The sequence below is a fragment of the Nipponia nippon genome, unplaced genomic scaffold (genome assembly GCF_047370975.1).
Source record: "Nipponia nippon isolate SJK-2023a ecotype South Korea unplaced genomic scaffold, ASM4737097v1 scaffold_3, whole genome shotgun sequence".
NCBI lineage: Eukaryota > Metazoa > Chordata > Aves > Pelecaniformes > Threskiornithidae > Nipponia > Nipponia nippon.
The window spans coordinates 92,146,024-92,267,919 of NW_028262347.1; the positions used below are offsets into that span (position 1 = coordinate 92,146,024).

Here is a 121,896-nt window from a genome sequence, read left to right on the forward strand (position 1 = left end):
CAGTTTTTTTCCCCTCAGAGGAAAACCTTCTCATTTAACCCACTTCACAGCTTATCCTTCTGACAACATAGCCACATTGCTTATTAGAAGGAGCAGAAAAGACAGGAATGAAGAAAAACATAGACAGAAATAACTCTTTTTAAAAACAAATGCCTGCATTTCTTCCAGAAATTTAAAATGTTATCATTCTCTTATTGCTAGGCATCCTGCTCACCTCTTCCTCCATGCAAATGTGAGCACCAGCAAGGGTACAGGTCTCAGAGGTATTGCACATAGCGCTGCTTTATAGCTGTCATTTCTGATAAAAAGCTGCATGTGTATCCCACTCGAGTGAGGCTGGATCTCTCTCCAGGACTGCCGTCAGTCCGCATAAGGCCCTACATAAAACAAAAAGGAAAAAAAAAATGAAATGCTGCAGCTTTTTGTGTTCACCTGGCTCAGCAATGAACATCTAAATATAAAATGTTTATTGTCAGTTAAGGTGAGCTCTGTGTCCCAAGCCAATGAGTTGGCATACTGCAAAGCCAGGCATATATTTGCAATTGTTGCCGTCCAATAGTTTGCATTGTTATGGACAAGATTTAATGGTTACACTCTGTATCTTCTACCGATTTAAATTACTCTTCCAGCACATAAGTATTAAATACTGGAAGAGGCAGATGAATGCCGTACAAAACTACAGTAAGAAAAGAAAGATTCAAATTAACCTTATTCTAAGAAAATGTTTAATGGAAACAAGTAGCACCCTGACTCCAGCGATGTTTCACTCCTCTCTGCCAAGCCCAGAACTGGATGACATTGTTCCAAACTTGTTAGCATAGAACCATAGAATGGTTTGGGTTGGAAGGGACGTTTAAAGGTCATCTAGTCCAACCCCCCTGCAATGAGCAGGGACATCTTCAACTGGATCAGGCTGCTCAGAGTCCCGTCCAACCTGACCTTGAATGTTTCCAGGGATGGGGCATCTACCACCTCTCTGGGCAACCTGTGCCAGTGTTTCACCACCCTCATCATAAAAAAATGTCTTCCTTATATCTAGTCTGAATCTACCCTCTTTTAGTTTAAAACCATTACCCCTTGTCCTATTACAACAGGCCCTACTAAAAAGTCTGCCCCCAGTACGCCAGTAAATAAAACATTTCCCTCCTTAATATTGTCCTGTTTGAGTCTTGATTTACAAAACCCAAATTTTACGCATGAAAGCATTTTTAAGAGGATCACAGAAGTTGAGTCCTCTAACCTAAATGGCAATAGCAAAAAAAAACCCAACCTGCATCACCAAGCTGCTTTTGATATCTTTTTCCCCACAAAAAGTTTCCTGCAAACTGAGTGTTCTTCCATGTTTATTTTCAAATCTTTCTTCCACCTTTCAAACTTAAGGGAAAGAGACTCAATATTAAGCATGATTCCAAGTGCGATGAAGAATTATTGCTCCGGGGAGGAAGGAGGACTTTCCCCTCAAATTTTTTTTTTTTTTTTTTTTTTTTTTTTTTAATTCTGGTGCCTGGGACATGAACATCTTTCCATAGACTATTTCTAAAGCTGAGTGCTGTCATCAGGACACTGCAGCAGTGTTCAGATCATTCTGCACTGGAGAGTCCAACATCACCAAAAACTTCCTGAGAAACTTTAATGAAAAAAAAAAAAAATCTATTTTGATTTTAAAAGATACCATTGTCAGGAGCAATTAACATTGTCTAATCACTCCTTTTATACCAGGCAATTTAAACTCCCTGTCATAACTGCAAACCAGTCTGTAATTATCCCTCATTTTTCTAATTCTCTTCTTTTGCTACAGCTTCTGAGAGGGAGACATCCAGCTGTAGCTCAGTCATTTCCTCCGTAGCATGGCACCGCATTTCTTTGCTGCAGCCAGCTCTGGGAAGTCATTTGGCAGCACAGTTAATGTCCAGCCTGTGGAGGGCAAGTCCAAGTCTCCCCGCCAAGCAACACTGTAAGGACATCATGCTGCCATGGTCCGTCCCTACCATGCAAGGAAGAAAAACAAACCAAAAACGTTTTCTACTTGGGGTCCCCCTGAAGACACGGAAGGGGATCAAGACTGTGCAAATTGTGCAAGGGTGCGCGTACAAGGGGTGCCCATACACGAGGGGATGACAGTCCCTTGGTACTAGCCATGGGCACAAACGTACTTCATAGCACTGGGGTGGGAGGGAACAGTCATCAGTCAAGCACATCTATCTGTGGGTCCTTTAGACCATACCCCTGATCCCTCCTGTGTACCTGAACTGCTGGTCTGGATTGCTACAGCGGCTGTTTACACCCTTCCTGGCCTCCTCCCAGCCAAGCTCCCCAGCTCTTGCAGAGCTGGCTGACAGAAAGTGCCACAGGACCTCCTGCCATTTTCCAAAGCAATAATCTCTATAAAATGTAATGGATCCCAGAGGTGTGGAGTAGGGGTGGCAGGAAGCAAACAAACAAAAAAACAAAACCAAAAAATCAACAAGAACTTTCCAGCATGAACAACTGAAACAAGATCCTCTGAATCGCCAGATCTGCTCTGCTTCCCTTAGTCAGTTCTCTTAAACTACCCTAAAAAAAAACAAACCAGAGGAAAACAAAAGAAAAAAAAAAATGACAAAACAAAACCACACCAAAACCCCAGTGAACAAAGATCCTCACATGCAGGATCTGGTGAATAAGGGCAGGGAATGAATTATGGGATGGCAGACCCTTCGCAGACAAAGGCTGCCTGCTCTCTGCTCTCATTTTATTGCACAGCATCCGCCTGCTGCTCCTGGCCCGGCAGTAGCCACCGCTGCGCCGCTGCCTGTCATCAGAGAAGGGCAGCAGCCTCTTGTAGGGCTTGGAGGGACAGTCTGACACATAATGACAGTAATTCCCTTTCTCAGTGACTAATTGAAGTTGGTATTGCAATTTTCCTCTCTGACCTTTGGATTCTTGCAGCACAAACATTACTGTAAAAATCTCATAGCATTGTAGTCTGACAGTTACGGGTTCTTATTTCACATAATTTGCTCCCAGTGCAGCCCACTGACATTGCCCCTGATGCAGCAAAGACATCTGTGGTAGCAGATCCCCCCTAAGGTTAACAGAGAAGCCAGGGAGTGGATCAGGTCTGGTTTGGTGAGAACCACTACTAAATATTGCTCAATGCTCCTCCTTCTCCTCCCCATCATCCTGCTCCTGCTTTCATGGGTGCTGTGGTCCCAGAAAACCATCAGGCAACAGGGGTCACAAATCCTAGCCCCTGCCCTCCCCAGGACATGCTGGCTGTGGCCCTGTCCTGGACCTGTAGGACCACCCCAAATAAGTATGTGTGTATGCGTGCGCGCACATGCCATCGTCAGGCACTGGGGTCACCGAGGTCCCCAAATGCTGCGGGGCTCCCTCTCAGGCACTGCATAAAAGGCAGAGACACTCTTCTCCAAGGTAGTCTTGTAGCTCTGACTTCACTTGCGCACCCCCTTAGCTGCAGGTTAGGTTTTTCTTCTGCAAGTTTTTATTCCTGTGGTGGCTTGACCCTGGCTGGATGCCACATGCCCACCAAAGCCATTCTGTCACTCCCCCTCCTCAGCTGGACAGGGGAGAGAAAATATAATGAAAGGCTCATGGGCCAAGATAAGGACAGGGAGAGATCATTCACCAGTTACCACCACAGGCAAAACAGACTCAACTTGGGGAAATCAGTTTAATTTACTGCCAATCAAATCAGAGTAGGGTAATGAGAGATAAAACCAAATCTTAAAACACCTTCCCCCCACCCCTTCCTTCTTCCTGGGCTCAACTTTACTCCTGATTTTCTCTTCCTCCTCCCCCCCGGGCAGCACAGGGGGATGGGGAATGAGGGTTGGGGTCAGTTCATCACACATTGTCTCTGCTGCTCCTTCCTCCTCAGGGGAGGGCTCCTCACGCTCTTCCCTTGCTCCAGCGTGGGGTCCTCCACGAACTTCTCCAACATGGGTCCTTCCCACAGGCTGCCGTCCTTCAGGACTGCTCCAGCGCGGGTCCCCCGCGGGGTCACAAGTCCTGCCAGCAAACTTGCTCCAGTGTGGGCTCCTCTCTCCACGAGTCCAGAGGTCTTGCCAGAAGCCTGCTCCAGTGTGGGCTTCCCACAGGGTCACAGCCTCCTTTGGGCATCCCCCTGCTCTGGTGTGGGGTCCTCCATGGGCTGCAGGTGGAGATCTGCTCCACCGGGGACCATGGGCTGCAGGGAGACAGCCTGCCTCACCATGGGCTTCATTGTGGGCTGCAGGGGAATCTCTGCTCCAGTGCCTGGAGCACCTCCTCCCCCTCCTCCTTCACTGACCTTGGTGTCTGCAGGGTTGTTCCTCTCACATATTCTTACTCCTCTCTCCAGCTGCAGTTGTGCAGGTTTTTTTTTCCCCTTCTTAAATATATTATCCCCGAGGCGCTACCACCGTTGCTGACGGGCTCGGCCCTGGCCCGCAGCAGGTCTGTCTCGGAGCCATCTAGCATTGGCTCTATCAGACATAGGGGAAGCTTCTAGCAGCTTCTCACAGAAGCCACCCCTGTAGGCCCCCGCTACCAAAACCTTGCCACACAAACCCAATGCTATTCCCTACATGTTGCTTTGCTATGCAGGACCTGCTGCAGTGACATAGCTTCCCTGCGGCTCCATGTGTTACCTCATTCTCAGAAAATAAGGTCACAGATACTAAACAATAGCACTTGTGATCTCAAAATCTATTATTTTTCTGGGATTTCACTCAGCTTTCATTTCCTAAGTAGTTAATAGCAGTACCAGTAAAACCTGACACCAGGCAAATAAACCAAAACAACAGCAGGGTCCTTCTCAGTAAGTCACAAGGAAAGCAAAGGCTGCAGGCGTGTTCTCCTGCTCCCACACCCACTTGCACAGCACCTCCTTCGACACGTTAGCATCCTTTGGCAGGGGAGAAGGCATTACACATAATCTACCAGATTTAATTAGCAAATTTTACAGGAGTTGCTAAAATTTCAGAATTCCTGTCCAAACCAAATTAACTTCTTCGCAACCAAAGTTGCTCAGTCAACAAGGAGGGTCAGAAAAGGGTGTTTTTAAGGTGATTCCAGCCAGTCCTGCATGAAGGAGACAGCCTAGAAATGGCCTAAACATTTATGTAAGTAACATCAACCACAGAGAAGGGGTGCATAGATATATACAGAGAGATTTTCACCTGCGGCTTTTCCAAAAGAAACAAAACAAGCACCAAAATAAAACCAAAACCATCCCAAACAATGAGCTGAGGGGTGAGCTTTCAACTCCTCTGATTTGACACCACCACCTAAAAATAACGCGCAACCATCATACCCTAATGATCATCATGAAGAAAAACTTTATTTATTTTAAGGCCTCCCCAGTACTAAGTTCCAATCAGATAGTTCAGAAACTCAGGTTAAAAACAGAACTCCACTTTTTGTTCTGAAACGAGTGCAATTATTTTAAACTACTGTTAATAATATGTCATTGCCAGGTAGTTGCCCTCACAAGATATCTGACACCTAATCTGTTACCATCACCTTATATTCAAGTAAAAATGAGATGCAACAGCATTTAAAGCTGTATAGAGTTCTTTCAGCTGGATAAAAACGTGTGAATGAAAAGCAAACATGCATTTTCTTAGCTTATCTCTCAGTCTGGCTCATACCTCAAGGTCTGCATAGGTTGCAGGGGGTGATTTTTAAATTCCTACAGTCTTCTCAGAGTTTAAACTTTAAGTTAACAAGAAAAGATAGATTTGAGCTACCAACACTGCAAGATACCGCTGTAATATGGCATCAAGAGTCATGCCATTTTAATCAACAATGTTCCTATTCACTGAAGCACATTTCTGATCTTCAGCCAAATCATGCAAGAGAAAATTGCATTCATACTCCCTGGTACTGCTGCTTCTCAGTAATCCATTACTGCATTGAAGCAGGTCGAAAACCCTTTCCTCAAAGGGATTTCTTCTATCAGATCTTCAGAGGAGGGGCAGAAGGGGCAAAAAGCAGCACATCTCCAGCCCACAGTCCCACTGAGGGGCCTTTACTCATAACTGGGGACACTCACTGTCCTCAGGACACCAGCAAAACAGGACAGCAATGAAACACCCTCCCAGCAGGAAAGCCTTCTTGCCTCCCCCGAAAAATGAAGCCAGACCTGCCTAAAGCTGAAAACAAGGCTGTAGAAACATTATTCTCTGCAAACCCCAGAGAGCTGCTCTCTGCAGAGGGAAAGCTCCCATCTAGCCACCTGCACAGGCACATAGGTGGTACAGAGAGCAGAAATCACAATTTTGCATCTCATACAGGGACACAAGAGCCCCCTTCCCTGCCTGCTACTGATATTCAGCATGATGCCGAGACAGTGACGAGTCAGGCAATGTCTGAGAGTCTGAATCATCTCTGATAATCAGAAAGTAGCTTTACCTGCACCCTGGGACCAGCAAGCAGTCGGCTCCTTCAGCACCTAGGCATTTTGTTGGCAGTGAAAAGCATCATAATCCCGAGCCTTTACCTCCAATTCAAATATTTCATTTACAAACAGCAAATATATTTAAGTGCTGTTAGTACTGGGCAGGTAAACATCCAGTATCTTTGGAAGAGAGGCAATCCACAATCTGAAGGAAATACAGCATAGCTTCTTCAGACTTTTTGTATGTTTTATACTTAATGCATTATTATCAGCCTATGATATGTGTATGATTTTGGTTCAGTAATTAGGTTTCTTCTCACAGTTGCATCTGGCAAGACAGTCTCTTCTGGAAGTTGTCTTTACTGTCAGTGAACAATTAAAGGAGTATTTTTGGCAGGACATTTTTCTCTCTTCCATCATCTTGGGGCTTGGGTTTGTATTTTTTTTTTATACCTAACCTCTTGTTTCCAGCTTTTGTATTTGCACTGTGCTTAGTCAACACCAAAGCCCAGACATCACATATTTGCAGTCTTGGCAAGTTTTATGGGTTCTGACAAATATGTAGCTGAATTTCTCACTAATCTTTCAGCAGGACCATAACCCTCAGCACCTCTAAAAGAAATTTTACCCCTAAATTCCTATGTGCCATGTGCACATTGACTGAACAGCACTCCAAAAAGCACTGTTAAATCTTTCAATTTTCAGGAAGTACATACAAATCTTACACCACATTTGAGCAAAGAAAATGAGCTCAGTAGTAGAAACAAAACAGAGAATAATTGGCCAGATGACAGGATCGATTTAGGGTTACAGCAGATCAGTCAAAATCTCAATGAAAACAAAGATAAATCTCTTTTTGGACTTATTAGCAAGTGTGTCATCAAAACAGAGTTCTCAAACCAAGTCCCTAAACATCAAAAATGTTTTGGGGAAATGTTTTATTCCCCCCTCCCGACTGTTGCTTCTTTAACTTGCAGTTATGTCTCATTTTGAGCTTTCCCCTTTTACCACAGGGCCACAAGCCTACGAGATGCCAATACTCTGACACACTCAGATTTCCCCAGGAGCTATGGCATTAGCACCAAATGCCACGATGCCAGTGAAGTCACGAGAGTCGGCAGAACCGATAAGCAGCAGAGATCCCTTAAATTACTTTTTCTGGGCACCCTGAACTCCCTTTTCACACAGAGAATGAACCAGGGTTACTGCAGAAGCTTTCACAATTCTCTCCTAATAATAGGAGCCGTGTTGTACAGGGGAGTGGTGGGAGAACGATGCTCCCTGGAGGTGTTTTCAGGTCTCACAAATTCACTGTGGTGCTGCAGTGCTATATTTGCTTTAAATTCAGGTTTCTTAGGCCACACACGTAAAAGAATCTCAACCTCATTTGAAACTAGATACATCTCTGGAACCTCTGATCCATAAAGAGCTTGAAAACACTGGAAATATGTGCTTGCTGGTTCTCAAAGTATATTGGAAAAACTGCGTATTACTGTGTGTTTTTTTCTTGTTTGGTTGGGTTTTTTTTAAAGCATTGCTGTATGTTTGCAAAGGTTTAAGGCCAAAGTACTGTACAGAGCACCTCAATTTCATTCTGAAGCAGTAGACCAGTATAAAGAACAAGAGGGAAAGCCAAGACCCTGCATTTTGCTGGGTGTGCTGGCAGAGAACTGTGTTCCCAACAGAAAATCAATCCTTACGTCCTACCTTTAAAGCCACTTCCACTATGGTCAGTCCAGGGAATTAAAATCTCAGTTAAGATCTGTTCTTACAGCATGCTTTTGCTTCCAAGATGTCCTAGCTAAGCTCATCCTAGGCATCATAAGCTCCATACTTACGTAAGCCGTTGGCCGTTACCTGTCGTGCCCAATGGACATGTCCTGACTTGTAAGGGACTTGCGCACACACCTGCAGCAAGGAGACTGTCTCAGACCCAGCCACGCTCATTTAACTTGACAGCTACATCTTCAGCCCTAGGTAAGAGCTCCTCAGGGCTGATATTTCAGGCAAGAACAGTTCCTTGGCATGTCTTTCCTCCAGAGAAAAGCATTTTTGTTGGGTTTCTACTTCCTTATTCTCCAAATGCTAATGTCCTCTGCTTAAAGCTGTTATTTTTACGATCACATTGTTCACTGCCCAAATCCCAATCCTTCAAGTCAGGATTGCTGGGACAAGCCCAGCTGCTGGTGGGTGGCCCCAGAGATGACAAACCCCACAGGGGCACACCTGCTCATCCAAGACACACAGCCCAGGTTCGCATGGGCTCATACCACCCGTACAATTTGTTCCACTCTGTTGCATTCTTCTCAAACTGCTGTAAGTTTAAACAGCTGTAAGATGCTTTTAGCCATCCAATAATAGAGGCTGTGAGCTCCTTGCTACCGACCGCAGCAAGAGCTGTGCCTACTACTAGAAGTCAAATGTCTGTCTCCAGCAGGGGTTCCCCAACTTGTTCTGCTCTGCTGCATCTTTTCCAAATAGCTATAAATTCAGGTTATTGTAAGACACTTAAAGCTTTCAAGTATCAAAGCTGAGCTCTGCTCCTCTCTGACATTCGCTCTAAGAGCCATACAGGAACACGTAAGGCAGCTTACTGCAGGTCTTCCCAAACTCACTTTGCTCAGGTACCATAACGAAACCAGGAAGCACCAAGCAACTTTCACTGTTAACTTCCTCGTGATACCAAAATGCATGTGGGGTTTCTAATCATCAGAAGTTGCAAAGGCAACAGTTGCCTGACTTACTGCTCTTTGAAATAGAAGAGATGACTGGAGAGTAGTATTTGCCCTTACCTGTGCTTTAAACAAAGTTGTTATGTGAGCAACCAAATACAGCAGCTGAGTTTATGAGCATTCACCCCTATGATGTAGAGATGGCACAGGGGTTTGTTCATCTGTTACAGATTCAATTCACTGATATTCAATCTAGGCCATGAAGTGGCCTTAAACGGCCTAAAACATGCACTTGAGTTCAAACTTAATCTGGATGGACAGGGGAGTTTGTGGTTCGTGCAGATACCTCATGTGTTACTCAAAAACCTCCTGTGATGCCAGCGCTGAGCGTGCACATCACCCACCACATGAGGGAGAGTAGCCACACACAGTGTGGGCTGCTTAGACCTAAGCACGGACGCGAGACAATCACAGAAACTGAGGAAACACAACAGCCACTTCACCACAAGCCAGAGCGTAGAGTCCAACATAGACATGCATGTGAGAAGAGCAGAGCAGGTGACCCTCCCCTCCATGCTATATCAAGCCTACATTAGTGCACAGTTTTGACGAGTCCGATACTGACTTGCTGACAATTGTGGATGGCTAACCAGGCACCTTGCTTTACCTGCAAACAGCCTGCAAAATCCAAAACGTTTCTCCAAACAGCCTTCTTTTAGCATTTTCTAGCTTTTTATCACGAGTTTGCAACATCAGAATGTGTTTAAATGTATTTGAATGCATCATATATAAATTGTAATCAGACCACTTTACTTTTATCCTCAGTGATCCACAGAAAGAGCAACAAGGATTGAGGTGCTTTTGAAAAAAATGCATTGGCATTGTTCTATTATGCTACAAGAAATAAAAAAAACCAAAATACAACACTTATTCCTAATCTTCCCTGCAAATCCTTGCCTGATTGCCTGTTGTCTGCATGATCCGAAAGGGAACATAAAAGCAGCGCTGTAAAGAGGAACAGAGAGAGAGAGAGAGAGAGACTGGTGGGATGAGAGGGTTTGCCAGGTCATCCTTCACTCGTCGTACCATTTGCTGATTTTTCAGTTAACAGCTCTTGCCACTGTCCTATTCAAGTTTTTCACCTTTTTTTCCCTTTGTCTTTTTCAAGCAACCATGGATGTTTCATTGCCTGGGCCCAGGTTGTGCCATCAATAGCAGGGCTACGCTGCACCCAGTGTCAGGCTGGATGGATTTAGGTTTGAACAGCAAAACCCTGCAGGGGCTTTCCTTTAAGCATTTGTAGTTCTCAAGGTCTCATTCTCCATGCTACAACCATCAGCCAGCTGGGAAGCAGTGCCTGATACTCCCTCTCTGCTTTCTCAGCTGTTTTAACTAAGTGGATTATGAGGATGTAGTGGGGGTTCCTTCCTGGCCCCTATTAAACCCTGACAGAGGGGCAAAGTCCCCACAGCCACACAGCCCCTGGTCTGCCCATCAGGTCTGCTGTCTGAAAGCCCTTTTGCAACAGGGAGCCAGCAGCACAGACACACACAGACTGCAGACTGAGAAATGTGGCTGTTTTCTCCCCTTTGATTCATACTGGTCTTTATTTTGCTGCCAGAGACCTGGCAAACTCCATCTCCTGTGTTGCAGCTGCCATCTGCAGGTACCCGAGCTCCTCGCTGGGGAACAGCCTCTCCCAGGCATGGAAATGGGGATGTGTCTGGCAGAAAGGCTTTTCCTCCACTTCCACCTTGCTCACTATTTTTCTGCCTCCCATCTGTTCATCCCTTCCCGCTTCCTGGCCTCTCTGCTTTCTCCATATTCTTGCACAGCTAACATCTATATTCTTCCTCACCTTCACATTATGCCCGTCTGCTGATGCAATGGAGTTGCAGTCTAAGCTTTCAGCTACCACCAAGCATCAGAAAGAAATGTAATCCCTCATCCTTCCTTTAGCTCTCACCCACCCTCAACAGCATCAAGGAAACTGTCCACCAATGCTGCCCTCTTTATGCTTCATTGGGCCACTACTACTTAGCACAAAACCACCAGGGAAGATCAAAATTCCCTAAATTAACAGGCAATTCCCTCCTGTCCTCAGTGTTTCAAGCCCCATCATTTGCAGCTGGTCCCTAGTGTTGGCACCCCAGTCAGAGTCAGGAGCAATGATTTCAAGGGGCACTTCACTGGAAGCCTCAAAAGCCTCCGAGACTGTCCCACACCCGAGGCCAAACAGGCAGTGACGCCCAGAAATCCAGCTCTCACGTCCTGCCTACCCCCTAAACCACTCCCTGATTAGAGATCAATCCCTCTCCCTGTATCAACATGTTAAAGCTGCATAGCTCTGTCTCCTCATTGCCTTTCTCAAGCAGAGCATTTTTTAAATTATCATCTACCTACCTTTGGAAGTAAAGCGCCTATTTAGCAAGGCACACACACCACGCTACCTTTTATCATCTTGTCAGCAAGCTGAGAGTGAAAACTGCAAAACATGATTCTGTTAGAGGGAAGAGCTCGTTGTCGCAGCCCAAAATGTATTCAATTACCTTCTCTCCCTACTGCAAAACGCTACTAATGAAATATGCAGACCCCAAAGGGAAAAGCAGGTCCCTTAGCATATCATAAAAGCAAACAGGCAAGTACTGGCCCTATTTCACTTCTAACCATCCTCCTTCACAATCGGACACATTTTCTGTGCGTTCGTTACACAACAAGCCTCCCCCTCCCCGAGCAAGTGTTAAAGAGCGAGACAGTTCTACAAACCTGCAGTGACAAATAGTCTCATTTTCTGCCTCCCCGCCGTACCATGCACCTCACTGACAGCTCTTCTCATAACACATAACTCAGAAACATGGTAGATGGCAATTAAACTCCATTATCCCAGACTGTGGATGCGAATGCATCTTCTGGCTTTGAACTGTATTAAAGACTTTTGAATTAAGAATTGGCAAGGAATAAAAATTAACATTTTTAAGTACTTGGTTTTGTCAGATATACCCAAAATATTATCACGACTCGTGCTTTCAGACCCTCTGTCCACTGCTTAAAAAATGTTGCTTTAGAGGAGGTAACAGAGCTACTTGATACTGTATCAATAACTACTGTGCAGGTTGGAATTGTCCAGGCTATCAAAAAGTATTTTAACTCTAGAAGACAAAGTTGTGTGATCTTTGATTACCACAAATATTCAACAAAGGCAATGTAAAACCATGCTCAGCAGTAGCTCTGCTGCTTATACCTTACTCTGCATAATTCAAGACTTTCTTTTGATAGCAAATCAAGGCACTGCATGGGGACTGAAACAAACCTGATACAGCTTGTGAAAGCTAGAAAATCATTACCTAATCTAACACAACAGCAGGCAATATTCCTCTTCCTCCTCCATTATCCTAACTACGCAAGGTAAGAGTCATGCTGAACACAACTACCAGAGAAGCAGGGTATCAGAAGAAAAGTGCCCTTCCTACCATGTTCCCCAGAGCATCTCACAGATGAGCACTTCTGCTCACCCACGCAAAGATCCAGCAGGGTATAAAAAAGAAACAGGGAAAATGACAAAAGCAGAAAAGATCCCAAAAATCGGCACAGGAGAGGGAGACCCACATGGCTTCAACACCACCCTCATTAAGAGAAACGCACCAGCCGTATTAACTGTATGCCTTGCCACTGTGCTGGACGCAAGCACCAAGGGGTAGGAGGACTCCCTACTGGGAAAAAGGGAAAAGAGAGATTAAAGAGGGAAAAAAATAATCTGTTCCCTTAAAACTTCTTTGCAGTGCACAGCTTTTACCTTTCCTCTGGATTTGAACACATTCAAACGGTCTAATAACCTCATCCCTGCCAGGAGGCACACACTGCCTGCGTGCTGCGTCACCTTCCTCCCGAGGCTCACCAGCAACCTGGTGAGACTCAGGGATGCTGAAACAGATGGATAAAATGAGCAGAAGTGCGAATGTCGCCATGAAGGTTTGAATTAAAACTGAAAAGGTGCCATATTAAAGAGTTAAGAGAAACAATATTTTAAAGCATGTCAAGTTTTGCAAATGGGTGCAGTTTTCTTCCATCATCGTAACTCTTGTGCACCCGTATCTGAATCCCCCAGAAGGCTTCGTGGCTTCACGGACACTGCTCACAAACCACAGGGAAGCCCCGCAAGGAAGGGAGCTAACTCCCACCCTCCTGGAGAAGCACTCGCCAAGAGGAAATTTCGTACTTGGATTCCTGCATAAGCCCATCAAGTCCAGCAGAATTAAATGGCCTCCTCATTACAAAAGCCCTACCGAACACAGGCTTGTCAGAGTGCAGTACCTCTCACTTCACAGTCCTCACCATGCAAGTCACTGCAGCCACAGCTGGCAGGAGAGCACTAGAGACAAGTCTCTTCATACAGCCACGTCAGGTGAGTCAAGCAGGGCTAAATTAATACTGAGAGAGCTTTAAATAACAACACTGTACAAAGCTGTACTATAGCCAGACCCAGCTATACTGAAATTTCACACAGAAACTTCATCTCTCCCTTTGTGAGTGGGACCCAGGTGCAGCCCAGCCCCCGGGTGCAGCTCCCCAGTGATGCTGGGAGCCACCAGCCAGACCCTGACCCCCTGCACCCGCACCCGCTGTGTTCCCTCCGCTAATGCAGCACCCAGGCGCAGCCGCTCACTCACTGCCTGTCCCCAGCGTAGCTGTTATGACAGGTTTATTCCAGTTTAATATTAAAGCCTAGAAGACTATTTGCATAATTAAACATTGATCTGCTCTCCCTCTCTGCATGTGCCTCTTATTCATGTGAAATGCATTAATTCAGGATCTGCCTCAGGACAGAGGTCCTACAGACATGATGTGGTGCCTGTCCCCTATGGAAAATTCTGTCCATCTTTAGAAAAACACGCAAAACTTTTAAAATGTAAAGCCAAGGTGACAGCCCAGGGGCATTTTCCTTTCTACCAGGGAACAAAGGAAGAGAAACAAAGGGACATGGGGATTAGCCTCCAGGCTGGCACAGAAAAGGGGATATAATTGCTAGGCTTTGCTACTGCAATGCCCATAATCTTCAGCTGTGATTGTTCAGACAAATCAGTATACCCAGAATAAGCAACAAAATAAAAATACATGCAAGAGGTACATTAAAGAGGCGGTTTTCAAAATGTATTGTAAGCTACTAACAGTGGGCATCACTGAACCCACTTTTTTGTCAAATGGTATTTCAGAAAGTGTAATGCTCAAGCAGTCCAAAGTAATTTTTTATTATTAAGTATTTTTGGGAAACTAGAGGAACCTGCTTGACAAAAAGGAAAAGAGACCCTAAGACCTGGAGCACAGATATTGGGCTACTGCTGGTCAGCATGCTGTCCCACAGCTCACTGCCCTTCCTCGACTAAGCCTCAATGGGAACATCAGGGGGTGAGCAGTTGTTTTGTCCCCTAGAAAAGCAAAGCAGGCAGTGGTCTGGGAAGATAACCGATAGTGCCATGGAAATGCAACTGGTCACAGATGAGAGTCTGCAAAATCCCAGGGTGAGCCTATATAGCTTTGCATAGCCAGGGATGTGACAGGAGTCGACTCCCACCTAAAGGAGAATCGGCCTCAGTTTTTCCTTTGGGAGAGAAATGACACCAGTGAAATTAGTGACAGAGCAGTTCCAGGTGCTCCTGGTAAAAGGGAAAAAGCAATTACAGCCCACCACAGGTGGTGTGGAGAAAATATTCTAAAAGTAATATTAAAGTTAAAATCTATATGATAGTTCTGTTGCCCAGTCAAAATTTTTGCTTTTGTCACTGTGTTATTAAAGCAATTCAAGTGGGGACACACATGCACAGGATCTGTGCTGAGAGGAATCTGCATTTGATGGAGGGAAATTAATAAAATCTCTCTCTCTCATACATATGGATGCTCAGGGAGACAAAACCAAGCAAATCTCCATAACCAAATCAGCTGACAAGGAAAAACTCAGGGGATCGCTTGTGGCAACGCTGGCATCTGGGCAAATTTTTCCATTCTGAAAGAGTCATCCCAAAGTCACCAAAGTTTGCAAATATCCATCCTCAGAGGGGCATTACCACCCCACTGCAGCAGCACCTGGCCTCAGCCCTACTGAAAAGCAGCAGCGGTTTCTCCAGCTGCCGAATTTCCCAGGTTTCACACTCACCCACGGGCAAAGCATATTGCCTTTGGAGCACAAGCTGCCCCAAACTGGGACCGAAGGGGCCCCCAGCTGCTTTCCTTACGCTCTGCAAAACCATGTGATGGGAAAAGGATTTCTGCTCATGCCAGGAAGGGGCCGGGGCAGCCGCCAGGCAGGACGGGAACGCAGGCTCTGCATGGGCAACTGCAACAGGCAACTCCAGCAATGCCATTTTGGGGAAATTTCTTCAGTGTATGAGATGTAATTTGGAAATAAGCAATTTCTCTATGTAAATTGCATAAAAGCATCCCACAGAATGCATGAAAATACCAGAGTACTCAAATTAATTGCTTGCATGGGAGGCAACCAGTAGATAAATAGCCAGTATCAATATTTTGAGTTCCAATTTCTATCTTGTGCTACCATAAATTATTTTCACATTTAAATAACTAACTCGTATTTAAGCTACTTAGGGTTTAACAGTTGAGACACGATTGAAAAATATCAGGACAATCCTATTTTTGCTGCTAGCACTGATTATTTAATATTTTCAAAAATTGTAATTGGAGGATTGTAACCTTTTCCCCCCTAGCTATCACGGAAGAAAACTGCATATTATTTTTTTTCTTTTAAAGTCACTTTATCCGAAATTTTAACTGGGACCTATCAGAATATCTTTTGCCGGCATCAAGTCTTTTACTTTCCTTATTCGAATACATACCGAGATCGTGGCAAGTAATTGAGGGTTTTGTTCTGCCTAACATTTGTAAAACTTGTTTTGGTTTTTGTTTTGGTCCCTTCCTCAAAGGTCAGCAAGCATCACACCTAATCTGACTCGTAATTACTCTAATAAACATGGCTGAATAGATAAATGCCAACATATTTAAGTATAAAACATTAAACGCCCTGCTTTCTGTTCCTAATGTACTAGATAACAAGAAAAGCAGAACTATAGCACTTTTCTAGTACTGATTTATAAGCCAAGATGAAATGGAGTTTGTGTGTCTTTCAACTGGCTGGAAAGACCCTTTTTCCTCCACAAAACACTCCGCTTACTCCTCCCTGCTCTTCTTCAGGAGCTGCAGAAGGACATAATAAAATAGCTGTTCTGCACGAGCAAGGAAATAACCTAAGGTGCAACAGGTCAGATCATAATGTAATATATCTTGCATATCAGTTTCAAGGGCCCACTTGAATTTTGGCAGCCATCCGTTATATCAATCAGATTACCTGGTGACAGTAAAATCCAAAGGATGCATATTTCAGAAGCTTCCATGGATGAAGAAAGCCAGGCAAGCCGGTGAAGTAACCAGCATCACACCCAGACAGTGTCATGTGCCGCCAGAGAGCACAGCCTTGCCCAAGGACAGAGTCACCCCCTCCTAGAGGAGGGGGGAACAGCAATAAATCCATAAATTTACTTTAATGAGTTAAGATAAATAAACCAAGGACGAACAGAAGAGCATGTGTGCAGGGAGCACGATGAGGCTGCAGGGAGTTTTCCCCAGCAGGAAGTGAGAACCATCACCAAAATGAAGGGAAAGCTGCAGGGAGCTCCAAGTTTGGAGGCTGCTGGCATGCAAAGCCCCCGCTGGCTTCTGCTTATGGGAAAAACAGCCCCTAGCGAGCGTCTCAGCCACTTGCCTCCTCATCCTGCTCAGACGTGGCCCTCCTGTTGAGTGAGCTGCCGCAGCATCTCTGCTAGTCTGGGTTCAAAATCACGCATTGGCTTCTCCACGTTCAGCCCGTTTGCAGTCTGGTTTTCCCACGAGCCTGAAATCCCCATAAGGGCCTGCTGTTCCTGGGGTGCCTTCCCCTGTAATTTTATACAAGGCTGGACCACTGAAGCCCAGGCCGACAGCAGCTGCAATGTTGCATTTCTTATCCAAGCTTCCACACACTATTTTCTCAGCAGGAGGACAGTGGAATACAATTTCCATACTTAAAAAAATCATCAGGCAAAAAGCAGACAAACCTAACTTCTGCAATGCTTCTTCACTATCTGTGTCTGTAATCAAAATATAATTTTTCAGTAGCATTTGCATTTCTCCTGTGAGGATGAAGCATAAAAGCAATCCAAAGCCCTAACAAAAGGAACCACAGGTTTCTGTGTAAAAACAAATAGCTCTCATCCCACTAAACCCCACAGCTACTGCAAATCACTTGATACAATATTTAATACAAATATCAGACTCCAGTCCCTGGCTGAGTCAGGATAAAGAGCCTATTTAAAAAAATAACCACCATATATATCGCCCCACACATCAATATTAAGTGAAATGAAAAAACAAAAGAAAAATCATAATTTCCCAACCACAACTCTTGTCAGAGCCCAGCCTAAGAAAATTGTCAGCCAGTATTTGACTAATACTCATATTAATTTTATTAAGCCCACTGAAGACTGCTGCGAGACTGTTAATATGCCGCACCACTGCCACATGCCAGGATAGAAATAGCTAAATCAGATCAAGACTGGTACATTGTAAGAAATTAAAATCTCCTGTCAATCTAGGAAAGAACACAGTACTTTTCCCCATGAATATATCACATACACAAAGCAGGCATAGTAGGACCAGAGGAGCATTAACTTCAACTTTAAATATCCGCTTTCTGTGCTATCATTTGTGTCACTATTCTCCCTGCCGTGGCCACTGTTTGCTCAGTACGGATGCAGAAACGCTGCAAACCCTGATGGGCTGTAAGGGGTGGCCATAATATGGCGAAGGCTACCAGAGTTTGCCGCCAGACCTCAACGTCTGCCAGCAGACCTATACATGCTATGGAGCCACCATAAGTTAGGTTCAAAATTCCTAGATCGTTTGCAGGAAGACGACTGCGGCTCCCAAGGGAGCCTCTGGAAAGCTCCACCCCAACCTGCTTGAACTGCACAGGTCCTGCTCGCCGCTGCTGAGCCCGGAGGCGGTAGAAGAGCAAACTGTGAGCCATTGCATGCCTCCCCCACCTCTCACTGCCTGCAGCACCAGCTGCGGTGGCATTTCACATGGCAATGGCACCTCTCCCATTTCTCTCTTTTTCCAGCTGAGTTGCACAGTTTGGGATACTTCATAAATACAGACACACTTTGTATTTAATTTACTATATGCAAGAAGTTTTGCCAAAAGGTTGTGTGTTACCAGCATGTCTCCATGCATGACGTTGACTGTGATTCTCCACCAAGAGCTTGGTCACAAGGGAAATACACAACCTGTGCACCAAAACTAGAATTGCACAATTTACTATACCATTTCCAACCTGATGTATGTATCAGTCCCCCATTAAGCATCATTAAAACACATTTACGTAGTTTCTATTCAGCTATGTGTGCACTACATCTAACTCATATTTAGTGGTAAGTATGCACATGCCAAATGTGATATTTACACATTATTTAAGTTTTTACATATCCCTGAGAGCTGAACAAATTAATACTTTGATTAACTTAGCCATTTGCTCATATGCGATTATTTTCTAAAATTAATGCATTATTTAAATTTATTCAATAAAATAGCTTCTGGGGTGTTTCTTCTCTGGGTTGATTATGAGCTCTGAAGATCAAACATTCATAATTTGAGCTGTGTGGCTTTGATTATAATTGTTAAGGTAAATCACAGGGCGCTCCAGCTCTCCCTGGATTGGACAAGTACAGGCACACTCCTGCACGCAAGCCAAATTTGGCACTCAGGGCAGCAACACAACCTTGACATTTGCTTTCATCAGACGTTCAGCCAAATGAATTCAGACAAATGTTTGTGATAAGGGAACAGGAAGGGTCCATGAGTGCAGCTTGAGCTAATTCTCTTTAAACTGTGACTGAATACATGCACAGAACACCTCTCTCCCTCCTGAGCCCCCTCCCCAGGATCCTCCCTGTTGAACATGGAAGGCAGCTAAACACCACACAGCCATTTGCTCACTCGCCCACCGTGCAGTGGGATGGGGGAGAGAATAGGGGGGAAAAAAATAAAATTCATGAGTTGAGATAAAGACAGTTTAATAGGACAGAAAAGGAAGGGAAAATAATAATAATAATAATAATAATAATAATAATAATAATAATAATAATAATAATAATAATAATAATAATAATAATAATAATGAGTAAGAATAAGAATAAGAACACACAAAACAAGTGTTGCACAATGCAATTGCTCACCATCTGCTGACTGATGCCCAGCCAGTTCCTGAGCAGTGATCACTGCCCCTGGCCAACTCCCCCCAGTTTATATACTGAGCATGACATCATATGGTATGGAATAGCCCTTTGGTCAGTCTGAGTCAGCTGTCCTGGCTGTGCCCCCTCCCAGCTTCTCGCTGGCAGGGGATGAGAAGCTGAAAAGTCCTTGACTAGTGTAAGCACTGCTCAGCAACAACTAAAACATCGGTGTGTTATCAACATTATTCTCATCCTAAATCCAAAACACAGCACTATGCCAGCTACTAGGAAGAAAATTAACTCTATCCCAGCCCAAACCAGGACACTCCCCGACAGGAGCATACTAACAGTAAAACCCTATTTGTGCAGTCCGAGATTTCCCATTACCCAGGAACCGTTATTAAAATGCATCTTGTTCTTTGTTTAATTTATAATATGCTCTCTTCTCAAAAGAGAGCCTCTAACATGACCTAAATAATTACTTTTTAATAGGTAATAGAGTTCTACATCATACTGTATGTTAGTATTTCCCATCGGGAGGCTGGGGTGTGCTCTCTAACAGCGTTGGCTCCTGTACGGAGATTCACTGACGCTCCTGCTCTGACCAGGAGCAAGTGCACAGATATATGGCTTGTAATCAGCACTTAGCGCCAAGGAAGAAGTACAAGGGGGAAAACATCATCGGAGTGCTTCATGCTGGGGAGGCTTTTAAAACACGGATGAGTCCTTCACAGTCCAAACTAATCTGTCGTATTTCTAGTGTACATCTGAAAAACTACCAACAAAAGCAATTAGCTCTAGAGAAGTATTTAATTCCCAGCAATACATTTAAGTACTTCACTAGTGCTTTTTAATTGGAAAACATGCTACTGAGAACGTTTACTGCAGATTTTGAACTGACCCTGCCAGTACCAGAATGAGTCCCTCTAGGATTTTCACTTACTATGGTACAACTTTATCAGTAACAACAACTAGTACTTTTTAGAAACCGATTCTTCTGTGCTCAGCCTCACCTCAGAGCTCAGAAATAGCACCGTTAGGTGTTTCAGAAAGTTTTACCAGCTTAATCGTCATCCAGTGCAGCGTAACTTAAAAAAACAAAAAAACACACACAGCACCAGCTGATCCCAGCATATATACAGCACGTGGGCAGGTATCTGTTTATAGAATGAGCTGTCTGATCCACACAAGTCCACCTTTATTTCAGCGCACTGTCTCTCTCAAGTTCTCCACGGCATGCAATATACATAAGTGCATTCTTTATTCTGTCTGAACCAAATAAATAAATGTGTGCATCCTGAATGAGAAAGCACTAGATGACAGATAACTCCTAAGCCAAAAATACACAGAGCATGAGGGACAATGGTCTGTTCATTATTTCTTTGCTAAACCTTGAATTTTCTCAGTGACTAGAAACTAAACCAAGATTGATAAAACCTCCTGTTTTTAAGTTCATTCAGATTTGTTCAAGATTTTTCTGTGTAACACACAGGACTTTGAACTCTTACAGTTAAAATACAGCAATGCACTCATTTCATATATTCAAATGGATGTAATTTTGATTGTGGTAAATGTAAGTAATATACCTCTTAAGTTACTTACCCAGTTGGAATACAGTAAACAAAAGCAGAGTTTAATGAGCATTTGTAGAACAGTGCCAATGCTGCAAAACAACCAGCAGAAACCCACCCCAGGGGAAGACAGTGCAGGGCATCCCAAAGGGAGCAGGAAGTGTCATTACAGCTATTGAAAACCTTACACCTAAAAGGAACTGACACATCCTTAAAAATACGGAGTGTCAGCTTTAAGAGAAGGCTTCTTGCAGAGATTCAAATTTTTGCCATATGCCAAGCTACTGTGGAGAAAGGAAATTTAATACATTTTTTCTGTAAAACTTAGCCCCTACTGCCACCTGCAGTTCCCATAAAATGCACTCTCTGATTAAGCGTTTCCATTTTGAAGCAGAAGCTGCTGCACACCCCTGGGTACAAAACTGGGGTGTCATCTCAAACCAGGCAACAGTAAGGATTGTCCTTTCCACAATTAATATTTAACTGCTTTGTGCTTGTTGTATGAGAGCGAGCCGCATCCTGCTCTCACTCACACACATCCCCCAAACCTATGAAAATCCCACCATACGCAGTGGGGATGCAGCCTAGAGACCTGCCAGGTTAAAGCTCTGGCCTTACAGTGTTTGCAGTCCCCTGTGTAAGTGAATTGTGCATATTCAAATATGCAAACCCTGATGCCAAACAGCATCTGTGCGCTTCTCCATTTCTTTCTCTGGCCTTACCAGTCTGGCATGAATTTTGGCAGGGCCGTTGTCTCTTCTGCTGCACCCCATGGAGCTGCACTGTGTTCCTTCTGGATCTCCCCTGCCAGAGCCAACACAATACTGGCCCAAAACCACCTGTTGCAAATAAATAAATAAAATTAAAAAGAACCAAAAATACTTTTTAAAAATCGCTAATATATATGTAAGTGATCCAGTCAATGCTTCAGGGGAGACAATTTAATAACTGTGTATACGGGCTCCTGTATGGTACAGTTTGCATTTTGATTCCTGACATGCTTGGAGAACAGTGCCTCAGCAGGCAGCTTCCCATAACCACAGGTGCTGGAGAGCATGAGAGGTCCCAGCAGCGGTCAGTACCAGAATCTCTTCTAAAACCCCACCACAGTTATGTTTTAGAGGTCAATTAAGTATTTCTGTGTGGTGGGTTGACCATGGCTGGCTGCCAGATGCCTGCCCGGCTGCCCTCTCATTCCCCATCCTCAGCAAGGCAGGGGAGAAAATATGATGAAAAAGCTCGTGGGTCAAGATATAGACAGGGAGATCCCTTACAGATTACCATCACAGATGAAACAGATTCACCCTGGGGAAAATCGATTTAATTTCTTACCAATTAAACTAGGTTTGGATGGTGAGAAACAAAGATAAATTACTCTCCGTTGCCCCCTTTTCCCCACCTCACCCTCCTTCCTTCTCTCCCACCTCACCCTCCTTCCTTCTCTCCCAGCTCCTCTGCCTCTCCCCGCTTCTGGCAGTGTTTTCCCTCCCTCTCACCTGCGTCCCCTCGAGGTGCCACCCGTGGGGCTGAGGGGCTCAGTGGGGCCCAGTCATGGGGCCACCAGAACCAGCCATGCCTGGCCCAGCGGAGCCCTGGCCTCTCCTCACAGAGACCCCACGGCCCTGCTGCCGCCCCTGGGCGCAGGCAACCCACACATTCCCAAAGGCAAAAACAGGGAGTAAAGCACACATGTACAGCCTTCAGATGCTCTCTTGGGCACACGATCACACACCTCGTTATTTTAGGAGTAATTATGAAGCAGTGTTGCTTGTGTGCATAGGCGGCACAATGCCCTTTGAGACATCGAGAGCAAAACCACCCTCTGGCTTGGTGCAGAAGAGGACGAGGCCAAACTGCCGCGCACCCACGCCTGCTCACCTTCACCGCCTGCTACAGTCAGCTGCCCATATGTTTTTTTTTTCATCTCTCCTCTCTCTGCATGGACAAATCTGGCAATAATCACAACTGAACAAAAACCGTCTCAAGGTTTTGTTCATTAACCACGTACTCAAAGCGGGAAGCAAAGCTTCACAAACCTGCTCATGCATAAACACCTGTTTTATGGCAATTTCCTTTGTGTTCTCAAGTCATTTTCTTTCACCTTTTACTTAGCCCTTTCCTCAGTCATTAAGCAGCTTCACTGCAGTTTCTTCAAGGTTTTCATGCATTTTATTGTACTTCCCCCTGCCCTCCACTGTTTTAGCAGGCTTTGGGCAAGCGTAACCTTGTGCTTGCTCCACCGCTAAGCTGGTTCCAGAAACCTGAAGGCAAAGCTCTCGCCCAGAAGACAGCAGCGAGCACCAGCATCTGCACCTCACCACCAAAGCTTGCCGAAATGAGGAGGCAGCTTTCCCAGGAGGGGGGAAGGAAAGGGGATTAAACACTGTAAATGAGCAAGATTAAAAACACTAATCCAGCTGTCACACACAAAGGCATCTGCAAGTTATCGTCACTGTACATCAGCCATCAGGCAAAGCCACAAGCTGGGAACAGGGAAGAAACCAGAGTGAGGCAAGAGCAGGGATTTCATTTTGAAAGCAGTAAAACGAAGCTTAAAGATCAAGCCTGTGTCAACAGGAGTCTCTTCAAAAGCCACATTTTGAGACCTTCCTTTTTTTTTTTAACCCATCCCATCACACAATCAGTTTCACAGTTTCATTGCGTATAATGCAATTATGGTACAGTGGAAAGCAGAAACCAAAATCGCCAGGGAGATTTATTAATTATAACCCCAAATATCTGCAGCCCACCTGTGAAAGCAGCAGCCGTGTCCCCTCCGGAGCAGAGGCGAGGCACCGCTGCCAGCATAGCCACTCCAACGGGACGGGACCAGCAGCTCGGGGGATTGCAGAGGCCAGACAGGAAGGTCCCCTCTACCCAGAGCAGGCGATTTATTCCAGATGGGATGAACAGTCTCCCTGGATGGATTTTTAAAAATTCATGCAGAAAAAAGTGGCTGTACGGGAGAGTGTGTCTGTCTGTGGGGTTTTTAGCACTGAAAAACCCTCCAAATGAAAATCATCTAAACCTGCTACCATACATACACCAATATATGTGTATTAACATAAATAGAGAACCTTAATATTGCTAACATCTACAGCTAATAAACTACCTCAATGAAAACAACCATCTTTACATCTCAGTATGGTAATATAAAGGGTCACAGTTCACACTCAGGCTGAGGGCCCACCAGAGATGGAGCCCTCATCCATATTACTGTCAGTGAAGCAGAAATCTCCAGCCTCTTTTTTCAAAGCCAGCCAAATTTCCTCACGGCTGTCCCAAAGCCAGAGGCCACCCTTCTTCTCTCTGCCTAGTCCTACTTTGATGTGGTCAGAGGTGGGCTACAGCACCAGGGGTGGTCTGAAGGTCAGAAGGACTTTTACATCCCTTGTCATTTTTCAAGAACAAAGTTTCAGTGATAAGAGTACTTAAGTCATAGGGATTCATTTTGTTTTCCCTTGTAGTTCCATTAAAAGTCTATGCATTTTAATGCTCTTCAACAAAGCCTCCAAATTACAGATCCGTATTAATAAGCACAAAGAGAAAACCCACCTTTCTGCATTTTTGCTGTTCTTTCCCCAAACTCATTCAAATTACCTTAAGTTTTTTCTGTAACAAATGCAAGAGGAAGAGACTATCACCGCTCAGCATTAGCCTTGTGAAGCATAAATACATTACCTAATGGGCTGTTCGAGAGCTGCCGTGGTCAATTAAATATACAGAAAACATCATCTGAGTGACAGTACAGCATCCCGTCTTAATCCCATCAAGGCATAGGCAAACAAGCTCATCATAGTTTGCTTCCAGCCCTGCCATCCTCTTAAAGCCAGAAAAGCAAGGTGAATCTTTCCCCAGCCCCTCTGAACTGAAAAGCTAACATTGTTTAGGGCACAAGTGGATTGATTAACTTTCAAGAGCACTTAAGTAAAGACCAGACACTTAGTCAATATTATTTTGCTCTTTTAGCCTTCTTGTCAGAGAGAAGTATAAAACTGCCTAAAAGGCACAGTATAAAATTTTATTTTCATCCTCTTTTATTTCATTGTAATTTGTTGCCCATGAAGAGACAAAGAAAAAAAGATTAAACTTTCTAATGCTATTTCCAGACCTCCATGGCTAGTACAGCAACAAACACGGGGCTGCCAGGAGCCCTGATGGGCAATGTATTTGTTCAGGAGCACATCAGCAGGTGCCACGAGAAGTCCCTGTGCTTTGTGCACAGCACACTCCCGTGGGCACGGCTGCAGACAGTGTCACAGGCAGCCACCCACAACCACAAACAAACATTCATCCTGCGCCCATGCTGACACAGCCTGCTGGCACTAACCAGAGCTCATCTCCGAGTCACTCGCCAGCCTGAAGACAGACAGACAGACATTCGGGAACAGGCTGGAGGGAAATCTGAGTATGTGGCTGTGCCCAGGGCTGGTTTTGGTTTTGTTTAGGGTTTTTTTTTGCTAACAGTAATACAAAGGTGTCAGGGAGCACTAACCGTCCTCTTCCCATTTTCCCATTTCCTCCCATAACAGCACCGATTCAGGGCTGGCACAGTATCCATGCTGACACTTTGATCTCCCAGTCATTACAGGCATCATTAGTTTCTTTGAGCAACTAACTGTCCCTGGCCTGGAATAAGCTATCTAAACAGAAACTATTACTGTAGCAACCCATAGGGAAACAGACATCAGCCCAGCAAGGCCAGGGGGCAAGAGTAAAGCCTGCTCCATCCAAGGGCCAGCTCTGGATTATCCACAACATGGGAAGAAAGGTCTTTTCTCCCCAAATGAGAGGCCTTGCCAGGCTGGACACTCACCCAGCACAGCGACACTGCTCCTCAATGCTGTGTTTGACAGCCCAGGCGACTGTCTTGAGCAGGGTAAGAAAATTCAATGCAAAATTCAATTTCAATGCAGGACAGGAAAATTAAGGCAAACCCACTTCACACAGTGCTCTCCTGGTTTAGGAAAACCCAGGACAGTTATAAATCCATTGCAGTTTTAGTATTTCCAGTATATCCTACTGGCACTAGATGTCTACACAAAGATAAATTTCAATTAGAGTAGGAACTGCTCTCCCTTTCTGGTATATACTTGCACACACAATAAGAGAGAACAAGAGAAAACACCTGTGTCAGGATAAAATAGACTTGAAATTAAGAAAAGCACCATTTAAAGTTATTTAGAAGTATTTATTGACATTCATTTGATTTCATTACTAATGATTAGGCTAATGCTTACTGATGACTAGGAAGGAAAGGGCACGATTTCTTACCTGAGTTGCCTGATATTACTGTGGATTTCCAATTGTTGCCTGATACTGTTGTAGATTTCCGATTGTATGGCTGTGAAATTGTATGCAAAGGCACAGAGGACTGAACATGCTCCAGTATATTCATACGGGTACCAACGACACATGCAAAACATATCCTCTGGTAAGCAAGCATTATATTCCCATGAACACTCAGACACGCAAGAATGAACTTAAAAAAGTTTACCAAAAAACCTGTACTCTGCAAATCTCACACAGACAGTGATGAGCAAATTCATTAGGACAGAACTGATGATCATCGTGTGCACATTATCACTGCAAATGCAGAGGTTTAAGCAGGAAAGATCTCCTTTCTCTAATATGCAAATCACCTGGTCACGCCAAATTAGAAGGCAGCCTTGATGTAGCTATCTCTGTAATACTCATCTACAGTCAGCATTTGCTCGAACATTTTCTAGAGTACAGAAAATAAGACCATTTTATTTATTAAATATGTAATGTTATGGGAAGTCCTGCAAAATTGAAGTCACCTGTTGTAGGCAGGTTGTAGGCAAGGGCGAGTGTTGGTGCATGGTGATGAGGTGCCCATTCGCAGCCCGGGCACGTTGACACCGGCCTGCGTGGGCCCCCCGGCCCCAGGGAGAGGGCGGCCTCCCGCCAGGCCTGCCCGATCCCCGGGGCACCCGGAGAGGCGGCCGCTTCACAACGCTCCCCGCATTACACCATCGCAACCGCCTCCCACACTAACACCCGCCTTCCTTGGTGCCTTTCTCGATGGCTCAAATTAAATTGAGTCTTAACACAAATCAGAGATTACAATAGCCCTTATTACAGGCACAGTGCGGTGCACAGCTTTCCTACAAAAGTATTATCCTTAATTAAATGACACATGCGTCCATCAGGATGGGGATTAAACCGGAAAGAACTATCGCAGAGACTTCATACGTGACAAAGCTCCCAGGCGCTAATCAAAAGGGCAATAACTAGCAGCAAAAGCAAAACCCAAGCACCAAAGACTTAATCCATGCCAGATTTTTTTTTTAAGTTATGAAGACAACAAGTGTTTCTACTACCGTGGATAGCCAATAACAGAACACTTCAGCAAGGGAAAGCGTTGGGAGGCCGTGACGGGCGACAGGCCCACGAGATTTAATTAACACGCCCTTACCCTCCCGGCAGGCTGCCCCCAGCCAAGCCCCGACCGCCATCTTGTGGGCAGGCGGCCATGGGCCGCGGCCACCGGGTCACGTCCCTCTCCCGCCTGCGGAGAGCTGCCAGCCCCACAGGCCGATGGCAGCGGCTTCCTGGCTGATAACCACCACTGCCCGCTTCATGCCCACCAGACATACCCGTCTCCCATCCCCAGCAAATCCGCCACAGGAGCCAGGAGTCCCAGGGGAGCCCCGGGAACCCTTCCCAGAGCCTCTCAATCCGCCCACGCGCACCCCATCCTTTCACCAGAGGTCTCTGAAGCAGGTGCCAAGGACGACCCAGCAACCTGGAGCACCTGATGAACACTGATCTCACGGCATCAAAAAATTCTGCTTCTGCTTTAACAGATGAAGAGTTTAAATAGCAAAGAACTACAAGCTTTTACCAATTCACACAAGACTTACACCCTTCGGTTGCAAATTCTGAGCAGGTTCCACTCTCCCCCCTGCCTTTTTTATGTTTCTTAACTCGTCTGTTAATTCAATATCTCACTACAACTTTTCCACAGCAGATTCCTGGCTTAAAAACACAGCAAGCTGTCAATACCTATATATTAACCTACACGCATAAGGTAGTCTCTTACAAGAAGCAATTTTTAAAAAAATCACATATATCTTGCATGATGCATACCATAAACCCACTAAAAGTGTAATTATATATAATTAGTTGCATGTTTGTAAACCCAACAGTTTAATCATGTTTAATTAACCACATTGTAATTGGAGCATTTGATAGTTAAATGTTGTCTTGCTAACTGATGAACACCTGGAACATGCAATTAGTTCCACCACCAATAAATTAACTTTAACTAAAATCTGTCATTAGTAATTATTTTCCTTCCTTCCTGGTAGACCACTAGGATTAGAGATAATAAATAGAGATAATAAATAGCAAATTCAGATCCATAGCAATTTGTTCAGACCATGACTGCAGGAGCCCTCCTGCTGCCAATTTTACTTTTCTGTGATACATTCTTCAACAGAAGACCAACTGCTGCATAAGTCATTGTTTTTCCTTGCTTTTTCATTTCCAAAACTATTTTTTACCTGTGTTGGGTGATTGGGTTTGTTTTGTTTTGTTTTTTTAAGAACTACAAAGTCAAATGTAAAAAGTTACCTCCAGGTGAAGAGCAGGGAGAAATGATCACTCCCTCAAGCAGCCAACTATTTCTGAGACAGAGAAGTTGCTCATTGCATAATTTTTTTGAGCTGGCCCTGCACGCACTTGTACCCCGATGGCCCCGAGGCAGCACAGTACAGGGCGCACACACACACACACACATCACTCCAGCAAGAATATTTCCATTGCTACACTCAAAGGATGCTAAAACAGCTGGGACAAACTCTGCAAACCACAGCAGAAGTAACTTTCTCTGGAGCTAAATACCAAGAAATTGCAAAGCACAATCCCCAGGAAAGCTCAGGAATTTGGCAGAGCAGAGCAAACCAGCAATGATGCCTGGTCAGGCCAGCCTGGCAGGCAGCTGACCCCTGCCCACTGCAGCTCCCATGCCAGGGAGTGAGATATTGCAAGGGCAGCACGAGGTGGAATTGGTTTCCAGCCCTAACCCCGACCATCCGGGTCACCACACCGATGGGGGAATCAGGAAAATCTCAGCATTGAAAACGCCCCTTGAATCCCATCAAAGCAGCTGAGGAATTAGACACTGAAGAGCCCACCTCTAGTTAAAGGGAAGGTTTGGTCATAATTTTCTCAAACATAGCCAGGGACACGCTCCCTCAAGTCAGAGTGGTCACTCTGACCCCTCACAGAGGCTATGGCTGCTGGTTTATCTGCAGCTCTTAGCACAAGTAAAGCTGGGGACATGCTGAGGGAGTTTCTTTACACAAGCACTTTGAGCTGTTTGCTTACCTATTTCAAGGCACACAGACATATAAAAATGAGAGGCCCTGGAAAAGCATCCGTTCACAGAAATAACTGGAACATTTTCAAAAAGAAGAGAAACCAGGCAGTACAGAATATATAGCATTAAACTACAAGGTGTACTTTTACATCAAGCATTCCTATACACTGCCGTTAATTCCCCATCATTGGTATCTCCAGTGGAACCAAGAGACAGCAAATATAAAACAACAAAAGGAAACAAACATCACGTAATGACAGACTGCTGACCGTCATATCATAGCCTTGAAATCAAGAGATCAGGAGGCCTTAAAAAAGCATTGGACATTTGTAGGAACAATAGTATACACTATCAGAAGGATTAAATAATGGTTTGAAACAGTGAAATACTTCCAGAGCTGCAGCAGAAACCTGGTGGAGGGAGCTGGGTGTAACACCGCTGCTGCCGGGTTTCTTGCAGCAACATCCAGAGCCAGCTGTCACTGATTATTGACACCAACATTTATAAACCTGATCAACCATGAGATAGGGGATGGTGAAAAGAAACAGCAATTTCTTTCAACCTGGACACATCTGGAATAACTCCATTTTGTGTACACAAATTCTAGTTTCCTTAGCTGTGCCAGCAATATGCTGCAGTCTCTTTTCCTTCGCACATCGGTACAGAGAGATGAGAATTCAATCAGGCCCGGCATTACTGTGGATGGGACAGTAGGGAAAAAAAGTGCAGAGGAAGGTAGAAAATTACGTGAGTGAGGCTGTGCCAAACAGGAAATGAGGTGTTGCAGATCCAGAATCTCTTTGAAAAAGAGTTAAAAAAACCCATATAATCATCAGTTTTTCCTGGAACCTTTCACGACAAGGAAACTTAAATGCAGCCAGCTGGATGTTGGCAGTACTGCTACCTGGCAGACAAAAGCCCAGGATAGAAATTTTCAGCCCAAGTGACTGAAGTTGAAAAAGTTACTTAGAGTCAGCCAGTCTGTTCAGCCTTACCTGTCATTAGCATGACTAGGTTGCTATTACATGGGAATATGTCACTTCAATAGCGTTTCACACCTTTCTTAGCCAAGAAAGGCCATCAGCCTGCACAGCTTCAAGTCTCTTTGGACCACTGTAGGAACCCACAGTCAAACCAGTCCAGTCAGAGCCGTACTGTGCTTTTATAAGCTATCAAAATTGATGCAATGTTTGTTTTGTGGTTTATTCATCCCAACACCAGCTTGTTTCCTAAACCAGGAGACTACCCAGAACAGGAGCTCATCTAGTATAGAAAGGATTGTAACTAATACCAAGTTCGGAATATCCTGGTGCAATACAGGATCACGCCACAAGTGTGCAGGAGTTGGAAACAGTTTGATTCCCAAACTTCATCTACTTTTCAGGCACATTGCCTTTCCCTCATAAACATCTCCAGCTACTGCGGTCTACCATCCTCCTCAGGTGGGCACAAGCAGTACTCCCACTGCGCGTTCCAGCCCACACATTTCTTTACATATTTGGAAATCTTGGTAAAAAGAAATTCTGCTCCTACAAGAAAAGATCATCCCAGATTTACATATAGTTTGCCTGTGGCTGTACATCTGTCCACTATTTTCACAAATTTAACGCTGATGGAAGGATTGCATCTATCAAAAATCATCTCTAGGAAATTTTACATCTCCTGTAGCAAGTGATACAAAGAAAGATGACCTTTCCAATGAACTACTGATAACTCACTGCATGGAAAAAATTAGATCTCCTGCATGCTGTAATACACGATACGGTTATTTGCCTCAAGCAAACTAAAAATTGAATGGCAGAACCAGCTGGTTACAGATGGTAGTATGAAAAGTTCACCTCCTCCTTTCCCTGCTGCTTAGCTGCAAGAGTATTAGTCAACAAAGCAAAGGATTATTTGTACTTCACTCTGCTCAGATTAAAAAGGATAAATTCTAAAAATGAATCTGTAGCCTCCACTTCAAGCAATAACATACAGTGCTCCAACAAAGGAGGAAGCAGCTTTGATGAAACATCAAATGGGATAATGAAAAAGATCACTGAGATGAGCTTGACATGAATATCGGGCAAAGTTTACTTTCCTGAAAAAGGAACTCAAGCTCTGCCTTTATACCTGACCTGATTTTTAACATGGTGCGTGGGTGTGCGGGTGTATCATCACCAGCTGATGACAGAATGAAGCAGAGGATATTTGCCAGGCAGGGAAACATACATTCAGATGAATCCTCATTGCTTCTCTATGCTGAGTCGGTCACCAGGAGGGCCGTGGAACAACAAAACGTGAAACAAAATACCAAAGATGGCATGAACTGGAGGGAGCAATGGAAAAATATTTTCAAATATTTACAACTGATATTCTTCCTCTGACAGGGGGAAAACTGGGGCTTAAGCAAATCTAACCAAGAATTAAAGGATAAATACTGCCTAATTACAGGGAAATGGCATTAAAACGTAGGCGGCATAAATGAATGTTCAAGCTTCGCCTCTGCTCAGCACTCTTAGCACCTAAGACAGAAAAAACCCAACAGCACTCCTTAGGGAAAAATACAGTAAGATTAAAGGTGAAACACAGAAAGGAGCGAAAAAACTGAAATCAGTTCAGACTTCCATTCTGGACAAACTATCAGTATCACAGATATACTTAAGGACAGTGCGCAGAGGCCAACTCTTATTTCTCCCCCCGCCCCCCCCCTCTTTTTTTTTAAGCCTTGAGATTTGCAGCTGAAACATGATAAAATCCAGAAACCAGCACAATTTTCTCAAATGCTGAAGTAAAAAGACTTCAAATCAGTTTAAAAACAGATAAAGAAATAAAGGCAATTTCACAAGTGCTAAAGCGCTAAAGACATTGCTCTAACACAGAAACAGATGAACAGTGCAGATGCAACATCATAATCAAATTTCTACACACAAATAAAGCACAGGGGAAGAGCTAAAAGTGATGCTTAAGGATGGGGATTGTGACCTAATGTGTATAATTAAGCCACTTAAATTAACTCAGCTCCCTTTGTTCTTTTTACAGAGAAATGGAAAGCAATAGATAATAGTCCCACACTGAGTAAAGAATTTATTAGGGTATTCCTCCCCAAAACTGCTTTGTTTTCATTAAAAATAATGGGAAAAAGAGTTGTTTTAAGTGAAGAATTTTCAATTCTACAAATCCAAATGCTTTAAGGGAAGATATCTACCCTAAAAAAGGCAGTTATTTGACCAAAAATGCTGCCTTTTCTGATTTGCCGTAACATACACAGCAATGAATGACACAGTTGGTTACGTAACTTTAGGACCTTGTAAGATATAATGCACTGATCACATTAGTCCAATTGAAAATATTTCTAATAAAGCTGCAATTAATTTCCTTATTTCTAAACATGTAACTGGAAAAACACTTCTTTTTTCCAAATAGCATCTTTTTATCCAGCAATAGCAAAATGCGGCAAGGATATATAAAGTAAACTTAGAAAGGCAAACAAGGTGTTAAATTGAATTGAAAAGATAAGAAGCAAAAATGGAAGTCGATGTTTCCACCCATGTTCTCTTTTGGATCTTGGAGATGAACTACCAAAACAGCTTCCACATTAGCCTCCGCTCAGAAAAAGAGCTGCAGGTACCATGAGTCATGCCAGGGCTGCTGAAAAAATCATTAACTTCTCAGGACACACAGCTTTCTGATCATCAATCCACCAAATTCACAGAAGTCACCCCAGGCAAAGAATTCATTAACTCCAGGTCAAATAAAGCAGAAATAAGCATGTTCAAAATGTAAATGATCTTTGTTTCCTGTTTTTCACATAATGTGGAATAAAAGGCAGAGGAAAAATGCACTGATACAGCCTGATGCATGTGGCAGGAGGGAGAAATAGACTCCCACCACATAATGGTACCTTTACGATCCCCCTGCTCCAGTGTCTTGTCTCTGCTTTGGGAATACAACTTTATATCATTCTATTTCTTATTAAGTTTTATTTCTTGTAATAAAAAAAAATTGAAATCAACAGTAACAAAACTTGGTCTTTACCATATCCCTGCTGACCCAATTATCCTTTGAAGAGGTATAATCAGTCACTATGGTTATAAATGTTAATGCAATGGAAGGCATTAATATTATTGAGAAAAAAGAAACCACAAACTCAATTCTAATCCTCACAAAATTGAAACATTACAAAAATGATGAATAAATAAATGATCACAAGATGAAAGTTTGCAGCATATTCTATAAGCTGCTTGTCGTCAAGCTTCAGCCCCAGAGGTTAAGTAAACACACGTGCAATCCACCCGTACGTCAACATTATCTAGATATTGTTCTAATTGCCAATGGATTTTCACCTCTTGGGGACCTGATGAGGCTATCTGTAAAGCATGCATGGACACAGCACAGATGTCAGTGAGGCATCCAGGCAGAGCAACCTGCGTGTGCTTATGTGTGCATGGGCACGTGTAGAAGTGCACACACACTTGCACGGGGTGCGTGTTCATTTGCAGAACTATTATTTAACTATGGAACTTCCGCAAAATACAGAGGCCTTTCGGTAACCTTTTCCTATCAGATGCATTAGATAAAGGTCCAAAATCATAATGATGCAAGTATTCTTCAAAAAGCCTAGGTAAACATTCTGGAAAAAGCAGCACTCATAATACAGATGTTAAATAATCTTCTTTTTAATAACAAAATTGTGTTGGCCATCAAAAAACTGCAACATTTGCGATGCATCTATTCCAACGTAAATATATTAACTGTTAACCAAATGCACACACACGCCCCTCGCAGGAAGAATTTCCAATTCATATATGTAATAATATGTAATCCAATACATTTCACATATTATACAATATATGACTCATGTTCATAATTTCTAGTTCCACATGTACAGCTAGAACTTAATAACCTTTGTCTAAAAGGTTACTCGTCCTTTCCTTTAAATGCACCTCTTCAAGGCCCAATACCGTTTTTCCAATATAGTACTATTTTTAACCATAGGCATCTTTTCATGTACAACTGTATTAAAAAATTACTTACTCCCACAATAAAATCCATTTATTCTCCATTCAGATCTCCTGTTCAGGTTTCTCATGCTAGAAATACTAAGGTTAACAACCCATAAAAATCTTTGGTCTCTTCACACTGTGAGGTGTACCATAATTTAGAGGCAAAAAACCCTGTAGAGAAAATTAGCATATACAGGAGCTGTTACTTTTCACAATTACAGCTTGCCTGAATATATAAGGCCATCTAAATTTTGAATTATACACATCACTTCAATTACAACATTATAGCTTAATCTGAAGCTAGCAATTACATTTTGTAAAATAAATTAATACTTCCATTTGAAGAAGCCATAGAGAAGTCCAAACATCCAACGTATGCTTTTGTTAAGTCATTAAATTAATGCACAGATTTGTCACCTCTTTTCTCGCAAGCTTTGATCGACTTCTTCCATCTTCTCCATTTGCCTACACATAAAACTGTTTGACATGGTACGAACAGAATTATACATGAGTCCTCCAACATTTCCTGCCAGATATATAGAGCAAGACTGCCCTTCAAGTCTTATAGCACCTTCTCAATGGAGGCTTCATTTTCCACCACAGACAGGCCTTCTGAAACTTAAGTGTTTTCTTCTAACTGGTTTGCCTGTCAGACAGAAGAAAAATAATTACTGAAAAACAGTTTACATGTCTTACTTTTCTTGTCCTATTTTATAGGCTAATATTAAGTGTGAAAACCAGAATTCATTGATTTTTTTAAAAATTAGAAGTGAAATGATATTCAAAAAGCTCAATTCTTTTTTTTCCATTTCAACTGAGTGCAGTATTACTATGTATTAGGCATAAAAAGAAAGCATAATAGTGTGTGTAGTATGATTAAACTGATTAAGTACAATAATTACCAGATAATTAACAAGCTAGCATATCAAGAAAAACATAAGAAAAACATATCTTCTTCTATATCTACACTAAGCCCGCTTAGTTCTAAGCTAACGTTTCCTTTTTTATGGGAATTTCTGCCCCCCCCCAACTAATTCTTCCATGAAGCCATTCCCAGCACTTAGGGGATATACTGCCCATTTTCTATTTTATTACCTGTTGAAACAACAAAACTTTCACTTCCCACTTCAAAAGTTTTATTTAGTGCATATCAACAACAGGAAAACACTAAATGGCTCTAACCCAGGAGACTAATGGAGGATAAAACACTTCCTCAGATATATATTAATTTTGGATTATGTTCCACTACAAAACATGACAAAAAGGCACAATCCAATATATGAAAAATATGCCTAGTAGTTTTACTGTAAAAGCACAGGAATGTTGCTGAATGTATTGTCCCTGATTATTTTAGACTGCCTGTCTAAAATTTGTTGTCCTTTAAGGAAACAAAATAGTATTCGTTTACATATAATTTAATACACACAGGTGAAAGGTGTTAGCCTTTTCATCTTTAAGACCCAAACGAAGAATAAATTTATCTCCACTGAATGCAAGAGAAAGATAGCTTTAAAACTTCATGCACACATTCATTCATGCACAATCTAAGCAATATGCACTAAATCATGGCTTGCATAAGACAGAGGGGAAAATAATGCAAAGCTACAGTAAAAAAAAAAATTACCCTGCCTCTTCGTTTTTAAGCACTTGGTATTTGGGACTCTGGAGATCTTCAATGCTCTCAGCAATTGGCTTATTTAGTGTTTCTGGCAGAAGGAGAGTCAGGAATCCCGCTGACAGTCCACTGACTCCAAACACCACGAATGGTACAGAAGGACTAAGAGATTTCTAAAATTAAAAATGCACAGTAAAAACCCAGCATTATTTCCTGCTCTTAAAATATATGATCCATATGAACTGCAGTCAAAACCAAAAGACTACAACTTTTCACTCCAGCAATTTTTGCAATTATCCATATACTGGTAGAACAAAGAAAGCCAATAAATGTCATTTCACAGAAACAGCGTCATATGAAAACTTTGTTTACATATCTAAAAACTCAGATACTGAGTGAGCCTTAGCAGTACCGAATGCATTATATGACAATCATTTCACTAACAGATGAAATATTAACACAACACAGAACATTAATTACTTCCCAAAAGGATAAAATACTAGGTATTTTTAAACATCTTGTTCATGAATTCTTGAAATTGAGTAAAACGTTATTAATTTTTCATAAACCCGACTTTTTTTCTCAAGGAATATAGGCATATGTGGTACCAAAATCAAAGCGCTTTTGAGATAAGATTTATTAAATCTGTTACATAAAAAAAAAGCAGAAAATAATCTTACCATAGATGGCACAAATGGAGCCAAAACGCCCCCAAATCTGCAAGACATGGAACAGACACCCAAGCCAGCATTTCTGTTTCAAACAAAGGATGAAAGATCTGTAGTTTCAGAAGAGACAACTGAATCATGCATGAACATGTGGTGGCACTGTCAGAACCAACTTATACTTTTTAAAGTTATCAATAGTCTTTATTTAAAAAAAAAAAAAAAAAAGTTTTTAAAGACCTCCAGCAGTTACTCTGAAGATTTTCTACAACTAGCTGCTAGCAAGGTAAATCACACCCTTTTAAACCCTAGCAAAACCACCCTGTTGTGCAATCCTTCACAAAAGTTTGAACAAAGAGAGAGGTTTTCCAGCCTGCCACATAGGGCAATTTAATTGGACATCCCTGTGCTGAATAGGGAATGATTTTGAAATTTGGCAGGATCTTCAGACAGAAGATCCCGAATGCTATCTCCAGCTCAGGCCGTCGGCAGCAGCCTCTCTTCTGCCACCTCAGCTTGCATGGATGAAAAGTCAGTGCTTATCTCCAAATAGAAAATAACTATTTGCCAGCGTGAAGCTTGCAAACATCTAGCCAGATGTGTCACTGGAAGGGTTGCTGAATTCTGTGCTCCCTTCAATTTTCAGAGTTTAAAACAATCTCATCTAGACTGTGATAATCAAAGCATGGGTTAGAACAGCAGGATCCTCTTCAAAGATCCTCTTCAAAGAAAGTCACAAAAATCCCCCAAGTCTTTCATTTCCTGATGAAATGCAAAAATCTTCCATCTCTCTATCACTCCTAAATATGGTATTTAACAACCCCTTCAGAGACTGACATTGGCTCCAGTTATCAGTGAGACAGCAAGAACCGGCTCGTTCTTTTCCCTGCGTCTCTCGGTTGCTTCCTCTCATTCATCATCATCCTCAGTCACACCACTGAGCCGCTCCTGCTCACCCTGCTTCCTTTTCCTCCTCCAAAGACAGGAAGACAGTGACAGGATTAAAGATGACAAGCAGAGAGGTGACCTGGGTCGCTAGTATACCAAAACCACCCACCTGCACATCCCTTCCTAATGGCCCTTTGCACAGGTTAAGGGAAACAGATGATGGAAGGAGCTGATGAGAAGCCAGGGACTTCGGTGTAAAAATAAACAGACAAAGCAACCTTTTCTCTTATCATGCCCTCTTGGGAAAAGGAAAATAGGAACCCACGCTTCCTCACATTGAGGCAACATCGACCCAAACCCCACAAGACAAGGCCAAGCACCTCCTCTGTCAACAAAATCCCTGAACAGATGAGACACCAGTCTGTGTGTGAAACATTCATTTAGCATCCTTCCCACAGACCCTAAGCCTGTCCATATCCAGAGGTTTGCTGGCTTCTTTTTTTTTTCTGCTGAGATGGAGTAGGGCAAAAGGTGATCCTAAATGCAAATTGTGTCATTTCAATTCCAACGCAAAATGAAAGCGGTTGTTAGAAGACTTTAGGATATCTTTAATTCAGAATTCAACAGAGTTTCGGTTACGCAGAACAACGTCATGGTATCCAAGAGGAAAAACGCATTATTGCCCAAGAACTATCAGTAAGTGTTCCTGAGGTGCTGCGCTGCTGATTGATAGCTGACCACCCACCGCCTGTCTTACCTTACTGCCCTAGTTTTATCATGCTCACTAGAAGACCTACTGCACAGGCTCCTACCATCCCACGGAGCACAGCGCTGTGCTAATCCCAGCCAAAATAGCTCTACAACCAGGGTCAGCACATCAGCCCGGGGCTTTGCTCAAGCCAGTTAGTCCCTCTGCAGCTGCCTGGCAAATTACACATGCCATGCGGCACTCCTCTAGCTGCTCCTTGCCCGGCACTGCCCAGTGCGTGGGGTACAGCTCTGCACAAATGCAAAAGCTTCTCTGCTGCTGGCACCGTCAGCTCTCCAATTTCACTAATGCTCACCAAGGATTGTTGTTCAACAGAAAGAATTACGGAGAGTTCTTTGCAAAGAAAGCCAGAGATCAAAAGGGCAAGTATTTTAAAGTACAAACTTACCTACCACCACTGACATAAGTGAAAATACCATAGTTTCCTCAATGTGAAAATAAGCAAATAAATAAGCTTTCCAGTGCTATCCTAGCCAGTCCAATGGCCCCACTCTGATATCACTCATCCCATACAAAGCTGCCATCATTTTCCACCCATTTTCTCATGAAAAAACCTGAGTTTGTTTTTACATCTCTATTACTAGAGCTATGATTACATTTTGTTTCCAAAGACAACCTTTCTTTTTGTCCAAAATGCAGCAGTAGTGATGTGATCTATTTTTAACTTTTTTGTTCCCCAGCAGGTATTTTAAAGATACAACAAAAAGGAAAAAAGCCCAAAGCATGTACACACTCCCCAGCTCGCAGCACCTCCCCATTTCTAGCATGAGGTGTATTTGTCATTCCTCCATCTACCAATGAACTTAAAAAAATATGCCTAACAGTCCTCGTGCGTGAAGTAATAAGTAGGTTTAAATAAGGAGCAGTAATACTGAAGACATTTAATTTTTCTGCAAAACATCCCATTGAAAAAAAAAAATAAAAGAGAAGAGAGTTTATTCCACCTCCTTTCCACTGCCTGTGAACGGTACGTGTCTCATCACATGGCACGCCTAAGCAATGCCAGGATCACTACAAAGCTTTGCAAAGACCACCAGATGGTGCTGATGCTTTGCTTTAAATTAAACACTTGCCCATCACTGCTTTTCTTGCATAAACTATAATATTTGCAATTAAAGTGCCGGAGAGATATCAAACAAATTAAATGCATAAATTGTCACATGAGGAATTTTCATATGGCTTAACGTAATAGTTTGCCATATTATTAGACAACTCGTGACTAACGAAGTTGAGCATTTTCTAAACTGTCTTTACGCTTACATTTTTCTCCAGTAGCGGTCTGTATCTGACACATATAGTTATTTTTGTGCCAGAATATTAGTGCAGATTCTCAAATGAAGTATCACTTTACTTGGTTAATTTATTTTTTTTTTTTTAATCTTCCTAATCACAAACAGCTTCAAACGCACTGAGACACTACAGTAATTCCTGCTAGGTATGAGCTGTCACATACTTGGCACCAAACATCAATGGGACTTCAGAAGACAGGGTAACATGAAACATGAGAACACAGTGAAACAAGGAAAAGCTGAGAAATTAAAACATTTTCAGATTTAATTCTCTTGATCGTCAACTCCAGAAAAGCAGAGGGCACAGGAAAACAAAAAACAAACACCAGCCACTAGAAAAAGAGACCTTAAAGAACACAAAAGTTTGGACAGGGAGAATGTAAACAAACCCCCACATCCAATTTCAGTCAGCGTGCTTGGGATTTGCATATTAAACCTAAACCTCTGCCAAGAATCACAAGCTCAGTATCTAGAAACAGTCAATCCACCTCCATCCTCACAAGTTTTACTGCAAAAACTGTGTTCACAGTCTAGCTTTTATGCCTCCATAACATATGGGAAATTGTGAACCTCAAAAGAAAAAAAAAAAAGCCAATCCAAGGAGTCACCCACATTTTTATTTTTCTTCCCCAAAGCCCTCAGTGTCCTGGAATCAGGTGATTTATGTCACCATCCTAATTACCTCTACGGTGCTACAGGACACATCTACCAGCCAGGGTGCCTTCCTACTCCACGTCAGCTTTCCAGTTTCCTGCTCTCTCAAAAGAGGGCTCAATTTTGCAGTAGTTTTGCAGTTGCTATTCTTGAGCAACTAGTGCAATATGGCTCAAATTCTGAATATATACTTTGAGCACCATTCAGAAAACCACGTGAAACCAAAATAGAGGGTGAGAAGAGGACTGTGTGGTATTATATTTTCCTATCTCAGGTTTATCTTGGGACAACAGGAGAGAGAGTAACCTCACAAAGTGTTGGTGAGAACTAGGAAAAATAAACTACAGGTTTAGCCCATTTGTTCATGAATTACATGGTGTAAAGCAAATTATTGTCATACAGAAACTATTAAAATTAGTTGCATTATGAATATTTAATTACATGACAAAGATCTAGAAAAGCACTTGTTTTTCAGGAGGCAAACAAACCTAATCATATGAGAGACAGGACTATTTACAGTCCTTCTGTATACTTCTTACTGCATAGTCTATATTTACAATTAAGTTAGCATACACTACCATCACATCATTATGTTTGGTTTTGCAGCCTGTAATTTTACTCCCAAAAATCAATAGTAAAAACGAGAAATATGGCACCTAGCATTGCAGCGTAAGAAGTTTGCTTTCATGTTTTTATTCTGCATTCAGATGAAGTGGAAGTTGCCACAAACAGCCCAGGAAAATGCATTGGTGCAAAACACGTGACTAATAGGAGAGGCCTTTTCAAGCCCTGGCAAGCTGCTTTAATTCCAGAAAGAACTCATATTGATATTTCAGGTAAAAGTAATCACAGATAAATATTAAAGCACACCAGCAATCAGTACCACTGTGCGTGAAAAGTATTTTCATTTACCCAGAAGCTCTGTTAAATTACCTCAGTACCGTTGGGTATAGTTCAGATGTATAAATATACACAATGTTGAAAGCGGCGCTGACCATCATTTTTCCACACAAAGCCAACAAAGTGGGACTGAGGAGCAGACCTTTCAGGAAAGAGAAAATAAACTGTAAACATAAATAGCCTGTTTTCTTACTCTTTTTACACAATGTTGAAAACATCCAGTCCTCCTTAAGAGACTATCAGGCAGAAACGTTTCATCTATATGTTTTTCAACTACAAGCACAAAAGCAATTGTCTCAGTTCTTCCCAACCATTTTAAGAGGTAGCCTAGGAATAGATACATAAAATTATATTTAGGACCAAGAAAATCTGCCCCATTTTGGGGGGAAAGTGTAAAATTATCACAGCTCTAGAAGGAAGGGATAACGCTTCCAACTCGGCAGTCAGAATACCTTACCAGGTAACTACATCTTTTGACAAGCACAAACAGACAATACAACCTCCTTGACTAATTTATTAGATTAAAACCGTAAAACGTGATTCACCTCAACAGCTTATTTGCTCTCCAAAGACATCCTATTGGGACTTAAAATGCAGCAGCTCAGTAACTGGAAAGAACAAATGCTAATGCAGCCCAGTTTACTAATAGACAGTTTTCAGTTGGCTAAACTGAAGTGTGGTTCTTTTAAAGTTCAAAAGAAACCTGGCTTTCGTTATCCTGGTTTTGGATATGGTTATGTTTGCACCATCCATTTTAATAAAAAGAGACATTAATATATGTTTTTTAAGCATGAAAAAAAGAACGAATGCTCTGATTAGCTGTATTTCAGGCTCTCTTCCTCAGCACTGAGTTCAGCATGTTTCAGTTTGGATCAAATGATGTTGATTAAGTAATGGGAAAGTCTGATTGCTTCTCAATTGCTCTTCTTTTAATTTTGCCCTCGAATATTTTCAGTTCTATTCATCTGATCAAGTCAGATTCTATTTCAGCTGAAGCAGAAATTCATTTGTATGTAAACTGGCATCCAGAAACTTGATTTAATTTCTTTAAGCATGAGGCATTTTTGCAGATATTTCTGTAATTCATGCAAAACATATGCAACATTTTCATCCAAGTTCTCCTTTTGCTCAGTAAGAACTGGAATATTGCATACAGTTGCCAGATGCAGAGGTGTGAACCTGGTCCTCAGAGCCCTGCTGGGTCCCATCAGAAAGCTGGGACATCCCTTTTCTTCCATCAACCAAACATGAAGCGATGAAGAAGAGATCTGTAATTCTCCAACGTGTTTTAAAACTTGCTGGTTTTAAAAACCAGGGAGACTAAAATTGAACACTGCATATCCATATACTAGAAATCCAGCATTAGTGCACTTGGGAAGTTTTGGTCTTACTATCAAAACTGAAGAACGAGTCTGTCTAGACAGAAAAAGTAGCACTCAGAAGCTCAGGAGTGAATTTAAAGAGCACTGTCTTCTCCAGGTTTCCTCCCTCAGGGGAGGCTGAATGCTGGCCACATGAGGAATTATTGTGGGATTAGAAGCACACTGGAAATTCACTGCACATCACCTTCCTTCTGTAAGCAAGTCCAGACATAGTCATTATATTTTCCTCGGAGTCTTGGAACATATTTTTAGCAATTCTTGCAAACAGTCCATTATTCTCTTTACAGATGTAAAATATAACACCATTAAGCAGGAATGCACTTTCTCCTAGGAGGATTCTGTGACCATTTATAGGTTATTCGCTAGGTCCAGCCAAGCATGTCCATGCAGCATCTTTAACACTTCTGTTATATTTTGTCTACCACCCTGTCATGTGAACATCCAGCAGCAGCGGTCTGCACACAATTCTGCCTGAAACAGTACAGTCAGGGCAACTGTTTCGAGTTTTGGTAAAAGGCAAAGTTGTAAGTTCTTACTAAATTCATGCATTTGAGTTTTATTGATAAGGAATAATCTTCCATTAATTGATCTTTTGAATTTAGGGAAGTAAAGCGGGGGAAAATGGTAACAAACAGTGCTGATGTTTAAGAGCTTCTAGAACAGGAGTTTTGATGCCATCACTGCCATTAAGAGTCTCATTTGCAGTGCCGTTATGTAGATTCACCTTCTGGCTGTCATCTTCGTAAGTAAAAGTTCACTTAAACAGTACTTTTGAAACTAAAGGAGTCTAAGTTTACCTTCAGAAAAAGTATCCACCAAGAAAGGTTAGTTATCAAGAAAATTAAATACCCAACATTAACAAAAGCTGAGACAATTTATTTACAGAACTGCAATTTTTCTTTCCTTCTTCAGTGGAAAACATAGCAATGAAAGTCACAAAAAGTTATTATGTGTTCAGCACAAGCAGATAAATCTAAATGAAAGTTAAAATCTAGTCACCCCTAGATTAGAAGTCTCCTTTGTTTGCTATAGTATAAAGCAGATACAAAATGCAGAAGACACTTTTGTGCTTTACAGCAGTTTTTGAAAGAAAAGAACATTACAGCTCCATTCCCCCTCTGCTGCCACTCTCCCTCACCAACTTCCAATCTGATACTCACACCAATTAACTGATGAGTTCTAAGTCATAAAGAATGAGGGAGCTGAGGGATATATCAGTTTTTAATTAACCATTGAGAGATTTTTAGTCTCAAATGCAGTATACATCTTTAATAACTGCAATGTTCTTGGCTTATTCCACAGGGAAGATGACTTGGATCCAATTCTCATTCACAAGTTAACAGAGTTATTTAGAAATCGAGTGAAGGTTACAGACATGAGAGGCAAGTGCCCAATATCTCATTAAAATCTTCAATATCGTGTAATAAAATCAAGGCTCTTGTCAATCACTCTGAAGAATGCAGACTTAGACAAATGTAAGAAGTGTTCTCCTTAGTAACAGGAGGGTCAGATTAGAGATCCAACAGCCCTCATTTCATCCAGTGAAGTGACTCATCTTCATCATGCTTGAAGCTGAATTTCTTTCTACTTAACTGACACAGATCACTCTGGGCCAAGAACCAGCTTTACTCTTAACCACCGTGGGAAGTAAAATGTTTTAATGGGATTAAAGTCAACTCAACTGGAAAATGCAGAAGATTTCCTGAAATTTAGCAACTCTTCAGGTATTATTTACCCTATCCTGATTAGTCACTACTGCCTTTCTTTCATTTTATTTTAATATATATAAAAAGAAGCAGAAAGAGGAAACTTGTTGGAACAAAGGAAGAAACAGTCTTAATAAAAGGAGCAACAAAACGTCTGAGGACTTTAATTAACACAAGCATGGCAAATAGGATTACGGGATATTTTCTCTCTCTCTGTTTTTCTTTCTGAGACTTTTCTGAGATCAATTTGAAATGGATGCCAGACAGCATTTATAACTGTTAAGGATAAACACAACCCATAGAAGGCTACCTTGTAATCACATCACTGGTGCTCCTGGGTCAAAACACTGTTAAAGCTACAACAATTCTACTGAAGCAATATTAAGAAAAATACAAGCAGGAAGTGGCCACTTCTATTTGTTAGTGTTGTATAGATATAAGTTTTCAGTAGCCAAAATAAATATTAATACAGAAAAACTGTACTTGAAAGGGAAAGAAAAGTGAAAATACAAAACCAAACATATGTGAATGTCACTGACAATGTTAGAAAAAACACATCTTTTGAGATGAGAAATATACTTGATGATATTCCACTGTTACCATGAACTGTCCTCACAACCACATAGTGCAGCAATACACAGCAATACACAGCATGAGATTGAGAAAGGCAGCAAGCTTCATCCCTATGGCTTCCATATTGCAATTCTGACTTCCATTTCTAATTTTCAAGTACAAAATGTATTTTTTTAAAGCTTTAGTGGTTTGGGTTTTTTTAATGATGAATTAAGCTTCTACTTCAGGAAAATCTCAGTTCCTGTTTCCATAAATATTACGTGCCACCAAAACAAATGTAAAATTAAGCTTGGCATCTCACACTGTCAGATCCAGTCAAACTAACATTACACTATGCTGCAGTCTGGCTATCAAATCCAGTATTTTAAGGTAAACTGCTTAAGTGATAAATTAATGCAGCGTCAGTATTTAAGACAGAACGTGATAGTTTGGTCTGACCTTCAAAGAGCCAAGGGCTTGCAGTCAGACAATCTTAGTCAATTAACAGGGTCAAGTTATGCCAGCAAGAAGTTAAAAGCAATATAGGCAAGACTGCGGTTCCCTGACCAGACCCCCGAAAGAAGCAACAGAGAAAGAGAGAGGTATAAATGGATAGGGCTTTGGGCCCTGATATACTTGGTCACAAAATACTCATGACGTTGTTTTGTCAGCTTTTATCTGAATTAACAAACATCTACATTAGCAGCAGTACATACTTACCAGCATTTGTTGGTAAGAACATGGTAAATACACAGGCAAATCCTGCAAATATCAGAAAACACGTCATAGTTTTACGTCTTCCAGACCTAGAAGGAAAAGAGCACCCAGATAAAGATGAAAACAGAGTTCTTCAGTGTTTTTTTGAATTTGTCTGCAAAATACCAACTAAAGTACACAGCAGCATTAGTAACAGTTATAAATCTATTGTACATGGGTAAGTGCTCCAAATCTTGCATTATTTTCCTAGTTCCGTGTACCAAAGTCCTCCCGCAAAAGCTTTCCTATTTCTAGCCAAGTTTTGATTTTTAAGCTGTTGAATTTGTAGCCTCGAGAGGAACCCATCTACTTCAGCAACAAGAACTCAGACTTTTTTCTTCTCTGTACCGAGCAAGGCAATGGGCCCCATCACCAAATGGGTATTACAGTGCATACACACAAAGATCAAATTAATATTGGTCAAGAAAATGTAATTCTAATGCTTCCTAATCCGTATTTCTCTTTTACAACTTTGCATAAATATATGCAGTTATGACACACAGTAAAACTATTTTGTATGCTTTTCTGTCTAATAGTGTACACACGGAAATAAGCAAAGGCTATTTCTACTGCCTAGTGTTTTAAAATAAAAGAGAAGATAACAGGACAGAAAATCACCAGTCCGTCTCCACATCTGCCATACTTAAATATTTCATAATTATTTGCAAAGGACCACAAATAAAGATATTCTTGGTAACAGTTTGCAGGGATGTCAAAATACTATACGTGCTTCTTACCTCATAAAATCTCACAGCTATTTCTAACTACTACCCCATACTAGTAGAACTACACTTTGTCTGTAACAAACATACAATACTTGTTTTTAAAATCTTCTAAATATTTTTGCAACAAAAAAACTATACTTCAAGGATACTGCTCACAAAGACTGACAACAGAGCAGCTGGCTTGTAACATTCCATTTTGCATTAAGCACCTAAAAGTACACATACCCTTACTTCAGGAAACCAAAAGCTTGACATTTACAATTAGTTTGACAAATTACAATGGGGAAAAAAAAAATGTAGAAAAGCACTTGTCCAGTTTGTGGTTTAAATGCATGTCCTTGACTCAGGCTTCTTGGGCTTGAGGTGAAGGTTGGCTGGTTGTTTTGCTTTTTAGCTTGACCAAGCTCACAGCTTTTTACTGCCCAAAACCCCCAAAAGCTGACATCCTCACCTGACTGAAGAAAACGGGATTTTTGCCACTGACCTCAGTGTGACCAAAGTATCATTACAAAGATACTCAAACTGAAGGTTACATGAAACCCTGAGTAGCTCTGGGTTGCCAGACTGTTCGGCCTTTGGAAACACGTACCCACATAAAGGATGGCCTCCAAATACACTGAAAAGTATGAAAATACCCGGACATCGATCGTTCGTGCCTTAACAAAACCTGAACTACTCTCACTTCCAAGTTCTCTTTGGAAAGTTTAAGTAAAAATGAACAATGCTGAAAACTGCTTTCAACTGCAGCTGGTAGGCAGTACAAAAACAAGTCATTCTGAATAAAATATGTAAGAGAGAGAGAGGGAGAGAGAGAAGCTATAGATACTTAAATAACTAGGCTACTCACATCTTTTCCATAGAGACCAAACTTTTTCTAATAACATTAATCATTGAAAAGCTCATCTCGAGTAATTCAAAAGATGAACAAAACTAAAAAAAGAGAAGAGGTAGAAAATCGGAATCCCATTTCTGTATCAACTACAGAAACCCCTGCAGCGGAGTAAATCCCCAAAGAATCAACACTGTTTAGAAAAACAGTGATGTTATCTTACTGAGAAAAATGTTAATATTTTTCTAGGCTATCTACAAATATATGCAGAAAACGAGGAAATAAGTTTTTCTTACCAGGATTTCTCAATAAAAAACATGCAGAGAGGAAATGCTGGAACTTCTACAAGACCAGAAAGAGCCACATTTAAATACAGATTTCCTCTTAATTCACCAGCATTTAAAGTTAGTCCATAGTACACAAAGCTGCAGACATACCTAAAAATAACCATAAAAGTGATATTACTAACATTACTAGACTTCAGGGCTAAGAAAGTATTTAAAAGGTAAATTATGCTGAGTTATGGATTAGCTATATTGAGTTACATGCTAGGAAGACAACTCTTATTTCCCCCCAAAAGGGAAACAAGGCAAAGAGAATAGTTCCTATTTAATTAAACAAAGTAACTTCTTGAAAGAAGTGCTCATACATACGCAAGCAGAACTTTCAGAATTTTCTATTAGCTTGGTTTTTATCCTCAGTTATTTAGCAAATCTAATAAGCTTAACTGTAAGCAGCTGATGCTTAACTGTTGCCAAAGCAATCCTATGAAAGACAATTATATGCACATCCATTGCTTAACACAGAGGGTGTTCCCCAAACCTAGGGAAGGCTTCCCCAACAAACCTATTATCACTTTCCTTGGAAAAAACTAAGTCCCCGCATCCCCATCCTGCAAAAAAACAATGCTGGGTTGGAAAGGCTGGAAAGATATTACAAAGACATTTTGCCTGTTCTTTAGTCGCTCCCTTACTGGGGAATCTGCACCAACTGATGTAGAAAAGGAAAGTTTTGCCTGATACAGGGAGAAGTACGTCCTCCGTCGGTCACAGCTGAGGGTGGTGCTAAAGGCTCCTGAGCAACAGCACACGGAGCTGGGTAACAACCGCTGTGACACCACTCCAACAGCTCCATGCACTGCATCTTAACAGGGTTCGAGACAGAAAAACACTGCTGCGACCTCTTCTTCCAGAAGGTAAGAAAGCCTTTGTGTGATTTCTCATCACTGTAATTACTCATATTTGCCTACCAACAACTTAAGAGTCTATCATGCTCCTGGGAAGGTCCTACTTAGCAAAGATGTTCCTGCCGCTTCTCCCACGTCCTGCACATCTCTGCTTACCCCACACATCAAACTACTGATTTTTCTCATCTACACCCTGACAACCATCTCAAATGATGCTGAACTTTGAAGGGAAAACTTCTTCTTGGCATTTTGGAAAAGAGCTGTTCCTCCCAACAGATTTTAGCTCAAGCCAATTTGCAACAGCTGCCGCTGCAACAACCAACCCAACACCCTCCGCACCCCAGGGGTTCCCTCTGCACTGCCATTTCTTGCTGATATATTACACTACATCCTCCTGCGCTTCCCAAGTTGTACCACTTTTCAAGACAGCATCTAATATACATCTATGCAATCTGTATTTTATCTTGCCCCCAGTTTTCCTCCACTGAACCCATGTAATGTGCTTTTGGGCTCTTAACACTTATGCTTACTCCAGATCTCTACTGTTGTCTAACCCGTGTAGTCCTTTTCTTCCTAAGACTGGTTCAAATACACATCTTCTCAGTAATTTCTGCTTCAGCTTCTCATTTCTCTCAATATAAATATTATGTTTTCACCAGATTATTTCTTAGTAGGTTTTGAAGCAGCTTCTAAGTAACACACTGAAAATAAAACGCAACAGCAATAATAATGAAACATCAACTTTACAACACATAATTTTAGATTATTATTGTCTGCCATCAACTGACAAATTTATGATTTAGTTTTTGAGGACAGAATTTTCAAAAGAAAAGGATGAAAATCTTAATCATTTCCTCACGTCTGACTCATTCAAGCACCTCAGTGTCTTGTTATTACATACCAGATGTACATCAGTATGATGGTTCGCCACCGAAGGACTGGATGTTTTACCAAGTTTAGGATACCAGGTGCCGATTCATCCTTTCTGAAAGTTCCTGCACTTGGTTTTAATTTTAGATTTAATCTCTCTTTTCCATTACCAAGGGCAATATATTGCAACACATCTTCAGCTTCTGCTGTTTTCCCTTGGGAATATAGCCATCGTGGTGATTCTGGGAGCATACTAACAGCAAAGAACAGAAAATCAAGGATAACAAGTTCATTCCTATGAGCACAGCACTAAAGTCAATCTTTCCATTTTGCAAATCAATACTTAAAAAAAAGTACCAATACAAAAGTCGGAGAAAAACATTCTATTATTTGCAGCGTTCTGCATATTAAATTCCACGTACTCCAATAATAACACAGTTAACCTTACAGAAGGATTGCCGGAGATGCTTGACCAAGCACTCAGTCGTGTTAGAAGAGTTTAAGTCTAAATCTCGACTTCTGCTGAACCGACTTCTTAGGAAACACTACACTAGCGTTATCCAGAAAGCATCTCAAATCTCAATTATCTGAACAGCCCAGACAAAACTTTGTTTTCACAAAGTTTATTTCAAGCTTCTCCACTATGGGAAGATCTCTGAGTTAGAGTGGAGAGGAGAGGAAAGAAACCTTACTGGGGAACTACTTGTCAGGCTCCCGTACCAGCTCGTCGCTGCCCGCCTAAGTTTTAAATCTCTTATTCCCAAGTATAATCAGAATATCCTTGCTTACCACAACTTCAGTTCATGATTCCTGTTTTTTTCAGGTTGTAGAGTGTGCTGCTGCTGCTTTTATACAAGCCGTAAAATAAAGAATGGAATATTTCTAACTGAACCTTTATTTTCTCTGGTACTCCTAACAGAGATATACATCCTACAACCAAACTAAACTTTCATTACTTCAGAGGATCCCAGTATTTTCAGTATTTGGGGGAAGTAATTCTATTTCCATCAGAAACAGAACAGCATAGAGGAAAACACATTATGCAGAACTTCTTTCCTCAGCCCAGAGGCTTTGTTTTCCTTGACTACAGGAAGAAGGGGTTTTTTTTGGTGTATTCTTTAACAGAACTTATTTCAAGAGCAGATCTATCTAAAAAATAATTGAAATTTTTTAAAAATAATTGAAATAAAAATCAGAAGAGGGTTGTTTGTTTTTTTTTTTTGCTATCTACACTGTATGCTAGACATTCCCTGTATTAATGTGTAGACAGCATGGTACACTAATTCTTGTATTTATTCTACAGCTTTAGTGATCAGAAGTATACATGGTGTATTATTTGATATGTTAAAAAAAATATTTTGCAACAACACAGGCCAGACAGAGCTAGCCCTTTTAATTCCTTAAATACCGATACATTTCATAATCACTTTTATGATAATGTCCATGTAGGAACTCTAAATAGGAGCACCCAAGCACAATAGTGCTAGGAACAGACACAAGGGACCTCAAAAGCAAGCAGATAGATAGCCTATCAGGGTAAAAAGGCAATTCCAAGTGTTCTCACTTATTTCCCTTTGCATGCATGTGCCTCACAAAAAGAAACTAAAATCCCTCTAGGATCACTTCCAAAACTCCTCAAGCGCTGAAGCCCTTCCTTGGCAGAAGGCAGTGTTCCTGGCTGACGCTCCAGCTCGCAGCCTCTGGCAGGCCTTCTCTTCCCCAAGCAGATTTGTAATCGAGTTTTATTGGACAGCTGGCACACAGCTGCTCTTTGCAACGCTGGCCACCACAACTGTAACAGCATGTAGAAACACAGCTTGTCTTCTGGGTAACCCTGACCTTCTGCTTCATTTAAAACCGCTTCTTCCTTCACAATATGATTTTTCTCTTGCTTGGTTCACAAAACCATACAGAAAAATGTCATCCTTGTTTATACCACTCTCTTGAATGATGACAAGGAAAAGTAACTGTTAAATTACTGCATATTTTTTCTTATCATTATAATGCACGCGAACCACTTACAAAGAAAGAAGAAGGAAGATGACTCCTAGAGTATTCGATACCAAGGCAAGGTAGCGCCATTCTCTTATACAGTAACCCAGTAAAGCATAAACAGCAATGCCAACTGCAAATGTCAAATTAGTTAACGAACCTGAAAATACAAGACCAAAATGGTGACTACAGAAACCATTGGCAAAAGAAAAAAAAAATTCTCAAGCAGAAGCCTGAAATTCCTAGCCTGTGATAAACCTAAATAAAATAGCAATTTTATGAGGTATCTTTACGGCACTTGTGAACCAGCTGGCTTCAGTATACTATGCAATCCCAATGAAGAATAGCTTTGTATAATGTATGGGGGGCTTTGGGGCTTCCCCCCCCCCTTTCAAAAACAAAGGGTGGTACATAGGAGACTAAGAAATGAACAGGAGCCTACAGGCTAAAGAGAAAACCTGAGGACAGGAAGGGGAAGTGTTGAGAGTGATTTATTTAGGTCTATTAAGGTAATCTTGAATAGAGGTGGCAGGCTGGAACAGAAATTGGAAGTGAGTTCAGTACAAAACCAGCTGCAAACCAGAGGTTTATTACAGCACACTTCTGATGAACAAGCGTAAATAAAAAGGTTAAAAATATGGGGTCAACTTGAACTCCAAAAGCCTAACAACAAACCCTCTGCAGACTAACATAGGAGACCTTGGACTAACCCAGAAACTCTCAGCTATCGCCCACAAAGCCTAGCTCACAGCCAACACCTAGGAGAGCCTCTTTAACACTGCTGAACTGCATCCAGCAGTTCCCTCTCCTTCAGCCCCTGATCAATTGTTCAGCACCTCTTTCTCAACAGCTGAGCAGAACTAGAATAAAGCACCTATAGCAACAAGCGGCAGGAAACGGACTGTCTCTTCGGTCCATCAGGAGGCTGGCCCTGCAGGGAGAAAGGCTGGGAAGAGCAGAGACAGACAACAGGGCAAGGGGGAAGGAGGGGTGGGGGAGAGAGAGAACGTGAGTCAAAAAAGTGAACCCAGGAAAAGAAGAAAATTCAGTACTTAAAAAAACTAAGTGGAAAGCTATAACTAAACCACAACTGTCACACACATCCCCAGGAGTCCAGAGAAGAAATAAGAAAAAGAGTAAAATGAGGTAACTAAAGAAATGAGAGAGAAAGAGAAATATGCTCACAGCCACAGCAAGTCAGCATTTGGACCAAGTTTTTCCCCATGCTGCGCTGGCCAAAAAGGCGTTACAGTCTGAGCTACGCCAGCAGATTGACGTACAAGCGTTAAATTTATTTTGAGTCTTGGCAGTGACATACGAAAAAGAACATTTAAAAATACTGGACAGTCAACATATTCAGCAGTGGAAAAAACACTACCCAGGCACCAACTCATTTTGTGGCGCAGGGAAACTTCAAAGAACGCTTTCAAGAATACCTTCCCAAGACACCATACAGCATTGCTCAGAAGTTGGCAGGATCTGCCAGAAACATATAATTTTTTTTGTTGTAATGCAGTGGACAAATTGGGAAATTTTAGGAATCAGTGTACCAATTTTAAAACCTCAGTTTTGCTATTTATCAAACAAACTCAATCCCATCTTCCTCATTCAGTCACTTTTCCCACATAAATCAGAACTGGATGAATCACATCACGCTTATTTGACTTACGCTACAAACTGACTTTACTTGGTACACATGTAAGACTTTAAAATGTAAGGTATCGATAGTCGGAACAATACATGGCACAGTAATAATGATTAAATATTCCCAAATCCCACCTGTAAATGACCAAAATGATTTTCCTACATATTCTTGGGTTAGGACAAAAGACACAAGAGCCATTCCACCATTCACAATTCCAACAAAAAACCGTGAAACTGCAAATACGTCATAATTTGGAGCTAATGCTGTGACATACCCAAAAACGACATCAAAAAATAGACCTGTAGAGAGAGAATAAAATTTAATTAGTACTTATTCTATGCAGCTTGAACTCAGAAGAAAGGCAGGGAGCACAGTTAGTTACTGACTGTAATGAGCAGTCTATAGTACTCGTCTCTAATCTCTCCCGTTTTGCTTTCTGAAGTCACACCACATGAAAATTACAATCATCTTCAAGTCACGCACTTGAGGTCTGCAATGCCAAAGATGATGTTTCCTTGAAACAATGTTATCATTAAACAAAAAGACCCTGTGGCTGCAAACACACCTGGAAAACCAAACACCAGGACATGAGCTACCCACTCTACAGATGTTTAGGTAAATCATTCTCCCCCATCCCCTCCCTCCCCAAAAAGCAATTTTTATTGGAGACAATATGGCCAGGTAATGCGTGGAACACTGTGCTCAAATAGTGATAGTCATAGCAAGACCAGGTTATTCTTCATCTCCTATTGATACTCCAGCAACCACTATGCTGCCCAGCACACTCATACTAACAAATTTTAGTGCTGCTCTACCCTGAGTGAAATGCTTATACAGATCATTGACTCCGTAACATTGATGCAGCACGGTGGCCCAAGGGCAGCCTCCAGGCAGGGTGGCCCACAGGCAGAAAGAGATGTTGGTATCCACGTAGAATGCTTAAGAAAAACCTTTTAACAATCTTACCTGAGATATACACTGGTTTCCTGCCCAGTTTATCTGACAAAGGGCCAAATGTGATATTTCCAATAAGCAATCCAGCAAAAAATAGGGATGATGCAAGGCTCACTTTGTAGGCTTCTCGTTCAATTAGGTACCACTGTCAAAAAAAGAATCTCCTTACTGTTAAAAGTATTAACACCAAGTTGCTACCTTCCTTAAAAATAACAGAAATCTGTCAAAAATCTTCTCTTGCCATTTCCCACTTCTTGCTTTATATCCGATTAAAGTTTTGTTCAAAGTTTGATAGGTAAGCCAACAGTAGTCATATTTTTTTCCTAACAGACTCACATCTCTACATTCTCTCCCCCAAGAAATTTCATTATAATATATTATAAGTTTCCAACTTGCTAAGTATTATTAGTTGCACTCCAATTCCCAAGCTTTGACAAGGCAACTTACCTTAAGTTATTAAAACATGGAAAGTCTAAATTGTTAACAGCTTAGCCCTTTCAACATTGAACAAGCTTAGCTATTTCAGTGAACAGGTATTAAAAATTGTTCATTAACAAGAATAAAGCATGTTCACTATTGCAGTACACAGAGTGTTAACGCTGTGCAGCTGTGCTTCCTGAACCATGAGTAATCCCGGTGCCCTTCCTACTTGTACACATCTTGAATTGTTGAAGGGAAGCAGGAAGGGATTATGGAAAGATGTCCTTGTTTTATAAAAACTCTAAGACCTACTTATTGACTACTCATTGATAGTTTAGTATCTTACCGTGCACATGCATTTATAATCAAACAGTTAGAACCAAATGATGGGTTTCTTTATAAAGCGTACTTTCTACCTCCTCCAAAAGCTAAACTGATCCAAAAGCTAAAGCATAATCAAAAATTGTCAGAAGAGAAGAAAATGAGCTGACAGTGGCTTGAAATTGGAATGAAACTTACACTATTTCCTGATGGGGCAAGGCATACAGACAGCTTGTGCAGCCCCTCTGCTACCAACAAGGAGAATCAACACTCATAGAAACGCACTGTTGAGATTACAAACACTGCTGACATCAGGAACTTGGGAAAGAATGGCAATCAGAAAATCCTAAGTGATTTTCCAGAAAAAGAATTTAACTAATTCAATGCAAAGCTTTACCCAAAGAAACATTTAGTAATTATTTGCATATTTCAAGTAACTCCCAGTGCATTTACTGGAAAATTTACGTTCAAAAAAGTGGATAAGTGTCATGCTGACTTTTTAAGTGACACATGCAGTTATGTCCTTTGGGGAAAGGAAGGAGGATCCTAATCCCATTTGCCTTTTTTAAGAAGTAGAAGGGTTTTTTTTTTAAAAAAAAAAAAAAAAGCCTAAGGGAAGAAGCCCATGACCAAAATCCAAAATCCAATACAGCATACTAGGACCTCAGCCCTAAAGTGTCTGCCTTGAATTAATACAGATAGCCAAAGAATATTAGGAATTTACTGAAACTTTTAATTATAGCAATCTCAAGAAACACGTGCTTTTACTCAATCTGCACTCACATAGCAGCAAAGTACAGAGACAACATGGCTCCATCCGCCCGGTGACCCAGCAGTTACCTGTGCTCTACCCATCCAGCAGCCTGCAAGACGCAGGCTGCGGGAGCAGGACAAGATCTAACGCGTTCACAGGATGCCTTCTTTAGTCCAATGTACCCAGTGTTCCAGCACTTCAGAGTTTTGTGGAACTTTTGGATACTCCGGGAAGGTAAAACTCCTGTGCAGCAGCATTTGCAGCTGGTTTCTACTATACCCTGCTAGGTAGTAGGTTCTAGCCTATTACATTGGATAAAGATGTAGCCCCGAAACTTATGGTTTCTTAACTTTCTGAGGAGATTTAAACAATGAAATATTCCTGGGCACGAATCCTCAGGAAACTTCAAGTACAAAAATATCACAGCATGTGCTCCTCAAGGCACAGAGCACTGCTGGCATAAGTGCTTCTTCTCCGTGCTAGCATTCCGTAGCATACAAATTTCAAACTCCCAGTTCTCGTCTGCAGAGTGTTTCAGGCTGATACAAGAGACAAAACAACTTTATGCTCCTGGATATGGTTGTAAAAATCAACTTCTCCAAGGTAAAGGACCATTTCTACACCAAATGTAAGACATCCCTGAGCTCACCTTCCTACGCATCATCACTTGTTAAATAAAGCAGGGGACTGAGCTGATGCCAGACCAAGAAGCAATTCTAACAACTGTATTTTCCATGAACCACGCCTGAGCTATTATTTACGAAGTCTTAGTTATGCCAAAATCAATTACAATGATTAGTTCTTGAAGCAGAAGTGAAGAGCTGCTCTGCAGTTTTGCTGAGCGCCAGAGCAGAACAGCGCCCCTGCCAAACCAGAACAGAACTGAAAATATTTACAGTTTAAGCTCCATTATCAAAATAAAGGAAATGAACTTTACAAAAGCAGCTTCCTCTCTCAGGATAGAGCAAAAGAAAAGATTGCTTTTGCAAACTGTTACTTACGCCGCTCAACGTATCACTGGAAGACGCTCACGTTTTAACAAGTCTGATATAATAATCTGCGAAGAATATAACTTTTAAAAGAATGAGTCTATCTACTTTATTTGCACAAAAGGAACTTGTTAAATATTTGTCAAAATTAACTGTAGCTTGCCAACAAAAACGTTGCCAATTTTGTTATCGACAAAACAGACGTCCTCTCAGCTCTTTAAATCCACATGGCAGTTTGATTTAGTTACTAGACCACTAGCATACAGCAAAACGTTGGCCAGCATCTAAAGATTCCATGAAAAGACCATGAACAACGTAATTAAAAAAAAAAAAATCTTACAATAAAGTTGCTGAAATGAATGGGAACATAAATTTGTTTTGATGAGTCTTGAGAATTACTACATATTTTGGAAATAGGGACACTGACTTCTACATTTAAAAATACCACATTAGTTAAAATTTGCTGATTTCCGATTGCAAATTAAGCACTACCCCATATCACGCATCCTGCTGAGAGTCTGAAACTGAAGGGTGATCTTGGAAGACAGGCTAATCAAAAAAATCTGTTTCTGACAGAGGATATGATCCAATATTGCATCATTCCTTCTTCTGTCTAGTCACTACATTTTTCCAAAAGAAACATTATGCAGTCACATTCGGGATAATGGGAAGGAAGCAAAAATTTGGCACCGGCTACACCAAGTGCTAACCTGTCTTATATGAGTTTACTGACAACTGCTCCAAGAATTCAATCAGCAGAACTCTGACAGGTCAGGCTACAAGCCAAGCCACCCACACAGTCTTTTTTTTCTGGCACTGGCAGCGATGCTTAGGTCACTCGCGCTTGCTTGAGTGATTACAGCCCAGGGACTAGCAAAAAGCAAACGCAGCCTCTTGCATGGAATTCACAAGGCGTGAGGATGAAGGGTCAAGCTTCTGTCCCACTCAGCAAGCTTCAATCTGTTCCATCTCCCACTCTCACTACACATTAAAATACCCACACATGCGGTGCGTGAGTTTCATTTTCATACTTGTGTTAATCTTTAAGACATATCTTCCGTGAGAAACTCATGGTAAAGCTTATATATGCAGCAGATTGTGCAGACGTGACAAATTGAACCTTTTCTTGGTAGAAAACAGACATTATGAGGAGCGCGTCCTAAATTCCAGAGTTATAAACTGTAAATGATCATTCTTCATTAGTAATGACTTTCTAAAACATCTGAAGGAAAAAAAAACCACTGAAAACAAAATAAACAGAAAAAGTTTAGCCTAAACTAATAAATATTAAATTTACATTAGAAAGCTAAACTAATAATTTAATCACATACTACCAGATTTAAAAATAATAATAAAATAAAAAGCCAGATGGGTGGGTTCCAATAATTTTTCATAGCATAAGCAAAACGTTACACGAAGCCCTGCTCAGCTTTTACAAGCGCCACATCCTGCACTAGCAGCATAAATCCCAAGAAGAGAAGAAAGTCAGGTGCAACAGAAGTACTTGCCTCAGTTACTATAGATGTGAAGTTGTCTGCAAAATGGATGTGCTTGGCAAGCTCAGCTCTGCTCGCTGGAATTCCTTCTTGGTCTATATGATACTCAGGCACAGCTCCCACAAGCACAATGAGCATCGACTGACAAGCCACGTATACCTTAAAGTAAGACACAACCATTTACCCTAAACAATCCCAAGGAGACCTGGTGGAATACTGTAAGCTTTTCATTAAACTAACAATTAACAATTTCCCTTTACCCAGCATCACAAACAAAATGCAGTCAGTCTACTGTCTTTAAATCCCCAGATGTGATCATCAAGGCAGCTGGGGGCAGCGGGTACCACTCCAGAGATCGCGGTGCACTTTCAGTGAAAGCTTCATCCTGCCGCTCTCCTTCCTGTTGCAAAGTTGTTCACTTTGTTCCTGCTGTTTTGTAGCCAGGCATGGGAAAGGACGATACTAGGAACTTCATCATAAGTTTCATAGCTGACATCTAACCCTTAGACCAAGATCATTATTATATTAAAAAAATTCCTATACTCAAAGAATAAAACCTGTAGTGACAAGTCAACAACAACAAAAAAAAAAAATCTAAGATTACATTTTTAAAAGTCTCTGCTAGTTCTTTCCATTGCAGAGACTGAAACCTTAACCTGATGGTTATGAAAAGTAGAATGTGCAGGAATAAAAAAGATTTTCATAAAGAAACCCTTATGAAAATATTTATCCATTGATACAGGCTTAAAAACATTCTTAACTTCTTCTGGGTTTTGCATGTGATTTACTTTTTTTTCCCCTAACTTAAAATAACATTATCCTTAAGCATACCCAAGTATTAGTGATTTTTCAGCACGTTACCATCGATGGAAAAGTTTTGAATCTAGAATGGCTCCCTTCACTGGGCCGCAAGTCTTTGGGTGGTGGATTCGGTGGGACCTCGCTTTAACGTGCCGTTTTATCCCGCGCTTACCTCGAACGTTCTTGCGGAAACAAGTTATAAACAAAAACCTGCCCTCAGCACCATCCCCCTCCCTCACAACAGCGTTTTAGCTCAAAATGCGGAACCACAGGAACAGGAGGAAGCCTGTTATGAAGAAACTAAGCCAACGAAACAGATAAATGTTTGCGTGTGGGGGTGTGGACGCTATTTAAAGACAGCACTCTGCATACCGCTTTGCACAAGAGATTTAAAAAAAAAAAACAAAAAAAAAAAAAAAACAAAACCAAACCCACACCAAAAAAGCAGTTGCTGTGGTTAGACTCCATTTCCATCCACTCAGCTTAAAGAAGCTTAAAAGACACTTTTCAAAAAGTGGAAGATGTGCATAGAAATAAGGAAAGCGGATCATAAAGTTGGAAAAGTTAACCACGGAAGACAGCACGGAGGTGAGGAAGAGGTTTGAAAAGCAACTCGCGAAAGGAACAAAACCCACCGAATCCCTTTCGAAAGGCCCACGGAAGGAGCTGGGCCCGAGGGGCTGTTTCCCACAGAAACGCGAGGGGAGGGTGGCTCTGCCATCCTCCGCCGGCCACCGCCGAGGGAGGAGCACAGGGACAGGGCGGGAAGGCGCGCAGAGGCGCTGGGGGGCAGGACCCCCGCCCCAGGGGCCCGGAGCCCGGGGCCGCCGGGCCCTCGCCATCGCCCTCGCCCCCTGGCCTAGCAGGGCGCCCCAGCCACCTGCAGCCCGCCGGCGGGGCGGGAGGGCAGCGGGTCCCGCCCGGGCAGGCCGGGGTGCGCGGTCCCGGCTCTCCGCCCGCCCTCCCCGCGATGCTGCCCCGGGGGAGGGAAAAAGCACCCAAACCAGCACCAAACACACACACACACCCCCACCCCCCCATCCAGAAAGACGGAAGAGCGAGACCGCCGCCCGCAGCGGCTCGCAGGGGAGCGGCGGGCGCGGCCCGCCCCGGCCGGCCTCGCTGCCCCCGCCCCGGCCCCGCCTCACCTGCAGCAGCACCAGCAGGGCGGCGAGGCGCCGCTGCCCGCCGCCGAACTCCCCCGCCGCCCCGAAGGCCTCCTCCAGCCCCAGCGCCATGGCCCGCCCGCCCGCCGCCGCGCCGCGCTGGCGCCCCCGCCCCGCCCCCCCCGCCGCTCCCCGCCCGCCCCGCCGCGGGGGCAAACTGCTCACCGAACTGCCCCCGGCCCTGGGCTGAGGGCTGCTCAAGAGAGACAGCCGTTTCTAGAGCAGGGCGAATTATTCATTAATTTAATTAAAAACAAAACAAAACAAAACAACCCCAAACAGTGATGCAGAAGAGACTGTAGGAACCGAGCAGAGCGGAGAGCGTCAGCAGGTGGTGTTGGGGAACAGCCTCACCGCTCCTCCAGGAGGAAAAGGCTACCGAGCTAGCAGGTTGCTCAAGGTAGGACACAGGGGGCTATGGCCAAATCTCCTCTCCAGCAAAAAGGCTGGGCTCAAAGCGGAGCCGCAGGAGGTGCCCCGGAGAACAGCAGAACAGCTCAGCAGTTGCTCCAGAGCCGTTTTAAAATGGGAGCTGCTCTCCCTCTTCCATGACCTCGATTTTAAGAGAAGCAGGATTTTTCATCAGGATTTAATCTAGCCTAGATAATCGCAGGCTGCTACCAAAGGTTAATTTTGCTCTGTAGCCTTCTCCCCAGGCTGCTGTCTCTGGCCACATCTGGTAATTGGGCACCTACAGAACAAGTCAGTTCTGCTTGCTGGTTGAGTAGAACAAATTGAACTACCATAAACGCTCCGTTCTCCCTGTGGCTTTCATCCAGCTTGCAGAGTGACACCTAAAACCTCCACATCCTATGGACAACAGGAGAAACTCCAGTTAAGTTGGCAATTCTAGCGTTAAGAATAGAGACATCACCTATTGTAAGAGAGGCCTGGGGAAAAGGTGTTTGACAAAAGCACGGTGAGTGGCCTTTGGTGTAATTCCTTCAAGACTGTAAAACACATGGTTATGCTTGCATTTTTCCTAGCATTCTGTTTGAAGGTGCAGCTTTACTATTACACTCGCTTTATACAGGGGTTTTGTTTAGCTTTGGGGTTTTTTAAGTCTCTCTCCCCAGTTAGCCATATCAAGAAATTCTTTCCTTCAAGGCGATAAGTTAGGATTACCTCCCCTTAGTCCAGGAGAACTAAAATTAGTGGAAAGATTGGATGGGACAGCGCAGCTCACTGAGAAAGCAGTGAGTGCCACGCGACAGAGTGGGTATATTGCCCAGGAAAAGCTACCTGAGGGTCAAAGTGCTGCTTACCTTGGAACTGTGACAGTGTGGATAAAAGGGACTTTCTAAGTCGTTTCTGAGCTTCCTCATCCACGTAGTCACCGTACACTAGCAGACAGTAGTGAAAACCTAGGTTTTATCTGGAGTCCTTACAGCCTCTGCTCCAGCTGCTTTCATGATTCCTACCCTAGTTCAAACAGAGCAATCTGTTGCTGAACATTGGCAAAGGCAGGCAGACGTAAAGAAGACAGGCTCCTCTTTTGTTCCTGAACAGATCTACAGAAAGAATGAAAATAATTTTGAAAGTCTACTGATTTTACAAGACCTATTAGGTTCCCCCTCATGTGCAATCATCTGTTTTTCCACATTAGCATGGAAAATACACAACACTTAAGGTCTCTCTCTCAAAAAAAAAAAAAAAGCAAGCCCCCAAAAATGGTGACCATTGCTGCATCTGCTTCGCCTCGAACATTTTAGCCTAGGACATACATACCAATACTATTTTAGAATCACCAGATAATCATTCCCTGAGCAGGTCTCACCAGCATCACGTAAAACAGCAGGAAGACAGCTTTTAGCCCACAAATGTTCCTGCTACCCGCTAAATATTACTAGAAAATCAGCATTATTTTCTGACATCCACGATTTCTTCAGTAGGTAGGGGTTTTGTACGGTATGACCTGTTCTGACATTAGGAACTGCATCATTGCAAGGTCCCTTACAGTCAGTCTGTGCTGCTGGGATGTATTTCATAATGCTTAGGAGACAGTAGCAATAAATAGTAGTTTTTAAGTCTTTCTCCTCAACTAACCGTATCAAGAAATTCTTCCCTTTGAGACAGTAAGTCAGGAAGCCTTGCAGAAAAGGTCCAGAAAACTTGGTTACTGAGGTTTTCTCCTTGGGTTTTGCTAGGGGTGTTAACAGCTTACTAGAAGTGAGGTTTGAAAAAGTAAAGGCCCAAGTTTACCTACGCATCTCCTTCTCTGGGTTACCAGAACTCTGTTTGACTACGAAATACAAAACAAAATCTGTTTGTTGGCACAAACAACAGTAAAGCTGCATCAATTAAAGAAAAAAAAAAAAAAAAAAAAAAAGGAGAGACTAGCATTAGAGTGGTTTAATAAAAAAAAAAAAAAAAATCCAACTGTTCCCCAGGAAGCCATACTCTTTTTAGGAGACTAACTATCTTATTTTGTGTTTACTCCAAACTGAACATCTGATCAAAACAGGTAACGCTACAGCATTTTCAAGTTGCCTTTAGCAGGGTAGGTTTCATTTAAGTCTAAATCAGCATCAAGCTCCACAGCAAGACCTCAGTGACAGTTTAGTCATACTTTGAACAGTTTTAAAAGTCTCTTCAGAATTCAGATAGGCTGTTTCAGTACTGGAATCATTATAATAAATAACAGAATACAGATTACATAGTGACTGGTTTGTTAATCATAATTCAGGTAATAAAGTATCCACTACATCCTGCTCAAAGCAGCATTTATTAAAGATAGTATCAAGATAAGTCAATGTATAATGAAGCTTTCCCTCCTACAAATATGTAAACAAGTTGACAGCAAGTTATTATTACAATATAAAAATTAAAGCATACATTGCATTTTTTTAAAGCTACAAACTTCAGTCTCAATGTAGACAGTCTCCGGTCCGTAACATTTAAAAATATGAGTCCTTGAAAAAAATGTTACAGTATTGCCTTTGCATATAGACATTTTTGTAGAAAAATACTTAAAAATACGAACTTCCCATTAATAAAAGCAACACCAAAAATAAAACGCATCTTTTGTCATGAACAGCATGTTAAATGCATCTAGCATTTACCCACCATTCCGTTTACACCAATTATCTTCTGTTCATTTTAAAATTCATTATAGTTTGCACAAAGTATCTTGGATAATATTCAGTTACTTTCACATAGCAAAGCAATTAGCAATAAGTAGCTAATATTGGCAATTACCTTGTAATCAGAGTCTGGCCTAAGTTTATTTGCAACTGAGGCCATCAATTTAATCCTCATCTCAAACTGTGTATTTTAACATGTACAGTAGGCTCTTGATAAGAAATCTGAGTCAGTTCAGATATATTTTGGAAAGGTTTGAAACCTTTATATGATTTAACAAGAAACACATTCTCTTTTAAAGTACCGTTAACCTCTGTGTAGGTTTTTCTTTAACTATATTAGCAGTCCTGTTGGTGGCAGTCAGTCAATTCTCAGGAAACTCTTGGTTCATAAGATTATATAATTTGACATGAACGACATTTTACGTTCCAAACCCAAAAAGAACGTTAAGTTACATTTTGATTTTTGTTTAACATTTTTCCAAGAAGTTTACTGGCAAGAGCTAGACAAACCACTTTTGCAGTTGCTAAGGCAAAAAATTTTGAAAATTCTCTGTACACAAAGTTTAAAAGATTGTGTAATATTTCAAGACCAAACTAAACTAAACTCAACAGGTAGAGAGTAATACATATCATTGGGATGAAAGCTAATCATGCCACTGTGCCCTGCCAAGCATCAGCTGACAATGAACAGCAAGGAAAAAAAAATTAAGATAATGTAGTGAACCAGTTTCAGGATGAATTCAAAGAGAAAATCAAGCTGTCAAGAAAATAATTTTACAGTAGGATATTAGACTGAAAAAACCAGCTAGGTAAATACTGGAAGTTTTATCACTTAAGACAGTATCTGAGAGAACACAAGTACATTTATACACGAAGAGTAATGAATATGAATACTACTGCCAGCTTTCCTAGTTCCATGCATAGTTCAGAAAAAGGAGAGTTTGTTTAGCCTCTGTCACTATTTAATTAGCAAGTTAAGTCTGCCAGAAGTCTGTTAACAGCCTCAAGTACATAACGACGTGGAGAGCAACTTACTGACCACGAGCCTGGTAGAGCCTAAACTACTCAAATGATCTCTAGCCCTGGAAATGCAAAAATAACACAAGCCCCAAGAGAGGATCTACATGAACCTGTAACAGGAACTGTAATTCTGAAAGAAGGCCTTACCCTGCTCCTTCATGCAGGATTCTGGTTTGTAGAAAGACTACAGTTTTATTGCCATGCTTGCCAATAAAACAAACGTGACAAGTTAAAGCAAGATGTGGCAGCAAGTGCTCAAGGAGGACGCTCAAGTGAAGAGTTAGACATTCCACCCAAGGCCCAGGTTAATCTAATTTTCAAAGAGGGGTGACATGCAAATACAAAAGCCTCAGTTTCCTGTAAGGAATTACCTTAACACACAGCCAGCCTTTCCCTACCTTCAGGGAGACAGATGAGAAGCACAAACGTTCCTGGGGCACAAGTGATGAACTACGCCCCGGGGACGCTGCCTTTCTGATCGCCGCCTCCCCCACAGACAACAGCCCCTTATAAAAGCTAGATCACAAGTTGCAGTTTTGGTTAGAGGATGGGATTTTTGCACTGTACTCATTTGGGAGAGAGCAGCCTTCCTGTCTTCTGGTACAAAACTGCGTCCAAGTAATACAAGCTTTGGCCTTTTAATCACATATGGACTGTTGCAACTTCTTACTAAAGCATTTAACTTCCTCAGAGATGCTAAAAGCACTGCGCCATCAGCCTTGTTATATTTGACCAAGGCTTTGCACTTGGCTTGCAAATGCCTACAATGGCAAGTGAGGAACGCGATGCCAATACAGACCAGCTGCATTCTTATCCATACAATTCAAACCCTAGCCCAAAGTCTACAGAAGACTACTTCAAACGACAGTATATATTAACAGGCCATTAAGTGCCTACCAGCAGTGAACCCGCTATAGCTGTAATGTAAAGAAAAAGAACTGCAGCAGGCCCACGCCTTAAGAATATGTTTAAAAATGCTGCAGTAGACTTGATGACTGTCATACCTGGTGAAAGGTCTAAGGATTGGAGTCTGAGATCCAAGGATAAGAGGGATCGCACGCCATTTTCTCTTCAAGAAAAGTAACACCATCTCTCTCCATGCCAATTAATAAAACACTATCTACAAAAAATGGGTGTTTTCTCCCTGAATCCACAGTAGAAATATAGTCACATGGAAAACTAACATCAGCCTGATTCTCAGAATTGCAGAAAATAGAACCAAAGGGGACCTCAAAAAGTCCTTTTGACAAGTCCCTGCCTTGAATGACATTCCAAAATTAATCTCTGTGTGAACAGTTATGCCATGGGACTTTAGATTACAAAATGGCTGACTAAATCAGCCAGACTTTTAGAAAAAGCTATTTTTATGTAAATATTTTAGTAATAACTTTAGCAATTAAAAAGTACTACACAGTCAATTTCAGAATCCACATATGATATGAAATATACACACATACATGTTCTAATATATATATTTTCATTCTTAAAGCAACACAGAGCAAAACCAAACCAGGGCCTGAATAATCTATCATACATGCCTTCACATCAGCATGACTTCTAGTACACAGCTGATGGGCTGATCAGATCCCTGAGGTCTATCACTGGAATTGCTACAAGTTTTACTTACCACAATTTTAACCAAAAACTGACCTAAATCATGTTACATCTGTCTAGGTGAAGGAGGAAGAAAGACACAAACAAAACAGGAAAAAAACCCACAGAGACAAAAAACCACACAGCCTTGTAATACATAGAAAGGCACCTGATAATATTAAGTGTTAGTAGCAATTATCTACAGCATCCCAAGTGTACTTAAGCAATCAAAACAAATTGAAAAAAGATCATGAAATACAAGAATTGCTGGCATTCAAAAGATAAGTCTAACCTACCTAAGTAGTCACTAAAATGACATGTGCAGCTGTAAATCAGTAAGTGTGCAAAACTACACAGTTTTGCATAAAGTGCTAAATGTACCCCCAGTTTGCACCTATTAGTATTACATAAGTTTGTTAAGCTTGGCAATATGATGCAAGATGATGATCTTAAGGATGTACCATATCTACATCGTCTTTCCTTTTCCTTCCCCACCATCATCATCCACTGTTCTTTAAACTGTACATTTTTAAATTACACAAAGGCCTTTTCAGGAATTGTAGTTGAGAAAAATATTTCAAGTATACCTATTTTTCCATGTAAACTTGGGGACACTATGGGTTCAATTTTCACAAGTTCCAAATATTTACAACTTCTGCTAATTCAATTGGAGTTGTAATTATTTCAGTCTGTTCAGCACCTCTGGAAAAAGGATGTTTCCTGTTCCTCATTTAACTCCCATTTAAGGAGTGCTGAAATTCATACTATAACTTGTCCAAATTTAGGTTTAAACAATAAGCAATTACCGAAAAGCAAAGTAACACTTTATCCAACCATTTAGGTTCATAAAACCAAGTCCTACCGTAGCTATTCATACATACTCATTATATGAATCATACACAGCTCTAACACTTGACACACTGAATTCAAGTTATTATAATACAGCAGTTTGTCATGCAGGCATTGTGCAACACACTTAGAAGTATACAGCGGGTCTCTTCTTTACTCTGTATTTCAGTGATCCATACCGTATCTGAGGGGAAAAAAAACAATTATAACTTAAGAAAGAGTTGATATCACTTCAGGCAGAAATATTATTTACCTTTCCACTAATCCAATCTAGTAAGCATCTCTAAATGTGCTTTGGACAATCCACAGATTCAGTAAGAGAATCTACCTATGACTGAACGAGATACAATTTCAACAGAATTGGGCAAGAAGTACAACTCTCAACTGCTTTCCCAGAATTACCCAAAAACTTTTATGAGATTCCATAGACATTTATTCTGAAATATCTTTAAATTTTGTGACACATGCAAACGTAAAGCACTTTGAATCCTACATAGAACATTCTCTTCGTGGGTTACAAGTCAAAGTAGGCCATATATCTATGGGAACTAAAAAATTCTCCATCTTCTTTAGTCCATTAAACAGCAGATATTTAAGCGTGCACAACCAAGACACACAAATGCAGATGACAATACCGCTATCTACACCCCTTTCAAGGTGAGCAGTTCCTGGGATTTGGCCTTGGTGGTGCCAGAATTAGTGTTACAAGCACAGAGTCTATTTCATCTTCTCCTCCCTTTTTCTTCATTTAGTTCATTTCATTCGTGTATTTCCCTTAATACCCCAAGGTACAAAAGCTCCAAGCTTAGATATTGTTATCACATTCTTCCTTCTCCATTTAACATTCTACAACCCAGTTATCGTTGCTAACCCCTCTAAGATTAAGAAGAAAATTAATTTCTGCATTATTAAAAATGCAGAGGCACATTGTTAAAAAACAAAATACTTAACTAAGATTATACTTGCCTCTTTACGGCCTTTAATAGTTTTCACAGATTTCATGCTCTGAGTTCTTCGAAGGCCTCTCTGAGCAAACGTTTCATCCTCTGAATATGTCCCCTCCATCTCTTCATCTGTTTTATCATCTCCAGGATTTTTTTCCAGTGGAGTTTTGTAACCTGTAAAAAATAGTTTTATAAAAATGTTTAATAAGAAGTAGCTGTAACTTTTAAGTTTCTAAGAAAGCCATGAGTTTCACCTTTAATATGTATCATTCATTCTTTTAAATGATATGGTCAGTCTGCCAGCTGTTTCAAAACAGCGAAACATCTAGTCTGCCAGGAGCTTGTTACTTATAATTCTGCCATTTCTAAGTAACAAGCCACTTCATTCCATAGGTATGTAATGCAGTGGTTCCTCAATTATCAAAAATTAAACCATCGGTCTGCTACCATCTTCTGCTTTACACTGAATTGCAAAAACCTCAGTGGTCATCTTGAGAAGTATGTAAGGTTTTTGGCCACAATGCCCATGGGAAGGGGGTTAGACTAGATGACCTTTAAAGGTCCCTTCGAACCCAAACCATTCTATGATTCTGCGATTCATAGGATCTTTCTTCATACTTGCATACCTCTCTCCATATTTAATACAAAAGTTCCTTTCAGATCGATACAATGTCAAAGTACTATTAAGGGTTGTTTAAATCCTACAAAAACAGGACCAAGATTATTACCAAAGAGTCTCACTAGAGGGCGCAAGCTGCTTTAAAACACGTGCTGAGGAGATCCTTAGGGTCCAAAAGCCCTGAATCCCCATCACAGATTTATCATAAAGCCCCTGAATGTAGTCTGGTTCTTCCCCCCGGCCAAGCTCTCCTCTTATAAGGCCATTCCAGAACCTACAAGCTGTAACACTCAGACACCTTTTAGACTCCAAACCCAACTTTATTCACGATCAATGTACATTTCATCTTAAGCCAATATTTTATTTCGGCTTAATTAGATTCTTTTCCTTTGGTCATTTCATTTTTTTCCTGAAATTAGAATCACACTCCCCTACTCCACAGCTACTTAACACAGACTTGCCTCTTCTGCCTTTCTAGAGGTAACATGTCTCTGCCTCCAATACAGTTTCAATTCATCTTTTTCAATATGGAAAATTTGAATCGCATCTGTTACTCATAGTTTCTGACTAGGGATGTTTGCAGTGACACCAATACTTCCTTATCTCTATTTGTAACACCTCTTCTGACGCATCAAAATCACATTTACCTTTTTCAGAGCAAGCATACTGGCAGCTCAGTCATCCTATGATCAATGTCCTTCTACAACTAGGTCTTTTCAACTGATTTGCACAGCAACTCCCCACTCAGATCACAAAAAATAACATTCTGCTAAGTGCAACAAAACATTGCTACATAGCATTCCTAACTCTACCCATGGTTTGTTCTTTCTTTAAATCTCTAATGCCAAAGAAACGTCAAAGAAAACAGAAGATGTGTACACTAGAGTTGGGTCCAGGAGTAGAAACAATTAAGTTAAACTAGCTCTAAGAAAACATTTTGACATGCGAGATTCAATCTCAAGATCAGTGGTTATGTGCACATTATAAACTGTAACTGAGTAACTTTTCTTAAAATGGAATTTTGAGCATTTTCAAGCTATTTCAGATAGAAAATTAATGCTCTCTTAGGAAGGAATAGCCTCTGCACAACAGCTGCAGTGACATCATCCCTAATGCAACTCTTGATGAATTCATGGGCTTTCTCTCTGGCCAGTCCCCCCTGTCTACACTGATCTGCACAGGATACCTTCTGGGCTCAATTAGCAATTCAGCTTAGGGCCATTCAGGTGACCATTTATTCCTCAGAAACACCATGGGCTACCAGGCAATTCCTGGAATTCCTTGTGCTCCACAAGCACCACCCCTCCCTGAAAGGGAGGGATGAGAAGAAGGCGTCGGTGAAAGGAAAGAAACAGACTAGAGCTATGTCTTTTCTGTGATATATCAACTACTTTACATTGTAGCCTAGCCATTTAAAAAGGTGCAATTAACAGCCTTCCACTGAAACCTTTCTTCAAGCATCACACGCTCAAGAGCAAAGTAAGGATAATAATAATAATTAATACTATATATAATAATAAAATAGTAAGACTAATAATAAAATAATCTCTCTGCAAAAACATACATTGGTCACCGCACATCATCTTTTGAGCATTGATGTGCATCAGTTCATTAGGACAACTTAATGCCTTCATTATTCCTATCACCACCAGCAATTCTACATTTTGAACTGTCATTACAGATCTACTGAATTCATTTCCATCAATTTTCTCTTCCTATTTATTGAGCTTCCATAAATTTTCATGTTTAACTTTTTGTACATTTGTCACAGAAACACCACTTAATCACGTCTTTTTTTTTTACTTCCAGTTAAGCTTTACTTTGGCAAGGAATTCTCATTGCTAATTGGCAAAGGTAGGAGTAGTGAGTACAGTATGACTACACTGTTAGTGGCTGCGAGAAGAAAATAATTCAGGGAGCATTTCTCAACTGTCATAATATATCTTGCTCAAGTCAACTCTGTTCAAGTGCACTGGAATTCTTTGAGGCCTTTTCCATTTCTAAATGGGGCAAGAGTATTTCTGCTTTCCCACTTTTGTCTTCAGTGAATTGTGCTTTTAGCTAGAAAAAAATAGGTAGATACCTACCTGAAGATTCACTTGCAGAGGCTCTGGTTTTCTTCTTTGCTTCCGGTAATGTCTGATAAGGTCTCTGTCCTACTGGCTCATCTCCTTGTATAGTAGTCAAATCATGCATACTGAAACTCCTCAGTTTCTCAGTTATCGCACCTTGACTCTGCAATACAACAACAGTATCTTTGAAAACAAAGCAGAGGTTTCACTTTGCTGTTCAAGCTGGGTTAAGATGTCTAAGCCCATGCTTCCTTGTTGCACTACAAAATTAATTGAACATAAGCATGCAGTAAACTTACATTTGCTTTAAGTATTGCTTCTACCCAAGCTTAACTTTGTATTGCTCCTAGACAAAAAAGTTACAGATAAGCTAGCAGTTTCATTACAAATGTCTCATTTCAGTCCTTTAATCTGAGCAAATAAAGGCTTTTTGGGTTAGGGGAAGTGTTTAAACAAAAAAAAAAATCAGAAATGCTCAATTGACTTCAAACATGGTATTTCTCTAGCAGTGCTAGGTAGCGTGACAGGGGGTTTAACATTTCCGTTTTAAAAAGCGTGGTTGAAGATAAATAAAGATTTCTGCTATTTTATTTTTTACCCTCTACAAATTTGAATATGCATAAGAAGAAAAAAGTTTTAAAAATACACTCTGTAACATGAACTCAAGTAACGGAGAAACTGGCAGCACTACAAAAGCTCTAGTTGACAGAAACCTGAAACCACAAACCAAAGAGGTCCTGCCTGGACTACAGGCTAGCAGGTTCTCTTACTAACATAGCTTTACTGACCAATAATACCAACCCAAAAATCTAATGCTACATATAAGGACAGCTGATCACATTTGAACATTAGTATTCCTTCTCTGATTGTCTTTACATCTTTTCTACATGGGACATATGGAAAGTTCCCCTTTGGAAAGAAGGGTCATCAAGCAGCTCTTCCATCTTACCCAAGATGATGTTGTTATTAAAGCATTGAAGCTTAATTTATTGTATAAGCAACTAAAAGGACAAGCACATTACTCAACGTCACGTTAAAATAACATTTAATTCTTCCCTCTCTGGCATACGAGGCAAAAAATAAGCGTTTCAGAGGAAGGCTGACAAGCCTGTGCACGAATCCCACTTCGAGCAAGGCTTCAAGATTTTGTTTCATTCTTACAAATTAAGCTTTTAAGTAAAATTCCTCGTTTGAGCGTTATGTTAGCTAGCAGTAGCAGAAATCTGGGTACAATTCCACACACCCTTCTCTGCAACAGCACCGCGTAAGGCAGTTCTTGCACCACTGGCCACAGCCATTTGTTCCCACTCTCATGGCAACAGCTGTTTGCAGATGGTAGACCAGCACACTAAATTATTCCATGTTAAAAATAGCCATGTAAAGCGAAGAGACAGTAGAGTGATACTCCTTAAGCTTGCATGACCACCAAAGGCAGGGGGAGGAAGTGGCTGAAACCTAATATTAATTTTCTAATGACTAGTTATTAGTACAGCATATAAAGCTAAAACAGTGTGCTACACAGGCAAGAACCACCTATTTTAATTCTTACAACACCATTCATACATTGGCACTAAACAATAACAAAGAAGGGGTTCCCTATGAGAGAAGTAGAAACCTTTACTTTCCTAGTTCTTCCTACATACGTGTAGGATGACTTGTGTTCTCAACAACAAAATGCACCACTGACACTGAACAGTCTGTGTATAAACTACTGTAGGAATTCTGAAGTTAATTTTATTCCCTAAAATGGCTTACTTAAGGCAGGTCTGTCCTGCCTTAAGGCAGGAATCCTGCCCTTCCACTACTCACTTTGAAAAGTACTTGCACAGCAAACCAAATCAGGAAACAGCTGTGCCTGAGAACGGACAGTCAGCTGCTAGGACACTAGAGCAAAGAGGAGAACTGGAGAGACAGGACTGCTTCTTTGGACAACAACAAGTAACAGCTTCCAGTATCTGCTTTAACACAGAAGACTGTTGATCAGTCTGCATCTGCTGCGTGAAGAGATGCAACCGGACTCAGATCTCAATCACTGAACACTGATGAATGCCTAAAATGGACCCCGTTGGTTCTCAGCAGAATCCATATAAATTCAGCACAACTCCACTCGCTAGGTGTGGACAGAGTCTACTCTAGTGACAGCAGCTGGATTTGGACAGAAACAAAAGTATAGAAAGACACAGTGCATAACAGTTACACAGCAAGTTCATTCATCATGGGACGTACTACAAAGACATTTGGAAATTGTACAAGATAACATAATTAAGATTGTAATAACTAAAATGCTAAGAAGAATTCACATTACAAGCTTGTATTTCCTATTCCACAGTAGATATATAGGACTAGATCCAAGCTGGGAACATTCAGCCTTATTTTTCAGTGCAGCTTTTGGATACAGAATTTTGTTTTTCAAAGGGGAAAAAAGTCAAACTATGTGCCATAAAATAACATTGTGCCCTTAACCAAACTGCACGCTCGATGAGGCTAGAACTCCTGTGGAGTACTGCCTCATTCAGCGAGGACGTAACGGATTCATACAATGGACCCTTCATTCCAAAAGTACTTGCCAAGATGGAAAGTTTCACTCAAGTTACACACAGCAAATATTAAGAAGTTTGAAAGGACACATATACAAATAAGAGCTGCAGCACACATGCCTGAAAGTCACAGTGGGAATGGGGGCTGCACAACCACTGCTATACTGCACAGTCGCGGTCGCACATTATATTAATCCTATGCAGGTGGTCCCTACAGTCCCCCCAGTCTCCTCCTGCCTGAATGCAGTCTCCATCCCACCCCTAGGAAGATCCAGTCTAGCCAAATCAAGATCGATTTCTACTTCACACCATTGCACAGACTAATTGGAGGACAAATGTCAAGGGTGTTTTGTATAGGTGTGGGGTTTTTTAGTTATTATTAAAAAAAAGCCCCACATCGCTGTGCTCATATAGCGCTTAAGATTTAGGAAGATTCTTCCACACCCCTCCCATGCCCAAAAGAAGCAGGTAATTGCTTTCTGCCAAAACAAAGCATTCTGTGAGGATCTGGATTACCATCAGCTCAGAATGAAAGTCTGACTGAAAAATATGAAATACCCTCTACTGCAGGAAATGTGAGAGTAACATTCACATTTAGAATACTAATGCATTAAGAGCTTTGATATCTTGCTTGAAAGTTCAGAGTTACTAGCCACAGCTTGAAAGCAAGATGTTTGCCTGCAAAACAGAGGGCAGAGCAATCCAATTGCAGGTGGAGCTGAAGGGGGATCTCCTGCTTCCACACTCATGCCGTGGGTATGGCAGCAGCCATCACCTCTCCCCAGCCATACACGCAGCCCCAAAATGCTGCTCATGAGAAGATGGCAGAGCAGTTGCCACGCCTGCAGTGGTGTCCTATTATTTCAACAGTTCCTATCAGTAAAGAAGAAATACAGTGGGCTGCATCCAGCCCGGAGTCTGCCAGCTAAACTGCGCCACAAAAGATTGAGACACACACACTTCCAATTGCACTGCAGACAAAAAAGCGGAGAACAACTTCGGTGCCCAAATTTCTATGTACATGAACACTGAAGAGAGATGAACTGTAAAGCTTCTGTTGCCTTAAACAAAATGCAAGTCTTGAAGAATGAGTCTGCTTATTTATTCAATAGCGTTTCCTAAAGCATATTAAACACCTTTCAGAGACCCCATTCATTACCAGTGACCAATCTGAAGCACTAATTTTAAGTTGTAATGGCTTTCCAAGTCTAGTCTTTTACAGATATAGCCTACTTAAGGGACTCCTTTTGAGACTACTCAGACTCTAGTAAGCTATTAGTATGCTGTCTCATCAGCTGACCCTCATATATGAAATGCCCTTCTCTATTTTTGTAGTCTATATACTTAACCCAGGGGAATTGCTGTAAACAGACACCACACAGTATGTCTGCCTCAGGGACTCTTTTTTTGTTGTTGTTTAAATGGGACTTGCATCCCCTCAGTGGTCAGGATCACTGAACAAAGCTGCTTTCCTTCATTGGACAAGTTCTCAATGGACTGCATGTCCACAGAGCTGCCTGGAGCTTTGTGGCCGCAGAGCTGCAGTGTGCAGCACCCACATTCCCAGCTGTTCTCTCCCTGATCCGATCCGGGCTGAAGGGGGAATGACTTCTGTTCCCTCTCAACCTGGAAAGGGACTGCTGTCCTGTGAATGACCTCTGCAGCATGCCAGGCAGTCCCAGCAGGGAGGAGGGATGAAAGCAATATTGCTGGTGAGCTGAGCTGCTCACAGTGATATTGGCCGTACGCCACAGCTGGCTGCAAGATACCTCCTTCCTCTGCCATGCCCTGAGCAAGAAGGGGAAGTCTGAGCAAGGCCATTAGAATGATATCCAACGAGCAAAGAGGCAGCAGATTCAGGATGACTAAAAGACATGCAGAAACACAGCCCTCAAAATGGTTTTGGTTGTTGGTTTTGGTTTTGTGTGTTTTTTGGCTTTTTGTTTTGTTTTGGTTTGGTGTTTTTTTTACCAAATAATACTTTACAAATGAACAATACTTGTGTGACCTCATAAAGAAGGACAGTGCATTTCACAGCTTAATTAGCAGCCGTCCTGCACGTGGTAATATAGAAACCAGTTTTCACTAGTAGCTTGACAAGTCACAATTTATGTGTTGGCAAAAATTGCAACACACAGGCATCTCAGAATATCTAGAAAGCAGAGGTATCACAATACAAAATATAATAGGTGGAACTCAGTGTTGTGGACATAATTTCCTCAAATCCACATACTGTTGAGCTGAAAGAGCTCCAACAACTTTCATATCATTAAAGGCATCTTGTTGCTGATTCTTTTATACTCCAAAGAAAATTTTTATTAGTCACCTGGAAAAGTCAGCCTAGACCATATTTCATCTCTAAGTCTCCTGAAATCAGGATTTTACAAAGATTTGTTTTCTTAAATTAACATGACAGCAACACAACTTATTTTTCTAATGGATGCTATTTAGCAAGTTTGAAACACTAAATTTTATATGAACAGTGGCTAACAAGTACCAGCTAAAAATATCAGTATAGGAATGTAAACTATAAGCCATGACTCCTGCCAATTACATTTTAACTTAACTACAGTGGAGCAGGTTTAAATCTATGTCAAATTTCAGTAGACTGACCTGGCTGGCTGGCTGCTCCAGTCTCCCCTGCACAGCCAACTAGTCTTTTAATACTAATCCCATATTTCTTCAACAGCCCTTGGAGAAAACCGCTCTTTCCCACACTTGATCTTGAAAATATTCCAGAGAGTTTCCAAGCAATTTTACCACCTTCCTAAAATCAGCATAAGCAAACATCATAGCATCTCTTGCTTGGACACTTAAGTGAACAGAAGCTTTCTTTGGACCTCCTCTTGTGTTTAACCTCCCACATTCTCTACTCCTAATTTGAGATCTGATATGTCAGAATAAGCATGCCTGCTCCTTTCAAAAAAAAAAAAAAAAGGGTGATGAAAGTGTGTCTCCTTCCCATCAAAACTGATCCCACTAATAAGATTCCATTCCTGAAATCCTATAGCATGCTCCACCAGCTCATGCTGAAGGGATAATCTTTTCACCTGCTGGAGGCAGCAGTCAACTCTTGAAAAACAGGGAACAAAATCAAGAACACATGCATTGTCTCCATTTGCTTGCATGGAGCAGTCATGCTCAGCTTTTTGGAATGACAAACTGAAGAGAGGTTTAACATGCCAAAATAAAGATTTTCAGAGTCTCTTCTTTCATACTGTTTAAAAATCCTGTCTATTTTAGGTCTTTGGTATTGTGGTGGTTGTTTTGCCCAAGCATCTCATCTGCACTGAACTAATTCTGTACAAATATTCATGAGCATGTTTAACAAGTTTTAACAAATAGAGCAGGCATCTTGCCAGTCACAGCTGAATAGCAATGAAATCTAAACACAGACATTTAGGACAAAGTTATTCATTATTTCAGAAGAAAGCGGGAGGAGATATTGGTGTTATTTATTTTACAATATTTCTGTAACACCATAAGGATTTAACAAGGAAATATCCAACCTGAGCCAGACAGCCAGACATAAGGAAAACACACAGAGCATAAGTATCATTACAGGTGTGCAGTGTAAAAAATGATGATGTGCTGTTTGGCAAAGAATTTGTACTTTAGCATTTAGCATAGTTCTTAAACTTTTTCCCAGTAGGGTACTTTGAGGTTGTTTGTTGGGTTTGTTTGTTGTTTGGGTTTTGTTGTTTGGTTTTTTTTAATAACCTATTTTCACTCTGGATACTTTCATGCCTTTAGAGGTGTACTCTATTTCATTCTAAATTATTTCATGCCTCAAGACAATACTAAGAATTTGAATAACAAAGAAAGAATCAGTGATCAAATTGAATCACATTCTCAGTATTTTAGGCTCATTATGTCTGCATTTTAAAACAAAAATGATATTTTTTACACTACCACCCACATATGTCTTTTTAAAGAGAGAAAATGAGCAAAACAAGAGACACATGACTATTTTTCCAAACCTTTTTGAGATAGCATTTGAAAATGCAGGTTTTAGAAACGTCTTTGATTTATAAAGCAAGAAGTTCACATACAAGCACAGAAATTTAAGTTAAATGCTAGCTGTACCTACTTAACTTTGACAGCCAGGGATCTCTACATTGCTTTCTGTTATCTACTAACAGTGTTCAGGTTTTCAGTCCTGTTACTATGAGCACAGCAGTTTCATTTATTCCCAGGAAGAAATTAATCCTGATTGCATTAAAACTATCATTTAACTAAGACACACACATCTTTCCACACTTTGTGTTTTGGTTTAAATGACCATTAGCTACGATACACATTGCCTAACATTATACTCCTTTTGGTGGGCCACAAGTTACTTAGAATCTTACTTATAAGCTTGTATTTTGTTTTCCTAGACCTAGAACCCTCTGAAATTCAACTGAAGGTCATGAGTTTTGTAGGACCATAAATTGGGAACAACCACAGGTTACTTCACAATTTAATGGAAATTACATGACAAAGCAAGAGTATGCTAAACAGCGATATGCAAGCTTATGCTTAGTATATTAATTTAATAATTCAATCGACAAGTTGCAAACAAGTTAATTGTGTCAAGATAAAAATTTATCTGTGGTAGTAATCTTTCATGCCTTACTTCATACGTGGAGTTACCTCAGGTTGGTTGGAGAAAACCAGCAGAAAAGCCAGAAATCCTTTAAATAGTTTGTTTACCAACAAGAAAGCACAGAGACAGAAAAGAAACAATGGTCATCTTTACCAAAAATCCTGCATAGAAAACTGCATGGTATCTTTTGAATTACAGTAAATTCAACCCCATCATCCAAGAAATAACTACAAGCCATCTTAAAAAAAACAAACATAGTATGAGGAGGACTAGAGTGCTGCAAGCCTTGCGTTCCAGGTTTTCAATACATTTGCAGAATTAAAGTATTTATTTAGGAATGGCAAATCCTCAGTACAATTACACTCTTCTGTAAGTATATCAAGAACAAAAGCAATTAACACAAGCGCAAAGTTACCTTTACAGCTGCTGTCACTGCAGCAGTTGCTGCCAAATTCAACCCTTGCCTTCCAAAATTCACCATGGTCTCATAGCCTCTTTCTTTGGCATGTACGATGTACTCGTCAATCTCCTAAAAGAAAAACATACTTAAATTTTAGAGGGCTGTGCATAAGAGATTCACATTATCCCACAGTATTATTTTTCCATCAATAAAGGAAGACAGAAGAAATCTTTAAGAAAATATTTAATGGGACAATTACTCTTGCCTTTGTATACTGATATTTCATTCACTTATACTCCCTCATTTAAAAAAGGATTATGTCTGGTCAAACAAGAAGACAAAATAGATCACTTCTGTCCAGCTCAGAAACATTGCAGCTACATAGCAGGTTTCCTTACAGAGAGTAAGCTTAGCTTGTCAGACAAAAGCTGTTCAAGATATAACATGCTTAAGGTGAAAACAGAGAGCTCCTTAGACAGGTAGAGTCGGCTCACAAAGAACTTCTGAAGCCAGAGCTTTGACATAGTTAAGTACCAAGGACAATACAGTCATGACATTTATCCCCAGCTGTGGTAAATGCCTGGAGCTGGAGATAAAGGCCTCAAGGTAGTTCACAACAGCTAGCAGACTACAGGGAAAAACAACCCTTTAGCTTATGAAGTTGCAAACTGCTTATAGTTCAACCTTCAGAAGGTCAAAATGACCTTACTGTTCATATCAGTGGCAATCATGTCAGCTACCTGTTTTGCCTAATAAAGGCCAAGCCCAGCACTGACCTTTATGAATGCTATTTTCTGTACTGTGAGATTTTTCAGTGGTAGCCTTCACACCTTTGCTGATCACTCTTTCCACACATCCAAATGGAATACTGAAAAAGAGCTAAGCAGATCTGTGGCCCCGTCATACTTTGGCTAAAGCTAAATATGCTTTAGCTATGTTCTGTTTGGGTATTTTCTGTTGCAGACTCGTCTTCCCTTAAACCTCAGTGGAAAGTCTCTCCTCTTATCCTTTCAGTTCGCTCACGAGAAAAAGTCAATGTCATTTGTCCTGATAAGTTTTATTACTAGGTTATGCTAGAAAACCCGGTAACATGAAGAGCTGTTGCTAAAACTGCATTCATGCTTCTGCACAGAGAGTACTGCACATGTTCTTCCAGTAGAAAGTCAAACTGCATCACTTCCACTCAACTGGGCTCCCCAAAGTGCACCAAGTAGACCACAGAACACCAGGCCATCTCATGTCAATAGAAAGTAGCACATTGTCTGCTCATGCAAGTTAAATAGAAGCATATATATGGACGGTCATATGCACTTACCTCTTCTAGTCCAAGTTTATGCTGCCTGGCAAACCAGTAACACACTGATCTGCTTTTATCGTGTATCTAGCAACAGTTAGTATTTCAGCACATGGTATTTCGATATCAGGCATTAAAAATATGAGAAGTTATTTCTTACCCTTTCTTTGGAAGAAAGAAGTGGGTGAAGAAATTTTCTGTAGATTAAACTTGCCCCTCTAGTATATGGGGAAAGGAGCCAAATAACAAAAGCTATCTTCAGTTCATAGTACAGTGGAAACCTACAAACAAGTTAAAGGTTGCATGAGATCAACAACTGCAGGAAGAGAATGCACAGTAATTAATCATCATGAAGAGATCTCTTAAAAAAACACAATTACATATTAGCATATAGGATTCTTCACATACAAGAAGTTATATTAGACAAAAATTAAACGAGTTATAGACCTATGGATTTAATTTTTTAATTGACCATACTGTCATTTAAGAAATGGAAACAGTTAATATACTTGCTTTGCATTATACATTCCTGCGCAGAGAAATTATAGTCCATCCTTTTAAGAGTTCCATTCCCCTATTGAGTTTCTACAGCAAAGGTGGAAATTTTATAGCCCCTACTTCAAGTGACAGTGTACGGCAAGCTTGAAAACAGATGTTATTCTTGACATACACTCTGAGACCTTTTCCTGAAAAAAAGGGCTATCAACAAACACAACTTCTTTATAAAAATTAAATCATTACAAATCAAAGAACATCAGAAACAAATATAGTTTCATACAGATTTCATAAAAAGCAGGCTCTTACCAAGAGACTGTTAGGTCAGTTATTGTTTCAGTAACTGTATAAAGAGCAAACACAATCCAATACATCATCCAGCGAACCTGAAAATTAAAACACCATCTTCAGAAAGAATCTTGACTTCACCTTTCACAGAATACACTATACTGTACAGTCAGTTCAGAGCTGTCAAAGCAAGACATTCAACGGTATGCATCAGCCAAGTTTCAAGTTAAGTTATATAAAGGTCCTAAGGGTTTTCTGTTCATAAGTAGAACTGGTGGCAGCTGCAACAAGCTGAGTGAAATGGCTGGGTCACCAGGGTCACAACCTCACCTAGGCTGGCTTCACAGATTTCCTTCTGCCTCTAGAAAGCTTCAGTGATAAGAAAAACACACTGCAAAGAGTCAGTAGATTATTGTAAGTAAGAAATGCAATTCCTACTATAGCCCTAAAGGATATTTCACTCTCTTCCACACCCATCCATATGTTTATACCACAAACACAATAGTCAGCATTAGTAAGTCAGGTAGCCCTTGCTTGCATTTTACAATATACCTTATTCAGCTATACTCTGCAGTTAAGTTCTATATGTGTGCTTAGCATTATGGTATTAACACCGGGGCAAGGCAGGAAAAAAGCATTTTCATGGAAATTTAATTCTATTTGTATACCAAGAACTACAAAATTCTTGTTAATAAAAGAGCTCACATGTAAGCATCTTAATGCTTCAGTATATATATACACCTTTAAGATTTACACTATACATCTTTGTTTTAAAATCAGACAATGCTCTTAAAATACAAGTTTTAGTTCTGTGTTCTAATAGTTAACTAAATCTCTCATTTATCTTGAACATTTGGTCAGATTTGGTTGTCTAAACTGATTACATCTTTCAGAATAAATATTATAGAAGTAGTTCCATGCATTTGTCTTCTCTAAAATACATTGCATTCAGCCACTGATATTTCCAAAATAGGTCAGTGCAAACCACCACTGGTTATTCACACTAACTGAACACCCACGTGTTCTTTAAATTTCAACACTATCTATGCTAAGGAAAAAACAAAAACAAAAACAAAACCCAAAACAGTTGAAAAAAAAAGAAAGAAAAAGCAAGAAAAGCATCACCTGCAACCACACACAGTAACCTTGTTTCATTTGTGATATACAGACTACTAACTCTTTGGTATACGCACAAAACATTAAATACCACATTTGTTACACACTAGTTCAAGTCGTGAATTCGTAGTACCCTCTATCAAAAGGAGGAATATCTATACTTTCCTACAGAGGACATGGCTCAGATTTAATCTTCACTTTTAAAGCAATCTTTTTTTGAAGTTGACTTAAATAAGTACTCAAAACCTAAATGCTGCACTGTTGCCTATTTCATACTGTGCATTATGCTTTAAAACAACTTCCTTTGTCACAACTTGAAACCCATTTATCTTAAATGCTTTTCTGCATTTCAATTTGAAAAGAAACTCAGTCATGTGATGACATTCTTCACTTCAAGCTCTCAGAGGATTTAGATATTTCAGGCTTGAATAAGCTAAGACAAACGTACACAACAGCTGAAGTCATCTCTGACAGGCCATGTGACATTTAGACTGGTGACCCTTCCATGAACCAGTCTCAACACCTGAATAAAAATAAAATTAGCATCCACCCTTGCCCCATCAACCTAAGCATGATGCAATGCAATTTTTGAGATGCCATGCAATACTGAATTTTTTTCCCCAATACTTTTACCCAGGCTATTCATTCTTTAATCAACACTTATTTATCCAATTAGGAACAACAGCAGAAGTGAAATTTCTCCCGGGCTACTAGGAACAGTAAGAAATGCTCTGCAGAAGGGCACACGAGATCTGCCAGGAGTCCTCCTGAGATCTGGGCAAAGATTCTCAAGAACGCAAGTCAAATTATATTCTAGTACAACTAATGCATTAGGTACCAAAAGTATCCTTGATAAATGAACCCGAGTGACTTACAGGGTTTTCATATCAAGGAAAAAAAAAAAAAAAAACACCCAACGAAAAACCCAAACCACCCAGGAAAAACAGAACGTCATATTTAACACTGCCCAGAAGACCATCATCTACTTAACTCTTAAAAATGAAGTTGCAGAAGCTTTGATTGAGTTTTGCTTTTTATGTTAAAAGGGTGATTACAGATTCATTTTGTTGAGCTTTTTTTCTACCATCCAAGTGTTAAGCTCATCTTTGTTGGCTTTGGCTGAAGCACATCCTTTCAAGTCAGGATTTTGAAGCCAGGATTTGAGAAGACTGGTGGTTCGGACTTCTAAACTACGTTTCAGATGCTTATTACAAGCACTTTGGTGTAATACAGTGAAAAAACTCCTCAAAGATCTTAGTCAACTCCATTAAACTAGGGTAATTACAAGAACAAATAAATCTCCTCAAAGGCATAGATCCTAATTTCTAGAACTGAAGTCTTTTAAACCATGAAAACCAGCAGCAACACTTCCCCCCCCCCCCCCCCAAAATAATCTTTGAACAATTTGCTGCACCATGACCTACACAGCAAGTCAAAATGTCTGTACTTTTTGTTTGTTTTTTACTGGTGGAAGCAGTGGCTAAGTCAAAAATTTCACTGTTATAAAGCTCTTGCAGCAAACAAAAACAGATGGTTCCTGAGCCACACATAACCCTGGAAAGGAAGTTGTGCTTGGGCCATAAAATGACTGGCAGCAGAGATGTGCCATTTGGAAGGCTGCAGTTAAACCTACACCCTCTCCATGAAAGAAAATGACCCAGCTGGGAAGATGAAAGCCATGGATCATCCCTAAGATCTATCTGGACACTCAACCCAACCAGCAATGGAGTGGTAATTCACTGATGAATCAATGTCATTCCCCGCCCATGAGAAAGTCACTGTGATGGGTCTCATTCATCCCAGCCCCATGAACATTTTGTATGCAATTGCAAATTCAGGGACTGGTCAAACACCACAGGTGACTGAAAAGCAGTGATTTCAAACTAAATGAAAATACACAGTTGGAAAAATACAGGTCCAGGCCCCACTAAAGGTGTTGTGTAAGTGACAGGCATCTCTAAAAAAAAAAAGGTCGCCCAAGAAAGACAGCTAAGTCATAGCTAACTGGACAAATGAGATAAGTCAAAATCTCAGCATTCTACAAACATTACTTTTCTTTTTCTAGAAAACAAACATATTGCAAGAGGCAATGGTAACCTCTTAAAGTGATTTCTTGTGTTAGAGTTCAAAACTGCTATCCTCTACTTAGCCTGTAGATCCCTTCTGAGGGAGCAGGCAGGAAAAGCAGATTATAAATTCTTTGCATTATATACTTTCCTGACAGGGTAAAGTAAGCACGAGACAGAGGAAATTCTTCTCTTATTTTTGATTATTTTTCCTCCCAGAAGCTTAGCTCTGGCAAGCACTAGCTCTACATGCGCAAGTAAGCTCTAATCAGCTTGTACACAGAAAACAGTAGAAGTATGAATATGACATCCACTTTGGAGCCTTCATGGAGTGATCAGGCTAAATGCGAGACATACAAGGGAGGAACAACAGCTACTGCATTCTACTACTACAACCAAGTACAAAACAGAGACATCACACATACAGGCAGCAGCATTAGGTCACAGCTACGGCTGCCGAGCTAAAGTAACTGATGGCACTAACTCCATCCAGTATAGGTTAGTTGCCAAAATCAAGTTAGGCTGCCTCTTAAAACAGGGAACTAACTCGGTCACCAAAGCTCCTCGTGACTGCAACCGGGTAACATTCTTGTGGTAATCATCATTGCTCACACTGAAAAGTAAATAATTTAACAGATTAATTCTAAACTGCAGTAACTACAGTGTTTTTCCTCTGTCTTACTCTTCTGTCTGTTCTGCTTCTTTCTTCCACATCACCTTAACCAAATCTTTTCCTTCCCTGGTTACATTTTTTTCTTGTCTTTGAGGAACGATAGATTAAGCAGAGCTACCCTTTTCTCAGGGAGATTTTGAATCCCCTGTTGAGCTCCATACAATAACAATTAAACTGCTGCTACTGTGCAAGCAGTCACTGAGAATCAGTTTGTCATTGCTTATACTACAGGTGTTGCTAGAATTAGGAAACCTTTTTTCTACCCCCTGCCCAAAAGGGCATTATTTTGGGCACTACACCAAAATGCAGCCAACACTTCAAGGTTTACGTTTAAAAATCCTCCTAAAAACATCAGTATACAGCATAACATATTGGGCACATTTCAGTAAAGTCTAGTAAAAGTCTGAGAAACTTTAACTTTAGCTCTCCAAACAAAATCACAGGATTACCACTACATTCACACAGGTGTTGTATCTCATACTAAGATAGTCAAATCAAGGTTTCATATGATTTATTGCACTGCAGAATGAAAATTTCACAGTTGTGTGTCAGCAGAGGCATCTAATTAAGCAATTAAATCAATGCAACTTACATATTCCTTCACATTTTTTGTCTTCACAGCTTTGTATGAGTAATATGCAGGATACAGCATCCCAAACACCAGCCTATTGGAAAACAAAAAGTTTTCAGAATCTGTTATACTGTATACAACAAAACAGTGACAATACATCATGAGAGCAACGCAGCCAACTTAATTAAAAAATCCCATTCTTTAGCTTGGGGGAAAAAAAAAAAATCACTATGTTATAGGCTGCTTGGAAGAAGTTCAGCACTACAAAAAAATAGAGCAACATGACCAGAAAAGGCTGTATGCCCTGAAGACAACAGTTTTGTAAGACTGCCTCTAAAAGATAATGTAAAACTAGTAGCTCTTCTGGTTCAGCTACAAGTAAAACCAGTCCTGCAGTCTGTCCATACCAAGACTGTTGCCGCATTAGCAGTGATACCACACTTAAAGAGCCTCTAACAACTATCAGTAGGTAATCAGAATCATCTACTTTTATCAGATTACCAGAAGATTCTTCAAAAGTAATTTTAAGACCACAAAACCAGTTACATAATTTCATCTCCTTTTGCTACAACTCTGCAACAGCAACACGCGGAAATGGAGGCAAGTGGGAATTAATCCAGTTTTGCTCCGACAGCCAATTTCTGCTAAAATTCATCAAAAGCAAGGTGCAGAGCAGGGTGAGAGGGTGCCAAGCAATCCATGCTGAGAGTAGGATCAGAAAAAAAATCTACTCTAACACCAGTTTGTTGCAATACAGCATTTTCTAGTAAGAATCTTGGCCACAGACTAGTGGAACAGTTCTTTATGAGAAACTGCACAGCAGTAGTTGCCATCTCCTTGACAAATGTAAGAGCTCCATACTTCTATTTCACCTGCTTGTTACACTTTGTAAAGTCAAGCAATTCCCTGCCCTTAGTTCCAGCTGGCCTAAAGCAGCAATTACAGAAAAGTCTGGCTACATCTCTGCAGCATCACTTACAACTTGCTCAGGATGGTTACGTGGGAGAAATTTACACTTGTAGGGATATCCAGAGATCAGCTAAGAAAATTACTCTTAAGTAATTTAACTTCTCACAGTTAGGCAAAGGAAGATGCATCACGTGCTTTTTTTAATAAGAGTCCACCTGGGACAGATCTGGCATGTAAGATTTCAACTCAAATGGTTGAAGTTTACCAAAGTAAATAATCAACTAAAATTCAAGGTTTTATAGTTGTGTCAGGTAGCTTTAAATAAGTGATTCTACCTACAAAGCCACTGCAGAAGACTGCATGACGCTACCAAGCTTTCCTTTACTGTTAGACCCAGGAAAGAATTCTAAGAACTTGTAGCCCAACTTACTTTTTTTTTTTTTTAAGCAACTACTCCAAGAGCCTTCATCTTCTACAAGATGTTATTTGCAAAGACTACCTCAGAACTTTCCTAGTATACAAGATACCAATGTAAGTTTGAATTCAATCAGTTTGATATACACCATCTTCCAAGCACCACTCTGATGGGTAGGCAGAGTCTTCTGCTCAGTAGGAAGCCAATCTAGAGTACTAAAGTAATCTCCAACAGTTAATGTATAGTACAGAAGTAAAAAAAATACAGAATTGTTAACAGCAAAGGTGAGATACTTTCTTCAACATCACAGATACCATACAGAGGGTTTCCCCACCTCTAGTGCCAGACAAACACACGGTTACTAGTGGAAGGAAGGCTGTTGCAGGGAGATAGTGGCAGAGGTAGTAATGTTAAGCTATAAATGCCACAAGTGAGGAGTGAGGATAAAATTATGGAAGCATGTTTGGAAGGGCCTTGTGAAGTCATCTAGTCCGATCTCCTGCTCAAACCAAGGCTGACATCAGATTTGGACCAGGCTACTTAAGGTTTCAGCCAGCCAGGTCTTGGAGACTTCCAAAGAGAGGTTTCACATACTCTCTGGGCAGCCTGTTCCAATGCTTAATGAGCCTCCTAGTTATATACAGTCAGAACCAGAAGTTTATGCCCATTGTCTCTCTTGACTGAGTAGCACAGCAAGAGAATGGGCCTGGCTCTTGTAACCTCCAAAAAGTTACATAAGATTGCTCATAAGTCCCCCCAAAGCCTTCTCTTTTCTGGCTGAACAAGCCCAGTTCATTCAGACTCTCCTCACAAGTCATGTGCTGTGACCATCTTGGTGGCCTCCACTGAACTTTCTTAAACTAACATCTTTCTAGCACTCAGAAGCCCAAAGTTGGACACAGTCAAATGTATAAATCTCACATCTACATCCCCATCCTCTCCTGAATATGTAATTATATGTTTTCCTCATATTTTCCTCATCATTTAATTTAAAAATTATAAAACTCAAGAAAAATATTCAAACACTGAACCATACATTTTTTTAACTTTAAAGACGACTAAGAAAAATAATTTATTTTAATTGAATTTGGGACAATAAAAACAATTACTACCTGATTATAAGAGTAAGAGTCAAAGCTAGTTAATCACGTATAGCTCTTTTCTAGGATACATTCACTTCCACAACACAAGACTAGATCTGAACAAATCTTCTGGGGCACATTTGCGATCTTTCCATACGTTGGGCCTTTGCCCATACAACAGAGTTGTTAATGGCTGATAGCAGCAGAGGAGCTAAAGGGCACTTCAAGCAGGTCTCCACAAGATCAGATCCCTCTGCAGTGGAGAGGGATGGTGCACTGCAGATCACTTAAAACAATATTGATATGAAAAAGCATAACTGATGTACCATAGCAGCAGTTTAAAACCTGGATCTGGATGCTGAGAATTTCACAATTCATGCTAAACTGGAGTTAACAGAAGATGGATCCTGAAGCTTCTTAAAATGCACAGGCAAGCTGCTACTCCACTGCAGCTGAGCTTACCTACATGTTTCAGATGTTGAAATGCCTTTTGAAAGAGTCCAGACTACTTGAATTCCAGTTCAGCATACTAATCTGTAGAAGCCTACCCAAATACAGCTCTACTACTATCCAAAGACCTTTCATCCTAAGGCCGAGAAAAGCAACAGTCAAAAAACCCTAAATGGTTTTATTCCCAACTAGGAGAAAAGCCTGACAACACAAGGCAAAATCTGCACTTTACCCAAACAACAGGAGATCTGGAAACAGAAGGAATATGAGGCCAAACACTCTTCATTTTGATGAAATTCTGTAGAGAACAGCTCTTCCTCTCATTTTTGTCCCTGTGGAATACCCTGTTCAGTAACCCATCAGCTCTAATGGCTCTCACCCTTCCTTGTTCTTCTGGCTGAAATTATAACCATTAAGTACCAGAGATAAGGAAAGCTTCATTAATCCTAATAACATAACACAGACTTTATAAGGGCAGAAATTTCTTTGTTCAAAGAAAAGACACAAAAGAGGTTCCTGAACATCATAACCGCTACCAACTGTCAGACGGCTGCATAATTATACACCACCAGTTACTGGTCATCTATGCACCCCTCCCAGATTCTCAAAAAATAGTCCGAAGTTATTGAAATAGCTACTAGTAGCCTGCACATGTAAGTTTTTGCTATGAACCATATAAAAGAAAAAACAGTTTGAATGTTTCATGTAGCAGATTTTTGGTCTATACTTTTCCACTCACTTTACTGTCAAGTAGCACCGCTTCTATTTTAAAAAAAAAAAAAGTAGTGGTTTCAAATTTAAACAGCAATTTATCCTCCGAATGTGTCATCCTCTAAAACCTGGTAGAAACAAGAACTGGGACAGAATGAAGTTTTTTTGAGAGCACTGCTTTTGAAACAATTGATCTTCAAGCAGAAAGCTTATTACAGTAACAGTAAGAAGATCATAAAGCTAAGCTAAAGAAGACCTCAAGTTAAACAAGAACACTACCACGAGACAAACACAATAAAGGTAACTAGTTTTCCCCTCTAGTGAATCTTTATGCTACTTAATACTGGTCAAATAAAGAGTCAGAAAAATCCCTATTTTAGTAGTCACTTTTTCCTTTTAAAGAATTCTTCCAGAAATCACATTTAAAACCAAAGAACAAGAAACTTAACACCACAATACACCATTACTTATCAGTGTTCAATACGGCTGTAACATGGAAGTGTGAGAAAAACCGCCACTTGTCCCCAGAAAGTGAGTAGATAGGACTAAGAATGAAAAACACCACCACCTCTAGCCAGTAATAATAGGAACCAGTACTGCGCAGTTTTTATCTCCTTACAGCCAGAGCTGACATTTTAAGTGTGGCGTGATGCTTCTGCCAACGCTGGCACCACTACCTCCTTCACACTGGCAAAGTCGTCTAATCTTAGTTAAAGCTACCAGGCAATTTAACAGCAGAAAAGTCAACTTTTCACCAGTGAGTGTAGTTGAAGGTCAGCAAAATTCACTTGTGCCCTCAATCTGTACATCACAGACTAGTATAGAGGCACAAGAGAGATGGTTGCAGCTGACTGAAGCAGAAAGACATGGAACAGCAGCAGCAGGGAACCTGGGCACAATCAGTATCATTGACACAGAGAGCTACAACAGCCGAGCATTTTCTAATAGTTTTTCTGTTTGCATCAATACCCCCCAAAAAACTCACAGTTGTTAGCAACACCTACTGCTACACACTATAAGCGCATCCCTCCTCTGGTATTTCTACAGCAAATATACAACTAACTTCAAGGATGTGCCCAATTATTCCAAGGCTTTTCAAAAGTATTATTTTTAAAAGTGCAGTTTGTATTTCACACTGGGTATCAGCACACTGCACTAATGTAGCGGACAAAAACAAAGGCAGTTTCCACAGATGGAAACAGATTTTAGCCGAGCGTGATGTCATTTACTTTATTTTACTAGTAGATATATGGATAATCCTGCTTACCAATGTAATTCTACTGCCAGTTGTATGCCTAGCTATTTCAGTTTTTCAGCTGTACTCGGCAACTAACGTAGTCTTCCTTTTTTGGTACAGCCGCTTCCTCTACAGGCATTTTGCTCATTTAAAGACAAATGTTTCTCAAATATACTAGGAGATTAAAATCAAAAGGCAAAGCAAAAAAAATATCAAAAAGCCTTCAAATCTGAATAAAACAATGTATTTGTGTATCCATATAGCTGTATTAAAACAAACATACCCTACGGCCTGTATTATCACATAATCTACAGTCTTACAGTTTAAATAGCTTTAAAGAGCACAACTATTTGAAAAACTCATTTCTGAAGCGAAGCAACCGAGTTTGCATTTGACTGGTAAGTGAAAAAAACCAGTCACCTGCACGCACATTGCTCTGGGACTGAGCGTATTTAACCTGGGTATTAACAACTCTAAAGGTAATGTTTAAAAAAAAAAAATTAAAAGCCACAAATGAAAGCCACCAAGTGGCTCAAAAAAAAAAAAAAACCTGCTTGCATCCAGACTCCCAAAACACTAAGCCACTAACCAACAGTGCATTTAGGACTTCAGTCTGTTCACAGGGCCAAAGAATTGCCTGAAGCAAGGAATAGTGTTTGGCCCTTGATTCTTTTGTTCCTCTGAAATGCAGAAAGACAAGGGCCACAGGTGTTCCCTAATAGTAACAGCCGTTCAGGAAACTCGTTCAGTATGAGGTACTTCGGGGACAATGCCATTTGCTAAGCTCCCTTTCCTTGAAGGGTTTGATAACAGAGATGACACCCATTTGTCCACCCACTAACAGACTGAGGATCTTGGCACAGACTGATCCAGAGCCAGACATTCGTTAATGTGTGCATCTACAGTGGAAGTATGCCCCTACATCCTGACGGATCACTTGACAGCATTTGGCAGGCTGGAGAATAAAAGAATCCTCCCCTTCTCCACAAAACCGTGGAAGCAAATATAAACACCTGATATACTTCCTTACTTCGCTGAGCATGCCCAGTTCCCCTTCCCAACACTAGTCTTTACCTGCAAGTTATGATAGGAGCATCTTCCATTCCCATCATACACACACATGAGCTTTTCCAAGAGCTGGTCAGACACCATGGAAATACCAGAAGCAACGCAGAGGACTCCCAGCTCTGTGTGTGATATGAAAGCCTTAACTGTACTGCAGTATCTATGCAGAAACTAGGTCTGATGATGTTAGCATTACTTTGCTGCTAGATGAACTATAATTACTATTCATGTTATGGTTAGCAAGTTTAGATTAAGCAAGATTTCTTTTGAAAGGGAAGTTTGCTAATGGAAACTAAATAGCAGAAAGAAATCTATTCTGAAGAACAATACTTAAACATTTTTGCTTAGACTGTATGCTACTCATACTTTAAGCCACTCCCATAAAAGATAAGCAGTTTGGATTTTCTTCTCTTTTTTTTTTTGCTATAAAGCAGTAAGGCTAATCAGTTATGCGCTAAGTTGTAATGCTACACATCTCTGTGTGATACCCTCATGCTCAAAATAAGGCATCAGGAGTATCTGTAAGAATTCTATTCAGAAAAAATAAAAACCACCACAATTAAACGGAAAAAGCAAGACCCTCAGTCATGCGTGCCAACACCCCCTAAGGGTTACAGCTGGGTAACTGGTACGTTCTAGGCTAAGCCAGCTATCTCCTAGGTTTTTACATGTCCAGACAAACAAAAGCTCACCCTGGCATTTTTGTCCTGAATGTTTTTGAAAGGCACTACATGAAACAAAGTCTTTCTCTCCAGCACCTGACAGAATTTAGTTCCATTTTGCTACCGGACAGCATTCAGATATACAACACTTACCATAACAATCCACATTAAAAGACTAGGTATTCAAGTAATTACAAAGAATACACTTGGACCAAAATGCTAGTCTGTTACAGGGACAAGGGAGCATGAGAATAAGTTCCTGAACCTCACACCAAATTGTATCCTACTTTTTCTTCCACCACCACCCCCCCCCCACCTCAGGCAAGGAGCAGGGGAAATCACACAAACCCTATTAAAAGAACATGTCTACTAACAGTAGCAAACCTTAACTCAGCAACTCCTTTAGCAGATTACAGTTACCAAAAGGCAGGAACGCAATCAGAAACAGACCTGTTAAAATCTTCACAGCATTCTTATATAGAGAATATCCCCAAAAGCCATAGAAAAAAAGTCTTAACAGTTAAAGAATATACTCAGAAGCACTGACAGATCTGAATAAAGCACATTCCTGAGCAGAGCAAGGAGGCTATTAACCTTCCAGCTTAGGAAGCTGGAATTCTCCAAAGCAACTGTCAGATTCTTCCAAAGCACAACATAACCAGAAGTAATCCAATTACTCAAGCAGTTGAAAAATCACCCTGAAGTTTTACGGGGAAAAGTGACCTCCCTCCCAATCCCACTAGAAAGCAGGACTTCCCTATGTCAGGAACATTTATTTAATGAGTCTTAAGTATAATAATTGCAAGCACTCTGATAGGAGACGATTAAGCCTTTCTTCCAACACGCAGCTCCAGGCTCCATTACCTGTATCCTATCCGCCCGTGTTTATGGAATATTATTTTATTGACTTACCCCAAAATAGGGAACCCGTTGCCAGATACCCTTCAAGTTCTCTTAACACGGAAAACAGCCCTGCCTGAACCTTGAAAGAAGTCTAAAAAGAGCACACCAACATTTAGAAAAAAATATCTTCTGTAAGGGATGTCCTGTACTGGAATCTGCAGAAGTACTGACATACTTACAGACAAGATACATCAGCAAGATTGATTGCTTGGCTCACCAGGTTTCTCCCAGAGAAAACAAGATTCAGATACCAAAAGAACATTCAAACTTTTAACCCATTTTCTCTGCAGAGAAGTTTGAGTCCAAAACGAGGATTTTCCTCTCCTGCCGCTACCTTAAGCAAAATTCACCTATAAATGCATCCTCCTAAGAATTCCCCTTTGTTTTCTCCATATGCTCAAAAAGAGTTGAAAGCACTGGAAACTTTCATAGCATTTTCTAGGTTGCCTGTTAGTCATTCTACTTGTTACTACAAAACTCTACATAACACAATAAAGATCAGAGAGCGGTCTTAATTAACAATTAACTTGATACCTGAACAGACATTAGATGTGCTACCTCCTTCAGCGAGAATTAACCTTGAATTTCCAACTCACAGCCTACATACGGCTTACAGCCTATTAGGCCAGTTCAGTCAGCCAGCAATATACTCCGAACACGAGTCCCGTGAGTCCCACTCTCCCAGCAACAAACCTACCGTATGTGCGTTGTAACAGCCCTCTCTGAGGCCTGTGGCAGTCTGGAACAAGGTACTGCTAAAAAACAACTCCCAAAGCAAAATCCAGGCTACTCTCTCTAACAAGTCAACCTGGAGACCGTCTTTCACATGGACAAGCTGCGTCAAGTGCTCTAACAACACAGCTCTCCCAGTCACTCTCTTCTCAGACTTGACAGGTACACAAACCCTGTGAAACAACTCACTTCTTGCTCACGTACAGACAGCATACAGCACAGAAGTACTTGGGGAGAAGCTACTGCATATCAATCTCACCAGACAAATCTATGCCTATGTCTGGAGACGGTGTCCAAAACTCGTGTCCAAGACTGACCACCTTCTTTTGTGCTGCTGGATAGCCTAGGCATATTTTAACAGAAGGATATAAGGCTGGAGATACCATCACCATGTCATTAAAAAAAAAAAGAAAACATCACAAACACAAAAACCACAAACAACCAGCTCTCAAACCATGTTCAAAACATACAGTCAAAAGGCCCAACAAACCCAATAGTACAGAAAATTCCAAAAAGCTAGTACTGGAAAGCAAAATAGAAAACACAATAGGAACAGAAATTGTTATAAAACTCTTAGTCACTTCTCTACATGCCTACCTATTCATCGCTTTAACATAGGTGCTTGACCACTGCTGTAATAGCACCGTGACTATCCCCGCACTATTTCCTGTTTACAGCTGACTAAGCTCAGCCACGTGCGCAGAACAGTCAGCAGGTGAGCTCCGAACTTCCAAGCACCCACACCGAGGAACTGAAACAAGGCACATCTTACAACACTTCCACAGGATAAAGAGCAAACACTGAAGGCCTTCAATAAAGAGTAACCCTTACTAGAGAACTTATATCTTTCACCTAGCTCTTACCTCAAGCTCAACAGAAGAATTTCATCCCTGCTGGAAAAGTATTAATTTCCAAAGCTGCTCACGTAAGTTATTTCCTTCACATCTACCTTAAATAGTCCCCGATTTCACCTGTTGCTATGACTGTTTACCACTGGAAGCAAATTATTTGTGGCCTCACAGCAGCCACCTGTAGCATCAGGCAGGAGCACAACTGAACCCTGAGAACTAGCCAACAATTAGGAACGATTGCATCTACTCACACAGCTCTTATGAGAACCTGGCATGACTTTGTTCAAAGACAAAGATGTGTCCTTGTACTGAACGGTGTTTTTCTTTTAATGATCAGCGACGACTGACAGCTGGATTAAAGACGTCAGTTAAAAGAGACCAATTGACTAATTTGTTACTTTTCATTTTTTTAAAAAAGGTCCAACCAACTCTAGTTTTCAGCAGATATTTTCTATTTTTGTTTAGTACATGCATGAATAAGCTTACTCCATGGAGCAGGTGAGCAAGAACACAATTAAGACCACAATTATTTTATAAGTTTAAAGATGAAAGCTGATACCTACATGGATGTTCAAAGAAACTGTCACATAGCATAAACTCTATTTTAGGTGATTATGCTTTAAAAGAGTTTACATAATAAAGGCGATTGACAGAGAAACACACTTTTGAGCTTCCTTGTTTTTGAAAAAGTTCTTTACGCTTACTACTCTCAGAGGTACTACAACCTACACATACAGTTTTCATGAGCAACGTGATCCTCTCAATTTAGGATACTTCCTATGAGCTCCTAAAAAGACATCACTAATTTCATGCAGATGAAGTGCTGAACAAGATTAGCAGGAACATTACAAATTAAATGAGGTATTCAATTTTGTCATGAGGTTTAAAGTTACATATGCATTTAATACTTAGTTTCTTGGCTTTGATAAATTGAAGTAAAAAATTACAAGCTCTCTTATTTACTTACTTACTACTCTTAGCTTTGTGTCTAGTGTCTTCAAAGTAATTTTGGAAGCTCCTACAAGTTTTTAATTAGGTCTTAATTTCTGTGTAAGAATACGAAGTCCTTCATATCAAGGATACTCCAGAAGAATCCAGGAGAGACCTTGCACACCTTCCATTTTAATCTAACTAGTACACCAAAAAATTGTTCATTACAATAACTTCAACTAACTCATGTAAAGTCAGCAGCCACTTCTTTTCAAAGGTTTCTCTGCTCCATGCCACAGTAAATTCTGAAACAAGCAAAGATAGATGGATGTTTGGAGAGCCAAAGCTAGCATAAAAGAATAAAGCATATACTATCATCTCCGTACTGCCAACTCCTACACATTTTTAAACACGTTTAACAGTCTTAAAGCTTCAGCTCTTGGAGATCTCAAAGATCCCAGTCCTGGTGAAATGACCAGGTAAGAATCAGATTTGTACATGAAGATCATCTATTATCCAGTACAAAACTGAAACAGAAGCAGTAAGAACAGCAATACTAATTAAATGACGAAAGTTCCACAGCTGATAGAAACAAATTAAAACAAATGCTGTCAAAAATACATGAACACCACATCTCCAGAATAAAACCCCAAAAAACCCCAACAAAATACATTCTCATTACAGCAACTGTACTTAATGTTTAAAGTAGCCTCACTCATTAATGTATCTAAGGCCCAAAGCACGATAACTCAGTATTTTAAGTGGCAGCAATCTCTTTCACTGATGGGACAAAGAAATTTTTGGTTCCAAGGATCCAAGGCCAGCTTTTTCTTTGTTAGCACTAACTTGGGTATATCTACCCCAAGTTATATTATCTTCAATTGAGCTATGGAAGTCATGATGGAAAACCCATGCATAATTGCACAATGTAAGACATCCAGGTCTCAACTGCATGAGATGAGGAAAAATTCTTTGTATTAAGGTGTTCAAGCGTATTTTCTCTATTGTCTCAGCAGCTGCCTAAGGAAAAAGTGACCTGACAACACACAAACTATGCAACTTCAGTAATCTAGTACTTACTATTTTCAATATTAGAGGAAAACCAGTTTATATTCTCTCAAGTTAAGACTATAAAAGTCATGCTCATTCTCAACCATTTTTGGAATCTAAATTTTTCTTCAGCTTTGGAAAGTGGCTTTAAAACTAGCCACTGCACTGGAATCTCCCCATCCTGGCCTCAGCCATTACTTATAATCCAGAGTCATTCCCTCTAATACCTCAGAATGCCATATTGTTAACAAAAAATGGATTTCCACTTGGATTCTTACCTTGTCAACTTTGCTTTTTTACCTTACGTTGGTCTGCTAGAGACTTTGGAGAACCTCACAAACTAAAATCCACAATCATGCCATTGCTTGCTGGTCTAAGACAGTATCTTCTCTCAACATTTTTGGAGCACCATCAACATCAAAATAACTGGCTATAGGAAACTAACATTTAAAATAGGAGTGGTCCCAACTAAGAATTGCTTCTGCTTGTTCCAAGGAAAACCACATTTTATTTTTGAGCCATTTGTAAGTGGAAGACAAACCACGCTGCATGTAACCATACATTCATCATATGGGTTGCATTTTTTTTTTAAATGAAAGAAGTGTCCAACATTGCTACAGGCCACACTATGTGGAATATTAATCTGACTGGCTGGTTTTAGAGAGAAAAGTGAAGTTCATAACCCAAAGGCCCAGAAAGCTCCTACTTAATCATTACACATCCTAGAACCTAAGTGTATTGTCCCAGACCATCCTCAAGGTCCTGCCTCTCCCAGGAAAATGCTATAAAGACAAGAATTTGAGCAAAGAAAAAAGCGCAACCACACAACACCGACTCTTAAAGTAAAAATTAGCCTGTCTTATCTCTTCCCCAGACAGCTGGGTTTTTTTTGCTTTCGATCATCAGAAGTTATTTACATCACAATTTTTGCCTTAAGGTCCCCAATTTCCAAACAATTCTATTAATCTTATGACCCAGAAAAGTATTTCTGAAGCCTCTTAGAGCATTCAAAAACCAAACTTCCCCATTGTACACAGGAAAAGGCTTCCTCTATGAAATTTGTATTTGGCAGATACTGTTGAGATAACATCTGGACTTGTCATTCCAAAGTATACGTGTTTCCTCAATTATAACCGGTACTTAGAGAACTCTGTGAATACACTGTTAGACACCAAGCCAAGAACCAACAACAGGCATAATCTCTACCAAACTTAATCATGTAGCTGTATTAGTAACCTAACCTTAATGTCAAAAATACCATGCTAAAAGATACCTTTTTTCCCTCTTTTCTGAACCCATAATAAATGGGTTACAAACAAATGTTAATTCCATTTTGTCTCAAGCATTCAAGGTTAACTTTTATTTAAGAAAAACTACCACTCAGAGTTCTATATGTAGAATAGTAAAACCAACACTGCTTATATTGCATCTATGGCAAACTAATGACTGCCAAAGCAGTCATTTAAAACATGGATTTTATGTTTCGGTGGATATATTGTCTTCCAAGTAAACTTTACGCTGTTCGCTGCTGAAAAATGTGAATAGGTCAGCCTCTTCTCTGGCTTCTAAAACAGTCTAATAGTAAATACACTTCAACTGAGTAACACTAGACATGCTTTTAGACATAAGGGAAACCACGTGTTCTAGAACAAAGTCCTAGTCTGGGAAAAAAGATTAGCAGACAAAAAATGAATAATACAAGCACAAAGCCAAAGAATTAAGTTTTTAACATTACAGTTTAAGGTAATGTTACTATACAATCAAAACTAATCAAGATATCTCTAAGCTAGCGACCATTTTCCTCACTCTCCTTTCCATGTTTTTGATCAATGAGTTACAAAACAGGGTGAGGGTAGGAAATAACAAAACCAGACAGCGGTAGGAAGGCACAAGCACAAACTGCTTTCTGATTTTCCCCTTCAAGCACTGCAAGCTCCAACAGCTTTATTAGCAGAAGAAAGTAAAGCATTATGTCAGACTTCTCACTTCAGGAAAAATTCTGCTTCGCGAATTCTTGCATTTAAAGGCTGGGTTAAAGGCTTTTGAAAAAAATTGCGCTTAGTTTTCAACATCAAATGCAAGTTCCAACTGTCTTCAGGATATGTGAGCAATATTTCAAAGATGATAAAACACAGGGAAAACATTCATCTAGTTGAAACCACTTCCATGTCGATGCTTGCAGACTAGCTATAAAAGACAACAGAAACAGAAGTAACGCCCTATTATTTTGTCAGTGATATACTGAACTGGAAAGTAACAGTGATGGCTGACAAAATGCTCAATACAGAGTTAGCCACTATAGGATGTTTTATTTTCCCCTACGTCCAAAAGCATCTCATCAGATTGGTTATTCAGTGCCACCGAAGCCAGTCATGTTTAACGTCAGACTAGTCAGCAAAAAAACCTGCAAGAATCTTTCCTACCTAGACTCTATACACCTCATCTCATTTGTCCAGTAGTAAATTGTTACAATCTAGTTTGGCAGGTCTTTAAAATTCGAAAGATTCACAACAGAGGGATCGTATTGTTTTCAGCTGTCATATTTTCTTCTCTAAAAACCTAACACTTTCACATAATAGTACAGGTTTTGAAATTCCAAAATTTCAAAAGCGGAATAAAAAGGCACCAGAACAGGGGGTTTTGCCAGACATGTTTTTACATACATTTTTTAATAATTTCTTACCGAGGATTAAAAGTATTGAACAAAAGCAACTTTTTTTTAATATCAGAATTTGGCTTGGGATCTTCCTCAGCCTTATACGAGCATATCAGGAGTTGGCTCTACATACAAAATTACCAGGAAAGACAAGCCATTCCATCTAGGTTGCAGAAATGCTCAAGAGCCTAAAATACACTTGGCCAAAGCAGACATTGGTTTGTGGAACATGCAAGAGTGGAGGTTGTGTGTTTTAATCAGAAACGTCCTTTTGTGCCAGACCGTGCAGTTCTTGGTATTTCTTTATCTACAACGCATAGGACACAGCTGTGGATTTCAGCACGTTTTGTAACAGAGTACATGCCAAGATCATTAAGTAAGAACGTCAGACTCCACAGTACGCCTCTAGTTGCGCTCCATCTGTTTTGAGCAAGCTTTAGTCCAGCCGCCTGCCACGGGCTGTGAACGCTGACCACGCATGCTCTGCATCTACACAATCCCGTAAACACAGGAGAGAAAAGAGCAGCTAGACTGCATAGCAAACATTGATTTAAAGAAAGGTGTGCCAGGCAGGCAGCGAGACATTTATAACAAATGGTCAGAGCTAGTCATTTTGCATTGCACTAACTTACAGAATAGGTATTACAAGTAAAGTTTAGCGAGCAGATGCTTTTTGCTGTACATATTAGGATTGCCTGAGAAGCTGAACTATTGGACAGAAGTGCTCTGATGATTTCATTGCTCAATTATGTAAATTTTTTTAAACTTTCACACAGACAAGACAATACACTTAATCCCTAGACTTACATATGCTTACAGATTTCAACCTATAAAATTCAAGCCCCTTTAAAAAAAAAATCTGACACCTTGTTTGATAAGAACAGATGCACCATTATTACTGGAACTAGTTTCACTACAAGAAAGAAGAAGCAGCGATGTGCAAGTGAAGAATGTAGTTTCAGAGTACACTTTAACCAGTTTGGCAATAGGCTGATGACAAAAACAGCATTTTGTCCTGCAGCTTTTCACTCCCAACACAGTACTTCCCTAGCAACTACACGACAGCAGCATGAGCTGGTGCAGTTCACTGCAACTAACAAAATATTAACCTCTTTCAAGCATGCCAAGTTTAATTTGGGTTGACAAAACAACCAGACTCACCCTGTGGCCACACAACTTTTGAACCCTGTGGAAAGTGGAGAACGAGGAGCGGGTGAAGGGCAGGATGGCCCCTCCCAGCAACAAGCCAGTGAGATCTGTTTCAGCACAGCATGAAGTGCCAAGGCTAACTGATAGATGGTGACTGAATCTTTGGAATTCTGTGGCGAGACAGACATTTCAGCGCATCTCTCCATCTCAGTCGCTCACACTATGACAGCAACTCCTTTTTCCCCACAGCTGCAGCAGCAATTTATAGGCCTTTAACTGGAGGGGTACCGGAAGGCATTCAGCATCCAACAGCACTCAGCATCCTTCATACTTCAGCTGGAACCATCCTGCCAGGAGAAGAGCAGGCTACAAACAGTCAAAGAAACTCTCCCACAAACGGCCCTTCTGACTTGAAGATTAGGCTGAATATAGCTATTCCTTCCACACAGCATGTGATGGTATCGTTACCTCATTCCATCTGATGAATGATGGTTGTTTCAAGACAACATGTTTGACAGCATGTTGATTAGCAAACAAGAGGGTAAATATTTTTGTACTTATTACTTTTAATTAAAAAAATTTGTATTCCAAGAGCAAGACACAATCCAGGTTTACAAAGAAGGCGTACACAGTTACAGAAAACATCACCACCATGCTAAGCTAGATTTTCCTAATGACAATCCAATCAATACAGAAGCTATGGCTTCAACCACCCATTCTCAGATATCTAGTAATTCTAGGGGCAGCTGGATGTCTGGAAATGTCAAACAACAACAACAAAAGTATTAGAATTAGAGTAAGAGAATGTCTTGGAAACTACCACAAAAGAAACCGCTCCAATCTGTAAAGTAGCAAAAGCCGAGACTGATACTACTACCTACCTTCAGGTCACCTTCTGTGTGCCCCAAACAGTCTTTGTCCAACTTAATGTAGTTACGGTTATAATCTAATATCAGAACCAAGGAATGCTTACTGAATCTTTTACTTATATATCTTTCGCTCCTTGCAAGGCTCTAAAATGGGGGTGAGGAAGGCAGGAATCATAAGTACAAGCAGACAGAAAAGTAACTACTAGTACCCAAAACAAATACATCCTCCTGTGGACCACTACAACTCTACCTTCCAACAGTCATGACTATTGACCAACTTCACTGAAAACAAAACATGCACTTAAACATGAGGGTAGCGAGTATGTTGCAAAGCAACACAGATGGGGGAACTTTCATTTTTAAGTGAGGAGAGGAAAAAAGTTAACAGATTACAGCAGACAGTCTGCTTTAACAGATTGCAAGAACAAAATGGCCATCTACTTTGTATTTAGGATGCTTCACATCTTTGCTTGGCACAAGAGGATAGTCTGATCTCATCCATACCAGGCTGTGACTGACAAGTACTCAGCATGTTTACTATTAAATACTGTCTCAGTAACTGATGTGTACACAATTGCTCAGACCTTACCAATGAGAAGAATGAGCAATCAAAGCAGACTAAAAGTCAGGCACAGGCTCTATTAGAAGTCAACAAGATGGGCAGCCACAAATTTAAAGAGCTACTCCCACCATTAAAGACTAAGAACTTGACAAGCTGTACTACTTTGAGAAGTTTTCTGGGACTCTGAAAGAAATTGCTATTTTCTTGTTGGTTTTGGAAGTGAAAAAAGGAAAAACCCTGCAGTAACCATTCTGAAAACTTTTGCAATAGCCAGCATGTTTTAGAATTAATAACGACCTATACTTACTACAGCAGCACCTCATACACACAGAACTTAAAAATGAGAAGATGTTTTAATTATGTGCTTCAAGTCTTTTGCTTCTTGACAGAAAGGAGAAGACATGCAATTAGTACAAGGTATTTCACATGTTGAGATGCATAAGTATAGTAGTATTTACAGAGCAAAGGGAAAAGATTTCATTAAAACGAAGTTTTGCCAAAGATGATTATGTGGAACAGTGAATTTGAACCACTCCCCGTTTCCTGTGCATGACTCTTCAAGACAATTCACATGCAATTAAGAATTCTAATTCTCTACAAGCTCCATTCCCTAGTTCCTTAAAGCTTTAACCGAACTATTTTTAGTGGAGTTGATTAACCCCAAATTGCAAACTCTCAAACTGAATCAGAAGTCTGTTTGCTTGGGACATGCCTTGTAGAACAAGTCCTCCACGTCAAAAGTCAGCAGAGGGCACTGTGACACACCTACAAATTAATATTTTGCTGCTCTTTTGGCCCTGAAAAATAGTAGGTCAGTCAGGAGAGGAGAAACACCTGCTGCTCCTTCCCATCACCAGTCAAGACAACAGGTATTCCTGACGGCTGCCCACACGTGACAACAGGGCTTCTTGGACCTGCTACGGACAGCGCAGGATATCCATAGGTCTCATATACAACAGAAAGTCACCACACCAAAATTAAAACACTACGTAAGTAAAAGAGAACCTCAGGTCTTAGCAGCTACGTAGTGATTAAAAATACTTCCATCTTTCTTATGGCGTTTAAGGAAAAGGTAGTATACACCTTCTCAACTCATGACACACAAGTCAGAGAAACAAAGCCACTGGAACAGGTATGTCTGGAAAGAGACCAGGAAGGAAAACAGATCAAATAGAGGAAGATAGCATCATGGACACTGAGGAAAGAGGACAAGGAGGACAGCCTCAAGACCACTGAAATTAAGACCTCTTATGTCACACCACATCTACTTCTGTGCTACTTCCCACCTTCCTTTTCCACATGAACCTTGCTTTATTAAGCAAAGTTAGACAATAGCCTTGAAGCTGTCCAAGTTCTCATTGAACACTTTCTGGGAAGCTGAACACTGGCAAACCCACAGCTCCCACAAGTCCCACAGCTAGGAAACAAGGACACAAGAAGGTGAAGAGGATTTATAAATAATATTAAGGACTCTCTTTTTAGCAAAAATAATTAGGACACAAAAATGAGTGACCAATGGCAACCAGAAAATCAATCTACACGGAACTGCACAACACATTGTCCTTTATTGCCTCTTGCAATAAATCTGTGGACAGCAGTAGCTATTCTCTTCATTCCCTGTGCTATTGGTTAGGCCCAGAGGACTTAATCCTCAAAATGCAAATACAACATTTAGCAATTCATTTCAGGGAAAAAACAACTAACTCCACAAGAACGTGGTCATTAGAAATTGAGGCGCTCAGCATTGCTGATGTTACCCTTACAACCAACGCAGTCTAAGTTGTTGTTAAAATAAAAAATTTCCTGGTTGGCGCTTTTACGTAACAAAGTAGAAACAGGTTCAGCAGCTACATTTGACGTACAGAAAGTAAGCATATGCCTCTTGCCTCTAGTGCTGTGTATTGCCCATGGGAAGACCACATTGACAGAGTACACAAACAGCAATTCTTCCTACAGCCTCTCTCTTCCAAACCAATGTCGTCCTTTGCCAATCCTGGAACACAACGCTCTACTTCGCAAGCTCCAATTATCTGACAAGTCTCAGGGAGGGCAAGGAGAAGGAGAAGGACTGCTACTTATCTAGGTGACTAGATCGCAGCAGGAAAATGTACTTGGCGGTATGAGAAGGCTTCCTGACAACAAACAAAGTTTCCAGATGAAATTATACCAGACAGCTTAAGGGGGATGTTTGTCACCAACAAAACAGGGAAATCCTATTACGCCCTGCTTTGGGTCATACACTCCTGCCACATACTTTGCACTAATTCAGATGGTTGTTGGACTGCTTTGTCAGTAGACTCACTTCATTTGCCTGGCAAAAAGTCACACACAGCAAATCTCAGCTGGAGCAACCCAATAAGCACCAGGGCCCCCACAGTCACAGAGCTACTCAGCAAGGGGCACGAGAAAGACTCAGCCGCTCAAATATTACTCAACATTTATTAGGGAATATTATTCAAATGAGCAAAATAACCCATCGATTTCATGAAGAAATAGTACAGTGCCTAAGAAAAAGACCAGAGGTTGCACTGGAGTTTATGCTTTCTCAAACAGAACTTGGACAACATGTAAGATGATACTTTTCACCTAAAAAAGGTTGCTCCTTCTGCTGACAAAAACTCGACTTTACAAAGACCAAGTACACAACAACACTGCCGCTCTATCTCTTCATCAGCCGATGACCTGTACTCACCACAGACCCCCATTTCACACTCCCAAGCGTTCTCCTAGCCCTTTCACCTCTGCCACAAGTTAAAAACAGTTACCAAACAGATTTCACGGGTTAATCTGGATCAATTTACAGGCAATGCTCACAATTCATGTGTGGCAGCCCGCAGCGGCCTGAGCTTCTTGTCTCTCCAGCCCTAAGAAACACGCGCGTACAGCGGGCGACGCGCGGTGCGAGCGGGAGGGACCACCTGTGCTCGCCCGGAGCCTGGCGCTGGTTTTGCGGTCGCTTCTGGGAAGACCACGACCCTCTGAGGCACCGGAGAGCTCAGCCGCTGCCAGGCAAGCGCCACTCTTGGGCAGAACCGCTACCTCACTCCCTTCAAGGCGGGGGAAAGCGCTCCGAAGCGATTAAATTCCTAGAAGCGGAGTGGTTTAACGCAGCACTTCGAAGCCGCCGGTTGATGCAGCGCGGCGGCACCTCGGCCCAAACACCCGCCTCCCTCACCGCCCCGGCAGCCCCGCCGCACCGGAGGAAGCCACCCCCCCGCCCCACCTGCGCCGGGAGCGGCGAGGCCGGGCCGGGCCGGACCGGAGCGGCGAGGCTAGCCGCCCTGCCGCCCAACGGGCGCACGGGGCACCCAGCGGAGGGGGACGCGGGGGGGGGGGGGGGAGGGGGGGAAGGAGGTAAAGGGCGCCGCCTCCCTCCTCAGCCCCACCGGGGGAAGCCCCGGGGCCGCCCCCGCCACTGGCGACGTGCCGCCCGCCGGCGCTGCCCGCCCCGCGCCCCCCGGCCCGGCACTCACACGACGGCCCGCGAAATCATCCAGGAAACCATCGCGGCGGCGGCGGCGGCGCGTCCCCTCAGCCAGCCGGGCCCCAATGGCCGCGGCCCCGCCCCCGCACGCCCCATTGGCTCGGCGGCTGCGCGCACGCGCCCTGGCGGCGGCGCAGGGCCCGGGCGCGGCGGGAGGGGCGGGGGGGCGCGGGGCGGGTCCCTGCCCGGCGGCGAGCGCGGGGCCGGGGGCGGGTGGTGCCCCGGCGGGGGGCCGGGCTCCGGCGGGGGGCAGGGCGGGCCCCGCCGCCGCTCCCTCTCTCCCTCCGCTCCCGGGGACGGGGCTGCCGCCTCTGCCCCCAGCCCCGCGCTGCAGCGGGCTGCCCTGCCGGCGCGGTGGGGTTCCTGCAGCGGCGCCGCCTGTGTTCAGACTGACACGTTAAGGCAGCCTTTGCACAGCGCCCGACGGGCCGGTGCACGAAGGAGACAGGAGCGGATAGAATTCGTTACGCATGCGATAAGGCACTCTTTCTCCCCTTCTCTCTTCCCTTCAAAGCGCAGCGACCAGCTCTAGCATCCCAGCTCGGGTTGGGATGCTCACCCCTGGCCTGCAATTTTTCCTTGCGTTCCCTGTTTGCCTACCTCCCACTTGCTGTAGGACCCGTCAAGACGTTTGTTTCACGTATCCAAGTCACCTAACGTTGGCCTCGCTGATCCGGAGGTTGCTCGCTTGCTGTGGGACAGAGTGTGCCAAGCCACTCGCGCGTGCCGGAGGGGTTGGATACGGGCACAGCACTTCACCCGGCTGGCACGGGCCGCAGCCCTCCCTTCAGAGCAGAGCTGTGGAGCCAGCTGGCTCCCCAGGGCTCCAGCACCCGTCTGAACCGCCGCGGGAAGGTGCCAGCTCCTACAGCTTTCTCCTCGGTGCTTGTTTACAAGCGCTCAGTCCCAAAGGCTGACTAAGGACACGTCCTTACGTGGGCCGCGCAGACTACGACGTGCAGTTGATCCGAAACTTCAGGTGACTGGGAGGGTGGGAGGATACGCGTGGGAAGGATTAGTGCCTGTGCGCCCTGTTACCTTTGTTCTGTCCCTAGACACCTTGTTGTCAGCCGCTGCCCAAGGCAGGACACTGGGCAAGACAGTCCGCAGCGTGATCCAGTCCAGATACTCTTGACAAGCTCATGGTCCGGCGGGTCGAGACATGCAAGAGAAGCTGAATGCTCCCCAATACCTTAGCTAATCCATTGCAATCCATCTCTGCATACCAGCTTTACACTTCATGCAGAACTGCTTGTACACGTAAAAGAACAATATTTTGCTGAAGCAGATTGCTTCATCTGTTCTCAGAAGAGGAGGCTGTAGAAAGTTCTGCCCATGCCATCACTGGAAACATTCAACTTTACTCTTCTGATATCAACAAACATAACAGAGTGATTCCTGAAGTGATAGATGCTAATGCTACTGTACATACCACTCAGCAGTTAAAGTAGAGAAAGGGGAGGTTATTGCTTTCAGCATCATTCCTGCTGACTCTTGTGGTGAATGACATGCCAAGGTCAGCATCACAATCTGTAGCAGTAATTAGTTCTTCAGCATGTCTTTAAGTGGGGATAATACATAGCTTTCCTACCATGCAGTGAGAAGAAATGGCTTAAGCTTCATAAGCTATTGTCTTATTCAGATGAGAGGTGCTAGGTGAGCTCAGGATTGTTTCTGTTCCACAGGCAAGTGCCAGAATTCCTCCTCTACTCGAACCAGTAAAACCCAGTCACAGGCATCTTCGCTCCTCTGCAGCCTTCAAACACAAGTGCAGTCAAAGGGCTAAGAGTGACTTGGGAAAGAAAGAGGGTAAATAAACAAGCACAGAACATTTCAACAATGGCAGTGTTTGAAAAGTGTTGCTATAGTTGTATACTGTGAAATTTGAAGCTTGAAATGGGAAAGTATACAATAATATAAAAATATTTTTTATTTTTACCATGCAGGGATTTGGGTCTTGAAAATAATGATATTGGCCATCCTGGGACTCTCCTTATCTTGACCTCTGTAGGGGGTAACTGATGCAGAAAGAGGTAGAGAGGAATTTGTTTGTGGGTAATTTAGAGTACACCACTCATCAATCTTCTTTTTGAAAGAGGCGTAAGCTGAATGCGTTCTTCATTGCAGTCAATGAAAGGAGAAATCTGAACCACTATTTATATGCCCCTTGAGTAACAAACCTCTCCAGTGGCAGATTGTACAAAGCAAACTTGCACAGCAAAGCATTTGAAATATAAATTACGTGGGAGAGATTACATTTTAGACTCCAGTTCTGTAAACTCTTGCGCCGAGGCAGATCCTGCTGCCTGCATAACACTCCGCTGAAGTTTGTAGCATTCCAGTCCATCTAGAGCAAACCGCAAGACGAGAGCTCTAGTTTATAGCATATTAAGTAAGTATACAATAGATTCCTTTACTGCAAGCAATTGTGTGTTTGATACTACCTCAGAGAACCATTCCAGGAAAAGACTGATACTCTTTTTTACTGCCCGAGATAGCATATACATGACTTCCATAGCTGCATATTTTATTTCATATGGAGTATGTTTAAGAGAAAAACCACTCTTTATTTTGTAGAAAGACGTTTATTTTTTCTTGCGTTTGTTGCCATGGCAATACTGTCTCTGGTGGAAAGCTAAATTTATATTTAAAGAGGCATTTTTTAAAAGGTAAAGGCAGATGGCTCCTAAGAGTAATTTATCTCGCTAAAAAGATCATGCTTTATTTCATAGAATGTTTTGAGACTTAATTCAGTGCAACAAGGTGGGTGGTGTTTGCTGGGCCAGCAGACAGGCACGAGAATGCCACATGATCTTTCCCATATTCCAGTTCACACAGAATGATAATCCACGCTCCCGCACGGCAGAAACACAGGGAGCAGCGTGGCAATTAAATCCACGCTGTGTACTTATTCAAACCTGGGATGTCTTACTCATATGTCTGTCTATTCTTATGTAAGGAATGGACTTACGGCTATCTCATTATAGGATATTTTTAAGCCCCCCCACAAAAGCCACTTAATATAGTTAAAAGTTGCTTTAAATAGTTTTAACAGTGTTTGGAAAAATCACTTGTAAAGGTCACCTGCCTTCAATTTTCTTTGAACTTCTTTGGTATAATACAATGTATATATACAAACATTAATGTTTAACTTTCACCTCCTTTACAGGTAAACAAACATTTTTCTTACTTTGCAGCTGTGAAAACAGCAATTGAGCAACATTTAAGAAGATGCTAGCTAGTTTCTGAGAGAGCTTTTGATGCTGACTGTGGGAACTGTGGGATTCGGTCCCCTGCACTAGGAAGATGAGCTCCCCAAAGACAGCACCACTTCCACGCAGTTCCCAAAGATGCATGTATGTTAATCATGGTGCTGGGTTTTTCTTAACTTTGCTGTTGTTTTATATTGATATATTCTAAATGAGTCTTGAACACAGAACAATTTGAAAAAAATTACAGAATTCTTTCAGTTACTGAATCACACCAGAGATGTTTGTCATTTTGGAGCCAGATTATGGAACAGATGAGACTAGTTTATTTGTCGAAAGAACAGAATGGGTGAAGATGATTATTTCTTAGCATACTCTAAGCTGGTGTGATTCCCATAACTGATTATTAATGAACGCGGTTGAAATTTATGGTTTATACTACCTTCAAATATTTAACTCTTCGTGTATCTTTCATATGCATAAAGTGACAGCAAAGGTAGGCTCTGATTACCAAACAGCCCAGTAGTCCCACTGCCTTAATGAGATTTCATCTGAGAGTGATTGTTGGGCAATACTGTGGACAATTTATGAAATCAAAGCAGCTGAAGGTTTTGCGCAAAATTCTGGATGTGCCACTTCTTGCTCATGTGTGTGTTCCAACCTCCCAGTGCAGCATCTCGCTGGGGAACACGGCAAAGCCAGTTGGTGTCTAACACGGCTGTGTCTCAAGTGATTTTTACAATACAGAGACAGACAGTATACCAAGAGGCCAGAAGTTTATTTTTTCAGAAATAGGTTTATATGAAATTTATTAACATTCCAAATTAGGAATGTGAAGCACCCAAATTAATGAAAACAGAAAAAGAAAAGAGTTTAAAATCAATATTTCTGCATTTTTTTTTAATCTGGTAGGTTTAACCACTGTTGTTCTCGGAGTTTTATTACACACAGTCTGACATTCCTTTTAAAGCTCTTGCTTCTATATTAATGAATAAAATTCTTAGGTTTTGACTAATTTCTTCCCCTCTTGTTAGCAGATATACCTACAAAGGTAAAGCCTGAAAACTCAAACAGCAAGACAAAGTTAAATTCATGGTTTGGGGGGGTTTCTTCAAGTTAGTTCCCTGACTTTTGGGGCCCTAACAGTTTCAATTAGTATGAATTTTAAGCAATACAGAATTTGGAGTTAAAAAAAAGGCATCTAACTGGGGTTGTAGGATGACTGAACTGCATAGTAGAAGGAAATCTTTGCAAGTAGAGAAGTTAGCAAATGCAACAACGGGCCCAGAAGTCTTTTTCAAGAGTATGAAAGAATGACATCTAGCACTCTAAATTCAGGGAGCTATCGGTTAGGGAAAGCAGATAAGGCCAAGACAGAGCACTGAAAGAACCCCAGAACAGCCCTCCTGTCAATATAAAGCCAAAGCATTTTCATCACTCCAGCACTAGCCTGTTTTGAGTGCAGCATATTAGAATATAACCGGGCAATTTGGGCAGAATCTGATTAATCTGATTTGAAGTATGAATATTAAAAAGATACTCTGCTTACTTTTTTTTTTTTTAAAGAAAATTCACCGTGCTGTGAAAAGGCTGTGAAAAGGCTTATCACGCAACTGTTGATTGGTTGTATCGGTTTTTAAAGGCTGATTGCAATGGGTTAAATGGCTCTGGTTCCTTGTTTCTTAGCAGAAACATAAGAGCACCCCTTGGGATTTTTTTCTTAAGGGAAATGTGATCTAAAGAGGAAGGGGAAAGTTCAGAACAGCTCCATCTAAGACTTGTTCTCCTGGCAGCAGTTGTATGTCCATCCTACCTTATTGCTTCCATTCGGAGTGGAAAGCATATGAGATGCAGCCCCGCAAGGGCAAGCAACAGAGAAGCTGATTTCCAGATCATCAAGAGTACCTGAGAGACTCTCACAAAGCAGCTGCCATACCTATCGCTCCCCTACTTCTGTATTAATGAGCTATAGATAGAAAGGTTTTTGACATGTATTGCACATGGACCTGCAAACATCACTCTGTAGATAAGTGTAACCACACAGCAGGGTTATACACCAGTGCCTCTCAGTAGGGCAGTCCACTGGACAGATTTGTATAGTTTATTTTTCCCCTGTTCCCAAGTAGAGTGGCATTAAAGCTGTTAACTTGTTCAAAAGCTGCAGCTGAATGTTACAGTAAGTATATGCCTCTCTCATGAGAGCAAACCCATTTTAAATGATGGGCTATGCATACTCTGGTATCTGATGATCCACCCTCTCTGTGTGTTTTGAAATCTGTGTACAGAGGCACAGACCAAAGCCATATTATTCCTTCCTGTCTGGGTAATATTATCTCAGCTATATTCCATCACTACTTGTGATGCATCACATTTAATAATTATAGCAATCTGTTGGAGATTTTTTTTTTTTTAAATACACTTTCTGCTTTTGATGTTTCTGATCGCTATGGAAAGCTTATGCTATTTTATAGTCTGCTGACTAAGCTCATATGCACACCAGCTGCATTTTATCAGGGAACAATGTTTGCCTTTTGAACTGGCTGATAGATTTTACTTAAAATGAAGAGGAGATATACATTCTTTGGCAACACTTAGAACCTTGTTCAGTACAATACCTGTTTGCAGAAAGCCGTAGCCTCCAGCTGAACAGTGCACCAGCCCATGGCCATCAGCCCAAGAAAGGAAGGAAAAAAAAAGTATCTTAGAACCAGAAAAGACTGCAAGTTTGTCTGCTGCATAACAAAACCAGGATCAGCCCATGTCATTTGAGCAGATGTTTTGCCCTACCTGTTCCTGAAGCCTTTCAGCAACAGAGATTGCACACTTTTTCTAGGCTGTTTATTTACTAGTCCTTCATTATCCTGCTAGGAAGCTTCTCCTAGTACCAAAGTTAAGCGGAGTCAAGGGGTATTCAGGACTTTTTAATCCCATCTCCCCCAAGCATGGAAGGAAAACTGTTAATTTCCTTTTGCAGCAACTTCAAAAACCGAAACTAGTACTTAAGCTATTACATCTTCCCTTGCAGAAGCAATCCCAATTATTCAACCATTTTATGGCACATTTTCTAGACCTTTAGATTTCCTTTATTACATCTAACTCTTTATTGAAATGCAGAGCCCGAACCCCCCGCCACAGCTCCAGAGGAGCCTAATCAGTACTGAGAACTGAAGGGCTACATCATACATTATCCAGCAAGTCCAAAGGCTGCCAGCAAAGGACAGGGAGCTATCAGGTTTCCCTTTCCTTCTCTCCCACCCTTCCAGGGCAGCACAGCATTATTAGCTGGGAGAGTAACTCAGCTGGACCACTGCTGTCAGCCAGGACAACAATTCCTGTGTGCAACCAAAAGTTAGTCTTCAGCAAGCTGACTTCATTATGCCTTCCCTGTTTATCCTAAGACAGGTCTGGTCAAAAATATTGACCACGAAATGCATTTAAGGAAGCTGTTTTATTATATAATATCCTAATTTTTTTTTTCTTGGAGCAATGCTTTCTGTCCTTTTCTCCCAAGAATTGTCCTCTCTCTGCATTCTCGCCTAAATTGGGGAAGAGATCTCTTTTTATAGATCTTAAAACTGGAAGAGTGTATCAAATCGTTTCAGCTGACTTAAACCCAAGAGAGAAATCATTCATTCATGTGTTGTGTCAGATAACCCTTGGAAGGGGTGCTGCCGACAAAGGATATTGATTTGAAGGCATTAGAACATTGATTTTTTTTTTTTTTAGATTTTCATCAGTAAATCGTTTTTTTTTTTTAATGTGAAACTGGGCACATGCTTTTAAACTTTACATTTGCCTTTAGTTTCCAGTCATTGGTTCTTGCTATGCTCTAAGTGATAGATTAAAGAGCTCTTTCACACTCATTATCTCTCCACAAGGATTTATGCATGCTTAAGTCACCTTTCAATCTCTTGACAAATTAAACTGTAAGCTTCTTTAAATGACTTTTTTTTCCTAGTCCCTAAATGCTTTATGGTAGATGTCTAGCTCTATCCCCAAATTTTTCCAGCATTTTCATATACTGACATTGTAGCTGGATTTCTGTTAACTCTATATGACTTTGAATGGCATGGGATAATAAATTTGCCACCTACCTTTTATTCTCATTAATAGAGGTAACAAAATGTTATACGTTTAACCACTCCATCATATTGGGTGCTCACATTCAGTTTTTTGTCCTCTTTGATCCAGGCATCTTTTCCTGCCTACTGCTTCTCAATAACCTGGCTACCAGCCTGAAGGCTTCGTTGATGTATATATTTAATACAGCAAAATCTACTTTTGATTTGAAGAGCCCAGGTTATTAAGGACTTACACAAGGATGCTGTTCTCCCTCGCTGGAAGTTAAGAAGGTTAGCATGAGGCTCCCTGGGAATCTTCAGCCACCGAGGAAAGAGGGAGCTGGGACAGACCCCGAAGGAAAGGCTGGATAGGAGCACCCTTGTGTCCTCGCTCCTGCAAGCGACACAAGGATTCAGCAGCCCACACTGCATGGGCTGACTGCCCTCCCTTCCTCCCCACCTCTGATAAAGCCTCTCAGGCTTATTCTGGGGTCTGAACTCAAAGCTTAAGGTTTCTATGATATATAGCACAATCATACACAGTGTGCAGGTAGATTAACAGCAACAGGATCATCAGCCCTTATATTGTACCCTGCTTTCACAGTTTACAAAGCTTCTAGAAACAACGTTCATTTCCACCCTGCAGGAAGCAAGTACTTGCTTCTTCATATATGGAGAGTGACTAAGGTCAGCACTGAAAAAAAAAAATGACAAAGGTTATATGGAAGAAAGTTTGGCTTTTTTGTTTGCTTGCTTGTTTAGCATTGCTAAAACCAGCAGATATGCACAGCAAAATATATCTGTTGATACACAGGTCCCATACTTTAAGTGGAAACCATTTGTTTCTGCCTCAGAAAGATCTTTACCATATTCTGTGGCGAGGAAGTTACCCTTTACTCCTTTCCTCTGTTATTTTAACAGGACATTACCAGCTAACAGGGTACATTTCTACGTAGTCTTGTATCCTTAGAATAAAAGTGTAAGCTGTTTAAGACATTAGCAATGATTGTCAAAGGCTTGAAGACTCTCTGGGGAACAGAGGGAGGCTTGCACAGGAATTTTGTGCACTGCTAGAAATACCTACCAGACCACATTACTCTGTACTTGTTTCAGAAGGCAGCCTGAAGATGCGTCTCATACTAGGAACTCTGCCACCTTCTCTTTCCAAATAGCCTTTTAGTTCTTAGGAAAGTTGACTCTGAAAATATGGAGCACAGACAGTCTTTCAGCCTGTCTAGACATTCTGGATGCTGAATGTTTAATGTCCTGGTGTAACATAGCTGAACTATAGCAGTGGAAAGTGATGAAGGCAGGAAAAACAATAGGCAGAACTTCTGGTTTAACAGGCATAAATACACTGCTGCTTTAGCTGCTCTGAGCTGGTAGTCTGCAGGAGGCTAGGGAAAAATTATCTACATTATGTCAAGGAAGCTCTGTCTAGACAAATCAAAACTTCTTCCTGCAGAGGTTTTACACTTTTTTGCATACCCCTGGTCTCCCAGAAGTTGCTAGAAAGAGCTGTTAGCCGTCAAAAATCAGCCCTGAAAGTCACCATCCAACAAGTCAAAGACAGGAATCGGGAGCTGGTTTGTTATAGCCCCCTTTCACACCATATTCCTGTGTGGACACAGTTGTTCCACATGCTCTTTTTTTCATCCTCTCTCCCAAGTTTGAAAAACAATTCACCAAGATACATGAAACCAGAAATAACACACAGGGGAAAAAAAACAACACCAAAGTGCAACCCAAAACTCGGGAACCTCAGCAGCTGATCTTTGAAGTACTTGGGACCACTGACTTCACAAGTGATGGATGTTCAACAATTAAGTGTGTTGATCAGCTGAATTAAGAAACATGAAGTCATCTTTATGGTTTTGAGTGGCTGTAAAGTTTACGTGGTTGACCCACTTGGTTCTCAGATCTACATCAAGTACCCAAGTTCCATCAATCTTGGCATAGAACAAGCCTTGTAGATAATGCAAACACTAGAAGGAAGATATCAATATATTCCCTTACTTTATTTCCCTGTGGATAAGTTGCATCACAACTATAACCACCACTAAATCCCTTGTAGGAATGACTTCAGTCTTCAATTGGATTAGCAGTTAACACAAAATGTGTGCTTTCAGCCTCATTTTTGTATAAAAAAGTTCACTTAACAGGAAACACAACTGTTAAATTGATGGGACATAGCTTAGTCAGAGGGTTCAAAGCAGGCTAAGACATAAGAAAACCGGAGTCAGCATGAGGCTCTGAGGTGGTGTTTATTATAACCACTTCCTTGAACTTCCATTTTGCCTTCTGTTGTCGGTAACTTCAGATGAGAAAGACAGCGGATTTGCATTACATTCAGGCACATGAGAATCCCAAATTATGGGTTTAATAAGAGCCATTTGAGGCCTCTTCCTGCAAAGGGAATGTCACCCTCCATCCAGGGCATCAGTGCAGCCACACAGCCTGGCTCGCCACCTGCCTTGGACCTTGACCTTTCTGAATCATCTCAAATAGAGCTCTGTGCAGTCATCTAAAGTCTGCTTCAGGTAAATAACATCATTGGGATTACAAAGCCAGCAGAAATTACTTGCTGGCCTTTTCTGAAGTCCAGGTTACACATAGTGCTTTTACATGCAGACCAGCTTGTGCTGGGGAAGTTTCTGCATGCTGTATTCTCTCACTGCAGTTATGATTGCAACTCAGTGTTTTATAATTTGGGGTCATCTTTCTTTAGGTGTGGTCAAATAGTGACTATTCCCATACAGTTACTGCTGCAACTCAGTAATACCAGGGCGAAGTTTTCTGGAAACAGCATTTTGATTAAAAGGAAAAAGATGACAGGGAGGGGAAAAACAGAGGACTGAGACGCAAAGATTTATCTTCACTTACTATTCTTCCTTTTGCCTCCCTTCAGCTACTTCTAATATTAGACCTAACAAGTATTTTGGCCTATTACTCTTAAAGCATGATCAGTATCTAAATATAGAAAGGGTGGCACAGTACTCCCTCTGGCACTCATTAGGTTCTGGGATTTAAGACTTGATAGTGAGAGCAAGCCCACCTTCGGACCGCTCACTGAAAGGAGGTAGGTCTTCTGAAGACCTGTGCAGTCTGTGTCCTGCATGCAGCCACCTGCACATGCCTTGCTAAATTTTCTTTAGCAGGTGTTATATTAACAGTGTTTTTTGAATGTTACAAATCTGCACAATCTGAAGCAGATTGTTCCTTAGGATTCCTTATATTGTCCTACAAAAATAGTATGGCTATAAAATAGCATATCGTCCTACAAAATAGTATGGGACAGGACCAGATAAGTCCCTGTATAGATAAAAGTTTGAAGAGACTAATTTCTTAGAATTAATAGAAACTTCAGGTCCAGAAGTCATAGGCAACAGCAAAATAATCACAGAGAGAAGTGTGATTGAGTGCCAGTCACACTGGGAATAAAAACAGCAATGCAGGTATCTGCAACTACCGAGGACTGAGCACATCTTTCTCCACTAATCCTTCTTTCCAAGAATGTTTTTCCCAATTCAGTCATGTTTACTATCAGTCGATGCTTCGGCTACAGAGCATGTGCTTTTCTAAGTTTTAGACCTTTACCTGTATTTAGGACTTACCTCAGGGAGCGAGAGAACTCCCTGGTTTGTACACTAGAGCAGCTGGTCTGTGCTTGCATCCACAGAGCTGATTTCCTGAAGGCAAGAGACCTGTCTGCTGGCTGAACTTCAGCAAACTAGACTGTGAGAGCCAATTCCTGCTTCTGCCTTTTCCGGTCTAGGGTTACGAGCACTATGGGAGCGCAAGAGGCAACCTGAGTAGCAGTGAGGATGCAGAAGTAGTGAGCAGGTAGCACTGCTGGGATGGGAACCCAAGGAAGATGACTCGGGGAGGTGGATCTGGACAGAGAAGTGGATGCTTTGGCACCACAAAATCAATAATGAATGTATAATATAGACTCGGTAATGATCAGGCTGTTATTAATACAAATAAGAGTGGTTGCTGGAATCTTTTTTGCAGATGGAGTAAAGAAGGAGCCAGCCTCTTCTCAGTAGTGCCCAGTGAAAGGGCAAGAGGCAACAAGCACAAACTGAAATACAGGAAATCCCACTGAAACGTTAAGACTTTTTCTGCTGTGATGTTGAACACTGGAACAGGTTGCCCAGAGAGACTGTGAAGTTTCTAGCCTTGGAGATATTCAAAACTTGGCTGAACATGGCCCTGAGCAGCCTGCTCTAAGCAGGGGGATCAGGCTAGACAATCTCCAGAGGTCCCTTCCAACCTCAACTAGTCCGTGACTCTTGAGACAATCTCTTTATTCGATTAATGACACAGCAACAACCAAACACAATCATCTGCTCTTAACTCCAAGAAGATGAGCAACTTGCTTCTCGTCTCTCTGCTTATGTAGGTCTGTGCCTTTTCAGATTGTCATTATAAGATGTAATGTTTCATTACAGTTCTTGCAGTAAGGACAGACTTAAATCAATTCCCTTTCCAGGACCAATTTTGAGTCTAGCCTGAACAAATGTGACAGACAGACCCTGGAACACTCCTAATGAGAACAGTAAATTAATCAAAGAAGTTACTGGCTCAGTAGAAAACTTGTGACAGTTTTAATTGGGATAACAGTGCCAGGAAAAATAAGAAAGTCCTGTTACTTGATCAGCATGGAATCAGTAACATCATTTGTTTACATCCTGTGCCATACAAGACTATGAAATATTAAGGCAATCCTTATCAAAGAGGTAAATATTGCTAAATAATAGCTATTACTGAATTGCAGGACACAATTAACACTAATTTGTTAGCCTTTCCTGACACACAAACTCAACAAGACAGGCAGCTGGAACACAAGAAACAAACCCATGTATTGGTTTTAATCCAGTTTAGAGCCCGGTTGCTGGCAGGAGGAAAGAAGAACTAGCATCACACAAAAACAGCAATCAGAAAAGTCTGTTAAAAGGTAGTTACCACATGCAATAGTTACTGGTTTAGACAAAGCTGATATCAAGCAATTGTGCTTAATGATATATAGATATAGGGAAAATACTACAGTTACATTAAGAAAATGCAAAGGTATTTAGATAGTGGAATAGTAAGAGAGTGAGAGTAAGACAGAAGAAATTGAGGGGAAAGGATATTACAGAACCTTACAAAAATAAAAGTTAGCTAAAAGAACTTTTTTTTTAAGTGATTGTCTGTGAGCTTTTCTTTCTACCTCAGTTTCAGAAAGACCCAGCTATCTTTCTGTTTTTTTTTTTTTTCCAGGCAAGGAAGTAGCCATAAGTAACATTGTCAAGTCACATTCCCTACCTAGTGCATAGTTCAATGACAGCTAAACTTAGCTATTTCTCACCTCAGCTTTAGAGCTTTTCCAGACCCCAAAGCATCCCATTAGCTTTTTATTGTGTGTATCGTGTAGCAGCATGCTAAGCCATTTCCTTACCATAACCCATTTTAGTTATGTCAGGATAAGTAATACCAACACCCAAGCGATTTCAGTCTAAAGCTGCTGTCGGCAAGAGCCCCTGCTCCTGAAGGGGTCACAACCCCAACGCAATTCATACAGAAACTGAAGGTTCAGTAACAGTATGTTACCTGGATGACAGCACCAATACAGCCCCTTAATAGTGTTTTTTTTAAAGATGTAAAAGAAGCTTGGAGGTAAATATTGAGAAAGTTATGTAGAGAGTACTAATCAGGTTATAAAATTTCTACCTCCTAAGTTAGAGTTGTTAAAGGTTCTCATGGCACCCCACACATGGTGGATTGAAACACTTGAAATAGGAGGTTCCAGCTAGCTATAGTTGCCCATTTTCCCTTTTTTATCCTTACTACACAATATACCAGTGATCTCCAGTGAGGATAAGAGTCCTGATCCAGCTCCCAGTTAATTCAGAGAAGATCTATACATTTATTTCAGTGCTACATATATCTTATTGTTTTCATCAGTAACAGCATCTACTCATAAAGCTATCTACTTTCACCTTTCATCCAACACAGAAAGAAGTTCTTCTACAAGACTCAGAGACTTTAGCACATCTTAAAACCAACATAAAAGTCTAGCCTAGAAGTAATAACTGCCTTCACAGGGTCGTTTATGTTTTCAGGCATGGTTTTGGTGTTTGGTTTTTTTGTTTGGTTTTTTTTTTTTTTTTTATTGTTGTCCATCTGCTAATCTTAGAAACCTACTAATTGCAAAAACACAAAAATAGCCAAGCATTTAGCATTAAGTAAAAACAAAAAGAAAACCTCACACACAAAGTTGGTGCTCCAGGAACTTACATGAGAGAAGCAGGCATTTCTATACACCTAGCTATACTGCTACCTACTGCTCTACCAGCAGTAGCAAAGGACTTACTGGCCTTTATACAGCTTAGGTGCGAGTGGGAGGAAGCACTAATGGAGGTGAAGGTTCCTGGGACGGTAATTAATTCATTTTTAAGGATGATTGGTTTCAGGTTTTATGTAGGAGCGATTGACAGGAGAAGGGAGCATTGTTGCTGGGAGCAGCCTGGCGAAAGGCAGGCTTTTTCAGGAGCATCAGCACTGCTGAGGCTGCCCAGGCTCTGAATATGCCCCATCCCTTCTGGAGTTTTGCTCTGTAAGCAGTTCCCCTCAGCCAAATAATAATTTGTTCCCAGTTCTGGTGCTTTCTTCCAGGTGTTACAGCATGGGCTGTCCAGGAGAGCTCTGTTAGGGGCTGACAGATGTGAATCTCTTCTGCATTGCGCCTAAAGCTCAGTCTGATTCCTGGGAAGTACCAAAGCCTCAAGCTGGCATCCGCAGCTCACTGAAAGGTAGGGAAGAAACTTGAATGGAGATCTAACATTACTAGGATGGTCACAAAATAGCCATCCTGTGCATTGCAGCCTGTGCATTGTCCTTGCTCTCAATGCTTGCACTGCGCTGAGTGACCATTAGCCAAGGAAATGGCATCTTCCATCTCCAGCTTGAAGAAACTGAGAACATTTTCCCCCAAGCAAATTCAAAGAGGTTGTTTTAGATGGGGACATTATCTGATAAGACCAAAGCAGGGCCCTGAAGTTTCACCTGAGGAATTAAGCCTGTAGGTATTCAGGGAAAGGTGGAGACTAACTGACAGCCTTGTTACCTGTATTCCTCCACCCTCTGCTTTTTACCTCTGTAGGGTGTAAACTCATCAGGGGTGAGAGGAGCTGTTTCTTACCAAGGTGTAGTGCTGGTCTAATGATGCTCTGCCCTCAGGCTGCAGTTAAATACTTACTGCAGAAAGCAGTGGCAGTTGTTACAAGTGGTGCCATCCCCAGCTGGAGGGAGGTGGCCAACCACAGGGAAGAGGACAAGGGGTGAGTCCAGCAGCTCCAGGGCTCAGCAGAACCCGCCCCTGCAGCTTCATGGGGCTGAGCTGGCTGACTGTGTATTTAAAACAGATGTGGGATGCTCATGAGCTCTGCTTTGCTGGCTGAAGTGTAAGGCAATGCTAAGTGTTTGAGGGTGACAAAAAAGAAGGGGGGAATATGGGTGCTTTAATATCTTAAGATGTCAGCAGACTTCTGAGGAAGGGGATGTATTGAAGGCCATATTTATTTAATTTGTTCAGCTGTCTTTTGGTGATACCTCATTAACTGGAACAGAAAGAAATGTCGGAGAGGAGTGTGCTGTGAGTATTCATCTGTTCTAGCCTACAAATTGACTGTGAAACATCACATGGAGGCTCAGTAGTGCTCTTTACTGTTGTCAGCATTGATGGAGTGGCACCCTGTGAACTACAGTGTTTTCTAGTGCAGATATGGCTGGAGTGATTCATAAATGTAATAAACTTAAATCTTCTTCCTTTGTATGCTGTAGAAACAGCCAGGATGGTATTGAGGAAGTCCTGAAGGCAATACCTGGGCATGGTGGGGTGCTGCATTCACCTGCAGTGTAAATATGGCAGTAAATTTGCAGCCTTTTTGCAAGTGAGAAAGCCAAGACACAGGAAAAGACCAGGAGTGGTCAGTCGACAGCCCCAGATGGAGTTGTGGCTGTAGACAGTCAGTGATGCAAGTAACAGTAAATCACCATATGGGATGTTAGTGGTAGAGCTGGGGAGGTAATCCCATGAACCACAACTCTTACTCTCATGCATCTTTGCACCTCTGGGTGTTTAATGCAGCCTTTGCACCTGCATTAAATAGCTGTCTTTCAATAATTGTATTTTCCCACTGACCCGGTGTCCCATTCAGTGCTCAAGGACTGCCTCACCACTCAAATAATTATGCTTTCAAGGGAGATTGTTTTGGTAGGATGCATTAAGAAAAGCCCTTGGACTCTATGTAGAAGATAAGGTAAGACAGTTAGAAATCAGAGGTTAGCTTTGTAGTAGAAATAACTGATATTTGAGGAAAAACTGGTTTTCTCTTGGCTATGAATTTTCAAGTTAGGAAACTTTTAAACCAAATGATGGAAGTTTCTATTCAATATAGATTCTTAATTTTCTGATGCTGAACCCTGGAAAACATTAAATGTGACTTTCCAAATTTCTGAGGAATTATGAATTCAGAGGAAACTGATGTTTGCTATCACCCAAGGAAAGGTAAAATAGATCTAAAAGTAGGATTTTAGGAAGATCTGGTTCAATATTCCTTCTTCTTAAGAGCTGTGACATTGACAAGTCATTTTGCCTGCCTGTCTCAACTTTCTTTCCTGCAACGTGGAAATAACCATTTCTAAATGCAGTATTTATCTGTATGGAGAAGGTGCAATTACGGCCAACACAGGCTGTGCTGCATTGCATCCTGAAAGTTAGAAATAGCTCTCAGTAAAGATCTTAATTGTGCAACTGACCAATGTGTATACTTTCAGGGAAGTGGGACTGAAAATATTTGGGGGAAAAAAACCCCTTTATTTAGCAATCTGAGCGATTTAAAGGATACTGTTAATACACTATATGCATGACAGCCTTTTCAGGTGTTTAAATGCTCAGCTGAAGTGGGGTATATAGCCATAGAAGCCATTTGTTGAAGATATAAGCAACACCATCAATATTTTTTTCAGTTATAGCAAAAGAGGGAAGATGCAGTGATTTTTGAAACCATGGAAATAGCTTTTCTTGATGCCTGAAGGGATAGAAAACTGTCTTGTTTCCCCCATCTTCCCATTGCTGTGCCTTTGTGGCAGGAGCTGGTTGCCTCTTTCAGGTGGGCTCAAGTGGTTAACGGCAGTTCGATGTGCAATTTGGGTGAGAAAGGATGGACCCAGCAGATCATATCTAGTGTCAGCATTGTTTTTCCTTTGTTGGGATGGCTGAACTTTTTTACTTTGCCTGTAAATCTTGGTGACTGAATTGATCAGTCATAGTATTTTTACTGCCAAAGCTGCACTGGGGCCATGTAGGAGTGCAATGGGAGAGTTTGCTGGCAGTCTGTTTCCCAAGAAGAGCCCTCCTTCGCTGGGGCATTTTGCTTTGTTTTTTTCTGGAATACTCCAGCCTGAAATTGCCAGATCACTTTTGCTGTTGCCCATGGGCACCCGGCTCTAAGTGTTGCTCCTGACCTCCAAGAGGACGACTCCTCTGGCCCTCTCAGAGTAATCTATGAGAAGAGGCTTCCTTACGCCACTTTCTTCGGAAGATGCATCAATTCATACCGTGCCTAATCCTTTCAATCCTGTGAATTTTGGTGCTTTGAATTTTCAGTTCAAGTATTGCATAATATTTATCAAGGAAATAGAGGAGGTGTTGCTTTGAAAGGGGAATTAATGTATTGGTTTGACACCTGCAAAGGCTTCTGAGAAAGGAAGAAGTCCTACTGAAGTAGGATAGAGCACAGACTGTCTAAAAGTTAGTCTCTAGGCAATCTTCAGGCCTTGGGCCGCAGCACCATTACTTTATGTTCTCTTGCAGCCAGAGGCTCTGAGTTGACTTACCCACATCCTGAGCATGTAGTGCTCTCCCAGTTTCCAGGACTTTGCAGAGAAACAAGGAGAGAAGGAGGAAGCGAAGAAGAAATGGGTCAGCGAAGAGAGGCCAAGAAAGTAAGTTGCTGAAGGTGGAAAACATGTTCAGCAACCTGTGGGTCTCTTGTACGCTGATCCACCTGCTCATCAAAAAAAGTCATTTTGACCTTCTTAAAGCACATATGGGTAACAAAAGCTGTTCAAAGCTGAATAACTGAAAGAGAGAAGAGCTGAGATGCAGGGTGACCGGGGAGTGAAGCTGCCCTGACGACATGCCAAGGCTCTCCCTTAAGCTCTCTTCTCCTGGTCTACGTGAAAAGCTGTTTGAGCCGCGCTGCGCTAGGTGGTGTGGTGGGGAGCTGGGCAAAGGTCCTGCCCTTCTCGCTTGGCACCTGGGAACTGACAGCTGACCATGGGAATTTACACCTAAACGTTGATGTTACTTGATCTTACTGATATTTTTGGTGATAACAACTATAAAATGATACAGCATTGAACAATAGCCTTTAGTGAATTCTAATCTATACTAAAATGTAATTCTGGTGTCAGCACTTTGTGATACGAATTTTTGGAACAAATTAAAAATACTTGATTCTTAATATTTTAGTATTCTGTGATAAATTCACAAGTTCACTCTATTAGAATCATGTAAGTCAGCTTTTTTTGGCATATTTTATGGTTTGTTGCACATTAATGTAATCTACTTAAGTGTATAATTCAGTAATAATCTCAAATTACTCTTTGGCTAAACAAGAGGGAATCTAATAAAACTATAAAGAGTTTTGATACGATTAATATTTTAGTTGTCTATAAAGAGTTTTGATATGATTAATATTTTAGTTGTCTTTGTAACTTCTTTTTATACCCTTTATGAATAACTGCTCTGTACTTAGATAATTTTTGCTCATTCTGCCAGACTGCAGGACTTTTTTGTCAGTTGTAGCATTACCTTGAAATGTGGATGAAGAACTCCTTTAGCTCAAATGCACTGTGGTTTCTTGTACAGCTTCTAAGGAGCACGCCTCCATGCATCCCTAGTCCGCTGCCACTGGGATGCCAGGCAGTTATAGGTTCTTGTATAAATGTTATGTCTTCTAAGTTTTTCTAATACTGGGAACAAACTTGTCATGGTGAATGATGAATTGATTTTTTTTTTTTTTTTGCTTTTTGTTAATTAACTTTTCTTGTACCAGAAGTTATTTGTTCTACTGAAATATATGGGAATGCG

The 121,896-nt window shown here is 41.2% G+C and overlaps 2 protein-coding genes across 10 annotated transcripts; both read right to left on the bottom strand.

Moving 5' to 3' along the window:
* Positions 1-33,891: 33,891 nt before the first annotated feature.
* On the bottom strand, positions 33,892-61,035 carry LOC104013535 (solute carrier family 22 member 15-like). Of its 6 annotated transcripts, none has more exons than XM_087766866.1 (12): positions 60,824-61,035; positions 57,604-57,750; positions 53,624-53,756; positions 52,792-52,956; positions 51,043-51,172; positions 49,052-49,273; positions 47,261-47,401; positions 45,375-45,460; positions 41,048-41,156; positions 36,530-36,602; positions 35,859-36,022; positions 33,892-34,880 (listed from the first exon to the last, which is right to left on the bottom strand). In XM_087766866.1, the coding sequence occupies exons 1-12, from the start codon at positions 60,881-60,883 to the stop codon at positions 34,868-34,870; spliced, it is 1,443 nt and encodes a 480-aa protein (XP_087622992.1). In that variant the 5' UTR covers positions 60,884-61,035; the 3' UTR covers positions 33,892-34,867. The 6 variants fall into 6 exon arrangements, with proteins under 6 accessions (XP_087622992.1, XP_087622991.1, XP_087622990.1 ...); XM_087766865.1 differs by lacking the exon at positions 60,824-61,035 and adding an exon at positions 59,541-59,648; XM_087766864.1 differs by lacking the exon at positions 60,824-61,035 and adding an exon at positions 59,028-59,266.
* Positions 61,036-62,264: 1,229 nt separating this feature from the next.
* REEP3 (receptor accessory protein 3) lies at positions 62,265-103,564 on the bottom strand. Of its 4 annotated transcripts, XM_087765793.1 has the most exons (9): positions 103,473-103,539; positions 98,581-98,915; positions 83,788-83,860; positions 79,362-79,438; positions 78,718-78,838; positions 77,279-77,392; positions 69,754-69,901; positions 67,070-67,221; positions 62,265-66,287 (listed from the first exon to the last, which is right to left on the bottom strand). In XM_087765793.1, exons 2-9 carry the CDS (start codon positions 98,772-98,774, stop codon positions 66,231-66,233), a joined length of 936 nt encoding a protein of 311 aa, XP_087621919.1. In that variant the 5' UTR covers positions 98,775-98,915; positions 103,473-103,539; the 3' UTR covers positions 62,265-66,230. The 4 variants fall into 4 exon arrangements, with proteins under 4 accessions (XP_087621919.1, XP_087621920.1, XP_087621921.1 ...); XM_087765794.1 differs by lacking the exon at positions 98,581-98,915 and having other exon boundaries at positions 103,473-103,564; XM_087765795.1 differs by lacking the exons at positions 98,581-98,915; positions 103,473-103,539 and adding an exon at positions 102,814-103,067.
* Positions 103,565-121,896: the final 18,332 nt, after the last annotated feature.

What these genes read in the sequence shown, in the direction of transcription:
- LOC104013535 (XM_087766864.1), bottom strand. Translation starts at nt 59,234, where the DNA reads ATGGCGAGGGCCCGGCGGCCCCGGGCTCCGGGCCCCTGGGGCGGGGGT. An exon ending in TCACATCTATAGTAACTGAG is followed by an intron (nt 53,757 to 57,603) that starts GCAAGTACTTCT and finishes TTTTTTTGACAG; the next exon opens with TGGTACCTAATTGAACGAGA. An exon ending in ATCTTCCTTCTTCTTTCTTT is followed by an intron (nt 49,274 to 51,042) that starts GTAAGTGGTTCG and finishes CTTTGCTGTTAG; the next exon opens with TATGCTCCCAGAATCACCAC.
- REEP3 (XM_087765793.1), bottom strand. Translation starts at nt 98,774, where the DNA reads ATGGAGAGATGCGCTGAAATGTCTGTCTCGCCACAGAATTCCAAAGAT. An exon ending in ACTGACCTAACAGTCTCTTG is followed by an intron (nt 78,839 to 79,361) that starts GTAAGAGCCTGC and finishes ACTTGTTTGTAG; the next exon opens with GTTTCCACTGTACTATGAAC. An exon ending in CTCTGCAAGTGAATCTTCAG is followed by an intron (nt 67,222 to 69,753) that starts GTAGGTATCTAC and finishes TATTTTTTACAG; the next exon opens with GTTACAAAACTCCACTGGAA.